Here is a 144,179-nt window from a genome sequence, read left to right as displayed (position 1 = left end):
GCAAAATCCAACTCCTTGTGGGGAGACTTCAAACAGAAAATGCAAATTACAGACCAAGGTATGGGAGAATACTCTTTGGAGCCTTTATATTTGGCTAAATTGCCAACATCACCTAGATCTCATGGATTGCCTACTACATCAACACATCTGATTACTCAGCCCATCACCAAATTTGATGGTACTTTCATTCAATTGGGCACTCTAGCACATGAATCAGAAGATAAAGATGTTCTTAGCTGGTTATACAAAGGTGAGGAAGAGGATCATAGAGCAGCCGCTCTGGACATTGTTCTACCAACCCACCTGTATGGAAAAGGCTACTTAATCATGAAGCAAATGGGATATGGCGGTAAAGGACCTATTGGAAAATGCAAAGGAGTCACTGAACCTATAGATCTTCCTTCACAACCTAGTAGAAACAAAGCAGGATTGGGTTCTAAACTCACGTTCCTATTGAAACAACCGCCACACATACCTACCGAACCTCAATGGAAAGTAAAGACAAAGTACAAAGAAGAATCCTGGCAGGAAGCACTCTTTGAATCAGCAAAAACAATCCGCAAGGCACGGGAACGTCAAGATCAGAAGTTACATCAGGAAAAGCTTCTAAGTCATAAGAAGGCTCTATCTGCAGCAGTAGCTCATATTCAAACACCAATATCTCAAGAACAAATCATGTCATCTCCAGATATTGTTATTCCTCCCCGAGGAAGTACAGTTTATGAACAAATCCAGCAAGTAGAAGATGGATCTGACATAGAATCAACAAAAACTATCAAAATGGTATCCATCATCAAAAATTTGTTTTCACCATACAACATACCAGTTCACAGCACAGATAGGATTTGGGATGATGCCTATGAAACCGATTCAAATGAATATGAATGGGGTACCTGCTCCAATGCTACTATAGATATCCCTAGTGATACTGATTTTATATCTATCTCCCAAGAAGAACATAACGCAGAAGATAGACCTCTTGAATTTGGACCACAACATATCTATGACGTTGAAGAAAGTGAACAGAAACATTATGAACAAGTCTATGTGCAAGATAATACCATCGAAGACCTCGACGAAATCCTGGACTTCTTTAAAACCAAGAACAATCACGATGAAAACTCTATCCTAACACTTACAGTAGCAGAGCTTGATCCACCCAACGATTCCTTACCACTTGTCTTTCCTGACCTCATCGACTGGGACAAACCTGAAATCCATGATATACCAATTTTCCCAGATGATGCATCTACTATCCATTACCTATGTACCGTAAATCCCGAGATAGGCTCTACTAGTGAACAAAATAACGATATCTGTCAATTAGGGAGTGCCAAGTCTCTCAGTTGCAAAAATACAACAAATAAAGAATCTGATGTTGAAAACCAGTCAATGGCAGCTCTAGATCACAAAAAAGTAAAAATAAAGAATGCATCTGAGGGTGAAAACCTTTTTAAGGCACCTAACGATGGGAGACTTGACACTCTTCCTGAGCACTTTCATGAGCGATCACCCATTTTGATTGAGCCCACTCAATCAATCAACATTGGTACCACAGAAGCAGCCAAAAACATACACCTTGCAGAATCTCTAACAGAGGAAGAAAGATCGACATTCATCATCTTCTTTAAAGGACAGAAAATCAACTTTGCTTGGTCATATGCTGATATGCCCGAAGTAGATCCACACTTAATCATGCATCACTTGTCCATCTCTACAGGAGTTAAACCAGTAAAGCAAAAGCTACGAAAGATGAATCCACAGGTGGCACTCATAGTCAAAACTGAACTGAAGAAACTGTAAAGCGGAAAAATCGCGATCGAACCCTAGTTGTTCTCCCCTCTTCTGACTCCGAGGAGAGAGAAGGGAGGTTCGCTAGGATTCGATGGTTTTTCACTTAGGGGAGAGACTTTACATTCAAAAGAGGGGTTGAAACTCATAAGATCCAATCCCACGCAATGCAAGATTGGATGCTAAATGAATTTCAAGGGTTAGGAAAGCAAGGCTACCCTCTTTTGTAAAGAATGTTGTTAAGGAAATTAAGCTAAGCATGCATAGAAAGTCATAAAGATTCGCTTATAAACTGAGTTCGGGTTATAGGATGAAGCTGCGGACCTGGAATTAGCAGTAAAATGTCGATACGGCGCTGTCCTGCAAATTTGAGCAAAAGTTGTCGGGACGATGGCACCCGGCGCCACGGTCCTCCGAAAAATCAGCGAAACGAAGGGGGATCTGTTCGTCTCTGCACAAGGATTCCAGATCTTCAATTTCAGCCGCATACCTGTAACCTACACACAGAAAAGCGAAGATGATTGGGGGGTTAGGGATTGGGGGTTTGCCTTTAGGTCAAACCCCGGTTTTGGAATTAACCAAGAAATGAGCAAGAGCTGTAAATGTAAATGACTATAAAACAAGTACTAATACCTTGTTCTAAGGATGTTTGTATCCTTATGTGCGAAGGTTTAGATGTTGTATGTTGTATGTTATATGTTGTAGCATGTAGTATGTGATCTCCTCTTCAATGGTTGAATCCTTGTCTTCAATGCAACACTTAGCCTTGAATGGAGACTTGAGATGATCAATTGCTTGAAGAAATGCTTGAATGCTTGAATGCTTGAGTATAATTTCCACGCCTTGTACACATATCCTCTTCATATCAAATGAGAGAGAAAAATGTAGTTTATATACTTGTCATTTAGGGCTGATAGACTGATTTTCCCGACCTTAGGCTGACCAGGGAAAGTTAATTTCCAAATTGCAAACAAAAAGACCTGAGCCCCTTAGGAGACCGGGCCCAAAATAGGACCCAGGGACCAGGGTGCTGGGCGCCATGGTCCTGGGGACCAGAGCGCTGGGCGCCATGGTCCTGGGGACCAGGGCGCTGGGCGCCCTGGTCCTGAGGGACCAGGGTGCTGGGCACTTTGGTCCCACCTCCCGGGACAGCAGGGTGCAAGGAGGTTCAGGCCAGGGTGCTTGAAAAATGCAGTTTTCAGTGTCGTGAGCAAGTTTCAGGGTCTCCATTTAGGTTGCATGTTGCGTCGCCATCGTGAAGACCGAAATGCAGTCAAAATTGCAAGTGTCACAATTTTAGGACGCTACATTTAGCCCCCACTTTAGCGGGAGTATAAGCGTACGCTCATACTTCTGGTAAAGTACAAGGAAACAACATTGAAAGACTTTCACCACGTCAAGGAGGCAAGATACACCGAGCCCCCAGTGGACTAAGGATCTTACGAATTCGATTGACAAATTAAAAGGGAAGATCACGAAGGAGAACCATGACTGTCAGTAGTAAGGTTCCCTCACTATGAGTCATGCAAGAAAGATATCAAAAATTTTCAAGGCAAGGTTAAATTTACCAAGAAATTTTCAAGTATCTTGAAAAGATATGAACGAGATGTATGCCCCCATACGTTAAAGCGATCGCACACGCCTCACCGGGGGTGATTGTTTTAACGTAGTGATACACATAAGAAATGAGAAAGGAAAGGAGCACGTTATCACAAGGATTTAGCCCCCAAGTGTGAGATAAACCCAAGGATAATAGACACAAAACACAAAGCACAAGGTGACTTCGCTTTCCTCGGGGTTAGTATGCTGTATGATAAGTCATGTATATATCATATGTATGTATGCATAATTGTTCTTCATTCCCCAATCAAGGAAGGTCACCTAGAAGAAGGGAACACATGTGTCTTTTGAGTCAACATGAGAGAGATCGAGAGATCTCAATGCTTTGCATCGTCCTCAAGTAGACAACACTAAGGACGACAAGTAGAAGAATGAGAATAACATATAGAAGAAGTAACAAAAGAGAGGGGGAGAGAATCTACTATGCTAATGTAACTAGTCTAGCATGTCATCTACCCCCCGATCTTGCTGATCAATGTTTCAGGAAGGCAGGGAACACGCTAGAGGAGGAACATCCAACACAGCAGATGGAGCTATCACAAGATCCAAACAAGGGCTATGTTCATGTTCTGAGCCACATTGTTCTTGTCTAGGAGCTAGGATAAGTGCTTTAGAAAATTCATTAGATAAATGGTTATCAACATCAACAAGTTCATATTCACTATCAGAAGCAAGAGGAGTAACATTTTCATCTATATCATCATCAAGATTTATAAAAATAGGAGCTTTAACTCGCACAGGATCAAGACCATCATGCATCTTATGTTTAGGAGATTTAGGCTCAATGTCCGGCTGAGGAGAAAATGGAATAATGCTTGTTGAAGGTGTTTTTGGAGATTGCAAAGTTTGAGCTCTAAGACGACGCTTTCGCCGGCGTTCACGTGCAGAACGATTTCGTCTAGTCTTAGTAGGAAGTGGAGAAGACTGAGGAGGAGGAATGTTCTCATCCTTAGCACTTGGGTGTTTAGGTTGTGGTCTCTTAGGCTGGATAATAGGAGAAGAAGAAGGTCTCTTCTCTCTATAAAAAGAAGGAGGAGGAACTGCTCCATACAAAGGAGGAATTTTTGGTTTAGGGAGAAGACCAAGTCCATCATGACGAGGAGGTATAGGTCTACTCTTAGGAAGTTTATTAGGTATAGACATAGTCACATCCATAGGGATGGGTTGGGAATCTTCTTGAGGAAAGACATTAGTTTTATCTTTCAAAGGAAGAACTTCCCTCTCAAGAATGATAGGAATGTCAAGTTTAGGTGCTCTAGGTTCACTTAGAGATAAGATCATATCTGTTTTCCACTTTTGATAAGATTTGAAAAGATGATCACTTCGCGGAGGAAGAGATTGGAATTGTTTAGGCCAAAAGTAATCAAGAGGAACACTAGAGGTTCTTTCAGCTGGTTTAAAGAGACTATGATTGACAGTAACAACTTCACCATTATGGGGAAATTTCAAACACTTATGAATAGGAGAAGCAATAGCTTTCATGGAAGATAGCCAAGGATAGCCAAGCTTCACACGAAATTGTTCGGAAGATGGAATAATAGCAAAGTTCACATCAAGAGATTTGTTATGGACCTCAATAGGCAATGTAATAGAACCAATTCCAGGAGAAGAAAATGCATCAAATAATTTCACAATCACATCTGTTTTGTCATAGATCACTTGATTCAATTGCAAAGTAAAAAGAAATTCTTCAGTAATAACATTAACCATGCACGAAGGATCAATAAGCACTCCACGGCAAGGTGTATTCTTGACTTTTGCAACTATGTATAAAGGACCATCAGGTGCCCTAATGGTTTCGCTAGAATCAAATGTGATGGAAGGTTCTTCAGGGATTTCTTGCTGCTCTACAAAGTTAATCACATTCGGGGTCATAGACACAAGACCATCAGATGAGAGAGAGGAATCATTAGTCTCAATCGCATTAGAGGTATGAGAAGGTAATGGATCAGTGAAAATCTGAAGATTTTGATTAGGAGGAGCTATAGATGTGTTGCCTTTATCATTCACTCCAGAAACAGAGATAGTATTGTTATCAATCAAATCTTGAATTTTACCCTTTAAAGAAAAACATTTTTCAGTATCATGCCCAGGCTGACGATGAAATTGACAAAAGGCTTTGTTATCAAAATAAGGTGAAGTAATCTTTGCAGGATCAATTTGTCTTATAAGAGGAAGAGTAAGCACATTTTGTTCCAATAACTTATTCATAATACTATGCAATGATTCATTCAAAGGAGTATACTTTCTTTCTTTCTTGAAAAATTTAGAAATAGGAGGCACACCTGATGCTGCATTCACATTGTTGTTGATGATGTTTTCATTGAATTTGATGGAATCTCTGTTCGGTTTAAACTTCCCAAATGGTTGTTGACTGCTATCACCCTTATCACTCGGAGCCATAGGATGTGATTGTTCCATTTGACTCACAGTCAGTTGATAATTGTGAAGAGTGGCGCACAACTATTGGAAAGAAGTAAACTCAGAAAACAGAAGTTTGTCTTGAATATCTTTTTGTAAATTAGAAATAAAGATTCTTTGAATATCATTGTCAGGCACTGGAAAAGAAATTTGAGCATACAAATGCTTATATCTACCAATGAAATCAGTCACTTTTTCTTTAACACCTTGTTTACAATGCATTAAATCAATCAAAGTAACTTTAGGACTTATATTGTTTTGAAATTGTTGAATGAAAGCATTTGCAAGTTGTTCGAAAGAAGTAATAGAATAGGAAGGCAACGAGCAATACCATTGTAGGGCTTTGTCTCTTAATGTTCTAGTAAATAGTTTTGCAAGCAACCTTTGGTCATAAGCAAAATCGGTACAAATTGTTTGAAAAGTCTTAACATGTGTTAGAGGATCTCCTTTACCATTATAAAGTTCCAAATGCGGGATTTCAACATGTTTAGGAGGGATAGCTCGAACAATGTCAAGAGAAAGTGGGCTCGCAACATCAAATGTGGGCACACTAAACTTAGATTGATTCATAGAGGCAATTTGTTGCTGTAAAGAAGAAACAGTTTGTGCAAGATTGTTAATGGTCGCTTCAGTCGAAGAATTCATATTGGATGTGTTAGATTGAGATGGAGGTGTTATGTTATTGAAAGAAGGTAGAGAGTAAGGTGGTGGGACCCTATGATAATTAGTCATAGGAGATGATTGGACAGGAGGAATACTACAAAATGAATTGCCCCCTTGCGTCATGTTCATTTGTGATGATATAATAGGCACACTCATTGAAGGGACGAATGAAGAAATTGGATTGAATGAAGGAATAGGGTTAATTTAAGAAGAGGGATTGCCCCCATGACTGGTGATCACAGGAGGAATGTCTTGTGTAGAAGTAGCCATTATGTTTGATGTAAAAGTAGGTATGCTAGCAATAGAAGTCGTCAAAGGAATAGAATGATTGTCTTGAGTAGGAGGTTGTGTATAACCTAAGCTTTCGGCACAACTCTTCATAGGCATCACATTTGAATCCACAATGTGTGCAATACCACACAAAATATCAATTCCATTCTTATCACTTTGAAGCATACGTTTTAGACCCTCAATTAAAGGAAGAGCTTGACTATCAGGGTATTCTTGAGACATCCATTGTCGAAAATCGTCAAATTGGTTATCCAATTTCGAAATTTGTTCTACAGAAACCTCATGGAGAGCTTCTTCATCATTAGGAGGATTAGAGGAATTACCCATGTCCTCGTTAAAAAGGCCATTCAAATTAGGTTCCATCTCCTCAGTAATTAAACCTTGGAAGGACTTAATTCTAAGGCTTCGTCTAACGGGAATAGTGTAAGTAGGGCTTATTGTTGTAAAACTCATGCACTAGAGAAGGAGAGAAAATTTTGATTTTAGAGGTAGCAATTTTCAGTAAAATCAGCCAATCTTCTGGATTTAAGCTGTTAAATGCAATCACAACAGTCTCCCGAAATTTCGGAAAAAATGTCCGGGACCGTGGCACCCGGAGTGCAACACGGTCCTTGCAACTTTTTTCAAAATTTGCAGGGATGAAAGGTATGATGATTTTAGAGCTAATCCGAAAAAATTGAGTGATTTTACGATCTGTAGATAGGCCAAATTAAAGTTGCAATCTCAAAATTGAACCCTATCAAGATTGTCGAAAAATGCAAAATTTGAATTTTTGAAAAAGAGAGGGAAACTGAAATTTTGAATTTTATGATTTTAGAGGGAATGTCAAGAGCAATGCAAATTTTGAAATTCAAAAATTGACTCAATTTCACGCAAAATTCAATTTTGAAAGTGGAAATCAAAGTTGTTGTAATTAAGCACTTAATTTCAAAAGTCACAAAATGCAAGAATTTGAATAAAGCACTGAAATTTCGAATGACTGCAAACACAATTTTCAGATTTATGATAATAAAAACGCAATGTTGACACAAAATTTTAATTTCAATGATTTTTGAATGATTAGAAGCCTTAGACCAAGCAATCGCAAGACCAACTTTGACTGTAATTTTGAAAGTGTTATAATTGACAAAATCAACCAAAATTCTAGATCTTAGCAGGAAAATACAGCAAGATCTCGCTCCCGAAATTTTGGAAAATATGTCGGCGACGATGGCGCTCGGAGTGCAACACGGTCCTCGCAACTTTTTTCCAAATTTTCAGGGATGAAAGATATTGTGATTTTATTGCGGAATCCAAAGTTACAGCTGATTTGGAGATGTTTTGATTGGTCAAATTGTCGGACAAAGGTTGAATTAAGAGGGTTTCAAAAATTAGGGTTTTGACATTTAACCACTTAATTTTCAGAATTAAAGCACAAATATGAATTAAAAATTTGTAATAGAAGGGCAGATCTGAAACAGGCATTAACATTTAGACATTTCGCAAGTTCAATTACCAAAAAGAAAATTTAGGGTTTTTATGCAATCACCTCTAAAATTTTGCAAAAGATCAAACATGGAAATGTAATCAATTTTTTCAGATCTAAGCATGAAAAATCAGAAAGGATGTTCACGTCGGGTTCACCAAAATGTAAAGCAGAAAAATCGCGATCGAACCCTAGTTGTTCTCCCCTCTTCCGACTCCGAGGAGAGAGAAGGGAGGTTCGCTAGGATTCGATGGTTTTTCACTTAGGGGAGAGACTTTACATTCAAAAGAGGGGTTGAAACTCATAAGATCCAATCCCACGCAATGCAAGATTGGATGCTAAATGAATTTCAAGGGTTAGGAAAGCAAGGCTACCCTCTTTTGTAAAGAATGTTGTTAAGGAAATTAAGCTAAGCATGCATAGAAAGTCATAAAGATTCGCTTATAAACTGAGTTCGGGTTATAGGATGAAGCTGCGGACCTGGAATTAGCAGTAAAATGTCGATACGGCGCTGTCCTGCAAATTTGAGCAAAAGTTGTCGGGACGATGGCGCCCGGCGCCACGATCCTCCGAAAAATCCGCGAAACGAAGGGGGATCTGTTCGTCTCTGCACAAGGATTCCAAATCTTCAATTTCAGCCGCGTACCTGCAACCTACACACAGAAAAGCGAAGATGATTGGGGGGTTAGGGATTGGGGGTTTGCCTTTAGGTCAAACCCCGGTTTTGGAATTAACCAAGAAATGAGCAAGAGTTGTAAATGTAAATGATTGTAAAACAAGTACTAATACCTTGTTCTAAGGATGTTTGTATCCTTATGTGCGAAGGTTTAGATGTTGTATGTTGTATGTTGTATGTTGTAGCATGTAGTATGTGATCTCCTCTTCAATGGTTGAATCCTTGTCTTGAATGCAACACTTAGCCTTGAATGGAGACTTGAGATGATCAATTGCTTGAAGGAATGCTTGAATGCTTGAATGCTTGAGTATAATTTCCACGCCTTGTACACATATCCTCTTCATATCAAATGAGAGAGAAAAATGTAGTTTATATACTTGTCATTTAGGGCTGATAGACTGATTTTCCCGACCTTAGGCCGACCAGGGAAAGTTAATTTCCAAATTGCAAACAAAAAGACCCGAGCCCCTTAGGAGACTAGGCCCAAAATAGGACCCAGGGACCAGGGCACTGGGCGCCATGGTCCTGGGGACCAAGGCGCTGGGCACCCTAGTCCTGAGGGACCAAGGCACTGGGCGCTCTGGTCCCACCTCCCAGGACAGCAGGGTGCAAGGAGGTTCAGGCCAGGGTGCTTGAAAAATGCAGTTTTCAGTGTCGTGAGCAAGTTTCAGGGTCTCCATTCAGGTTGCATGTTGCGTCGCCATCGTGAAGATCGAAATGCAGTCGAAATTGCAAGTGTCACAATTTTAGGACGCTACAAAAACTATTAGACGTCGGATTCATCTGACCCATTGACTATGCAGAATGGATCTCCAACATAGTGCCAAGATCAAAACCAGATGGTAGTATCAGAATATGCACTGACTTCAGAGACGTCAACAAAGCTTGTCCAAAGATGACTTTCCTCTACACAGTATCGACATAATTGTAGATCTCACAGCAGGCCACGCAATGCTCTCACTAATGGATGGTTTCTCAGGTTATAATCAAATCAAAATAGCTCCTGAAGATGAAGATAAAACTGCGTTCACCTGTCCTTAGGGAATGTACTGTTGGAATGTTATGCCTTTTGGCTTAAAGAATGCAGGGGCCACCTATCAAAGAGCAATGACCACAATATTCCATGACATGATGCACACATTTATGGAAGACTATGTGGATGATTTATTAACTAAATCCTTCACTAGAGCAGAACATCTTGGCATCCTAACAAAGATCTTTGATCGATTGGAGAAATTCCAAGTCAGGCTTAACCCTAAGAAATGTGTCTTCGGGGTTACATTAGGCAAGTTACTAGGCTACATAGTCTCAGCTAAAGGTATTGAAGTAGATCCAGCAAAGGTACAAGCCATTATGGACATGCCGCCACCAAAGAATATCAGTCAACTCATATCTCTACAAGGATGACTTCAATCAATCAGGCGATTCATCGCTCAGCTAGCAGATAAAAGTCTCCCATTTAACCATTTACTACACAAAAATGTACCATTCAAATGGGAGGCCAAATGTGCAGAATCTTTTTACCAAATCAAATAGTACCTAATGAATCCACTAGTTCTAGTCCCACCAATCGCAGGAAAACCTCTTATTTTATATATCTCAACAATAGATATATCACTGGGGGCATTATTGGCACAAGAAGATCAACAAGGAAAGGAACGCGCCATATATTACATCAGTAGGACATTGAATGGTTATGAACTCAACTATACATTCATTGAAAAGGCTTGCCTAACAGTGGTCTTCGCATCTCAAAAGTTTCGACATTATATGCTAGCACACACCATCAAGTTAGTTGCAAAAATTGATCCTCTCAAATATCTACTCAGCAAGGCAGCTCTTACAGGCCGATTGGCTAAATGGGTCATGATTCTCAGTGAATTTGACATCCAATACACAGAAAGACGAGCCATCAAAGGACAAGCAATTGCGGATCAATTGGCCGAAGCACCGTTACCAGGAAAACACACCATGGAGATTGAATTTCCAGATAGGAACGTTCTTACTCTTTCTACTAAACAATGGACTCTCTACTTTGATGGATCCTATACACAACATGGTTCAGGTGTTGGCATTCTATTCATCACTCCTGAAGGACACACTATACCTAGATCATACCGGCTTACGTTTCCCTGTACAAATAATGTGGCTGAATATGAGGCACTGTTCATAGGCATCAAAATGGTCGTAGAATGGAAAATCACAGAGTTAAAGGTATATGGAGACTCACAACTAGTCGTCCATCAAATCAACAACGACTATCAAACAAAGGACGACAAGCTACTACCCTACAAGCGAATGGTGGATGACTTCAAACAGTATTTTGTACACATCACCTTCGAGCAAATACCAAGGTTGAACAACAAAGCAGCCGATGCAATGGCTACTATCGTTTCATTACTACAAATTCCAGAGCAACAGAGTCGTTATGAGTTCCTGGTAGAGCAACTGTTCTCCCCTGCCTATGACCACTCTGAATCCCAGGTTATCTATGCCTTGACTGGTTCAGATTCTCCGTTATACAGACCCATATACGACTACCTCAAACACAATATCTTACCCATTGACCAATCCCGTAACCAAAAACGTAACTTTATCCGACAAGCTGCCCGTTACACCCTTACCGCTGATACTTTGTATCGTCGAGGTCTAGATGGTACTCTTCTTTGTTGTCTTGATCGTCATGATTCTGATTCTGCTTTGCATGAACTTCACGAAGGTATTTGTGGAACACATTCAAGTGGTACTTCTCTTGCTAAAAAGCTTCTAAGGATGAGATGCTACTGGCCTACAATGGAAAAAGACTCATATCACTTTGCCAAGAAATGTCCTAAATGCCAAATCCATGGTAATCTCATACATGCACCAGCACAGGAACTACAGCCCTTTACAACATCATGGCCCTTTTGTCAGTGGGGACTAGATTTAGTTGGCAAAATTCATCTGTCATCTTCAAATGGACACAAGTTTTTTATAACTGCAACAGAGTACTTTACCAAATGGATCGAAGCAGTTCCCATGACCACAGTAACCGAGAAACAAATTGCCTCTTTTATCCTAAATTATCTAATCTGCAAATATGGTATTCCAAGTTCAATTATCACAGATAATGGACGACCCTTCAAGAATCAAGATGTCCAAGAACTATGTGAAAAATTCAAAATCCGACATAGGTTCTCTACACCATATTACCCACAGGGAAATGGTCAAGCAGAAGCATCTAAAAAAATGATCCTGAAAATCCTCAAGAAAATAGTAAATGATGCAGGAAAATATTGGCATGTACAACTCAATCCAGCACTTTGGGCATACAGAACTAGCATCCGCACACCTACAGGAGCAACACCATATTCATTGGTATATGGACCAGAGGCTATTTTACCCCTGGAGATAGAAATCCCATCTCTCAGAGTCTCTTTGAAAGGCTTAATCCCAGATGAAGAGTATCGAGTTAACCGACTGCAAGAACTTGAGCTATTAGATGAAAGACACCAACATGCTTACACTCATCTTAAAGTATATCAGCAATGCATGTGCAGGAGCTACAATCATAAAGTCATCCCCCACAACTTCAAGGTTGGTGACCTAGTCCTTAAAGAAAATTCAAGAAATCAGCAAGATCGAGAAAAGAAAGGGAAATTTGAGCCTAACTGGTTGGGTCCCTATGTTATCATATTAGTCTATGGATCAGGTGCTTATCGGCTAACAAATTCTAAAGGAGATGTGCTCGACGAACCAACCAACAGCATCCATCTAAAAAGGTACTATACTTAAGTGGCCTAGTGCACGGAAAAAGCAAAAATAAGCAAAAAAAATTGAAAAATCCAGAAAAAGAAAAAACAGAGAGTACAATAAAAACAACTGGTGAAAACCTGGTAAACAGACGCTCTTGTGAAAGAAAGGCTCCTCTATCTATTTACATGCCATCTTATCCATACAAACACTATCGGCCATCGCCCGACACTTAGCCCATATCCATTCAGGACATACTTAGCGTAGTCACTATCCTAATTTGTCTATATTTATCCTCTTACCACATCCCACCATGGCTTGGACATCACTGTACATGATCATATCAAGAGGCACACCCAGCTAGGGGCCTTAACTTGTTCAAAACCTTGCAAACATTCAAAACATCAAATCTAATGAAAAACGCAGAAGATAACATCCAACAAACCAAAACAACGCTTCATCACAAAAACCAAAACAAAACAAATCACAAAAATACCAAGGATGGATGATTTTCTGAAGTACTAAATGTTGCATTCTTGCATAAAGTCTTAACTAGTTTGCATTTTGAACTTTTTGAATTATTGGATTCTCTTCCTTGTCTCACTAAATGTTTCACAGCTAGAGATCGTGGGGAAACTCCAATATTTTCTTGGTCTTCTGTCTGGGAGGCGATCACTTATACTGTGTGAATGTTTGCCTTGGGACGTGATACATCGAATATCACTGAAGGCCTGATTCCACTTCATGCATACAAATGATCTAATCTTGTCTGTTTACGCAATATGCACTCAGGTCATCCTGGTTCAACTATACCTTGACGCTTGTGCTATCTTGCAAAATCAAATATTATGTAAATTTTTCTCAGGTCATTATGGTTCAATTATACCATTATGCTTGTATAAATTTTCAACATATCCTAAACAAATCAATGCTCAATGATGATATCTACAAAGAAAGAAAACATATGGTTCTATCGGATGGCAAATACAGAATGAGGGATGCCCCAAAAACAATTAGTTGCATATCATTTTACAATTAGTTGCATATCATTTTACAATTAGTTACATATCATTTAACATCATTGCATATCATTTAAGCATGTTTGCATATCATTTTAACATCATTTACATATCAAGATACATTTAGCAGCATATTAACACATATCTCTCATTTTCAAGATACATCTCACAGCATATAAAAGCATACATCCTGCATTATACATTACATCATATATTTAAGCATTGCATCATCACATAAAATAAATACATCCATATCAACACATCACATGATCAAAAATGGTGTCGTATTCGTGTATATATATATATATATATATATATCAAAAATGATCAAAATCTACAAAATGTGTCCAAACACTGTGTCCAGTACAAAGAATGCTCAAAAAAACAATGGAGACCATGTCTCTCAAGTATGACTATCCCCGGACGGAGATGGTCTCACTCCAGATGCACCTGCCCCTAGATCTCCAGGAGGGTCCTGTCTCGATGGCCCCGTAACACCTCTGCTCTCAGATCGCGACCCAGTAGCTGTAGATCGGCTGGATCTCGACTGCGTGAAGCTCTCTACTCACCGGTCCCTGGGTACTACAGCCTCATAATGCCGCCTATAATACTCCGCCTCCTGCGATCTTAGCGCCAACTCTCTCAGGGTGTCTCTCATCGGACCACCCGCCGCTACTCTCTGCATGCTCGCCACCACCTCCTCCTCTCGCCACCACCTCCTCCGCTCTATCTCGGTATCTCTCTCAGTAGTCAACTGAGAAATCTACCACTGATAGGTCAAAATCTGTGCCTGTAGCTGCTGCACATTAATCTGCAAGGTCCGTATCTGCACATCCTCCATATGACTTGGAACTCGCACTCGCAGCAGTACCTGTGCTGGCGGAACCCCTCCCACTCGGCCTATCCTCGGTACTGGAGGTGGGAGTACATCTATCCTCCTCCTCTGTGCTGGTCGACTAGACTCCTCCTCACCACCCACTGCAGCTAGCACCTCCCCCACTCTCCCCTCTCTACCGGCTCCAATAGCCAATCCACCTCTCCCCCTCTCTATCCTCCCCTGTCTCACTGCTCTCTCCACACCTCTCTCTCCTCGCCTCCCTCTACCTCCTCTCCCTCGTCCTCCTCCTCCATCCTCCCCATCATCTCCATCATCTCCCCCATCTCCCTCCTCCTCATCTGAATCAAAGGCTGGCCTCATCTCCTCAGGATCAGAGATCCTAGCCACCGCCCGCGCAGCAAACAAACGAGCAAACTCATCTATCATCCCCGCATCCTGGATCTCCGGGGCATAGTCCCATATTTGCCCAGCCAACCCCACAAACTCCTCCACCGCCACGGCGCTATCAATAGTCGGCCCCCAATCGGCCACATCCTGCTGCCGCCATGCATAAAGGCACGCTCCCTGAGGAATACCCTGTTGGTGCCCGAACTACCTCAAAACTCGGGTCACCACAAACTGCTCAATCACGAACGGGGTCCTCCCAATCAAGTATCTGGTCATGAACACAAAGGGCATCTCCAGCCCATCCTCTGCCCATACCTCACATCCTGTATACGGTCTCCAGGTGACCGTATCTATGTCATCAAAAACCCTCCTCCAATGCTCTAGTTTGCCCATCTTACGCTGGACAACTAGACCTCAGTATCCGTAGGCATATGCTGCACCTACGGGCCTGTCCCTATCTGCTAATGGCCTCGCTGCTGGAATGTGCTCCCAGCACCATACCTGTAATAGGGTCACGCCAGCTGACAAACTGCCGTAACCGAGGTATACTACCTCATGCAGACTCCTGTATAGATGAGCCAACATAGCTAACCCCCATGCAAACCTCCGGCCCTGTGTGACCATCTCCTCCAACACTAATCCCCATCCCACCGAGAATCCCTTTGACCTGCAATCAGGACAAAGGAATCCCCCAATGAAACCTGCTAGTACAGATGGCAACGGTGCATAATCCAAATCTAGAAACTCCTACCATGGAATCTCGTAGCCGCAGACTGTATCATCCTGGAAAATCCAGCGCAGTGCCTCTGTGCCACCCTCCTCCGACTGCTCGTAAGGTAATAGTGCCCCTACCACAGGAATGCGCAGAATCCGGTAACAGTCCTCAGGTGTGACTGTCATCTCTCTAGTGGCAAAATGGAAGGTGTTGGTGTCGTTATGCCACCTCTCTGCCAAAGCTGTCAAAAGCCCCCGGTTCACAGTGAACCGAGGCATATCCAAGAGAGAGGTCAATCCACATCTCTCAATAATATCCAAATCTGCTTGCGACAACCGCGGTATCAATGTCCACGGTCTGGGGAATCTCTCCCTCGACTGTACCACGCCCAATCGCTCCTGTCAACAAACAAAACATATCCAATATCAATTTCCCCATCAAATCAAAGCTATCAAAATCAAACTTACATCAACAAAATGAAACAATTTGCTCATCTACATCAAAGTTCAAAAACCTATCATTTCATATCAACTTGTAACACAACTCAAGTTCTCAAAAACCATATCAAAACTTGTAATACAACTCAAGTCTCCACAATCACATAAACTTGTAAAACAACTCAAGTTTCCCACCCATATCAGCTTGTAAAACAATTCAAGTTTCCAACCCATATCGGCTTGTAACACAACTCAGGCTTCACACACATTGAACTTGACACAGAACACGCAAATAAATCATATTCTGATCAACACAACACATTTGATATCTATACATAACTTGGAAAATCGCAAATCAAAACAAGTTATACAAACATTCATATTGGATAAATCCATCACATCACGACAGGCAAAGCACAACAAATTTTCAAATCAGCCCATTCTACAAATTTTTTTAGATGCGCTAAAATAGTTATTCAATGTGTTAAAAACCTCCCACGCGCTAGGCTGATTTTCCTACGCGCTAATCTATTTGTCCTATGTGCTAGACTCTGTCTACGTGCTAATCTTTTCACCCCATGCGCCACCTAACCTACCCTATGCGCTAGACTGACCCTACGCACTAATCTACACCCCCTAGGTGCTACCCGTTTGGCCCTATGCGCTAGGTTAGTCCTACGCGCTAAACCCCCTTACCTATGCGAACCCCTGCGACCCCTATGCGCTAGGTCACCCCTATGCGCTAACCTGTTTACCCGACGCGCTACCTGACGGTTGCTATGCGCTATTCTACATGCATGCGCTAACCTATTAGTTTTATGCGCTATCCTACCTTTTTCGGATGCAACCCCTAAAATTCAACTTGATGCGCTACTCTAAACTTCGTATGCACTACTCTAGACCCTAGACGCGCTAAAACGTAAAACCCGAACTTTGAAATTCAAAAACTGACTAAAAACAACAAAATGAAAAGTCAAAAAAGGGTCAAAAATGTTGACTTACTGGTGGTCCACGCGCTGCAGGCCTCCGATACCTTCGAACGCGCTCGAATCGGTGTCTATGATAAGGAATAGGCATTTTCTCTCCAGAGCAAATTCTCTTTCTCCAAAGTCAACAAAGCACAAATGAGTCTAAATCAAGCCCTTTTCCCCTTTTATAGGAGAAAAATGCAATTAGGGTTAGCCGACTGGACCTGTAATATGGTCGCGGTCTCCCCTATACCATAAAATTTGTAACTTATCGGGAGATGAATCAATTTGCATACTTTTCACATGCACGAAATCATACACATCCTACGCAACTCATCAAATTAAATCAAAAAAAAATTCAAAATATTGATTCATCTCCCGAGGGGGCATCACCATAAAATATCGAATCTGGGGCATCACATATCAAATCAAATCCGGGGCACGACTTAAGAGCGACACAAAGTTGCATTGATCATAAATCATGATAAGGCATCATTTTCTTTGAAATAACATGTGCACACACGTCACTTCAAAGAGGGGCAAAATGTAGACGTATAAAAATGACCATATTCCTAAATGAATATTTTATGTTCATTTCTCTATTTGATTAAATCTAATTTAATTAAATTATCCACATTCTTCTATTTTATTAAGTAAATTACTCAATTTATTTAAATAAAATTCACTATACCCATTTAATGAATAAATCATTTTATTCAATTAAACCCCCCTATCCACTTTTAATTAAATTCAAATTTAATTAAATAGTTATCCTAAATTGAATAAATCTAATTTATTCAATTTCCCCAAATTGCAACCAAATTGAATTAAATTACTTTATTTCAATTAAATACTATTATCCCTCCATCCACTTGTAAAATCTCAAACCCTTTCTAATCCCTTCTAGAATCTTCTAATCACTTCTAATTAACCTAACCCCTCCTCTAAACTTTGTCACATCCCTAAGCAAAGGGAAGTCACTTCTCAAAACCCTCAAAGTCTTTGATAACCATTAAAGGCTTTCAACCTTCAACCACTAAATGGCTCAAAGTCTTTGATAACCATTGAAGGCTTTCAACCTTCAACCACTTAATCCCCAAAGTCTCCAATAACCATTAATGGTTAACTCAAACCCTCCCACATGGTTAAAACATTTGTTTTGACTCAACCTCTACCCAATCCAAGGGTCTCATCAGGCCATTAATGCTTTGACCATGATTATCTCTTAATCATTTGCACAAAGGTTTATCCTTGGATTAACTCTTAATCCAGTGGGTAATCTTAATTTAGACTTGACCCTTAGCCTTTAGATAACCATGAGATCTTCTCAGGCCTTTAATGCCTCCAACCCCTTCCCTCAACCCAATCCTATATTGACACTTGTCACCATTTCATTGGTGCCAATTGTGCACATGGATCCCCAACTTTCAAACTCAGCCCTTGATTAAACCATTCAATCCTGACCATCCATTGCCCTGTTTATGCTATAAATAGAGCTCTCATTCCTCCATTTTTAACAATCATCCTTCAAATTTGTAGCATCACCCTTATGCTCAAATATATTCAAGCTTTCATTTCATATATGCTCATCATTTAGCCTCTCTTTAAATCAGGAAGTAGACTAAATATGCATGTTTAGAATAATTTCTTTATCATCTTAGTTTAATCATAGACTAAATATAGTATGCTAGGATAGTTTGTTTACTAACCTTGTCATCTTATAGTTAGTTTATTGCATTTCTAGAATCATACATAGCTTATAACACATCTCATACTAAAAATCTATCAGAGCATCCCTCGTTCTTGCATTTGCCATCCCTGAACCATTTTGCTCAGAGATCTGAGAGAAAAACATTGGTTTGAGGGACATTGTGAGATAGAGAACCATGGGACCCTCCTTGGGAAGCTGAGTAATACGTTATTACTCCATAGCTTGCACCAAGAAGTCCTGTGTGTGTGTGTGGATAAGTCATTTACCATATTTTCACATATTAAGTTTTATCAGCCCACTTTTCCCACATACAATTTCATCTTCCGTTGTTGATTGATGCTAACTAACACTAACATTTGAATGACGTGTCTTGTGTTCCTAACATCCTTTTTGTAGTGCATCAGAAATCCTTTACAAAAACCTTGGTCTAAACTTTTAAGTATCCATCCATGGGGTAAAACAAAAACATTGCAAAACAACATTGTCCTTGAAACATTGAACCTATGTTCTCAAGATAATCATTTTCAAATCTTTTGGTACGTCATCTTCAAGTTGTGAACTTTTAGGTCCTCATATAGTCACATCATTCTAGTTTCCCATACTCTTTTAGGTCCTTGCATAGTCTTCACCTAGTTTCACCTTTCATCCTTGCTTATCTCATTTAATTATACCTAGTCCTTGCATACCACCATTAGGTTATACCCTTGCATAATTCCCTTAGATCGTACCCATAATCTGTCCATAGCCTTCCATCATTCCTTTAGGACATAACCTTAGACCTTGCATAGGTGTCTTAGGTCATTTCATAATTGGTTCTAGCATTTCATTATTATTTGCATACCAAAAACAAACAAAAAAAATCCAAAACAACCCAAAAACATTGCTTGCACTTAGGATCTCTTGTCTTAGGTCTGACATCAACTTTTGATCATCAATCCCCCTTATCACTTGATGTGCATCTTCCTTGAGTTAGGTAGCCTACCATTGTCTTTGAGTTGGTATTCCGCTTGGAGTTCATCATCTCCTATCATAACATGCCCTTTCTTTGATAGCTTATCCTTGTGTCTATCCATTATAGCACAAGTCAAACCCCACATTGGAAATATTTTCAGACCTAGAGTATCCTTAGTCCTTGCATAAAACATCATTCATTCTCATATCCCATTTAAGGTTTAGTTGCACATCATTTTCCTATCATATAGATTGCATTTTTGCATTGATCCTTAGTTGCATCCCAATTTCACTCATATCATATAGTTCCCCCTTTGTATTTTAGGGTTTTCATTCCATCTAGAGTCTCATACATTGTCCTAGGTCAAAGATCAAAACTATCATAAATCTCCATCGCTACCTTGGCCCAACAAATTCAATATTTCAAGATAGAAACTATCATAAATCTCCATCGCTACCTTGGCCCAACAAATTCAATATCTCAAGATAGAAATATATGACATTTAAGCCCAACAAAAAGATTCAATGACCCCTTTTGAGATAAAATTTTACGATATCAAGAACAACAAACTTGAAGAAATGCTAAATCGACTATATAAGGTGGAACAAGTGATTGAAAATCAAAATCCAAATCTCTAACAAGATCACAAGATACCTTCACAAAGAAAAAAACACATTTCCTCCAAGTATCCCCTAGATAGACAGTTTACACCTTTGGGTCAATCTATTGAGTTAGCTTTGAAAGAGCCTCTTGAGCATAATCTTATCATATTGCCTAACAAGACCACATGGGGATGTAAATTTTTGAGTAATTATTGTGTATATAATAGACATAACAAACATAAGACTTCAATGTGAATGGAATCAAAACATAAAATTCAAGACCTCCTTGATAATGGTGTTATTGAAATTGAAGATCCTAATCATTCACCTAAGGAGAAACTATATGTCATTGCCAAACATGATCGAAATAATACACCTATGTCTAGCAAGGCTCTATATGTGGCCTCCATCTCTTCCACGATGCTTTCATCTCCTAAAACTTCTCAGCAATAATAAATACCATCTCCTTCAAACAATGAACCTAATGGTGAAACTTCCCATGTTGACCCTCAAGGGCTATCAACAGTACAAATCCAAGCTAATCCATTTTTTTTATACAAATCCTTTATACAATTTGGGTATCTTAGATCTTATGCCATCATACACCCTAATTCCAATTATACCCACTCTAGAAGGCCCCATCCAAAATGCTTCCCCATCATGCCAAAACGTGAAAACCTTACAAGAACCCCCCATGCATATGCAAAATCTTATCTATCCCTAAGAAGTGGCTCAATGTCAAGAGGATAATCCAAAGAATGAAGAAACAAGTCCTATCATAAATCAAGATCAAGACACCAAAACTCTCCAATCCCATCCAATGGTTGAAAAATATCCTACCTCCATAGAATACAATGATGATCCCCTTGTACCTTTCCATTTTTTCCAAGATGATCCCCTTCCATCTCAAGAGAAAAGCATCCTTCCAAATCCCATTCCTAATCCACTTCCTAAGAAAGATCATGATGCCTCTTCCACCTTTTCAAATGGTCCTATTCAAAATCAAGTATCAAACACCCTTCCTACTCTATCCAATGGTCCTCTTCCATGTCAAGATCAAATTATCCCTTTATTCCCTTGTCATAATTCTCCATGTTTTCTTCAAGATTTCGTTATGCCCATAAATCCCTCTCATGACCCTATCATTCCACCTCAAAATGGACTTGCCTCTAGAATAAAAAGTAAGAAGAAACCCTTTGTTAAAAAGATCTTCCAAAGCATGCATTATCAAAGAAAAGGGTTAGACATTAGTGAGCATGGTATATTAGAAACCCCTGATATAAAAGAAAATCTTGATTATAATGGTTACATTGCTCACACTCAAGATGTTGGTATCCCTCATAAATCTTATATTTCTCCAGTTAAATCCAAATACACATCTTTCCCTTCACCCCTTCCATCTATTTTAGGTCCCTATATCCCTCCATTCCTTATGCAGGATCAACAAAGGCACACATCTTCGAGCACCTTTCATTCATCCAAACCTCCATATCATTCCTATCCATCCACACATTCTTTTCCTTCTCCAAGCAATTTGGATGCCAAGCATAAAAGTCATAAGTCAAGCAATCCACGTGTATTTAAGGATCAACATGTCCCATCTAATCGACATGTAAAAAAAAAAGCAAAATGTGATCCAAAAAGAAAAAGAGATATACAAAAGGCCACAAAGGCCCATTTAGCAAAATAAAGAAATTTCAAAAACCATATGGGTTCCTAAGGTGCTTATCGAAGCAATGCATTCCAAGGAACTACAAAAGAAAGAAATTTTCAGAAGGCCACAAAGGCCCACAAAGAAAGAAGAAAAATCCAAATTTGTATGGCTTCCTAATTCTTACATTGAGGCAATGTGTTCTAAAGAATCACAAAAAAAATGAAAAATCAAGAACCATGTGGATTCCCAAGTCGCTCGTACAGGACTTGCACACTAAAGAAAAATCAAAATTGGCATTCAAGTTTGCTACCCCAGCTTCTCTCACATCCACTATCCTCCAACCTCTATCACCTTCTTCATCCATTTTGGCTCCTTGTGTCCTAAAATCCACATCAACCTTTCCATCAAAATCACAAACTCCAAAATCCATTATTCCTCCACCAGTCCACCACCCCTCAAGGTGCATGCCAATGTTGATCTTGCCAACATTTCCATCCAGCCATGCACAATTCTTCAAACATCTCATCCATCATCCAACACCTATGTTCTATCCTTTCATCCCTCTTATCCAATCCTTTGCATAAATCCTTATAACCTTTTCGTCTTATCATCCATTTCATCTCCCTTTACCATCACCTTATCGCCATCTTTGAGCATATCTTCGATAGCCATGGATCGTTATAGAAAATCTTTTAGGGGTATTATCTAGAGAACAACTTGATTCCTGAGTCATATCTCCTATCAAGTATCCATCATCTTCCAAAAGTTCAAAAAAGTCAAAAAAATTAAAGAAAGAAGTCAAAATGAGAAAAAAAGACAAAAATGGAAAAGAAAAAAAAAAGGGTGGAAAAAAACAAAAAAAGTAAAGAAAAATGAATTGTCCACTGGTGAAAACCTGGTAAACAGGCGCCTTCGGCAAGTACCATGATGAAAACCTGGCAAACAGGCATCATGTGTAATCCATTATCTTCTTGCACTATTCACTGGGGGCAAGTTTCATCCATGCTATCCTATCTGCCACATCCATTATCCCTCAGCCTCCAGTATCCTTCGTCCTCCACTATCCCTCATTCACCCTATATCCATACATACCCCTTCTCCACCTTTGATCGTGACAAGGTTAATGATCTTTATAGGATTTTTATGTCCTATCTATTGCACTCGATCCACATTCTTCAGCTCATATCCATTATTTTGTCCATCGCTTGCTTACATCCTTCATTACCACCTTTGATCTTTCTTATCCTATATGCCTCCTATCCAAATATATCCCTTGATCCTCTGATCAAAACTAAGGACAACATGTAAAAAAAAAAAATTTAAAAACCTCTTGACATGTCCATTCCTTTGGATCACATGACATTTCTTACACTATATCCTTGCTTTACATTGCTATATTTGGTCCCTGTGCTTGGATTAAACATGTTATCCTATTTTCAAATAGTCCTTGAACATCACATAATCCTCTGCCATCATTCACTTATCCATTCTTGTCCCATTTGTTCATCCATCTACTCAGAATCCCTTTTACCTTGCTAGACACTAGGGGCAAACACTAAAAAAAATCATAAAAATTGTAAAATGTCAGGAAAAAATCATAAAAATCATAAAATGCTCTGAAAAAATCTTTAAAATCATAAAATGTTCTGAAAATTTCTAAAAATCATAAAATGTCCTGAAAAAATCTTTAAAATCATAAAATGTCCTAAAAAAATTCTAAAAATCATAAAATGTCCTCGAAAAATCATAAAATGTCCTAGAAAAACCCTAAAAATTAAAACATTCATAAAAACCCTAAAAATCATAAGCATCCAAAAACATGTAATAAACATTGCGATGACACGAATACTTCAAACAAGCTTGCAGCTTTGGAACTTCAACTGACTCATGACAGGACGAGACTACGATTTAGCAGGCATAACAACATATGATCAACTTATAAACCCAAAACCCATTTTAACTATGAACAAAAATTATTCGGCATGAAACATATTGTTTGCTTGTTTACTTATTTTCTTTTGATTGTTTCTGATTTTCCTTTTTGGTGACATGTCTTTTAGCTTTTCTGGGATGCCTCTAACTAGAGATTTCATCTCTAGGATATCTTTGATTAGAAAGGCGAGGATGGGGCATGTTCACCTGTTCGCTGCTTGTGGATTGTTCCTGAGTAATATGATGACTCGTCTTAGGACATGATCATTTAAAACCATTGAGGACATATAGGTCTCATTTGAACTGGGGCATTCCTTGATTGTCTGATGTGTTTTCATACTTGCAATTGGTATGTCGATTCATTTGAGTCTAATCTATATCTAGATGAGTTTTTCCAATTGCCATAATAGGATCGATGATGATATAAACACTTAAAAATCACAAGAATTCTCATCGCTTTCATGTCATCTTTCTCATCACTCATTTCTTTTTTCCATCACTTTTCTTTTCTCATCCTCTGTTTCATCTATCTTTTTCATCATCTTCTTTATTCTTCTTATTGCAATGAGATCGATCAAACACTTTATCCAACTGATGCAATGTCTTTGAATCTTTACTATCTTTATCAACCAACTGGCTTCTTGCAATCTCAATGCCCCCGGAGTCAATCAATCAATCAATCATTGGATCACCTTATCTTGCGCTCGCATCAATCTTTATCAGCTTAATCAGCTTATCAACCTGGCTATATTGTTCATTTTCATCAATTGTTCAGTTACACCTCATCAACTGTGCATTTCCATCAAATGTGCATCTCAATCTAATCACTTGCACAATATTAATCATTCAATATTCTCTCTCGCGATCTATCGAGAGATCAATCTCCATCATTTTGTTTGATCAATCTCTCGAGGGGGCATAACCAATCAATCATCATCCTTACCAAGACACCTCTAGGGCATATATCAATTGATCATTTTCTTTGAAACAACGCGACAAGTTGCATTGTCTCAAAGAGGGGCAAAATGTAGACACATAAAAATTTTCATTAATTCGTCCTCATTTAATTTCAAATTTCTCTAAACGTCGGGCGAATCCTTATTATTACACTATTATTTTTCCATAATTCATTATTCATGATTTTCATTTTTAATTATATGATTATTAATATATCATCATTTCTCTATTAAATTTATTAAATAAAACATTATATCATATTCATTTCTAGGCCTTCATGCATTCACCTTATATACATTTATCTATTTATTTAATAAAACCCTTTAATATCCCCTCCTACCACTTACCATTTCCCATTTCCACTCATCTTCCCTATACCACTCATCTTGCATTATCTCATATTCATTGCATAACATGAACTCACCCAGAGAAAATCTATTTAAACAAGGCTCCCTCTCTTATTTGAGTATCTAATCTTTATGCGCCGAACTTATGTCAATTTGCATTCTTCACCATCTTTGCATTTTGAGCACTCATCCACAACTTTTGCATTCAAAATTCATTGCTTGCATCTTTTGAGATCTTTCATGCATTCTCGCATTTCATTTCTTGATCAATCGCACATCTTTTATTTGAAAAATATCTTCATTCACCATAGCCTCTTGTGCACAATGCTTTGAGAGAGAAATCTTAAAAATACAAGACCTTGGTTGATAGGAGAGCAATGGAGGCAAATTCGTGTTAATGCATGTGTGTGTCTTTGTTTATTTTGGCTTTGCATGTGTGTTTCTCTTGCAAGTACTTCATTGTTGGATGTTGGAAGATTGAATCTTGTATTGAATCCATTTCCTCCATCTTCATTTGGTACGTTAAATATTCAACAAAATGAGGTATACTAGATGCAATCCCTGCAACAAACAAAGGCACATTAAATGCTCAATGAAATGAGAAACCCTGAAAGCATAAACAAAATATATGAACTATGTAGATAATATTGCTCTCAGAAGTACACACAAGAAGCTATGGTTTTTGGAGATTCAAGATGATTAATGCAAAGGAAGCTAAAGAAAATGAAATGCAAATATGATGAAGAATGCAAACTAACATAACTTCGGCGCATAAAGATGAGATACCCAAATAAGAGGGGGCTTGTTTAAATAGATTTTCTCCAGGCAAGTTCATGTTGTGGGATGAATATGGGATAATGCAAGATGAGTGGTATAGGGAAGATGAGTGGTGTAGGGAAGATGAGTGGTAAATGGGAAATGGTAAGTGGTAGGAGGGGATATTAAAGGGTTTTATTAAATAAATAGAGAAATGTATATAAGATGAATGTATGAAGACGTATAAATGAATATGATATAATGTTTTATTTAATAAATCTAATAGATAAATGATGGTATATTAGTAATAGTATAATGAAAGATAGAAATTGTGAATAATGAATTATGGAGAAATAATAGTGTAATAATAAGGATTCGCCCCGATGTTCAGAGAAATTTGAAATTAAATAAGGACAAATTAATGAAAAAATATTTATGTGTCTACACGTTGAAAATAGACTATTGTAGTGGCCTTTTCTTCTCAGTAGAATTTGACGACTCACCCTTTTGCTTAGAGCTTTCTGCCTTTTGGGGCATTATTAACTATTCTATCCTTGCTCAATTTTAGCTAAACTATATTTCAAATTCACTAGCAATTCACAAGGCCTTGAGGGAATGCAATACGTACTTGTTAAAGAAAATTCGCAAGTCTTCTAGGGGAAAGGACCCAGTAGTCGTGCACCCTAACTTCACGCTTCTCAAAATCCTACTTGGAAATTTCGAATCACTCCGATTTTTTTACAGCATCTTACTTGGCAAGTCCCCTGCTTATAACTAAGGTTTCAGGGCCACATCATCAAATATGATGCCACATCAGCATGCTTTTTGCCAAGGTGTCCAAAACAGCCCCAAAAAAAAGTGAGACCAATAGGCGTGCATTAGAGACCCCAATAGTTGTGCAGCGGATGTGGCATCCCCTGATTGGTTACTTTTTACAATATTAGTACATTTCTTAACAACTATTGGTACATTTCCTAACAACTGTTGGTACATTTCCTAACAAAAATTGATATTTTTTGTTTCAAACAATAGGTTTTATTTGTTCAATTTTTGGAACAAAAGGTATCAACAACCCTCACAACAATTGGAACATGCTCAACTACTGGGTCCTTTCCCCTAGATGTTTCAATTGTCGTCGTCGAGCTCCCACTACCAACTCTTTGGATGTAGAATGAACTTAACAAGAAGTCATTCTGAATTTAATGAGTCCCTACGACTGTCATTTTGGCATTTAGTCAATTCGTACCGACAGATCACCTTATACATATTAAAATTTCGCCACCTTTTTCAAAATTCACAGCTATGATGTGCTTACATCATCCCTAGTTAGCTGCCTTTACTTGTCTACTTTACCACTACCGCAAACTTACCTCAAGCTCGTTCTTTGACATTTGCGAGAATACGATAATAGTTAGACGCCTTACCGCAAGGTTACCTTGGGTTACGTTTGCACCTCCTACGGGATTGCGGTAACGTTTTTACTAACCGCTTTACCTCAACATCGTCTCTCTCTGACCATTAACTCTTGGCAGCTTAGCGGTAACTTAATTTACAACCGCTCTACCGCAAGGTTCATAAGCATGTGACATACTGTCTCCACAAGATAGCGCTATCACTCACATTGCTCCCACCCATCACCGCTAACCCACTGTCCATCAAAAGGAACATGTATTACGATTTGCGGTAGCACAGTAATTCAATAAGTTATTTCTTTCTCACCGCCACCTCGCAAAATGATGGTATAATAGGGCTAAGACTTGCGGGATTGCGGTAAAGGCAAGTTCAAGCAGATAAGACTTAAGAGGAATAAAAAATAAGGGGATGATAAAATTTTGACACAAGAGGCTTCTAAAGAGATATTTCATCCGGGGCTTAGGGTTATCAAACTGGGATACATTACTATAATCTCAAATTTTGGAGAGTCCTAACACAAGGGACACTAGATATTTTGGAGAGTCCTAACACAAGGGACACTAGATAACCTTGAGGTCAACATAGTTGACCCAGTGATAGGAACATCTGATATGGAAGAGAAACATACTCCAATAGGTAAACCTGATATGGAAGAGAAACATACCGCAATAGGTACACCACAATTGGAAGAGCAGCCTACTAATGTGGATGTTTCACTATCACTACCAAGTGTACCAGATAACCCTTCATGGTTGTTGGAGGGGGTTGTTAATCTTGGTGTTAATTTAAATGTGAATGAAGAGCAAAGTTTATCAATGCCATCTCCACCAACAATTCAACAACCACCTACCTTAATTCTTTTTTATGTTGATTGTGGAGAGTGTGAACTAGTTCAAATAGGAGAAGGCAAGGATGGTGAAGAACCTATTTGTGAGGGTTAAGTTCAAAATGAATAAGTTAGCATTGAGCCTTTGGGAGGTCAATTGAGTCCAAGCATATCCCAATTCTTGAAATTATTTGTCCATTTGGTAAGGATACGACAAGCAATCAAGTTGACCACGGGATTCGTCTTAGTTGAGGATTCCAGCTCCTCACCATAGATGACTACATGAAGCTACTAACGGAGTAAGAGGAGAGGAAGGAGATTCAACTATTGAAATATAGAAAGAAAGAACAGATAGAACAATGAAAGTTGGAAAGAATTGCCACAAGGGAACTGAAGGAGCAACTCATAATTGAAAGGGAACTTTCCCGACAAACAACTCATGTTGAAAAGAATAGCAAAAGAAAGAGAAGGAAGAGAAAAATGAGCAACAATTGAAAGAATGAAAAGCCTATAAAAAATAAAAAGAAGATGAAAGGGCTAGAAAAGAGGTTACAAGGTAAGGCATATCTACACTACTTCAAATCCCTTGCTAGAAGAACATGCACTTTTGTAGGATGTTCTTTCAATTCATTGTCCCCAATATTCTCCGTCATTGCCTAAGGAAGGTAATACCCAATTCTAAGAAAGTACTATTCCTACATATTCTGAGATAACAAACTTGGATGGGTAGTTTGGTGGGCAAACTTCAAAGGACAATAATGCATCAACACAAAGATTCCCATCATTTGGCTTCTCTTTTCTAGTTTGGTTCACATGATAGTAAATGTTACAATGGAAGGGATGAACAATATATTTTGTATTGGCCCAACATTATGATGTTAACATAGCATGATAGAATGCATGCCAATTTTGTATTTGTCAATGTTTTGAAACTATTATTTAACATTGAAAGAACCAAGTTCTCATCTCAAGAACTATTATGTTATGAGAGTAACTAATATGTTTGTAATACCAATATAGTTGACATTTTTTTCAATAGTGAATCATCAAGTATATCCATTATAATGTTGTGTCCTCCTTATTGTTGTTATATTTAGAAAGGGGTATATAAAGGCATCCATATATACATGTGGTAATCAATTTCAAAAAAATATATTTATCAAGCCTCTATAGATTAATGTATGGTCAACTTTGTTATATCCAATGTTTTATCTATTCACATATAAATATAATTGAATCGATTTACATATAAATGCAACAATAATTGAAGAAGCATGCAAAGCAATTTACAAAGCATTTAAATTAACTGAAACAAGTCACATTAATATTTATATATATGTATATATGTGTGTATACATACACACACACATATATATAAATGTATACATATATATAGATTATATATACAATATACATATGTATGTGTATGTATATATGTATGCATGCATGCATGTGTGTGTGTGTGTGTGTGTAATATATATATATATATAGTTGCATTAAACCCTAGACAACATTTAACGATTTGTCATACATACATTTGCAATACATATACACATTATATAGCAAAATGAAACACTTAAATGATTGCCATGAAACAAAACTTACAGAGTCGTAAAGAACATATGCCTAGTTTATGATACACTGATATGCAATCTCTCTCTCTCTCTCTCTCTCTCTCTCTCTCTCTCTCTCTCTCTCTCTCTCTCTCTCTCTCTCTCTCTCTCTCTCTCTCTCTCTCTCTCTCTCTCTCTGAATGTATATACATATATATTGGTGCAAAATGTAATCAATCAGAATATCATGGAACCCTTGGCACTCGACCACTTTATACAACCCTTGATTTGCAATAGCAGATCCACACAATTGACCGAAACATAGGTTCATGAAACCCTTTATAGTCGAGTGAAATGAGAAAAATTTACATAGAAGCCTTGAATATATATAGGAAAAGTAGATGAGGTAGGAAGGTAGGATTGAACAAATGCCAAACCCTTTATAGGCTTCTATGTGATGGTAACTCTATAAAGGAAGTTTATAACACAATATGAGAAAAGGAACCTTTCACAAGTGAAATGATAAACAGACTAGAATTTTTCCCTCCACTTATTTGCTCCTTCCATCTCTTATCAATTCTCCACATCTCTAATACATTCAAATTTACATGGTTCGCCAAGATATAATAAAATACACGTGAAGGTATTCATATTCTATAATTCTAGTTGGCAAAATGCATAAGTTCTTCATTCGTCTGATACAATGTTCCATATTTGAATATATAGATAAAATCTTTGATGGACAAAGAAATAGAGAAGGTAAGATAGAAAATTCTTTTTGTTCAGTCTTGACAAAGGATGATTGTTGGACATCACAACCAAATACTCTTTTTGGTACATAAATCTATTCCTTCATCATTTGTGGCTGCAAGTCTTTATTTTCATCTAATGATAGTTTTCCTCTAAATCTAAGCCAAATTATCTTAATACATCATAAATCTTATAATGCAAATGATGTGTAGAGAAGTGTCGATAGTAAAATATAACCTTGAGCATATTCTATGTAACCCCTTGTGTATGCAATGAAAATGCATTAATGACCATTTGGAAATATTGTTTTAGTGAACCCAGTGATGAGTATGAAATTTCTATCCATGTATCGCCCTTCATTGACACTGTTTGGATCTCTTTCCCGACGGAGGAATTTCTAAACCTTAAGGGTGGTCATGAAAATTACATTCAAATTTATAAACGACACTAGCTCTCCGTAGCATTGGAGAGCTTTATGAAACGACTGAATAGTATGCTTGACCAGATCAAGTCGTGTTTAGTGACTGGGCCCTCATCTCTTATTCTGTGACAAGCAAAATCGTTCCATTATTCAAAGAAATATGTGGTTGAAATTGTGAAACATCTTACCGCACATGGTTTGTAGTTCATAAAAAAATAGTGTAGAGACGCTTGAAAAAAATCATACTAATGATAAAGGCAAGGAGGGCTTTTTTAAGGCAGTTGAGAAATTTGAAAAAAGCAACGAACCTCCAAAAATGCATCCCATTGTAAAATGAAGATAAAAACAATACCCATTAACGCCACAAAATTTGTGGTTAATCGTAAATAGTAGTTAAAAGATTACCAATAATAGTATACAAACGATTGAGATAATTCATACCTATGGGAAAAGGAAGGAGAGCTTTTTTAAGGCAGTTGAGAAATTTAACCAATCAATTAGCCTGCTAAAAACATCAAGAAAGATAGCAGCAGTTGAACAACACATACAAGCCACAAAATTTGTAGTTAATCCTAAATGGTATGGAAAAAGGCTTAGGAGATAACTCGGTCCAATGATAAAGAGGTGAAAAATGACCTCTTTAAGGCCCTAAAGAATATTAACCCAAAAGAGGAGGGGTGTGCAGTATTTTCCTAGCTCTTGAGCAAGATGATGTCATTGGATATTATTGACAGCATGTGGATGTGACAAGGCTATGAACACTTATCATTTACCTCATTTCTAATGTTGCTAGTTCCTTATTGCCCATTGGTGTTGAGAAACTGTCTCTTTATATTTGAACAGTTAAAAATTTGTACAAAAGGATGTGTGCAGATTATGTATTGGCTGTAAGAGTGTAACAGTGAATAAAAATATCCCTGCTTTCCAGTGGATGTAGCCTTTAATGGCGAACCACGTAACTCACTATGTGTTCCATTCTGATTGTCTCTATTTCAGTTTTGCTGTTTATTGTTATTTAATCTGCTCTTTATACTAACAATTGGATGATGCTAGCAAACTAAATATGCATGCAACAATACCATGGACACTGTAATTGCCTCCTCTAGTTCATTGTCGGTTACTCCTAATGATACCGTTTCATCCCACCTACCAAGAAAAAATGTGCTAACCGCTTTTGAAGAGTAAAAGAGTTATTGTTGCACACCGTGTCTGTGCATCTAACATCATTAGAGCACTTGGAATTAATAAGGTACAGCAGTACAATGACGCTGTTTGTGCCAAAGTAGGCCAAGAAACATGATATATAACACTTGAGGATGCAGGGTATAATATTTTATTTTACAATCCAGAGTTCTAGAATTTCATCTGCAAGTTAGCTTCCCCTAGAAACTGAATCCATACTAGAGGTGAATAGCTCGAGAATGTTCAGAAAGTATAATAGAACATCCCCCCTAGAACAGAAAGTTGCGGAATTATATATGATGCTTTAAATTCTTTTACAGTAAACCTCAAAAAGTTCACCATGTAAATTAGAGAACATGCAAAACATGTGACTGCAATTGTAAGCGCTATAAAACCTACAAATAAACCTGTATTGAATACTTACGTTTGGCCATTGTCCATTCTGATAGTAAAAGGAATCCAAAAGATCGGCAGCACAAATCATAAAATAAATTCTCACACCCATTCCTCACAGTGAGCAGTTACAGAGAGGGAATATGAACACAATCAATGCCAATACCTAGCCATTTCAGCCTTTAAATAAGTACAAAACAAACTGGGAGAATATCAGTCACAGAATTCATCACTGAACAGTTATTTAAAAATGGTAAATGACCATTTAAGTTGATAAGATTTACCAAGGACTAGACAAAGTTCATCAACATTATCCATGTTCTGGAATTTCATTAATCATACAACTTGTTCAATTCCTCTGCAAAAGTCTTCTTTATAACTTCTCGCTTCAACTTAAGTGCTGCTGTGACTAGACCACTTTCAGGCGTCCATGGATCTGGAAGTAGCTTGATTTTTGCAGGAATTTCAAACTTATCAAGTTTTGCACTCTTGCCAACCTGTTGAAATATCAACCAAAAAGTATTAAACAGACAAAAAATTCCTATCGTGCAAATAATACATGTACAATTCTGGATAAACATTCAGAATCTTGATTCTCCTTGAATGCCAGTCAGACTATTTACTTGCAATAAGAATAGTGACCATAGAATTTTCTCCACAACAGGACCAATCAAGCAAGCACCATACAACACACCATACGTTACTCTATATAGAAGATAAAAGCAAAATAATATATTCGCCTATAAAAGATATGATACACAGGTCATATATTCACAATGTGTAAAAATTAAATGGGTCTGGTGCACTAGCAATACAAAATGTTACAGAATGTACTAATATTACTAGAGTGCAACCAGCAGAAAGGACGTCTGGGAAAGAATTAGAACATCATTAGCCCTTTAGCTTTGTCACCAGGTATTTACGAAATGATTGCCTATGTATCTTTTTCACAAGTAACTTGACCAAATGGTGTCCAAGCATAAAATTGAATTTCAAATATTTATTTGACGTAAGCAAAGATCTTGCAACAGTTATGCCCCCACCAAGTTGAGTTTTAGGTGAGGATAGCGAGTGGAAATCCCAACTTGCTGGGTCCCTTTTACCATGCTTGTGCTATGCCATTGGATTCTGTGGACACTGTATCACATTCATGTGTTAATGAATTTACATATGTGATGGGCTTACATGTATACTTTGACCTTATTATTATATTTTGATATTTTAAATATTAAACCAATGCCTTACTGAGTAAGCATACCCTTATAAGATACGCTTGAGTGGTATAAATATAGACTATGCCTCTCACCATACCAATCAAATCAATCTAATTTACTTTATATTCTATTAGGCCATTTTATAATGATATTCTTCTTTTTGGGGTCTTGATTTTCTACATATTTGGTGTTATTTAATCAATTATGGGCCCATGTTATTACTCTAGCATTAGAATCAGGATGAACATACGTATTGTGCTCCTGTATGGATTTTGACAACACAATTGCGTGACTCCCATCACAAGCTGTTTCTCTAAATTATATTTTCTGCTTTGATGATGATTTTGCAGTATGCAAGTTACTCAATCTATACACCATTTAAAAGTTACAAAAACAAACTTTTGTTCCCAGCCCTTGTATAGGAAAAACATCCATAGTATCCTTCATTTGTGCACATAAAAAATTTAAGTTAACAAGAGCATGTTCTATCCAAAGTTACTAGGAGACCCATCTCCTACCCCTGGAGACACGTCTCGGAGACGGAGATACTGGAGACGTCTCCGGTAACTTCTCGATGCATAGGATGCTTTTGCCTACCATCTCCAAAGTCTCCTGACCAGAAATTGATGTCTCTTGCTAGAAAACTAAGGGCAAAATGCAGTAAAAGGCCAAAAAGGAAAGCAAATAAATAAAATAAGCCTGCAGCAAAGCAAAGTCATACGGAAATAAGTAATAACTAATAAGGAAACAGTGTCGCATGAAAAGACAAAAATCCATGCAAAGTTGTAGTGATTGGATCTATTGACAGTGTAGACTTTTTGAGAGGGACATAAATAGTTGTATGACTGATTTATTGCCATTGTAATGGTCTAAAAAGAAATTGCATTTACTATTTAGCCAACAATATTGAGTGTGCTCAACATCTATATTACCTTACTTTCACTAAACCATTTAGACTGGCTCTGGTACTGACAGTATAAGTAATTTTAATTTCAATTTTTGTTCAATTTTAAAGTTAATGCTAAACTTTACCACTATTCTTGTTTTTCAAAGTTCTCTGCCATGATATTTTTTGGAAATTACAAAATTATATTAAAAAAGATTGGCATCTCCAAGTATCCCCCCCCCCCCATCTCATATTTTTTAAAATTAGCCGTACCAGTAACAGTACCAGTCTCCGGAGCCTCCAGGTAACCCCGTCTCCCAGTAACCTTGGTTCTATCGTTTATGAATATCTAGTCAGCTTACTTTGCTTTTATATAACCTATTGTCAGTTTAGGTAGCGATGGAATTCTATGCTAACAACTATGAAAACACGTTAAGTTAATATCAGGTAAATAACAAATTGCTTTCACACCTATCAATTTGCACCTAGAAAATCTCTTTATGAAAGACCAGCATGTGAAATTCTTCCTCTATAAAAGTGGTAATTGCATATGTTCTGAGGGTTTTCAAAAAGATTTGTTAAGGGCAACTACGAGTACAACTGGGCCCACAATTGAAAAACTTGGAATCAGCAATAACTCAGCATGCCCAAAAAATTTAAAAACTCAGGACTCAACAAAAACTCTAGAAAAACTCAGTAAATTTATCGAACATGTGAGACATTAATTTTTTCAAATATTCTTCAAAATGACACGTATACTGAATTTGTAGAACATATTACTGATGTCCATCATATATAAATCAAAATTTGAGTTTAATAAATATCATGGACCAAAAAACAAGTTCAAGCTCTGAATACATATACGCTTCAAGTTTTAGTATCAATGAAAATTATAAATCATGAATCATGAATTTTGACTACAACAAAAGCTCAAAATCCATGTTACCTGGGGATGCAGTACCAGCCAAAATGGGGCTGTCCATGTCCCGAAAAGGTTCCAATGACATGGGGATAGGATGGTACAGGGCTTTTACATTTTGACAAAAGAAAAAGTTTAAATATTTGAAATTTTCTATATTTTAAATATAGAAAATACAACAACCCTTTGTCTTTGCACAATCTCTGTCAATATGCATGCTTCTATATTATAGAAAATACAATACTCGTTTGTCTTTGCACAATCTCTTTGTCATCATGCATGCTTCTATATTTTAATAGCTGTCCCCTAAAAATGGCTCCCTCCAGTCCCCATCCCCAAAACTCAAGGTGACATAGCTCAAAATATAATTAAACTTTTCCATGCAACCTGCCAATTGAAAAAGATAATACTCTAATTCAATGGAATAGGAATCCACCACACTCAGCCCCAACCTAAAACAAACCAATGTGGTCTGTCCTGATACCAATCAATCATTGGAGTTAATATGGTAGCGTGTAACTATTCTTGAAAGACCAGGCAGGCCATCATAATAGAGAGGGCACGGTGGATCTCCCTTCAAAAGGACTGGACAGGCATTCACTAGTTCTATTTCTATAGTTCTAGATGAACTCTGCTCTAATAAGGAATGGAACAAACGATTGCCATGAGGATGTTTACGACACATAATTCGGTTTGATGGCTGTTCTCCACTAGAATTAGAACTCTTTGTTCATTTTTGGTGCCATTGATGGAGTGATGAGCACATGCGATGCCATTCTTCCAATTCATATAGAATTGGAAGAACTCAACTTCCCAAGTTCAAGCAAATAAAATTTCATTGGAAGGATGAACAGCAATATTGCTCAAAAAGAATAGACCTGAAAGATAGAGCCCAGCACTCAATGGAGTTTGACTGGTTTTGTCAGTGATGTGGCATTCTCCATGAAAAACTCTATCCAGATATTGGAATTTTTAATCGAAGTGAGCAGTCTTAACGGCTATCATCCTAGACTCCAAGTAAATGTCATATGAGAAATATTGATGTTCATCCTTCCAATGAGTATCAATTATCAACCATCAAATGCAGATTATCATAATAAATGTCTTATGAGAACTATTGTTGTTCATCCTTCCAACGAATATCAACTATCAATCTACCACAAGCAAAGTATAGCTATTAATCTAATAACAAGAATAATAATGGTATCTATTATCACTCATATAATGGTAGTGCTTGCAAATCAACTTACCATATTCGTGCAAGAGGCAAGCAGATAAAAGGCAACAAAAACTTTGTTATCATACTCCCAGTCACATGCCCTAAATCACTGCAATCATTCTCAATCGCATCCCAAGAATGTTTGAAATCACATTTAAATTTTAATGTTTGGTGGAAAAAAAACGTTTTTATACTAGTTTTGGCAAGTTTTTGACAATTTATCGTGCAAAAATTGCAAATTTTTGACAATTTTTTATGCAAAAAACACTGCAAGTTTTTTAGAAAGATACTTAACATACTTAATGCCAATTTTAGCTCACAAGTACTTGCAGAGTTTTGCAACTATTAGTAGGCCTGTATAGTTCTAGGGATGAGCAAGCCCCAATTTGCTTTATTATTACACCATAGCTCCTTGGACAAGAGGGTTAAAATTTGAAAATACAAGCAAATATTGCTTTTAGAGCAAATCCTTTCTGTGAAAGGCACTACATAGGATTTCTTGTCACGTTGTCAATTAAAGGAGTTTTATGTTAGTCAAATGTATTTTTTGGGTTAGTTAACAGCTATGTTACTGGGTTCTCCTACTTAGGCCTCCATTTTGCATAAATTTAGTATTGGATTGGGTTCAGGTCTGCGACAATCACCTTGGATTCATCCCAAGTAAACTAAGTTCTGTATGACTTTGTCTAGGCCATACCCAGCCAAACCCACAAGGAACCTATGTCAAAATCAGTGAATCCAGCATGAAAATAAGAAGCAAAACAATGTGGCATTAAAATTCATAAGCAGTTTTACCAGTATAGGAAGAAAGGAGAGTTTCGGGTAGGGAAAGAAAATGCTATAGTTTGATGGCCCCGAAAAGAAGTTGCAATAATGAAAAATTCTTATATTGCTGCCGAAAAGAATTTTCTGCGAGGACAATGATTGCCTAACTTGAGGGGAGGGCAGAGACACCATTGCGAGCATAAATTGAAGCTTCATTATCTTGCATTTTCTGCAAAGAATGATATTGATTTAAGTTGAACATGTTTGACAAATTTATGCAAAGGTGTCAATGTCGAGGAGAGTGCAAAAGAGCCTATATTATTTTTTGTAAAAGCAAAAATGAATTCTAATGCCATTGATGATATATTACTAGGCATTTTATTTTTTTGCAAATTTAGATTATAATAAGCATATTAGTGTTACAAGACTTGCTTGGCGAGTTCAAAACGAGGCTCCACAGCTTGGTCAGATTTGCCAAACCTGACAAGCCCTAACAGGAGACTCAAATGGCCGACGTAAAATAAATATATAAAAGATTAAAAAAAAAAAATCTGAACACTTAAAATAAACTCCAACACTCTAAAAGCACACTCATTTCATATCCAAGCACAAGTAGAAAGAAAAAACTAGTATTGGAGCCAGAATCACATGCCATAAAAGAAAAAACCAACAAGCAAGTTGAGCAACAAAAATTGATTGAATAAAATTTGGGTAGGTATGTAGAAGCTCTTGGTACATCTAAAGGAAGCTAAGACAATTTCGGAGAGTTCATCATTAATTTGGAGCAGCCCACAACAGATTTGAAGCAAACTACACGAGATAATTTTCTATTTTATATCTTTCTTGCTTTATTTTAGATTCATGGAACAAAGAACAAACCCTAGCTATTTTTTATCTTTTTATAAACAAACCCAAGCTTTTTTTTTTTATAACTGCAAACTTTAATTTTTTTTACTTTTTTTAACTACAACTGCAAAAGTTAGTCTATTTTCCACTTATTTCTTATTGTTGTGTACTTTGTATTTATGAATTGTTCCAATGTCAGCATCAGAAAGGGCCCTTGTAAACACGTCATCCCTATGTGAGAGAATGGGGAAATAACTTGTCCACATTGCAGGACAAAAATACTTGAGGGAGGCATTACCTCTATTTTATACATAAATACCATACTAAAATACTGAATTGTACCAAAAATCACCTCCTAAAGTTGTTAAGTACAAAGCCAATCAAAAACCTTTGAAAATAATAAGGAACGAAAAAAAGAGGCAAAAAGAAACGATAGTTGCCATAAATAGACTCTTCTTCAATTCCTATATTTCATGTTTGAGTATTGGTGGTAGTAGTGTTAGTGTTGGGCCTAGAGTTCATGGATCAAAATTAAATTTATATATTATACCAGAAACTACTCTAGATTCCCAACCATCACTTATAAGCATGAGTTGGAATGAGAATAAACATGATGCAACAAGGAGTGCAATCAAAGAATTTTGATTTTATTGTACCATTCCATTTCACATAGTGAGATAATTAATTATTATTTCTATTTTAAAGTATTGTGCAATTTCTTTGTCTCTTGAATTTTTGAATTTAGGGTTTATAGAATTTAAGCTCCAAATTTTATTTTATTTTTTTGTTCGGTAAGTTGTGGGTTGTGGGCTCACTCCCATAATAAAATAACACAAAAAAAGAGGAGAAAGCTTCAAACCCGTCAAACGGGGAGAAGAAAAAAGACATAGAGCCAACTTATGACCAACCAGTTAGGAGCATATGGGGCAAGACAAAATAAGAGTAATGAAGCGAGAAAGATCTCTAAGGAAGCTGAAGAAATTACCATAAGTTAGACAAAGGCCATAAGAGAGTAGGGAACTAAACCATGCTAAAAGGAAACAATCACCATTTTCGTGTTACTAAGCCCTTCTTCTTGCTTCATGTAAGATGGGCATCCATGGTCCATTGAATCCCATCATCAATAGCATCCCATCCTTTGATCTGTAGTTTCTCTACTTCATTTTTCAATCCTTTCTTTCTCTTGGGAGCACCACAATTTAATTTTGATACCCAACTAGCAGCTTGTGTAAGCACTTCCTCGCAAGAACAACCTCATTGTTGAAAAACAAATTGAATGAATGATTCAATAATCGGATAATCTATTCAACAATATACAAGCGTATATATAGAGGTTACAAGATGATGTTCTATAATTAGAACATAACGTTAAAGTAAAAGATTAAAGAGCTAAACGCTAAATTAAGCATGAAAGCTAAATTAAGCTTAAAAGCTAATTAACTAAAAAGAAAAAGCTAAATGCTAAATAAAGCTTAAAAGCTAATTACATAAAAAAAGCTAACTTAACAAGCTAAATAAGTCGACGACTTAAAATAGAAGATGACCATTATAGAAGATATTAATATTATTTTAACACCCTCTCTAATAGTCATCGTACTCAATACCCTACAGAAAACACTCGGATTTCTAGGTTTTCATGATTTTTTCTTCAAAAATTGTTTACTAATTTTTACGATTTTTTCCTCAAAAATCATTTGTAATACACGAAGTTCGCGTGGGATTTGTGATTCGCGAAGTTCTCTAGTTTTGATTGACATTTCTCCTAAAAAATCGAGCTTTGTTGTAGTCAGTTTGGGTCGAACCGTGGTATCTTGCAATCAGTTTTGGAGTTGGTACTCTTCTGCAAAAGGGTTTGCTGTTTTTTTCCTCAAAATCATTGTTTCACGCTTCAGTAATTCGCATGTGTCAGACCTCTAATTCGCGTGTGAAGGCTACATTCGCTTGGGTGGCTTTTGGTACTCTTGGTCATTTACATTTTGCAGATCCTGGGAGGGTCTCCGTAGCAGCAGAGTATTCTTTGCATCTGTGATCATAACACCTGCAGTGTTTTCTGTAGGGTATTGAGTACGATGACCATTAGGGAGGGTGTTAAAATAATATTAATATCTTCTATAATGGTCATCTTCTATTTTTAGTTGTCATCTTCTATTTTAAGTTGTCGACTCATTTAGCTTGTTAAGTTAGCCAGCAAACCCTTTTGCAGAAGAGTACCAACTCCAAAACTGACTGCAAGATACCACGGTTGCAGATGTTTGCCCTGGCAAGTGCGACCCAAACTGATTGCAACAAAGCTCAATTTTTGAGGAGAAAAATCAATCAAAACAGAGAACTTCGCGAATCACAAATCCCACGCGAACTTCGCGTATTACAGATGATTTTTGAGGAAAAAATCGTAAAAACCAGCAAATAATTTTTGAAGATAAAATCATGAAAACCTAGAAATCAAAGGTTACATATCATCGTTTTTGTGGAAAAAAACAGTAAAACCCCAGAATAATGAAATCTTACGCAAATATTGCGGATTACAGATGAGATAATTTTTAAGGGAAAATTATAAACACTGCGAACAATTTTTGAGGAAAAAATCATGAAAACCCTCCCATGATTTTTTGTGGAAAAAATCAGAAAACTAACATAATTTTTGAGGAAAAAATCGTGAAAACCCTCCCATGATTTTTTGTGGAAAAAATCAGAAAACCGACAGACAATTTTTCAAGAAAAAATCGTGAAAACCCTACGACCTGTAAGATGAGGTCTGGCCTAAATCAATCTGATAAAGGTAACGATATTCAGATATCGTGAACATGCATTGTTTCCAAGTGTTGTGGCGGCTATGGAACTTTTGACTGTGTTCCAACATGATGTTGGTCAAAGATGACATCACGAAAATGGAGGTTGAACGAGGTCAACCTAGTGAAAACATGAGACAAAAGAATCTGATTCAAAAATTAGAATAGAAGTAGCTGCTGAAAAAACTGAAACCCTGGAGAAGAATTTTGGCACGAATTCCAAGGCACGAATTTCGAGGTTTGGAAGAAACCCACAAAATTAAAATTTTCTGCAAACTTAAAACCTAAAATTTTTCCTCAAAATAATCAAAAAAAATAATAATTTGCAGAAAATAAAAAAAATACCTCTGATTTTTTTTTTGAAAAGCTAAATAAACTTTAAAAGCTAATTAACTAAAAAGAAAAAGCTAAATGCTAAATAAAGCTTAAAAGCTAAATGCTAAATAAGTCGACAACTTAAAATAGAAGATGACCATTATAGAAGATATTAATATTATTTTAACACTATCCCTAATGGTCATCGTACTCAATACCCTACAGAAAACACTGCAGGTGTTATGATCACAGATGCAAAGAACACTGTGCTTCTACGAAGACCCTCCCAGGATCTGCAAAATGTAAATGACCAAGAGTACCAAAAGCCATCCAAGCGAATGTAGCCTTCACACGAGAATTAGAGATCTGGCAACACACGAATTATTGAAGCCTGAAACAATGATTTTGAGGAAAAAATCAGCAAACCCTTTTGCAAAAGAGTACCAACTCCAAAACTGACTGCAAGATACCACGGTTGCAAAAAGAACACTCTGCTGCTACGGAGACCCTCCCAGGATCTGCCGAATGTAAATGACCAAGAGTACCAAAAGCCATCCAAGCAAATGTAGCCTTCACACGCGAATTAGAGATCTGGCACACACGAATTACTAAAGCCTGAAACAATGATTTTGAGGGAAAAATCAGCAAACCCTTTTGCAGAAGAGTACCAACTCCAAAACTGACTGCAAGATACCACGGTTGCAGATGTACGCACTAGCAGGTGTGACCCAAACTGACTGCAACAAAGCTCGATATTTTAGGAGAAAAATCAATCAAAACCAGAGAACTTCGCGAATCACAAATCCCACGCAAACTTCGCGTATTACAAATGATTTTTGAGGATAAAATCGTAAAAACCAACAAACAATTTTTGAAGAAAAAATAGTGGAAACATAGAAATCAGAGGTTACAAATCATCTTTTTAAAAAAAGGGTAAAACCCCAGAATAATGAAATCTTACGTGAATATCGCGGATTACAAATGAGATAATTTTTAAGGGAAAATTATAAACACTGCGAACAATTTTTTAGGAAAAAATCGTGAAAACCCTCCCATGATTTTTTGTGGAAAAAAATCATAAAACCGACAAACAATTTTTGAGGAAAAAATCGCGAAAACCCTAGGACCTATAAGACGAGGTCTGGCCTAAATCAATCTGATAAAGGTAACGATATCCAGATATCGTGAACATGCATTGTTTCCAAGTGTTGTGGCAGCTGTTGAACTTTTGACTGTGTTCCAACATGATGTTGGTCAAAGATACCATCACAAAAATGGAGGTTGAACGAGGTCAACCTAGTGAAAGCATGAGACAAAAGAATCTGATTCAAAAATCAAAATAGAAGCAACTGCACAAAAAATCTGAAACCCTAGAGGAGAATTATGGCATGAATTCTAAGGCACAAATTTCGAGGTTTGGAAGAAACCCAGAAATTAATATTTTCTGCAAACTTAAAACCTGAAATTTTTCCTGAAAATAACAGAAAAAAATAATAATTTGCAGAAAATAAAAAAAAACCTCTGATTTTTTTGTTAAAAAACAGATAAAAATTGACGATTTTTTTTTCCAAAAAAAACGCAAAAAAAAATAGGGGCAGAAACCCTAGGTCGGATGTACAACATAAACGGGGCCTAGAAGACACCAAAATTTCCAACGTCCACAAAATTAGCAGAAATCTTGGACTATTTTTAAAGTCCAAGGCAAATTCGTTGGCACAAAATTTGAGGCATGGAAAACAAGGCACCTAGAAAAATATGAGACCAACCCAGAAACTCTCGAAAAACCCACCAAGAATCTAAAATCAGAATGCAGATCCGACAGCTCAAAAATCGAGGCACAAAAAACGATGCACCCAGAAAAATATGACGACGACCAAGTTGAGGTCTCGAAAAACCCACCAAGACTTTGCAACCAGAATAAAATTTTAACTTGAACTTGAGGGTCAAAACCCTAGTCGAAAATTGCAGAAACTCTAGGAAAATTTTCAATTTGCAAAAAAAACCTCTAAGGTTGCAGGCCCGAAAATCTCCAGAACCCTAAAAAAACATTAAGTGCTGCTCAGCACAAAGAAATTCGCCCACAAACTTGAAACCCTTGAAACCCTCAAAAAGCCTTCAAAAAAGCAAAATAGTATTTTTATAAAAAAACAATAAAAAAAAATCTGGAAAATATTCCAGAAAGAAGGCCATGAAAAAATTCACCAAACTCTAAAGAATCCCATCGACCCGCTCTGATACCATGAAAAATAAATTGAATGAATGATTCAATAATCGGATAATCTATTCAACATTATACAAGCATATATATAGAGGTTACAAGACGATGTTCTATAATTAGAACATAACGTTTAAAGAGCTAAACGCTAAATTAAGTGTGAAAGCTAAATTAAGCTTAAAAGCTAATTAACTAAAAAGAAAAAGCTCAATGCTAAATAAAGCTAAAAAGCTAATTACATAATAAAAAGCTAAATAAGTCGACAACATAAAATAGAAGATGACCACTAATAATAGAAGATGACCACTAAAAATAGAAGATGACCATTATAGAAGATATTAATATTATTTTAACAATTGTGTTCTAGAAAATCTATAAACTTATCGTCAAGATCCTCATAAAGGGATAACTATCCTCATCATCAAATCAAGGATCCTCCCCCGGTAGGACAAGATTTAAACCTCCTTCTGGAAGGCTATGAGTTGGGGGAGGCTCTGGGGATTTCGAAGGAGCTACATCAGTCATTAGATCCATCTTCGACCCTAGAGGGAGTTCCAAAAATTTGCCATGATTTTGCCGAATAAAATCTGCATTCGGGTCGCCAAGTTTCTTAACCCATTTTTAAGATTGACTTTACTAGAACCAAGCATTCGTTTAGCAAAGCAACTAGCAATCTTATGTCCTATCATATTGCATCTAAAGCACCTAAAGGGGAGTCCTTCATAATTGAGAAATTGTGTTCGGGTGTCGCATGAGGAATGTAATCTGATAGAGTGCGGCACAGGCTTAGAAATGTCGACCATGGCACAAACCTTGGTAAAACTATGAGGAAAGTCCCAATAGTCTAAGTCCCATTTGACAAAGGATCCAATCTAATCAATCAACTTTTTGAGTAGATCTAGATTCCGCATGACCAAAGTAAGGTTGTAAAGTCTGATCCAATTTGGGATAGAGGTAATAATTTCTGATGCAGGATTGAAGAAAATGGACCAAGAGGTCATGAAAGCATCAGAATGTTAAAAGAAACACGGGCCATTCATCTTCACAAAGTTGCAATCTTTTGTGGAATTGAACCGGAGGAGGAAAAATCCAAAGTCCAATAGATCAATGACCAGAGGGGGCAAATTGCTCCATGTCAATTTAGCCCATTTCGCTAATGAAGCCATGGACGACCTTTTCCTCAAAAGACAAAGGATAAGGGAACGGCTTCCCACATCGGCAACGGTGGCATCAACGCAAGAGTCAAGGATGTGAAAGTCGATTGGTTTGTCAATAAATACAACCTTCATATCACCTGGAGAGAAAGAAGTTGTATCGACGGGTTGAACGGGCACCGAATTTGGAATGGAGCCAAACTAGAGAAGGGTTTCCTCCACCAAAGTCACCAAATTAGGGTTCACCAAAAACTATTCCTGGTAGAAAGCACTGCAAACATGGAAGGGGTTCCAGCTATTCTTGTAGGCCTTGACTAATAGGGAAGAGGTAATCGTGGGGGTTGTGCGCGAATCTTCTAGATGTTTCCCCACAATGGCCACTTTATTATTGAAGAATGATCCACATCATCATACACTAAGACCAACACAAGAGTTGACGTGGATTTTTTATTTTTTGATGAGCATAGCTTTCACTTCCAATTAAGGAGATTGTAAAGGTTAAATGAGAATCATATTTCCATTGTATTGTTGTTTGTAATACCATTCTCCTTGTTTATTTTTGTTCACTTATGCAATTCACAGAAAATTTAGTTATTCTCCTTCAAGTTGTTAATGAGAAAAGTCCACAATGGACCATATATATGAGGGCATGTATAGGGCCAAGGAGGACATTAAATCAATTTATGTTGTGGTTGAGGATAAATATTGTCCCATACGGGACTCATTCATCAACCATGGCACCTTCACTTTCACAAGCCCATATGCATATTGATATACCTATTTCTTAAATACGACATCGCAATTTTGCATAAATTTCAAGGCAAATGAGTAAGTTCTAAGTGGGCTCCACAGTCATAGAGCGGACGGTACTTGATCCTCAACTTGGAACAAAGGTAATATGTAAAGATTGAATTCTAAAGACTTTCATAAGGGAGCCTCTTTGCATGAGACATATTCAAGGCAACTCAAATGACATTGTAGTCAAGTAGGGTGTAATTTAAGTTTAATAATAAAATAAAAAATCTCTTTTTAAATTAAAGTTGAACTCGCAGTTGGACAATGACATTGAATTTTTTTTTCTCATTTCAGATGCAAGGTGGAAAAGGTCCAGTGCTGAAATGTCAAATCTTGAAAGGATGACATTTCGTCTCTTGAGCCAACCATGCAACATTTAGGAGGCAAATGTAATCAGAGTATGTTTGAGCACATACACTCCAAGAAGCACAACAAGCTGTTGATGCAAAGGTTGAATGGTCTTATTTATGTTCATTATGGGCTTCGCCTGCATCACATACACTCCAAGAAGCACAACAAATTGTTGATGCAAAGGTTGAATGATCTTGTTTATGTTCATTATAGGCTTCACCTGCATCACATACAAATCTCGGTATGGACTTATCTCCCATAATCTAGAGGAAATTGATCCACTATCCAATTGGATAATAAAGGTCCTTCCATGGGTTTATCAAGTGGATCTATAGACACAAAGGTAGCAGCCATGGCAAAGGAGGATTAAGCATGAACAGAACCCTTGGATGTTAGTGTCATTAATACATAGGCAGATAGTGTGGTGCATCATCACTAATTACCTATCTCAAACGCCCATGTAGGAATTGCCATACAGCTAAGGATGTTAAAGAGCAATGCAGGCCCCTCTGAGCCATAGACTTATAGTTTAGTTTTGATGCAATGGATTTCATTATCCATGAATTTGCATACATTTGACAATATTTATAATATTCATATGTGAAAATGTTTTTTCCTTTAGCTAAAATCTGATTTTATACTCATATAATCAATGTATACTTGTGTATGTGATCAGAGTAGCTACCGTTTGATTAGTTTAATGTCATTAAACTTTATTTATTGAAGGTTACATGATACAAGTTTTAATTCCTTAAAATCTCTATATTTCATGGTTTTTTCAATTTGCCAAGTCTTGGCTGAGTCTAAATCTTTTAGCTATGATATAAGAATCCATAACCTGTACCCTAGGAGGTTGGAGAGGAGTGCTGTACCACATACCCAAATCCCATACCCATGCCCATTCTCGTACCAGGATCAGCAACTTAGGGTTAACAACTTAGGGTTAAAATTATCTTTTCCAGAAGGTTTTATTTACATGGCCTCTGGAAAAGATAGTTCTCTCTTTATATTCCCATTGACCATAGATGCAGGTTCCACGTTTGGTACAGAATTTTTGTGCAGACTATATGGGCCAACTGCAACAACCATACCACTCTTGATATACATTTGGCTCATGTCTGCATTGACATCACTTGAGAAAGTTCTCTTCTATTATTATATTATATGTAATGTGTGTAATACTAAATTTGAGCCTTGTGGCAATATTATAGTTCTATTTTCTTTCCAGTCACAGCATTCTAAGAATTATTTTATCTGTTAGCTTTCATAAATGTTCTATTTTACAGTCTTCAAAAAATTCAAAAATCAAAATTCAAATGTTTGTCAAGTCTTTATGTTTAAGAAAACCTGGATTTTTCCGTAGGGCTTACAATAGTTATAGCAGATTTATAGTTGAGCTCATAGAATATTTTTCAGTTCAAGGCCCCTATCATGGATCATAGCCTAATGAAGTAAATCAATAAAACATAATGCCATACACTAAACAATGGAAATTCTAGGATCTATTATATAATTTATATTATAGCCAAAGATAGAAACTTAGAAATGCAACGTGTGAGACATATTTAATATACAAACCTTCAAAATTGAGCTCTGAACTTCCTTAATTGTTTCACCTTTCTCACACAAATCTGAAAAATCCTTATAAACAACTCCTTGTTTTTCAGCCCAACTTTCAAGAGCTTGGCAAGATGGAGTGATCAGAGCCACACAATAACTGTGGAATGGATCAGCATGAACCATGATATTGTCCACATAATTACTCGTGGACAAAGTTGCCTCCACCTGCACAAATATAAACCATAGAAGAACAAAAAAAGTTGATCAAATGGTAAAGAAATTGAAGCATTATAAAATTTTCAGCAAAACCATTACTTATACCTTGCCCAGGGAAACATATTCTCCATGCTGTAGTTTAACTATGTCCTTTTTCCGATCTATAATCTCAAGGCAGCCATCAGGATGAAATCTGCCAATATCTCCAGTATAAAACCATCGCATTCCTCGTTCATCCACCTTCTCCAAAGAAAGCCAAATTAGGATTAGAACTACAGTGATAATCAATTTGCAATCAAAATGATAAGTTGAGTTCCAGCATTCAATCACCTTGTACACCTCTTCAGTTTTTTCTTTGTTCTTGAAATATCCTAGTGTTACATTGGGACCACCAATAGCAATCTCTCCTCGAGGCATTGGTGAATCTCCCGTTAAGTATCCACCTTCCTCCCAATCAATCAGCTGGAGAAGCAATAAACACTATTAGAACTTATAAAATCAAAAGAAGCTGTTTCCCAGGGAATAAAATAATATTATAAGAATCAAAGAAAACAATATAGAAATGATGACAGAATCTAATTATCTTAAGAAATGCAAACAAACCGCAGAGAAAAATTGTACAAGCTTCATGCCAATAAAATTTTGCATTGTACAATATGAAATGGATGTAAGAAATAATTAACCTACAGAAACAACAAGAAGCAGCAGAGAAAATCCTACAAACATTATGTCAAGAAATTCTGCATTATACGTTAGATGATTATCTACAGCCTTCTGTATGGTCAAGGAAAGAGACTTTAAGATTATAATAATATTACAATGCTTGGGAGACATTCAATTTGAATATGGAAGGAATCATAAGTCTTTCCATCTAAATTGTTAATATATGCAGTACCATAGGGAACCAAATATGTAGATATGCCCATGAGAAACAAACCAGAATCGCAATTTATTGTTATTAAATCAAGTTTTAGCCATGAGACATGTATCACATTTGTATTCTTCTTCTTCTTCTGTGGCAATTGATATGATTCTTTTGACAGAAAGACTTCATAGCAACCCAGAATATTTATCCCCAGGAAACACACAGAAGGACAATGATTTGTCAATGCTCTGTATTGGCATTGTTCTTGTAAAATCTTGCTTATTCTGTAAAACACATGATGCCAAATCAATCTATTTTTGGACAGCTAGATCTCCAATAAGCATGAATCAGCTACTAAATAAAACTCTGGGAACAACAGGATACAATTCAGTCAGAGAGATTACATACTTCCAAACCTTGATCATACATATAAAGGTCTTGTAATTTACAGGTCTTAATTGGATCTTCTGTCTCATTCAATATCATTCATCCCAGCATCTCAACAAGCTCACTCCACAATGATTGGTTTTCACACCAAAATGTGATGTTCTCTATTTACTGTACATACAGATTATAATTTTTTTAGACAACGGCATTTGTGTTTGCTAGAATATAATTTTCTTAGACAACAAAATTTCTGTTTGCTGCTTAGCCAATGGAATTTCATGCATAAGCTTGGCCAAGAAATCTATATTTCCTTTGACTAATGCTGCAGTATCAAGGGTTTTGTGAAATAACAGAATACCAGGCCCTATCTTTTGTTATCTATGGAATACACCATCCATTTGAGTGTTGTTTTACCACACTTAGAGAGAGAGAGCAAGTTTCTAACTGTTTTCATTGTATTCTACCTGGTCTTCTAACACTAGCACATATCACTCTTAGATGTAGAAAAGGAAAGACGATCTTCTATCTTGAGTGGTATTTACCAATTAATTCCTTATTTTGGTCTTTTGGTGTTGTTTACTAGAGAGCAATCAAAACATTTTTGTTCAAAATTTCAGTCATTGGATGAGCTCGTATAAATTACAGGAGTTTATTTGAGACCTGCAATACTACTCACTTGTCAACATCACCACACCAATCCATTTAAGGAATTTTTCGGCATGTGAAGACAACAAAAATCTAAATTTATAAAGATCAAGTAAATTCTTCCAATTAAATTATGCAGTGGTTTTTCATGTAGCTGATTCATGAGAATAAATTAAGGACAATTAAAATAAATGAAAAAGGATTTCATAACCTGGATTCTAAACAAACTCTTTCATTCACTCATAAAAGATAACAAATCTTCTAAGGCCAGCACAGTTATCAAAGGGAAACCCATCAGCCCTCTGCAAGATTCACCTCTTATTTGGAGTTATGTCAAACCCAATTTCCTCATGCAAGGACTATAACATAGCAAAAACAAAATTGTGATTGGACCATGAGAAGTTATCTGTCTGCAACATAGCCTACTGCCTAAAAAATGAGTTGTCAAGCTCTCTCTGTCTCTCAAAAAAGGAAGTCTCCCAACATGATCATGAAAGCCCTTTAGCTCTACCAAAAACCAGCCATAAGTAGGCTACCACAGAGTCAGCTAACCCTCCTACCTTGAACTCCCTGAAAACAGGATTCCATACAATCAGCAGAAATAACTATTCCAACAATTGACAGTCTTGGTTCCCAACAATTGAAGGTTTCATCAATTGCCTGCAAGAATCATTAAAGATGGTATATTCTATGAGGAGAAAAGGCTCACATGCAATAAGTGATCTCCATGAAGGAAAAGAAGGAAAAACTTTATTCCCAATATCACAGCTCACTCACATGTCATTGTCCCTTGCTGACTCTCAATTCAGTATGTCATTAACTTTTAAGAGAGCTTTTGAATTCATTTATATGTATTTTTTTCTATCAATGTTTCAGATCACACTGCATGATCCATAATATTTTATGTCTCATCCTAATGATGGACCACAGAGTGTGATCCAAAACATTGATACAAAAAACATGCATAATTGAATCCAAAAGCACTCTTAAACATCTTCATAGGCCATGGAAGAATCTTGTCTTCTATACTCATTAGAATGGTAACCAGCTCATGAGTAGAATCAAAAGCAATGATATACAAGCATTGAACATACTGATTAAGTCCAAGCATGAACTTAACCAAAGTGTAATTCTGCTGCAAATGGAACAGATCATCTTGAAGTATCCTTATAATCACTGTGTTCACTTTGATATAACCCCATCTGCAATCTGTCTCACACTGTCTTGGATTTCTCATTCTTCAATTCTATCAGAAACTATATTGTGATATTAACTCGGCTACACATAATTAATATTTTCCAGTGTTTCTTTGAATAACAGAGACAGGCGGCAAGGGGGTGCTTGGAGACAGTGGAGGAACAGCTATTAAAATAATAAATTAAAAACTAAAATTCATATTAGAATTTTTAATATACAAACAAATTTAAAAATACCTTACACTAGCAACATAAACAAACCGAAAGAAGCTGTGATTTTAAAAATACAAGAGTCTATTGATTCCATAATATTTATCCATCTGATACACTAACTCTGATAACCACAGACATACTATGAAGCATGATTCATACCATTAGATGCCCAAAAATAAAAGAAATGTTGCATCATGCATAGTAAATAGGTAGTAAGAACACCGAGCAACAAGGTCACAAATTGGAGTCACTATCCAATGGATAAGTCGGATATTGTTTGTCGTCACCATAACTATTGGAATCAAATGCTTCCTACAACAAGACCCAAGCTCACTGCACATCCTGGTATTCATCAATCAAAGCTAGCTCCTCAAGCTCCACATCCCATCATGCTGCTAGGCTCTCCTTGTAAGGAGCTGTCTTGCAATCAGTTAGACACAAGGCATTGTGTATAACAACAAGCTTCTCCACTTTCTTCGATAAAAGTCTATTCCTTGTAACAGGGAGGATAAAGATATATGTCAACCAGTTCCTCTCAACAATAGAGTAACTAGAAATCTGCATGGGGAGGTGAATGGTAAGTGGTTGCAACAATTTTGGAGGCCTGTATACTCACCAACAACTATCAAGCCTCTCGCATGCCACAATGACCTTGTCTATTTGTGCATAACTCTTCTAGCCAACATGTTTAAGCAATTTGTTTCCCTCAATTCTACTCTTCGATGCTTCATCTGGACTAAACAATTTCTTGTGTGACGCCTTTCTTCACTTCATCCTTATTAGTGGTTATAACCGTACCAAGCCTTTTCACGTATCATATGGATTCATTACATATGCCAAAATGTGTAAAAGAGAGTTCAGATTCTCCCACCTCCATTGGATAACAGGCTGACAATCCTTCTGATATAACTCTGTGGGGACTCTCTCATAAATGATGGTCTTCATTGTCCAAGCATTCTATTAATGTGCTAGTCAATCTCTCCAAGGCCAGGATTGTCTGAATCTGCATATCCAATGACTAGTAAAAATTGGGGATACAAAAGATTTTTTGAATCTCACATCTAACCATACCACATCCTCCTTCACCCTCTTCCCCTGCTATGTCTTGCACTCTGCCTACCTAGTCCATTCTCGTGTTATGACCATAAGGGCCTATAAGTTAAATATGTCCATAACTGGAATGGAAGCTGAACACACATTCTTTCTTTTCCTCTTAGGCTCCATTAACTCACCTCAAAAGGTGGAACTGAAGGAAATGTTGCACTATAAACTTACTTGAAAGTCCTAGGAAAAGGGATTGGTGCAAATGGAGTGGAGACATATCCTTGAAATAATCTGAGAAATCACACCCTCTAATCAAGTGTTGACTCCTCAAAAAACCTAACCCATTTGTCACTGGAGAGAGAAAAGTGTACATTGACCCTAGTGATGCTACCACACCAACCCAAGGAGCAAATATTTCATTTCTAAGGCCAACTCCCCCATAAATTTTTTGTATATATATAATAACTACATATAAAGATTAATAAATAAATCATGATACTTTTATTTATAGCTATATGGGCACGACCAAGAATATTTTTATAAATGATTCATAGCATGTATAACTATATGAAAAATAAATAAATATTTAATAATTTTATAGATAATAAATATACAATAGATTAATTAACAATAAATTTATATGGTTTTATTAATGTTTATTTGTTAAATTAATTAATACTACATACAATAAACCTATTATATATATATAAAAATAAAATTTGTTGTGAAATATGGATCGAAGAATAATGACAGCGATTCTGGAAGACTGATTGCCGTGAGTTATTGATCGTCTCCATCATTGAATCCGGTTTAAATACAAGAGGAAAGGTTGCCTACGTAGGGACATGTCCATATGTGGCAACTGCCACGTATGGACATGCCCCTACGGAGGCAACCGTTCATAACAATTAGTTTGTTTATGTTTAATTTCCGAACTGTATGCTCTGTTAATATATCACTCTCCAGATAATAACCGATTTACCATCAATTAGATTCATGAGGGCTATATCTTAACAAAATTAAAAAAGAAACTAAAGAATCTTGTTCTTGATCTTGAAACAAACAAGGCACTTTACTAATAACGAGCTCTTTATGACCAAAGGTCAACCAATCATGGGGAGACACAAGATCAATAAGTGCTCTCCATTCCAACCATGGAGATGTCCAAAGTTGGTTGTTATCTGTCGTTCACATTATATGTTTGTTATGTGAGGGGTGTTCAAGAATAGGCATTAGTAAAGGGTAATGACGCAATTACAGAAAATGTCTTGGTGGTATGGTTTTTTCTTTGTTAGTTTTGACTTCTTTTATAAATCTCATTGAATACAACTAGGTTGTACCAAAGGCAACAAGGACGTACCCTAGCCATACTATTTGTGTTGTTGCCCTCACTCCAAAACCCATTACAATTCAATCCTACAATGGGACCCTAACGCAAGGAACCCAATAACATAGATTCGACTTCAATGCCTTCAAAAATCAAAATGGATCAAAACCCAACATTTAAATTTATTAGAAAATGGAATAAAACAAAAGAAAGGAATTTGGCATTTGTAAAGGATTTTGTCTACATTAGTCAATGAGTAATGTAGATATTTGGCTTTGCAAGAAGGGTTACTCTTCCCTTTCTTCTCTCTTCACAAATGTGTAAATGTAACTGTGTATATATGTGTATATATGTGTATGTATATATGTATAAATGTATGTGTAATAGTTGTAGGGAGACACATCTCTAACCCCTTAGGATGCATCTTGAGGAATGGGATGCATTTTTAGTACCAGAACCGCCTACAAAGATGTCCTTGCTTGCAGGAGACATCTCACCAACGTTTCCTTGGTTTTACATTTAAAGAATAAAAAAACTAAGAAAACATGAGTTTTCATATGAAAAGAAAAGAAAAATCGAAAAAACTAGAAATCATCATGATATTTTCAGTTCTAATTTTGCAAATTTATAATCTATTGAATTATATCAAAAAAATGGCATCTCCAAGTACCCCCATCTCCTATTATTCAAAAATAGACGTACGAATACCAATACCAATCTCCCATATCAATACATGTACAAGTCCCCTGGAAACCATGGTATGTGTATATGTATAGTTGTATGTGTCTGCAAGTGTGTATCTATGAAAATAATGACATTAATGATGTACAAAATATATATTAGAATAAAAGTGTTGGGTTATTATTCATAAACCCTAAAACCTATCATTCCTAACTCTGGAAATTTATGGTTCATAAGACTAAAAACATAACACTAATGCTATGGTCGTTTCCTAAGGTCTCAAATCTGATCCTAAATTTTGAACTATCAAGATATCCTAAAATCTAATGTATTGATTCCAAAACCTAAAACTTTACTAATTCTAAGTGTCAACTTACTTGGCACTCTCTAGGAAATGTGGTAAACCAAACTTGTAGGTTCGTAAACCCTTTGGTACCTTTGAGTAGAGCACTAAATGCATTTCTAATAACCTTAATCAACTAGGGTTTAATGGAAAAATTCTAGACTAATGTTTTTTACTAGGCATTTTGCAATTTTCAGTTTTAAGCTTGTCAAGTTGCTACCATGACTTTGTTTTTTAATAAGTAGGCACTTATGGCTACTATTGTTTTAAGGGATTCTGTTGAAATGATTAACTAGTTCGGACCATATTTTAATGATGCCGTGTGGCAATTAAAATATTATCTTATTGTAATAAGTTAAAGTAATTTATGTCTAATAGGGTTGGGCCCAAATGTAACGTGTGGTTTATATCTAATAGGGCTGGGCCCAAATGTAACGTGTGGTTCATGTCTAATAGGGCTGGGCCCTAAAAGGAAACGTGCCTCAACTTACAAGTTATGTAGGCCCCAAATTTGGGCACCAAAAGTGCAAATTAAATATGTAAAATAAAGGGAATTTGGCAAAAGCCGACTTGGGAAAACTTGAGCATGAATCTTGTATATAAACAAGATTCATTCTACACAACTCATATCCTTATCAAGTGTGATCAGCCTTATGCAAGAACAGTCAGCGAATCTGGCATGTTAGAGAGCGAATCCATTGGACAACTTGCTGGGCAAGGTGGTGCGCTATACTTCAGTGATCTCCCTCTTCAAGTGGTGTCGATATTCTGCTCTCTCTGAAGACATACTACAGCTGCATATTCTAGGTTCAGTCTGCCCTAGATTGGCACTCAATCAGATAAGTAATCTGATTCATGTAATCTGCTTATAAATAAGGAACTGATCTGAATCTTTGATGCTGGGTTTTTCCTCCAAGAGGGAGGTTTTCCCAGGGTACTTGTGTCTTGTGTTGTGTGCTTTTATTATTATTTCTGCTTATTCTCAGTCTGATTATAATTCAAGTAACTAGATTAACATCTGATTGCCTAGAATCAACAGATTCCACATAAACTGGAATTTGCCAAATAACGGGATGATAATGGCAGTTGGCCTATTTAAGATTATTCTTCTCTTCTGTGAGGTAAGTGCTATGAGGGTCAATTACACTTTTCACCATTGGAAATAAGTTTTGTGATATTATATGCCCATGTTTTGATTCTAAAAGTTCAAACCTTTTTTTCTTTGGAAGGATTAATCAATGTTTTTGCATTCTTGTCAAAAGGAATGCCTTATCATGGAAGCTTGGTCTTAAACGCAATAAGGTGTTGGGTTATTGTTGGCCCCACTTCATCTCACCCAATTGGGTCTAGTAAACGTATCTTGGTTGGTTGTTTGAAAATTCGTATCAAAGGAATTCAGTTATAGGACATTGTTGCTTGTGTTACACTATTGCGTGAATGACATTATTGGTTGCATGAGTTTTGAATGCAAATTGACCTGCAGGTTATTTTCCATACAGATTATATATTGTTTTATGGGATCCTATTGTGATAGATTTCCAAACTCTTCAGCCTCTTCTTTCCCTGTGGTAAAAACACGATGATTGATGTTTGTTTGTTGGCACTGAAAGTAATGAATGATGTTTGGATTGGCCAATGAATAGTTTGTGGTCATCATTTTGTGAGCATAAATTAAAATATATAAAAGTGTTTGAGGTTCTATAAACCTGCAGAAATGTAGTTAAGACATTAGTGAATGGGTGTTTGAACATCCATCCACCAAGCCTTTAATGGATTTTGCCAAGCATGTGAAAGTCTCTATTTAGATTGGTTATGGTTCTCAAGATCGAGGGCAATGTTGAATCCCATCTTACAATTCAGATGGGAGTTAAGTGGTGTCAGAAGTCCAAAAGATGCAGTTCTATGATGCATTAATATTCAAGGGGTTCTCTGGCTTTTATTGTTGCTGGTGGCCATCTATATACTTACATTTGGATTGGGTAGATGGTGATGAAAGCCTGCCACTTTGTCTGCTCAGTGCTCACAGTTCACCGTTACCATCACTATATTGTTGAAGAAATTGTTATGGCATTGCTGACTCAATAATTGTAAACTGTGCCATAAAGTTCCCATAATTGTTAGTAATAATAATTGGGTTTGTTTGTTTGTTTGAGTTATTAAAACAACTCAATATATTAGAGTCCTTTTACGATGGTTCCTATAATATAGGATCTGAAAATCCTATAAATATGTAGTTCATAACAAACCAGAAGTAGAACAGAAGCATATTATTTTGGTGTGTAAAATCTGCTCCCAATTTCTATGCAAAAATGTCTATTACGGTATCAGAGCTGGACTGGGTGTACTTCCCTCGAGGAGTACCCAGGAAGATGAGAGTATGTGATGTAATTTCTGGCAGATAAGAGTAGTTGATAGTTTAGAAGAGTATACTAATTTTTTTGTACATCACAAAGCGTGAATCTTGAGGTTCAATCAGAAGACTTGTTGCATCTGATCTAAAGATTTGTTCAACAATTCAATCTTGAAATTGATCGCAGTATTTTAGAGGTAATCTTTTTCCAATAACTTGTGAGAACTAATCATCTCCGTGCCCGTGACTTCAAATTTTGAAAAGTTAAATCATTTTTTGAGTGAAGATTAATCTGCTGCTCCATTCCAATTCTTTCCTAGTAAATCAAGTTTGATGAGCTGTAAATTAATTTGCTGCTAAAAATAACTCCAACTTGAGAGGCTCTGTTGCTGAGGAGATAACATTCACTCCAAGATAAAAGCGTGTTATAACTTGCATTGGAGAAGCTCTTCTGTAACTGCATGAACTTCACAGGCACAATCTTCCATTACAATAAGATGATTTGCAAACCAATTAAAATTGTATCAAATCATAAATAAGAAAAGTGAAATAAAGGCAATATGTTAAAAAATATATATGTATCTTAATAAGAGGTTGTAATATACAAACCCTAATTATTGAATTATGTGGTTGCAATTATAAATTGAATGGGGATGAAGGGGAAACTAAACCCTATCCAAAGAGGGGTTGAGCTTACTAAACTAAAATTGAGTTGAAATGCCAATTCTGGCAGATTGCTCTATTCAAAACAACAGGTTTAAGAAAATCCTTACTAAAGAGATGAAAAATCAAATAAGCTATTAAATAGTTAAACTAAAATGATACTTGATGGGAGGAACTCAATAAGATAACCACGAATTCCCCTAAGCCTTAATGCACCCACGTTATGTTTTCTAGAATGTGTACATATTATGGCTTTAAATGAATTTTTTGCTACATTTTGGCCACTATCTTTGTGCACATACCCAAGCGAGCTTTGGTTCTTCTTTCTTGACCTCATGGTAGGGTTCATCCTTAGGGCTTCAATGTCAAAATGTTGGATTTTTGTGGTGCTGATTGAGCTGCATTTTTGGACCTTTTAGGCTTAGGATGTGCTTCTTTGGTTGAGTTTTGAAGGCTGATTTCTTGAATTCTAGATTGGTTCTAGTGACATTTTCATAATAAATTTTGGTTAAGCCATCTCTATGCTTCTAAGCCTTTTTGTCTACCTTTGATTTTGTGGGTGAGGGTTCCTTAACCCTTATTTTATCTAGAAGAAATAAAATTATAACCCCACTCTTTCAAACAAAGACTACCATGGTCAACATAATTAGAATTTATACAATCTGATGCCCACAACTCCCTAACATGCTTTCAACTATAACCTCTCAATCTATAATTCAAAGAATCAAAACAAAGAGTATAAAATGAAATTTTTTTACAAACACTCTTGAGAGTGTATTCATACAATGTTGAATGAGAAGAGACTTGAAAAATTATCCCTGACAATTTAGAAGAGGAAAGTCATAGCTTGCAACCATTCCCCTCCTTTGATTGTCACAAGCAAAACAGCCATCTAATTGCAAAACCACCATGCACTTTTCATAACCATCATCATGACTTAGGTAAAATTCCCTAAAGAATTGTGAAGCCACCATAACACAAGTGAAGCCAACACCCTCCAATTTCTTGCAATTTTGTCAATGGCAAAATTGTACCGTTTCTTAGAAATCTACTTCAACTATGTTTGACTTTAAGTTGTCCGAATCACTTCAAAACTATTTGCTACCATTGTAGGCCCATGTCCAACTAGCATCATCTAATCTTGCTAATAATTAATGAATTCAGTGTGCTTTAACAACTTTTCCAGTAGCATACTTTGTCATTTTGATTAGACAGAGTAAGTAGCTTAGCAGAGATGTCACTTAACCATTGTTTAGGGCTTTCCAAGTAGCACCACTTAGTCATTGTGATTAGAGAGAGAAAATTGGCTTGGTAATTTAAACTTACTCTCTAAGATCCAATATGTGGAGATGCTACTTAGCCATTTTTTAGGTCTTGGGGCCCAATTAAAAGCTTGCTTACTTAGATTCCGCCTATGTGATCCTGCTTTTTAGAATCAAGACATGGTCACATGTACCTTCCTATCTATTATATTCCATATATAGTCACCCCCCAAAAACCATTTTGAACCATTTGGCATCTACAAAACTCCTCTTCTCAATATGTAGTAGCTTTAATTGCTCATCTTCAACAATTTATAGCAAAGTTCTTAGATTCAATACAACAATCATATAAAGGACTTCTACCTTGCTCATCCATGCATCTCCCTAAATTATTACATCACATTTTTCACAAGCATTCCTTAAGGACCCACCAGTAGGATTTGGTCAAGGAGTCACTCTAGTTCAAACCACACTCTCATAATACTTGAAAAGCAGTTGTGGTCTCTTGACTTACTCTATAGAGCAGATCTGAGAGGCCCTACATTAGTAGGGTAAATTCTTTAAATTGTATCAGTACCATTTTTGCACGTAATGGCTTTGGTCATCACTAATTGTCATTTTCATCTTAGCTCTGTACTATGCCTTTTGATATTTCTATATTGCACTCATTTTGTGTTGTTCAAGCAAAAAGTGGCAAATTGTGAATAGTGCATTCATTAACCCTATCCTTTATATTTCTTAAATCTGAAAAATGAAGATATTAGATCTTGTGATTGCACTATCATGTAATTGAAAAGCACACAGAAAATACTGAGGGGAGGGGGGTAGTGAATCGAGTATTTTAAAAAAATTTTAAAATATGAAACTTCATAAAACATAGAGAGAGAAGACATCAAGGCACGCCAATTTTCTCGTGGAAAACACTTTTGGGTAAAAACCATGGCACACAAAACTTTCATTAGCAAACAGGCACCAACCCAAATTACAAAAGCGAGACCCAACTCACAGAGAGCACCTACTCCCCTTGAAACACCAACTTCAATCAGCTTAAGCACCTACTCCAGCGTTTTTCATACTCAAAAATTAGTTATTACTGAAACTTTTAGAAAGATCTTCACATTTTACATTCAAAAACTCTATCATATTCACGTATGCAGCTCCATTAAGTATCTTTCAAATATAAGCTCCTCACTCTGAAAATAATGCTAGGCTCCTTAGAAACTATGCACAATTCTTCTCTGTATTGAACTTAGCACGATCATCTCCTACACACCCTATACTTCACTTCATTGTATGCTCCTTGTATCCACAGTAGTTAAAATATCAAAAAATAAACTTGCAGCAGACCAAAAAGATATAATTTTTACCTCCTTATATTCACCATTTCACATGACACATGCATCTAAAGCAACGTGAGCATACCCAACACCAAAAAAATTCACCAAAGAATTAAGGCAAGGCAAGTATATATCACGCCACAAACATCAATGGCAAAACAAGGAAATCATGAAGATTGCTGTGTCAGAAGTCTCACAGCCCACTACACTGATAAAAGAAAATCCCGATGACACGTTTTTCAGCCAATACAGGTCGGTGTTTTAAAAAAAATGCTTAGGAAGAATCATGACTCCTTTAAAAACACGACTTGACTTCATCCAATGCTTGCTGAAGAATATACTTTTTTAAGCCGCTAAACTGATTTTTGATAAATGCATCAGTTCTGTTAATAAGCTGCCAAGACATTATAAGTCAGAAATTTAAATGAGCCACCCGACCTTTATTTAGTATTCATCGCATGGGAAGAATTAAGCCACAACTATACCATGTACTGATTAAACTTTCAGACTGCCTGATTCAACACTAAAATCAGACCATCGCATTAATAAATATTCCATGGGTGATGTGTCACTCAGGAGTAGACAAGCAGGCAAGTGATGTGGACAAGCAGTCAGCTCAAGTTGACACCCAAGTAGCTCAAACACACAGCCAAGTAGCTCAACCTAGCAACCGAATAGCTCAACCAAGCAACCAAGAAGCTCAACCTAGCAACCAAGTAGCTCAAGAAAGCAAGCAAGCAGCTCAAGCAAGCAAGCAGCTCATTCCAATTCTCTATTACTTTGAGTAATCCTCCGAAATTTACACAACCTTGATCATCAACTTTTGACATCAATGACAAAATATCCAACAGTAATGCCCCATGCTTCATTCTCACTTACCATTGCAAATTTTATAACTTATCATTTATATTGTTTGCTTGGTTGGACTTGCACCGATCCAAACACAAAATCTGTTCTTATTCAAGTGTTTTCAGCTAGATATTAGATCTCCTTGTTACGTAGTGGTATGCTCCATCAAAATAGTTCTTAGTTGCAATATACCCTATAGAAACCCTTGATTGTTCATTTTCTTGTTCTTAACTCCACCTTGTAAGAGGTCAAAACAATCACCAGCTTTTTGCTACTACATTGTTGTGTCATATAAGGATGGGAGTATTGATCTTCAACTGCAGCATAAGAAAGAGGCCATAGAACAGGTTATCAAAAGAGAGAAGCAATTGACCTAAAATCACATACTTCTCGCCCAAAACTTACAAAGAAAAATTCAAGAGGCAAAAAAAAACCAGCAGAGGATAATAAGTCACCATAGCATATCATGTTACTAAATAGAATGATTCGGCAAACACCAGAACCAAAATGCACAAGGTGAACCTTGACCTCTATGAGAATCTCTATAGTAAAAAAATTCAAAATAAATTTTACTATATAAACCATACTCATAGCTCAGTTTATAATTTTGGTGGACGGGGGCATCAAAGAGGGTCAACCATAACTATTTTTTCCCAATTCCTGGGCAACTTCCTCCAAAATGTAGTCCAATTTTGCAGAAAAACCTTTTTGAAGATATAAATCAAGTCAAATGAGTGCCATCACCTAGAAGCAATGAGTGCTATGTAGAAAATTCATGCTCATGAGAGCTTCATTTTTGTGAACCATAGCTCATGATATATGGGTTGATATAGATTGAATTGAAATTACACTGTTGAATCCCAAAATTAATTTCCATAATCAAATGCGCTTCTTGATCAAACATGACAAATATGTGAACAAGAAAACAAAGGAAATGCTTCTACAAATCCTAAAACACAAAATGCAGCATTAAATCCATGTATGTATCCCTTCCCTCACATTCTCAAATGACCCAAAAAAATTGGATTCTTCTATCCAGCAGTAGAATGGATACCTAAAGAATCAGTGATTGGGAAGCACCGCTCCATCTGGATCACATGTTCCTAAATTTGTTGCATGCAGTGTGAACTAATCCCACAAGTAGTGTCTCTGTAAGGTGAAACAATTTGATGAATCTCACAGGCCATTCCCACAGTCTAAAAATTAAATTATCCTAAAAGTTCAGAAATGGGTGCAATTCAAGGCACCTATCCACCAGACAGGATTGATACCACCTGCATAATTGCTGTAGCTTGGATAGGAATGAATTTCCTACATCAATACAATGATGCTCAACAGTATTCTTCAGCACTTACAGGCAGCCGATGTTTCCACATGTAGATCTAGTTTTCACATCCTTTTATCTATATGTCCATCCACTTTTGGTTTTTCTCTTGTAAGTTTCTGTTATGATATAATATGTTCCGTCTCAAGAACAGTCTCTTTTTCTTTGCAGCTGCAGACTTCACTTATTTTGTGGCTTTGATGGGAGTGAATTTCCTACGCCAATACTCTGATGCTTAACATTATTCTTCAGCACATATGTATAGATCTAGTTCTTGTATCCTTTTATGTATTTAGTCATATGTCCATCCCACTTCTGGTTTTTCTCTTGGAAGTTTCTGTTACGATACAAAGTTCCATCTCAAGAAAAGTCTCTTTTTCTTCACAGCTGCAGGTTTCACTTATTTTGTAGCTTTAATGGGATGCTTAACAGTATTCTTCAGCACTTACAAGCAGCCCATGTTTCATATTCTTTTATGTGTTTAGTCATGTGTCCATCCACCTTGATTTTTTTCTTGCAGGTTTCTGTTGTGATACAATATGTTCAACCCCAAGAACAGTCATTTTTACTTTGCAGCTGCAGACCTTATTTATTTTGTAATATATGAGCATATACAGATCATTCAAATCAGCACAATAAGCTTATTTTCATAGTTGCAGCATGACTTCAGTACTAGTGGTCAATATTTATATTTAAGAACGCGGTCTTGTGCAGGTTCCACTGATCTGTAAATTTTGTATTCACTATTTTATTAAACAGAAAACATTTATTTCTTTTTTGCTGGCTGTAATAACCCTACTAAGGAATTTTTCTTCCAAACTGCAATATTTCTGCTTTTTAGGTGGTTGGCATTTTGTCAAACTTTGCACACAACTAAATATCAAGAATTTCTGAATACTAACAATCACAGGAGCTGCGACTAAAATTCTGAATCATATCCCAATGTTCAAAAGTTTTACACTGACATTTTTGTCAAATAGATTGCAAGCTTTCTATATAGCTGATTTCACCTGAAATAAAGGGTAAAAATATTGTAGCTTAAAGCAATTATACATCTGCAATAAAGGGTAAATGTATACAAGTACATAGAAATTGTTAGCATATAATTATATCATCTTTTAGATTATTTCACCTTCACATATGAACAGGGAAGTGGAGGGCCAACACGACCAACAGTTGTGTCATCCCATTCTGAAAATGTGCCTCCAGCACAAGTTTCAGTAAGACCATACCCTTGCCCAATTGGCGCCCTGGATCAAAAATGAAATATGTCAAAACAACTGTTTTAGTGTCTAATTTATTTCATATGTACTATAATTCAAATATTCATACACCATGTGAATAAAAAAACTTCTCTATAAGAAGATTGCCACAGAAAATTTGAAAAATGATTGAATCTTTGCATTCACCAAATATGCAAAGCTAGTAGTGAAATAAGACAACCTTTTAAGCATGCATCTTTGAGCAAATCTAATAATAACGATTCAATTTCAGTGTGGAAAGGGCAGGTTCAAAGAAAAAGGTGGACCTTCCAAAATAAATGTGTGGATAAAATCTTAAAAAAAACTCAGTAAAGATAAACATATACACAAATTCAGTCTAGGGGCATTCGAGCGGGCATGCTTGTAGAGAAGTAAGTTTCCATACATTTTCAATCTTAACAAGCCATGTCTCATCACCATGGATTGAAAATTCACTGAAAAAAAAAATTAGTGACTATTTTTTGCGGAGATAAACATTTACATAAATCCAATCGAGGAGCATTAGAGCACAGACATGTTTGTAGAGAAGGTCTCCATACACACCACCATAAAATGAAAACTTCCCAAGTACTCACACGTACTTGCAAGAAAACATGATAGCTGACAAACTCACCCTTTACTTGCCTACACCAAGTTTTCCTGAGATTTTAAACCTATGCTCAACACTACTCTTCAGTGCAATGGTTCCTATCTGAAGTGATTTTGAACCACAAAGCAGTGAATTTATTATAAATAACATTCATAATATCACCAAAAAACTATCTTAATGTTTGGAAGTAAAGTGAACATCTTCACACAGATATTACTGAGGATGGGCATGCTTCCTATCTAAACTGCTTTTAAACCTATACTCAATACCACTCTTGAGTGCAATGGTTCCTATCTAAAGTGATTTTGAACCACGAAACAATGAATTTATTACAAATAACATTCATGATATCACAAAAAAACTGCTCTTAAGTTTGGGAGTGAAGTAAACACCTTCACATTTAAATCTTTACATTCATCAAATATGCAAAGCTAGTAGAGACATAAGACAACCTTTTAAGCATGCGTCTTTGAGCACATCTACTATTAATGATTCAGTTTTCAGTGGAAAAGGACAGGTACACAGAAAAAGGTGGACCTTCCAAAAGAAATATGTGGATAAAATCTTAAAAAACCTCAGTAAAGATAAACATATACACAAATTCAGTCTAGGAACATTCGAGCAGGCATGCTTGTAGAGAACGAAGTTTCCATACACTTGAATCTTAAAAAGCCATTTTTCACCACCATGGATTGGAAACTCACTGAAAAAGATTTTTTTAGTGGCTACTTTTGTGGAGATAAACATTTACACAAATCCAGTCTAGAAGCATTAGAGCAGACATGTTTGTAGATGAGGTCTCCATACACACCACCATAGATTGAAAGCTTCCCCGACTACTCACACCTACTTGCAAGAAAACATGATATCTGAGAAACTCACCCTTTACTTGCCTACACCAAGTTTTCCTGTCATTTTAAACCTATGCTTGACACTTGAGTGCCATGGTTCCTATCTAAAGTTATTTTGAACCACGAAACAATGAATTTATTATAAATAACATTCATAATATCACCAAAAAACTGCTCTTAATGTTTGGGAGTGAAGTAAACACCTTCACACAGATATTGCTGAGGATGGGCATGGTTGACTTCAGATGATGGAATGCATATTATTAGACACATTATAACATTGGTAAAAATGCAAAGCAAAGTATTCCAAAGAAGCACTATAAATGGGAGAAAGGACTGAGGCAAAATGCTTAATATTAATCAATTCAACAAAGTTAGAGAAGTAAAAGCTATGACTTTCTTGACTAAGAGAAGAGCTTAGAAAGGCTAACACAAAATAACAACAGATTGAAAAAATATCAAATAATGAAAGCCTCAAAGTTAAATATTCATAATTATAGTTGGATTTTGATAATTAAATGTGCAAAGAAGATCAATTGTCACCAATACACCCAATTTCAAATTTGGTATCTTTTCTGTTTGTTTCCATTTCCATGTATTTTATCTGTTTAACTTATAAACTATTATTTATGATGTCTAAAAGAAGATTGTATCATATTCCAATTTTAAGAGAGACCATGCATGCATGATTAAAGCACAGCTTATCCACAAAGGTAGGAAAGAAGCTACAAGAGGCTCATATTCGATTCCATGGCAAAGGATGTCATGTCCCTGCCATGACATCTAAATCAATATCAATACAAAAACTGTCTTATTCATAAGAATTACAATTTTCGGCCATTCTACATCAATGCATAACCTAATGGACATAGCAAGGGGATGCATATGATATTACCTAATGAGGAGGTGCGATCACATCCAAAAGCAACAGCCAATTGTTAAGTGAAGAGGTCAGGTTTAAGGAGTAATCTCATTAAAAATAATATTAAAATAATATGAGCAGTTTAGTCAGCAAAGAAGGCAGCGGTCACCATTGAAGAGAGATATCACCTTGAAAAGACATTTCAGAAAGGACATGACTCTCCAAGGATGGTGAAGAGATATATATATATGCTGTGGATCAGAACTCCAGAGATCATCATCGAAAGAAAACAGATCAGATTGAATATTAATAATTAAATACAGCAGTCCGAACATACTTGTGGTCTTTGGTATGAGTTCTTGTACATAGCATGATGGATATTATCTGCTCATTGATGATTAATAATATGCTGTTGCTTATGTATATTCTGTTTTTCAACCATGGTAGGGGTAATAAGAGATTACAAGGAGGGGAACGGTGATGGGGTACTCTTCTAGGTATGCCACCTCATGGTGGTGACCGAATGGTCACATGAAGCCAAGGGGGAACAAGGGGTACTGGCTTTGGGCTTAGAAGGGATGGGCTTCTGGGGCACCCTATTGTAAATACTCCTCATCCCTTTATCATGGAAAATTAATATACCAAGAAGTCCAATCGTAGGAAGTGGGAAATGGATGGCAAGATGAAGGGGAACGCTTATCACTAGGTACACCACCTCATATGGATGGCACGGGCCATATGAAGCCAAGAGGGATAATATACCCGCTCTTGGGCCTAGGGTAGAGGATCTCTAGGCACCTCATTGAGTCATCTTATCCTAGCTTCCCTATGGTTGAATTTCCCCGATAGATTACAGATATCTTATGATTAAGTTTATGTTCCTAACCCTAGTAGGAAAGTTACTTGGAATTGTGATTTTAGGGCAAAAACTAGGGCATTTACAAAAAGGGGCATTACAAAGGACATAATGCCAAGATGAACGACAACATATCCCAAAGGTAGGAAAGAGGCCACAAGGGCATCATATTCAATTCCCTAGTAAAAGGGATAATGCCAAGATAAAGCATTGCTTATCTGTAAGGTAGGAAAAAAGCTATGATCAAGTAATTTGCAACTTCTCAAAGCGAGTTAGTTCACACTTGTAGCTCCAAATCAAAAAATGCATGTAGAATAGGGACTTTGTTGTGTTTAGGATCCTAGTTTGTAAAGTAAACATAACATAGCCTGGAGGCACTTTATGTGGTATTTCATCTTGCTATGCAATCTTCCACAAGCTGCAAAGTTGAGAACCTACTACCTTATGCAACTCATAGTGCAATGCTATATCCTATGTAAAACAGAATTAGCCTGAATTTGCTTGGAGTGTTTTCATGGCTCTAAGATGTTTTTCTTTTGCACACGTACCTTCGCACTGAGTAATGCATGGTCGAATAGGGGCTCATCACAGGCTAGACTTAATCTTTACTTAAGGAGGTGAAAAAGAAGCTTGGAGTGACCCTTTATGTGGAGATAAACATACATGCATCTAGCCTGGGATCACAAGAGCAGATACCTTCATAGTGAAAGAATTCTCCATATATTTCAAATTTAAATAAGCTTTTACAGCTCACAAACATTTGTCACCACTCCTAAATGAATGGTTATAACCTAAAGCAAACTTTAGCCGGTAAATTATTAGTCTACTACAAAGAACATGAATAGTGAAATATTATTGATATCACAAAAAGAGATGCTCTTAACATTTGGGAATGTTGTGAGAATCTTAAAGTAGATGTTGTTGAGGATGTTAGTTTTAACACTTTCAGATTAATATAAACTCAAAAAATCAGAATTTAGTTTCTAACTAAATTGATTAGATGAAAGATTTATAGTTTTCCAGATTTAGGCATAACAACAAAATGAACAAATAAGAACAAGATACGGTTACCCTGGGAAAATCTCCTAGGAGGAAAAACCCAGCCAGAAAGGATCCTCAGATCTGATTATGGATTATATTCATATGAAGATTACAAGACTTATCTCAAGTATTTGAAGGCGATTGCACTTAGGGCTGATAATGTCTTCCACAAGACTGCACCTTCACAAGCATCCCTTTACCACTTCCAACAGCAATCAGATCCAAACCCTAGGTCTGCATAGGAAATCTGCACTTTGTTGGACTGCAACCTTAGCCCTCAATTTGCTCTCCTCATGGATGAATTTCGCACCCTTTAATGGCAGATGTAATTCGCTGGCATAGCAGATGTGATTCGCTGTGATATTGCTCCTTCAAATTTGCATTAGGCAGATGTAGATATTTAGCATGATGATGTATTGAATGTATTTGATTGAGGTGAAAGTATCTTTATTTATATGATGCAATAACCTTTTATGTCGGCTTATACTAAAATCCATTTATGTTGGCTTGACCTTTAATTTATTGTTTTTCCTTTAACCGAAATGCATTAGATAGGGTTGGCCCTATTATGTTTAGCACGCTATCTTGAATGTGGCATGGGGTTTCATTTATGTAGTGTGGAGTGAAGTGAGGTATAGGGCCCAGCCCTACACGTTGGAGAAAGGGGCTGGCCCCCTTGGGCGGATTCCAATGTTGCCCAAGGCAATTGGAATCCGCCATTCCCTAATTATAATCAACAGAGGATAGGCATGCATGAATTCAGATTATGGAATACAAATCAAAAACATTACCATTTGTAAGCAATGCAATGCATAGCAACGAATTATAAAAGAAGCCATATGGAGGAAAGACCGAGGCAAAATGATTGATATTAACTAATTCAACAATAAAAGTACGAGCTACAACATTTTTGACTTGAAGTCAGAATGGGTAGAACAAATTCACCAAGTGAACAAAATTAACAGGTTGAATCCTGATATTAATATCATAACTTGACAGACTATTGAAAATACCTCCTACTTATCAATCAATGAGCTAAAGGGGCTCTGTGATGAATGGTTTGTAAGGCACAAAACTTGCTAAAGGTTTTACAAATGGGGTAGCAAACTAAGTGGGCTTGACATTGGAGAAACTCAATGTTTAACCGTGCTTGAGTCAGAGTAGTATTGGGATGTGTGACCTCTTGGGAAGTTCCAATGCTTCACCCCTATGAACATCATTTAGATGCAATTAGTGCTAAGCTGACCATTCATTCTCATGAGAAATAGATTCATGCAAACCACTCTCATGAGATATGGGTTAATGAGTTTAACTCAAAAAGTACACAATTGAATCCTGATATTAATATCATAACTTGACACACAACAGAAAATACCTCCCAAAATTTTCAAATGATGAGCTAAAGGGGCTCTATGATGAATGGTTCCGAAGACACAACACTTGCTTAAGGTTTTGCAAATGGGTTAGCAAGCTAAGTGAGCTTGACCTTAAAGAAAATTCCATCATTAACCACAACTAAGTTGAAGTAGAATTGGGACAAGTGACCTCCCAAGAAGTCCCAATGCTTCACCCCTATGAGCGTCATCTAGATGCAATGAGTGCTAAGTGAATCATTCATCTCTCCCAAGAGATGGGTTCATGTGAACCACTACTCAAAAACTATGCAATTGAATCCTCATATTAATATCATAACTTAATGCACTCCGGAAAATACCTCTACTTATCAAGTGAAAATATATATATATATATATATATAATAAAAATTCTTAAAGATGAATATTCATAACTCTAATTGATTTTTCATAATTAGATGTCATTACAAATGGGAACCACTATCACCAACACCCAGATTCAAATTAGGGATATTTAATGTTTGTTACCTCAAAGTGCATCATATATGCTGAACTCCAGCCCTATCTCCAATGTTCATGGGAAGCTCAGATTCAATTCCAATTGCAAAAGAGATAATGCATTGTTAAATGCATGGCTTATCCATGAGGTAAAAGAGACGCTATCATTGAGCAATTTGCACCCCCTCAACAAAATAAAGCTCGTGCATGAAGCTACAAATTAAGGAATATAAGTACAATAGGGACTTAGACGTAATTATGGGCTTGGTTTGTATGGCATGCATAATACAGCCAGCATGCACCTTTCCACAACGTTTCATGTTGTTATGCAGTCTTACGCAAGCTACAAAGTTGGGAACTTAAGGGTGTGCGATTTGTTAAAGTTTGGATCAGATTAGATATGTGAGTAGTTTTTATTTTCTAATACTTGGTTCTGACTAAACTATATGACAATTAACTCTTGAGTGCAGGTTGCTGCTCATGTGAAGGGAACACAACTTAATGCATAACGTATTTGAGAGTCTGCTGAATGAGGGAGATCAATATCTAAAGGCTTGCACTTTCGATTACTGTACTTGCCTATTAAAATCGAACTGCATCATGATCTATACCTTACGGTATAGGCATGTCAATGGACAGACATGCCTCTACGTACGTGGAGACATGTCGATGAATAGACAGGACTCCACATACGTGGAGACATGTCTCTTCATTGAGATGTCTCTATACCAAAAGTCATAAACCGATATGCAAGACAATGATTCTCCTAATCATTTGTTTATCAATTGACCGTTAGACAACGATTCCTCTTAATCATTTGGGATTGGTGTCTCGAATTCCATTCTAGGGTTTCAGATTCTTTGTGCAGCTGCTTCTATTCTAATTTTTAATCAGCTTCTTTTGTCTCCTGCCTTCACTAGGTTGAGCACGTTCAACCTCAGTTTTCATGATGGCAACTTTGACCGACATCATGTTGGAACACAATCAGAAGTTCAATAGCTGCAACACCACCTAGAAACAGCACATGTTGATGATATTTGAATATCGTTGCCTTGATCAGATTGATTTGGGCAAAGCCTCTTGTCCTACAGGTCCCAGGGTCTTATCAGTTTTCTTATTTTTTCCACAAAATATCATGGGAGGATTTTCACGATTTTTTCCTAAAAAATTGTCCTTAGGTTTTCATAATTTTTTCCTAAAAAATTGTTTGTTGGTTTTTTCGAGTTTTTCCTCAAAAATCATCTGTAATACGCGAAGTTCGCATGGGATTTTGCGATTCGCAAAGTTCTCAAGTTTTGACAGTTTTTTCCACAAAAATCATGCTTTGTTGCAGTCAATTTTGGGTCGCACTGCTAGGGCGAACATTTGCAACCATGGTATCTTGTAGTCTGTTCTGGAGTTGTTGGAGCAAACAGTGCTCAATACTCTTCTACAAAAAGGTTTGCGGATTTTTCCTCAAAATCATGGTTACATCATTCGTGTGTGCCAGTTCCATAATTAGCATGTAAGGGTTACATCAAGCATCCGAAATCAACTATTAATGGTCATTACAACTTTGCAAATCCTGGGAGGGTCTTCGTAGCAATAGAGTGTTCTTTGCATTGCATTTATGATCAAAAGACCTGCAATGTCTTTTGTCGGATACTTAGTTGATACAATGACCATTAAGGGAGGGTATAAGAATAATTAATTCTTTTAGTCAGTTACCTTCTTTTGTGATTCTATTAATGGTCATCTTCTATTCTTAGTGATCATCTTAGTTGTCAACTTATTTAGCTATTTAGCTTTTTAGTCGACTTATTTAGTTTGTTTAGTCTTTTAAGTGTAACTACTATTGCTTCTTTTATAAGAACACAGTTTGCTTTTTAGTTTGAAGCTTTTTAGCTTTATTTAGCGTTTTAAGCTTTTTTAAGCTTTAGTTTAACGGTTCGTTCTTTTTAGAACACCGTCTTGTAATTCCTTTATAAACGCTTGTATATTCGTTATTAATTCATTCAATTATTTTTCATTTCCTTCTCAGTCTTCTCGTAAAATAACAACTGGAGTTTGGTAAGGATTGCTAAAAAGAAAGTTTGTGTTGATGGTTAAGCTTTTGAAAAACTACTAAAAGTATATATATAACTATATGTACTCGTAGACATATAAACACACATATATGTCTATATGAACATATAAATCCTTTATACACCTGAATTTTGCTTCACAAACACTTTTCCAATGCAATGCTTGTTAGTGCATTAATCTCCCTAAACATATGCCCACACATATGTTGAGATCACGGTGGACAGGTTTGTGGTACTTTGTGAGAGATGTATCATCAGCCATCACACTAATAGACATTTGCACATTTGTCCTGCTGAGTCCTTGATTCTCCTTCTGACCCTCTTTTAAACTGATTTTACATGTAGCCAAAATCATCAACCCAACCAATGACATTCTATAGCACTACTGTTTTCAGTTTTTACTGATGTCATAAGTCGAGCCAATTTTTTCAACTGAAACTGAGACTTGGCTCTAGGGCTTAGATTCATATTTATTGGATTACCCTTTTGTCTTTTCACCATTTGCTCTACTTGCACATGTCACGTGTTAAGAAGCATAAGAGGATTCACGGTTAAGAGGAGCTTACACCCAAGGAAAACAAGTCAATATGGTTTTAAAAATTTCATGGATAGAAGTTGTACAAAGAAGGTTTACCAAGTCTTTGGAACCCCCAAATATGACCTACTCGGGTCTTTTCTACCCATCTTGACTTCACCTACACCTCTCACAAAGTGCTGCAAGCCAAGGACGAGATTAATGCATCAACAAGTCAACCAAAGAAAAATCCTTTATTGTTGCTACCTGTAGTAATGGCATTGCAGTCTTCATTGGGAAATCATTCAAATTTTCTCATTATAGATGGTCCTTCCTCCATCACTCTCTATATATACAGTTATTCCTCTTTTCAGCCCATCTGATTAAGATCTTTTATTGTTTAGCCCTGATTATTTTTTCAGCTCTCTCCATTGTCAAAGGACTTAAGGGTGTAGACTATAACATGATATGCATAACACAGAATTCAAGATCTCAAAACTGATGAAAAAGAGGAAAGCACTTGTAAATTCGCACCCAAGGCATATATTAATGAATCTTTGTGTATCACCAGAGAGAGGAGCTCCACCCGAAAGCAAGCCACGGATATGACCTCCAAGAACTGCACGTATCTTCCTAAAAACTAGTACATCCCAGACAAGCTTTTCTAGACCCCAAGCTCCAAGCCAGCTTCCTTCTATAGCAGCTAATCTACGGTTATATGCAATATCAAACAATCTTTTTGATATCCCACCTGTTGCGTCAACCTGCATTAGCAAAATACTCTATGTTAGGTAGAAAAGGCCATTAATTATGACCAAAAACATTGTTCACCAAGCCTAAACAGGAAAAAAGTATCAAAGCAAACACATGCAATTAAAATACATATTGCATGCCTTTTTCCGCACACCATCACGAACACGATCTAAAATAGCTGGTACAGCAGTCATTAAAGTAGGACCAAGCATAGAAGCATCACCTTGCGTTCCCTTCTTAATCTTAGGTGATGTGTCAGTTAGTGTAAAAGGTGAGCCATAACCGATGGCACATCCTACAGCAACCATTACAGCCTGCACCATGTGAATACTTGCTTAATAACTGGGATGAATACACCATCAAAAACATGGACAGGACCATAAGGCTGCACATTTGCATGCATTCTCATTGAGTACAAATTGAATATGATCAGGTACTGTACCTCGGCTGCAAGTTCCAGAATATGAGCTAATGGTAAATAAGCCAGATAAATGTCTTTATTGCCAAGACCTGGAACAATTTTCATTACAGCAGCAACTGTTGCGACAACATTTCCATGAGTCATCATGACTCCCTGCAAAGTTGAAATTAGATTACAAGTACTTATCACTGTAAGGAGAAAAAGCCAAATACAAAAGAAAACAGCAACTAAAGAATGAAACTACAATGGCGAGGAACATCCTCTTGCCTAAATAAAAACATTAAAAACAGAACATGCATGATGGAATTTCTCTTTTAAATTGTTTTAATGAAAAACAAAGCAATATGTAGAACTTGAAATCCATAAAGAACATGGGATTAGACCAAGTAACAATGAAACGTCTGGCATGAAGCATCTAGTAAAGCTTGGTAAGATCTTTGCTTAAACAAACTTGAACCGACTTCAAGACTTCTGGTGGAACCTAAAATTACAGGCAAAAACTTGGTAATTGATAACTAGATTGCTCAGGTTGGACAATCAAAAAATTATTCTCAAAAAACTATTCTACAAGGAGCATATCTTACCCAAGAATATTTTTTGCAATGTGATTATATTTTGCATATAAATGATTTAAAAATAAAATATATTTTTACAAAAGGGCAGGGAGAGGGAGTTGAACACTCAACCTCTCAACCCAACCTTCCTAACTACCCATGCCTACCCTCCCCTTTTACCAATTGCTCTATTGTATTACTTGAAAATGTTTATTAGGGTAAATTACTATGGATGATAATTTGCAAATATTTCCACAAGATTTTAATTTATTAAAGTAATCTTGAAATGTGGAAATACATTTTGAAATATGTGATTTAAATAAATTATTTTTACCCTAAAACATTAGTAAAATATATATTAGGGTAAAATGTTATTTCATATAAATGGATCTTATTTTGAAAAATATGTTAAAAGGTGTGAAATGTACTAATGAAGAAAATTGAATTTTGATATCGTTATTACCTTTTTTACTCTATTGTAAATTATTTTTGCCCTTAATCACTAAATTAAATATTTTAGGGTGAATTTTATTTATTTAAGAGATTAATTAAAAGATAAATATTTATAACAATATTGTTTTATGTGCAAAAAGCTAAAATTCTTGGGCAAACATTAAAAGAGAGTATTCTTCATCCAAGATTACATTTGAAATTTTTTTTGTGATATAATATTTCTAATTATTTCTTGCGAAAGGCATTTTGATATTTATAGCATCTTGATATACTTATGCAAGTAGTATTTTCTTTTTGCCTTTTAAGAAATTATAATTGTAATATTTTTTATCAAAAGGGAAAATATGTGGTATTGGATGACCTAAATAGGGTTTGATATATTACTATGTCATTTTATATTCTCTTAATAATATTTTCACCCTAGGTAAATAATTTGAACATATTCATTAGGGTAAGTCATTTAATGCTTGATTGCTTTTTGCAAAGGTTATTTCATATGATATAATATTTCCCACCCAAATTAAAGATTACCAAAAGGTGAGAAAGAATTGTAACATTATCGGAAGATAATGTATTTTCTTTTACTTACTATACAAAATCTTTTACCTTATGTTACTTAATAAAAACTATTATTGGAATAAATATTTAAAAGTGTTTAGTACTTTGATTTAAGTGAATTTTTGTAAATAAGTATTTTACATAGGGTAAAATGATTATTGCCTAATCTAAAGTGGAATATATTTAATCTTTAATTAATAAGGGATTTGATTGGTTTATTTTATGTGCAGGAGATATTGAATATTTACGGGAAGTATTATCAAAGCGGAGGATAAAGGATATATTATTAAAGCTTTATTTAGTGTGTATTTTAGGGATTCAAATGTAATTATCTTTGTAAATCAAAGGGTGTGTCCTTTGGAAAAACAATTGTCTGTAACTCCCTTTTGTATGCGAAAGGGTGTGTCCTTTCACATATGTCTTTTGGATCAGGTATTTATAGGGAGTCTTTTTCAATTAAAAAAGAAGGGAGACAAGTCACAATCTGTGATGCTGCCAGTAGGGGCTATGGGATGTCTGTATTGGAGAAGTCTGTGGGAATGGAAGTATCATTTTGAGCAATCACTGTGTAATGAAGTATCTGTAAGTGTAGCTATTGTATGCATTCACTCTCCAGAAATTAATATACAAGATTCGTTGTTTCAATTCCAGAATTCGTGTATACTTTTGTGTTGATGAATTTCATTTTGTCCTCTTGATAAATCTAATAAAGGGTTTAATACAGTGTGCCACCACAAGCTGTTATAATTGAATATAAGATTTGCTTCTTCATGTTCTTATAGCACTTAATGGAACCTCTGTATTGATAGTCTTGTGTTACAAGTTGCCTGAAAACTGTGTCAAGAGTTTAATCGAATTATTTGTCCACAAAGTATCGTGCATATTCCTGGATAGAGGCATTGGTCTATCATTTATTTCTGAGATTTTGATTTGTATGCATAAGGTCCTTACAGAGAAACATTCTTACATATCCTATTTGAACTAATCCTTGCAGATTTCATTAAAGTCCTGAAAGCATTTCATTTTCAATATACAATATCTTTAACATACACTTATATTCATATTCAGTTTTAAGTTTTCAAAGTATTCAGCTAAAGCACATGATGTAGCATAGTTGCAGAACACTAATTTGCCAGTTGTGTAAACTTGCTTAGAGGCTTAAATCCACATTTAAATAACTCTTTTGTAATTGAGAGGGAAGGGTACACCCGCCTAGGTCTTGTGGAGCCTGAAGTGCAGAGGGATTTGGTCTTCGACCATCCTTGTTCGTTGGCCAAGGCTGATTGGATTTCCTAAGGAGTTGGCAAGTCTTTGGGTTTTCCAATCTGTGGTTTTGGGCACCAACAACTTCAATCCCTTGGGGAGTCAATACTTTACACATGGCTAAAGCAAAATGAATTTCTAGCAAATTATCTAATAATTAATTTTCAACTATTGAATCTACCACCATCAATGCATGATATATCTAAAAGCCAATAATAAACAGTTATTAATTCAGATGCAATGTAACTTCAAAACTCCAGCACAAACAGACACAGTAAGAATTGCCTAGTGCGACAGTCTTTATTTCTCCAGCATTTATAACATACCACTTATAGCCTTATAGGGCTTTATATTTTATTTCTGTATTTGAATATCAATGATTTATGGCTTTAAACAATTTTTTCTTTAAAAATACTCAGTGAAGAGTTTTAGTGGGAATTAGAAGTTGAACAAGGGAAATAAACACTTCCAGATCAGATTATTGTTGACATTCGCAAATTATATCGATCATCAAAAGCTACAAAATATGTCTGTATTGGTGGTGATATATAATAGACTAGCTACAACCAAGCTATGATTGACTCTCATAGGCTGTTATCTGTGTTGTCTGACTTTGATCAGATAATAATAATCATCATAAAATATTGTAAAGCATAATTTGGTACTTTTCCATTGAAATCACTGAAAAGTACATTTGTAAATATTGTCTAAACTTCCAAACAGAGCCCCAGTCATTCTGGAGAGCGATCACCTTCTCAGATCTAATCAAGTCACAGAACAGAATTCTGGCTTTGGAAGGAGGATGAGGAGCATTTATAGTAACAAACAACAGTGTTATGCTTTCAGTCGACAATTGGGGAGTACTCTTACTAAAAAATATAAGTTCCACTCATATTATCCACTCAGAGAAACATGACTTGCAAATTCGCATTATATGGTAGAAAATAAACACGTAAACAACCTTTATGATGCTCTAGATACTAAGCATTTACCAACACATATCCAGATTATGTGATGGAAATTAAACACTTCAAACAGCCTTTATGAGGCTTCAGAGATTTACCATTTATAAAGGAAAATTACTGCCCTTGCAAGCAACCTATCAAATATGAGGCGAGCCCTTAAATCCATGAATTTTTAACTAAATAACTATGATGACAAGGTTTAAGTAATGAACTTAACTTGTTACGTTATAGATAAAAGTGCCTAAATTACAAATTAGATGCCCATCAATTATTATAAGGAAGATAATCTGCATAAGGATGTGATTAGCTATCATGTTAGGCAACATTGTGGAGCATCAAGAAAAAAAAATCAGCTTATTCAATCAAATAATGCTTCAAGGACAGAAGAGATTTGGTTGACAGTAATCAAGCTCGGGAATTATTAATGCGAGTGTGAACAAAATTCCTGTCACATTCCACACTTGCTCAAGACTTGTGAGATCATGTTACAATAGCTCTTTAACTCAGACTCTGCTAGAGAAAGAAGAAACAAATGGCTTGGGTTCCAACTTGTAATCATGATGAGAATTATTCCAATTTAAAGAGGAGCTACAGAGCCACTTGTAGAGGATCATGTCTTACGCAAAACAACTTAAGACCATACAGAAGGAGGTGATGGAACTTCTATAGCATCCATTATTAAAAAAATTCTTACAATCCATTAAACAGAGTATTTACTAACAATTTACCTAAGAACAATGAAGATCAAATCTTTCATAGAAAAATGTGCTAATAACAGCACCAAACTCTTGAAGAACTTGCTTACAAATTCCGAGAGGAAATTAAAGATGATATGCATTCAGATATGGAAGGTATGGTAGAAAATATCAAGCACAAAAGGACATCAATTATGATATCATCCATTTTCCTTCAAACCAAAAGAGAACAAGAGCAAGCATCAGTTTCTTCACAAATTGCAGAAGTTCAATCTAAGTCTTAAAAGAAAATTTTGTACCAACAGTGACCCAATACCTGTGATTTATGGTTTTGTAGAAACAAATAAACATGGTGGATGCACTAACCCCATCTAAACTAAAAGTGAAATGTGCCCAGCTGTGTACACTGACATACAAAACATGCGTCTGGGACTCGAGCAAGAAATAATAAATACTTACAAAAGATAGAATAAGTCCAAATTAAAACTATTGACTACATTAGCGGCTTGGCAATCATCTTCCTTGGATGCATAAAATACTCAACCCTTAATCAAATTTGATCGTTATCAACTGTCCTTTGTATATAATCAACCCTTAATCAAAATATCATTAGTCAAGATAGGCTAAAGCTGTTGAAAGAATATTTTGTTTATTGATTCTTGATTTATTAAATCCACCATTGCTATCAACAGGGCACCTTAAGGTGGAAACACTTGTTGACCATCTTCATCAATTGAGCCTTCATTTAGCAACCCATCCAAATCAGAATCTAAGAGACCATCAAGGTCTGAATTTTCAACAACGAAGTCATTATCAAAGTATACTTGCTGAAAACTTATAGATTCTAGTAGCTCACTTTGCCATCTTTCATTCCATAGTGTTAGTTCTTGGATAACTTGTTTCTCCTAAGTTTCATCAGTCGGATAACTTGTTTCTTTTAAGTTTCATCAGTCCAGGTGATACTTCAGGCTCACAAGCTATCCTACATCACCAAAAAATTAATTTTCTTTTCATGTTTAACTTTTTCATTTTTGGTGTAGGTTGAGCTTCAAGAGCACATTTTGGAGTGTTGAAAGATAAAATATTTTTTTTATCAAAATTTGGACTCCATTTAAAAACTCATAGACAAACAGGGTAATTAATGTGATTTTAGGAATATTATATTGCAGAAATTCAAAGTTTCAAGTGTTGAAGGGATCCATTGACATATTATAAATTGAAAATTAATTAAATTACTCAATTTGGATGCCTAGAGAACTGTTCATAGGGCAAGCGACCTTTGGCATTCCATTTTTATTTTATCCTTTCATTTCGGGTGCCTAAAATGAAGGGAAATCTAATGATTTTTTGGAAAAATTATTAATGACTTCAAATTCCAAAGGAGCAAGACTAGTTTCTGTTTTTATTCACTATTTAAAGTTATATACAGCAACAAGTTGAAAGGCACATAGAAATACTAAGAGGGGGGCCAATGGGAAGAGGGTGGGAGGGGTGAATCAGTATTTTAAATTTTTAAAAGACATGAAACCACATTAAAAAAAGAGAAAGCAATCATCAAGATGCATACACCAAATTTCACATGGAAACCCCTTTCGAGTAAAAAAACCACGGCACACAATAGCTTTCATTAACAAATGGGCACCAACCCAAATCACAAAAGTGGGCACCAACTCTCCACTCCTTGAAGTACCAACTTCTTTCAGCTGAAGCACCAACTTCTTTCAGAACACCAACTCAAATACTCTGAAATTTAATATCATTCTCAGCACTTCAAACACTAAAAATTTATTTTGAATTCCCTAAAATGATTCCAATTGGTGAATAACAGGTCTGCAACAAATCTTCAGACATATCAGCATCAATGGAAGCACAAGTTGAAACATGAGAGCTCACGATATTGAAACACTAGAGGAAACGTTATCAAGGCATTAATTCCCAACATTGGAAATAGCAGGAATCACTAGTTGGCAATCATCAATTATCGAGTCAACCCCTTCAATCCACTGAGCTTTGCATCACTTCTAAAACTCCTCATTATCTTTCAAAATAGAAAATACCTTCAGCACACATAGCTGATTCAGATTCACAGCATACATATATCCTTTTTAGAAAAGATGTACCATACATATATGTATTCAAGCACAGCAAAAAATATTTCCACTCAAGAGTATCGATAACTTCTTACAACTAGCCTTGAATAGTTGCGATGATATATGAGACTTTTCTAATTTCATATCTGACTTCCATCAGATAAAAACCAAAACCGTTACATGCAATAACCTTAGCCACCACCTCCACTCACTTTTAATGGTATTATTATTAAACCGTAACAAAAAAGATGAACCAATAAAATGAAAACGTTCCAAATAAAGCTGCCTCCAAAAATAGACCTTCCACTCACATAAAAAAATGTTACTAAACAGCTGTTGTCAGAAACAAACCATCGTACAAAGAGGATGAAGGAAATAAAGAAAATGTCTATCATAAATTCTGACACGGCCAATGAATCATGCCTTTCTATTTAATTTTCAGCTGTTTAGAAGAGTCGACCTTCAAGAATGACATGGCAAATAATTGATCTGACTTGGCAAGAGAAGCTGACAGCGAGTAGGTGACTTGGACAAGCAGTCAACTCAAGCTTACAACCACGTAGCTCAAACACACAGCCAAGTAGCTCAACTAGACAACCAAGTAGCTCAACCAAACAACCAGGCAGCTCAACCAAGCAACCAAGTAGCATAACCTAGCAACCAAATTGCTCAACCAAGCAACCAAGTTGCTCAAACAAATAAATGCTAAACAACCTTGATCATCATCCTTTGACATCAATGACAAAATATCCAACACAAGTTGTAGGATATGGTGTAGAAAAATTAACAACACATTTTGGAAGCAAAACTATGTTTTTATTTCATTCTTTTTAAAGAAATTTCAAGGGTCAAGTTATGGGAAATGAAAGAGAAAATTTGGGTGCCTCTTTTTGATGCATCACAAAGGTTTTTGAGCTCTATAAAATGCAGCCTCTAATGATGTTAAGAAGCAGAAATCAACAGCAGCAAGATTGTAGAAAGAACTTGCAAGTTGCTCTAGAGAATTGCATAAAGAAGAGTGTAGGCAATTAGCTTTACAAGAGGAGAAAGAGAAAAGAAGAGAAAGAAGAATTTGCAAGTGTGTTGTAGGTGTTCAAGGCAGCCATGAGAGCTGTAAGATGAAGGGGAAATCCAATTTCAAAAGAGGAGTGAAGTCAAGAAGGTTTGAATGCTTGAAGATTCAAAGACTTGTAGGCATGAAGTGGCTACAAACATTGTAAAATGTCTGAATTTTGTCTCTTGTTGTAATCCTTCATGTATGTAATTGCCCTTGAGGTATTTTGTTGTATGAATATACAAATTAGAAATTCAATAAAAAAGTGTTTCAGATTTTGTTTCCATATTATGGATTGGATGACATGTTAAGGCTGCAAGATTGGGTAGTTTGATAAGACCCCCAATCTTGTCTACATCACCAAGCCACTTCAAATAATGTCTTACAAAGGAAGAAAACAATTAGGTTCTTCATTATAAATCCTGGCATTGTTATCTTGATGAAAAAGATCCACTTCTTCACTAACATATATGAGATCTATTGAAAAAGAGGATGAGCCAAAACTCAAAAGAGAGTTCATTGTGTCCAATGAAAACATGTTGTTAAGGACATGTAGAAAACTACCAAGATATGTAACGTCATAAATTATATACCCTATACAATTTCATGTTGTGTGTATTGGTCTCACCCCCTTGTGCCTAGACCTTTGTGCAGTAGAATGGGCTAGACTAGGGCCCCCACACCTCTCTCCTCCCAATTTGGCTCCAAATTCAAACACGTAAATGTTGGCTTCAAGCCCTTGATGGATATAATCTTATGTCAGCCTTTCCCAAAAAGGTTGCTTGTGAAAAGGTGTTAGTTGCTTTTATAAGCAACTCTCTCTCATTTGCAAAACCTTTTAAGAATCTCTCTCTCCAATCTTAAGCAATCAAGATCAATCAAGTGATGAAGTCTAAGGGCACTATCAAGATTACACCGATCTGCTATCCAGTATTCATTCATTGTTTACAATTCATCATTATTATCATGTTGTATTAAACTTTTACAGGACTTCATGAAAGCAAGTCAACACTACCTTATATGAGATTCAAGCAAAGGTTCTGTTGGGTCTCAAATCAACAGATTGGATAGGTTCTAAGGAAATGCCAACTCCTATGATCAAACCCTCCAGTTGACTTGGCCAACTTATAGAGTGAACCTATTTGGATACTAACTCTCTCACTTTAGGCTCTGCAGGACCTAGGCGGGTATACCTACTCATTCAACTAATGCTTTTTATAGCAGATTTAGTGTCTTAATCTGATATCTCCTAGTCTCAAAATGGCATAAGTTTCTTAAACAAACTGATTTCAGATGTGTGTATTGATCTATGTATCTTACAAAAGTATATATGTTACACTTTGGCTAAATTACCTACTATACCTACTCTACTAATCCTAATGCTTAAAAGTAAAGGGTGATTGGTATGGTTAAAGATTTGTTTACAAATGATCAGTGCCTTTCCTCTTATTTGGGCTACAGAGTCTTATATTTCTTCAGAACTTATTATGTAAACTTATGAGACAGTTTTTAAACCCACCCCCTCTTGGCGAGTCTGTCAGTTATTGTTTCTTATGAGCTCTACTTCAATGTCTATATTGTAAACCGCTTGAATGAATTTAACCCTAACTTTAAGAGACCATCCAAGGAAGAAATACAGGGAACAATTACAATTCACAAGTAAATCTTTTTTGATCCAAATCTACAATATGAAACACAGAATTTCACTGGAAGAACACAAATAACCTTATCTCCTTTAGATAATATCACAAGCAACTGCCTTCTGAAAATATGTTAACTCTCAACACATATGAGAAAGAAAATGCAACTGATTATTTTTGATAAAAAGTTTAAAAGTACAAAATTGCCTCCACCTCTTGTATCTATCTTCTCCCCTCTTTACATTTTACATCACATATATATATGTGGTTGAATGGTTTTCATACCCCTTTGGGTGAAAAGACACCCCCCTTTTAAATAAAAATAATTCCAAATCCCGAAATTGCCTTAGTTAATGTAATTAATTGTCACTTTACAAGTTGTTCAGGCATATTAGAGGTGTTTTAAGGCTATTTTATGGGTATATAATGGATAAATGGTCTTTAAATGATGTAAATACCCCCTTTGGTGCTTCACAATCCATTTTTTATGCCCATTATTGTGTTTATGTTATGGTTTCATATTGTGCAACAAATATAAAACATATTACTTGTACCTATTCAATATATATATATTTAGAATTTTTCTTGTTCCTTGTCTTGGAATCTGGAATTCTAAAAATTGTAAAATTTAGGGTTCCAACAGGTTCCATGCCTAAGGTAATCATTTCAGTTTATGTTATTCATTTTCCCTTGCTCTTGAGGGAGCACACGACAATTTTTATCATTATTCATTGCTAGTATGGAGGTGGGAACACCAACACGTGGTTTGACTTAGGCAAGCCCCTATACAACATAGTCGTTTCCCCTCTTTTCGTGTGTGCAAGTTCAGATCTGTAGATTGTGATCTAGACAACGATACAGTTAGACAAAACAAACAATAACAAACAGTTTCATATTTCGTACAGATAAAAACCCTAGGACTAGGTTGCCCAGAGCCCCTGTCCTACTAGTTTGACCCAAATTTATAGGAGACAAGTATGCAGAGCTTCCTACTCCCATTTTCGACACTAACTCGTGACAAAACCACCTTCAGGACAAGGGTTCCTAGCACCTGTGTCCAGCATAATCAGCACCAAGTTCTTTTGTGTTTTATTTCTAGATCTGTAACTCTCTTGTGCATTTTTGTTTTGTATTTCCTACACACTAACAATCTTGTTCAACTCAGCCTTCTTTTACCTAGTTCATCACACACACACACATTCAATCCCAATCACATGCAATTAACAAGAGTGTGAGTCTAGGTCAATGTGGCTCTTCTTGTGGAAAGCAAGCCAAGCCCATTCATATCTCAAATATTGTATGGGAAAAGGATTTGACCTAAGTTAATGCACATGTTAGTCTAGACACATCAAACGAGTGTCTTTAAAGTTCAACTATGTTCAAGCAATTGTTCTTGAACTAAATATTATTTTACTTGACATCATGAATAATATCAACCTCCTAGATCTCAAACTTATGATCAAAACCGCTCTTGAATCCACACAACTTATAGCAGCAACCTCCTGAAATAATTAAACATTTGGGTCTTCAAACAACAAACATAGATGCTGAAGAAAAACGTAATTTTCTAGCATGAAATGCTTCACTTCTTCATGGATATTTTCTAAGATTTCTTATCATTAGTGCTTATGGAAAATGCTAATTCGAAGTTGAATCCTCATGAGACAAAAATATGTCTTCTTCTTTGATTGCATCTAGTGTAATTTTTTTGAACAACACTGAGAATGAAGAAAAGAAAATATTGGATCCATCCTCACCTTCCTCTCTCACACAACTAATTTCTTCTTACTCAATGAAAATAACTAGATCTTCATCATCTTCTATGGATGCTTGAGACACTCTATCCTCAGCAACAAACAAATGACAGGCACTCTCTTGAAAACAACTCATGATTGGTGGTTTCTCCCATCGATGTTCCTCTTGTATTTTCTCTTCTTCAAATCCTTGCTCTTTAAGAACCACTTGATTCCTCAAACATACAAAATCATTATTTCTAGCACAAATTGATATGTCTTGGATATATTCTATCATAGTCACCATTAAGCTCATCTCAAAGATAAGTAGGAGATATATCATGGGTTAATGAGTCAATGAGTCATGGGTCAATGAGTCAATGAATCAATGACTCATGAATCATGGGTCAATAAGTTTGACTCAAAAACTACACAGTTGAATCCTAACAGCAATATCATCATCTCCAAGATGTTGGAGTCACCCTAAAACCTCTCATAATCTGTTCTAGAAGCTACCAAGAATTGCATCATGTGATACATCTTTGGACAACTCTAAGCATCAAGATCAGTTGTCTCAAGGAAAGAGCAAAAATTATGTGTGTTATCCCTTTGATGCCGCCATTAAAATATTACTACTCCAATATGCTGCAAGTAGTATTCAATGGAAAAAAAACATGTTGTGATATGTTCATCGAGATGTTGCATGTTATCACCATGAAACTTTGGAAAATTCTTTCTTGACCCTTGTGGAAAATCATGGTGAACTCCAAGTGCCAAAGGATCAATGATATCTCCATGTGGCAATTAAATAAGATGTGGATCTTTGTTATGGTGAACATCATCCACCATTGTTTGAAATGGTTCCTTATGTTTATCTGAATTTTCTAGATCAAAATTTCCTACAAAAATATTTATGGATTCCCAAACCATTGATAAAGACAGATCTTCACTTGAATGTATTTGTCATGCCCCATTTTCCAAATTAAAGCCATGAGGAAGACATCTAGCCTATCATCATTTCCCGTAGTCTAAAGGTGAAGCAACAAAAAAATGATAAATAATATTATTTTAAGTTAGGCCTAGTAATTTTATATCAAAAGACAAGTTAAAAGTATTATTTTTATTTAAAAGTGTTTTAAACACTTCATAATAAAAAGCATTCTTAAATACTTTCGGAGGGAAATTTCAATTCATGGGTCCAACTTCGAGAGCTTTAAAAGACAGCGCTTGGATTCATCGTTGATCATCCTATCTTCATTTTGCAATTCAATATTTGTGCTTCATATTCAATTTCCACAGTCAAAGATGAAAACCCCGAGCTGTTTGAGAATCTTGGAGGACGAAAACCCTCTTGGATTTCCATTACTCAATTTGGGAATGAAAGCTCCTATCTCCATCTAGAGCATCTCCACAAAGAGGTTGCATTAGAGCTGATTTTGGCAAGTCATCTTTGCGCTTCAGATTTGGAAGGATTAGATTTGCAAGAAAATATTGTGTTCATGATTTGGAGAGCTTCATTGTTGATTTTTCAAGTTATTTCAACCTGCTACAAATGCTCACAGTAGCCAAAACAAATCAAGCTATGTGGCACTGCTAATGCAGAGTTGTGAGACACAGTTTGAACCAAGAGTGCTAACTAGGATGAGAATTTCGTTGACAAAACTACATAATCTGCCATGCAAAACCGAAGATTTAGTATACTTGAATGGCCCAAATCCTCTTGGATCACACATGAATGTCTCTCATTCATTAAAATAGCTACTATAGAACAATACAGCCAAATTTTGGCTAGCTTGTGTTTCCAAAGTTTGGCATCCATTGATGTAACCTATCGTACTTCATCTTCTACAACTCCAACTCTTCCAACTCAAAAGGAAGTCGACAAAGCTGCCAAATTCGTTGAGCATATTCAGCATAGGTAAAAAACAGTCTACAGAATTCTAATGCCAGATACAAGCAAAACCATGATCGGCATCAAACATCACTTTGTAGAGGGAAAAGCTCACAATATCTCATAATAAGATCTGTCACCCTCTTTGGTATGGGCCCATACGTTATCACAACGAAAGCTAGAGACAATACTTTCGAGTTGAACCTTCAAACTTATTTTGATTTGCTTCCAATATTGATACAAAACTATTGTGCACTTTTGTTGGACACACTAGTTGCAGAAAAACTTCAACTAGCAGAAATCAATCCTGATTACAGCACTCCAACAGAAGATAATCAAATAATTGACACAAGTGTCAAACACAACAGAAATCAAGTGACACCTCCCCATCAGAACCTAGAGGTACATCAAGCATCTTCTCAAGGCAAATGGCTCACAAAAGTTCAAGCTACAACTTTCCACATCTTCTGCAACTTGCTACAATGGGGGCCATTTCTTCTCAAGGAATGGTAACTAATATAGGACCTTGTGTTTTTAGCGATTTTTGTGATGCAGTAGCATTACTTCACAGTTCACACACAATATGCCATATTTTCCATCACTTTCAGGATGTCTCCTAGAACGCGTGGCATATTTTGACATCCTAAATCATCTCCGTCTTTGTCTGTTCTTCTGCGGTGCTTCCAGAATATGAAAATATAGAAATTATGATTCAAAAAAAGACAAATAATTATATATCTTCTAACTGCCTAGACATCCCTTCCTCCTCCATCATAGCATATTGATTTACTATGAATATTCTTCCACAGATTGATGAAAATTGATAACAAATAGACATCTTCTAACACATCCAGTATCCTGAACTCTAAACAAAACTCTTGCATAATATAATCTTGCAAATTTCCAGCTCTAACATGGTATCTTCTCTATCTTAAGATCTCACTTGTTCATTAAACATTCTATACCATGTAATATTTATTTCATCCATAATACATTTAGAGTAGGTTGGCTGGATCATCCTGTCTTGAGTCCAGAGTCCAGAGTCGGTATAAATCTATAGAGTAGGTTGGCTGTTAGGATCTTTCTAATCACAAAACATTCAATATAATGTCCCCACTTTGAAAATAAATTTAATAATAAATGATAATAATAAAATTAAAACATTAGAAATTAAATTAAAATATAAAATAATATAATTAAATATGATTAATTAAAAATTAGTTAAGTTAATGAAAAGTCAAAAGACGTGAAAGGAAAAGTTGTGACTCCCTCGACAATGAGATATAAAAGGGAGAAGAAAACCTCATTTGAGAGGGGATCTGATTTAAATAATAAGTGCAGATCTGATTATGAAAGGTTGTGTCCCTATCAAAGAGTAGAAATAACGAAGAGTTGCACTCTTTCAAAGGGTGCTAATGGTGAAAGGGTATGTCTCTTGCCAAAGGGCATACATGATGAAGAGGTGTGACCTCTCCCTCAAATTGAGAGATATAAAGGGAAGGAATCAAAAGCATCTAGTGACATCACCATTGATCAGATGAGATCAGAATTGTTATCAAGTTACAGGCAGTAACATTTGTGTTCTTGGTGGTATGCATGGGGATGTGCTTAACATGTATGCTTAGTATATAAACCCTGATAAAGTTGTTATGCAGAATCTAGTAATAATATTGTTATAAAATGCAATATGTATGACAGTCATACTTAATTTTGTATATATTTATAATACATGAGAAGTTAGTGTACTTATAGTCTAAATCATGTTATTACTGTCAGTATTTAAGAAGATGGGGATGAGATGTTCCAAAGAGGGGCAGTCTAAATCCAAGCAATAGGTTAAGTCCCAAGATAGGGTGGGGATCAGCGACCCATAAGCCTTGAGGGTATAGACCCAAGATAGGTAAGGGCTTGGATCTGTAAACTTTGAGGGAACCTATTGTAGTTGGTCTCTAAGCGCTTTGGTTACATACATAAATCCTTCTCCCTTAAAACTGAAGTAGTAACAGGGTCTGATATCTATATTAATAATGATATTAATCATATAATAAGGAAAATAGATAAGCACTTGTTAATAACTAATTGAAGAATATCAATCAATTTTAATATGCTGAAATAGATCAGGTAGGGGACATTACATTCTAGACCACAAAGAGGATATTCAATTAATGGAGACTTTAATTACAATGAATAACATATATTTATATAGTCCCTACTAGATTATTGAAAGTAAAACTACTATACTTCACAAAATATAGACATAAACTTTCCATGCAGATGGCATCTTGCACAAGACCTATTATTCCCATGCAGATGATACTTTTTGGGAAACTAACATTCCCATGTAGATAAGTTAATGACCAACTATCAGATTGTAACTACTTGGCTGTTTATGTAGATAAGTTAATAGCCAACTATCAGACACTGACTACTAGGCTGTTCGATGCCTTCTCCCCATCGAAGTTGGATGAAACCCGTGCCTCTGACTATACAAAGTAGACTTAGTAACAAAACATATAAAAACAATATACAGAAGGGCGTGACTACTGTAATGAGGCATGCAAAAGTGTGCACACATTTCAAGTTCCCATCTAGAGATTTCTTTCCGAAATTGTGTAGTTAACTACATAGCAAAGTCTTATCTCTTATCTGCATCTCTCAAATATTTAGAAAAGCACAAAGATCTGTCTGCAAGCATCCTCTTTGTGCAATAATGATAATTCTATGAAAGCTTGTATTTGTAATTGTAACTGATTATTATTGTCTCTTGGTTGCTTCTTCCAACCATAAAAAATTATCTCAACTTCCATCTGCAAGGATCCCTTGGGATACACCTCAACATTTGAGCTAAGGGAGTCCATGTGCATCCCCTTGTCCTCCAGACTTTCAAATTGCATACTCTCTCAATATTCATCCAAGAAATAATACCAATATTTTGATTTTGAGCTTGTGACCCTCAGCCTCAAATGCTTGAACTTGTTTTTTTTTTATGTCCAAATTGACAAGCTCAGTGTGTGCTACCACAGTGGCCTTAACCATAAATTATACACAATGCAGTCCCACTGGCCTGGGGAATTCTCCAACCATATACAAGAAAATGGGGCTCCACTGCTTGACAAAACCTTTCCTGTCTGCAAATGGTAAAAGCCAAACTGACAGCTCTAAGCGTTAGGCAAGAGGGTTTTCCCTACAATGAACAGCTCTTTAAGCCCAGTTGTAAATATATGTACCCTCCACATGTATAGAATTTATATTAATGCATACTATACATTTGTATTGTCTAATTTCTATTCCAGCATATAATATCACAATCATCTTCTTTCCATTCAATCTCTGCTCGCTTTCACAATTATCCTTCCACAAGAGTTATTGTTATGATTTGCTTCCACTATAACACAACAAAATCCCAGCAACTTAGGTTGTTGTCTATTAGATAATCATGGAATCAAATCACTAGGGGTATTGACTGATATAAAAACAGTGCAATGATCCTCAAACACCTGCTCCATTAGGGAATTTGCATTATTAAGGAAGCTTATATTCAAACAAGAAATAAACTAACCCAAGAGAATCATTTTTAAAAATGCTACACATGGAATGAATCAGACCAACATTTACAAAGTCTCTTCTTGACTATAATAATTAAAACTATGAGGTCACTGCTTATAAAGAATTTTTTCCAAGTAAAAAATAACAAAGCTTGAGTATTCCTATAAATGTGAACTCGCAAATGTATATTGCCTGCAAATCCAATGGCAAATAATTAATAAGTATGCACTGCTTGCAATGCCAGAGACAAGATGATGTATTTGACCTGATAGCATGGAGACTTCAAAATGAAGATGTTTGAAATCGAGTAAATTATGTGCCTTTCCAGGCAGTTCTATATTAGCATTATTTCCCTTCAAAATATCATTTGTTTTCTTATATTCATTCATCTAATATAGATTTGTTTTCTTGTCTCTAATCACAAAATTGCGCATCATAAAACAAATATTTGCTAAAGTATATCTGTACTTCATCATCCATGGTCTTGCTAAAAACAAAACTTTTTCATAACTCTGACTATTTCCCATGTAATATGTACCTACCTTGGGCAAGCCTGTACTACCACTTGTATACATTATAACTGCAACATCAGCAGCTACTGGCAAATCAGCATCAACAGGTCTTTCCTGACCAAGAATCTCAACTCTGGACATGGATAATACTGTCCAGCTGCTGCTTCCCCCAGATAAAGAAGGCTCATAAGTAGTGCCCTCATCTTCCATGTAAACTACACGCTTTACAGTATCCAATTGTGTACTTATGTCAATCAGCTTTCCTAGTTGCTTGCGATCACAAATCACTGTTGAAGCTTCTGTCTGTCATATAAGAATAGTAATAAATTAGAACTATGTAAACTTTTAATGCAAAGAGATAGACAGTATTCTTCACAAGTAAAGTCTGGTGTTTCTCATTCTTTAGCAGAGTAAACTAAGAAGTAAGCAAATATTAAAGGTTTCATAAGTGGGTGCTGACTGCAATCGCTAGCATTTCTTTCATCATGTAACAATTTCCAATTTAAATCTTAGAAATTCATAAGTATTGAGAAAAGAAAAGTTTTGAAAAGAATCTTCCCATAGGAGAAACATATCAAATACATAGTTTCAGGTCTAGAGAACCAGATTCATGATATTCTTAGTTTCTGTTTAACAAAATTACGTAAATAAATGATAATTGAAAGACAATGCATTAAGAACAAGGTGAACCTTGAACCTTAATGTTGTTATCTTATACCAAAGATCATTCTGTCTCCTGACTGTTGTTTTCATCTATTATCTAGTAGCCACAAGAGACAATCCTGTGCTGAAAAAATTTAGTAGCAATAAATGTCATCCTAATAGAAGCAACTAGCAAGTAGCCTCAGACCAAACTCAAGTTTACTTCAAAAAAAACTTTGAAAAACATATCCCTTCTAATATCAGAAGAACTTTTCCAATGAAAAGTTTGTAGTGTCCTTTGAAATGCAACAATGTTCTTTTAAATAAAGTTTTTTTGAAGTATGGATGTTTAAAGGTGGTAAAATCAAATAAAGGTCCCATACAACCAAAGAAGTTTAATCCAAGATTAGCCTATGGACATTATAAAGGTGCTCCAAGCCACAAACTACAAATTCTAGAAAATTCACCTAAAGACTAACCCGCAGGGAAACAAAGTCAGATTAGACATTCAAGTAAAATTCACAATCAAACAAGGCATTTTGGACCAACAGGAATGGGCAATCCTGTACAGTCTAAGTTCTGCAAACCAGCAGGGGCAGTCTCAGATATTCCGTTCAGTGATCAAAGAACAAATACAAGAGCTAGGTCACACGACTTAGCTATACACTCTGCCTAAGAATAATCTAAAATTTGACACTAATTACTCGATGTGCTAGATTACTGGTCTTGCAAAACAAGGATATCTAAACAACAAAATTAAAACAATACCAACTTGCAAAAGCTGACTAAAGATGCAATCCAAATTAATTTCCCCAAATATGAATTCACTTGTAATTTCCCAACAGCTTTTATAACCTGTAATGTACCCAGAAGGTAAATGATTGAAAATATGACCACTGAGCTTATTGTGCCCAGAGCCTACTGAAATGGGAAATGAGTCAAGAATCAAAAGGGGTAAGAATTGATGTAAAGCCTTTGTAGGAAACCTAAAATTTCATTCAAGAAGCCAACCTGTCTAGCAGCATCAAACTAATTGAAATTCAAAGAAATTCCTTACACATTGACTAGGGTAGGATCTCTTCAAGACCACAGATGACGCACAATATCCCATATGAAAAGATTGAAAATAAAATTACCTCTGAATATCAGAAAACTAATCATATGAACATGAGGTAAGCAGATGTGACCCCAGAAGCATTACAAAAGCACCTGATCCCAGAAATACTGCACTAGCTGTGGCAAATCTGCCCCCAATTAGTGGTATATGCTTACAAATCCTTTACCCAATTCCACAGAAACCATAACTGCACCCTATCCCAGCTCCGACACATTTCATTTGATCACCCAACAACACTTTGTAAACAGCCCTGTACACAACCCAGCCAAATATTCTTTCCTCAATGGAGAAAATTTCAGTTTATCAAATATTACCAACCCAGATTACTCAGATGACTGACCAATTCACTTCTCCACCATTGAAAATGCTCATTGCTAGGAAGAAGCTTCAACTGGAATGAAATATTCCCACACAGATATCTCTGTTTATTTCAGAGTATTAAAAATAGTTGTACCTGAGCTGCAAAAGGTGTATGAATAACTTTTAATTTGTCCACATAAATACTAAGCTCCCAATCTTTATCAGTTAAACAACGTCATGACATTGCCATATAGAAAAAGTTCAATTGACACCTAAATAGAGATATCCCAGATTACAAAACATCAGAAATATTTTGTTCAGGCATCACATAAATTACATCAATAACCAGTGGGAGACCCAATGGTCAAAGACCCATTCTTATATGTGCTAAACCTGCCATCCATAACATAATTGCCATACATCATTGAATAATACTGGCAAAATGACATACTCACAGCCTACATTGTTATGAAATAACTGAGAATTTCAATATTTGGGCACAAAGTATATCAAGTTGCTAAAGACATTTGCATTAACAGAATAATCAACAGCCATCTCATTTCCACATAGAAGATGCCATGAGGAAAACATCAATCTAACGTTTCCCAAACACTATCAGTTAAAGAAGATTCACAAAAGTGGCAAACCATCCCTCAGAACCAATCCTACTCACCACAGCAACAACACCAGTGACAAAGTAGCCCTGCCACATGGCCCTCCTTAATATATTTCAGATTTACTAGCTCAACTTGTCAAAACATATCAACAGCTCACAAAACTCGGAATAAATTGAAGGTCAAATAGCATGTCCAAGTGGATTAATTACGCCAGGATTCCTCCCAAGACATTGTAATAACCCATACTAAATTTGCCACAAACTTGTACTATCATGAAGACTATTGTACTGTCTTTACAGATGCTCTTGAAAAATGAGCTTCATCATTAGTTTCAGATTTGGAATCAATTGAGTGCTTATCTTCTTTAGTGATGGTTCTTCAAGTATCCTTTCAATTGGTAAGTAGGGTTTCAGCTTTTCCAGATTCTCTAGCAATGCTATTAGATTCTTCAGATAATTTTTAAATTCTTGCAATAATTCTACCATAGATTCTTTAAATGTCTTCATCTTCTGCATAAATTTAGTTCTCTTACCCTACAGGCTGGCAAGAACCTTGTTCTGGTAATCTTCTATAAGATAGATCATTGTTGAAACTTAAAACATGAAGCTGCTGAAATTGATAAATAGCCACTAAACACTATTATGCACTCTACTAAAAACAACATACAACTGCTGAAACTTTGTCATGCAACTGCAAATTGACGACAAGGAGTTAACTTCCCAACAAGTTGGCAAAAAGACCACCAGCTCTGATACCACCATAATAACCCTTACCAAATTTTCCACAAACTTGCATATTTTTGAACTTTTATCTCAGAGACATTTTGTCAATGGTTAGTAGAACAATGAAATTTATTCAATATTTCTAAATTTTATGATGAAGGACAGCTGCAACTTTTCTTGATTATCATAGGCAAATTAACAAACAGTTGGCAATTATTAAAAAAATCATTGACATTTTGAGAAACAGTTGACCAACATACTTTATAGATATGCTAAGTTGCCAAATCGGGTACGGGAATGGGAACGAGTACATGGGTACGAAACACCGGTACAGCAAAAAAAAAAATTGGGGGTTGGGTACGTTTTCAGGACGTTCATAATATATATGTATATACATATACACATACATACATACATATAGATAGATAGATAGATAGATGTACATCTATATATATACATATATGTATGTATGTATGTATATGTGTGTGTGTATATATATATATATATGTCTGTACATGTGTGTGTGTGTGTATATAAATACATAAATACATATATATATATATATATATATGCATACATACATATGTATATTTATATATATATATATATATATCAATGAGGCATTAATTGTTTGGGGAATTAATCGGCAAATCAAAATTTTTGAAAAAATCGGATTTATAAAAAATCGTAAAAAATTGCAGAAAAACAATTAAAAATTACTTTTTTATATATTTAAGGGCCATTTGCATAGCATAAAGATATTGTAGGCATATAAAACAGAGAGTTCAATACATGAATTGTAGAAAATAGATTTTGGTTGTTTATATTCATATCGCTAATTACATTTCACAAAACATACCACAACATAAATAATAATAACTAGATGATAACAGTTGTCAAACTGTCAATTACAATATAGTTTGCGACTTTGTACAAATTCCAAAATATAAACAAATTTATTGGTATTAATTAAGAATTTATAGATTTTTAATTTATTTAATATCTTTTATTAACATCCTTTATATATCGTTTTAAAAAAATATCCATTTTTGTGTTATTATAATAAAAAACAGTATTTAATATTTAAGTTGAGAGTCAATACATTTCATATATATTTTTTAAATAATAAATTTTTATTCTTATCATTAGGTTGACAAATTGGAATCGTTGAATTCGGTAAGTAGATATGATAAAAAATACATTAAAAATAAGGAAACAAAAAATATATAAAAATCATAAATATATATTAAAAATTAAACAAATTAATTATATATTAAAAATTAAATAATAATAAATATACATTATAAATTAAATATAAATATATTTACATTTAATAATGGAACTTAAGAATACACGTTTTTAATTTATTTCTTATTTTAATCTACAATTTTATTAAATTATATAATAATTGCATACAATTTAATAAATTACACACTAATATAATATATAATAATTTATATCTTTAAATTATTTTAATAATGGAACTTAAGAATACACGTTTTTAATTTATTTATTATTTCAATCTACAATTTTATTAAATTATATAATAATTGCATACAATTTAATAAATTACACACTAATATAATATATAATAATTTATATCTTTAAATTATTAATTATTAAATTATTTTAAATTATATATTAAAAATATAATAAATATAAATGAATATAAGAATTGTCGCTTATAAAGTTTTATAATCCCCCAAATTTGATGTCATAGTTTTTAATTTAAAGTTATCGATAAAATAAAGTTACCAAAAATAAGGAAACAATTGACAGCTTATAGCTTATTTTCGAGTGTTATTAATACATTGCGCTTATCACTGTAGAAAAATAATTTTTGATTTATAATATCCAGCTGAAACAAAACGGCGAGACAATACAAATTGTTTATCGATTTAAATTTCAGCAATATCGAATGTCATTTAGGGTTTTGCAGAGGTCGATTGTTCGCAAAAAAATCCAAGAACAAAAATTTTAAATCCTAACTGATTTCATGCAGACAAAACTTGGAATCAACCCATTTTCATGGGTAATTTTTGGCGTTTATGTCCCTTTTTTCAGACAGGCAGAAATTTTGTGATTACTAAACGTGATTTTGTTGTGTTTTGGCCGTGATTAATCATTCAAGGTCGTTGACTGACAGTCAACATCTTTTTGACGGTTTAGATGGGGAATAAAACGGATATATATATATATATATATATATTCGCACATGTGTGTGTATATACTAAGTCAGAAGGATTGAATTTGAATTCGAATTCGACAGCCATGAAATTCGGATGAAAATCGACAAGGTAAAAATTCAAAAAAAAAAATCGGATTAAATTTGAATTATATAATTTTGTTTATTTTTAAATATATGTAATGCTTCTAATAAATATATTATTATATTCCGCGTTGTGTACATACATACATATGTATGTACACACGCACATGTGTGTGTATATACTAAGTCACAAGGATCGAATTCGAATTCGAATTCGACAGCCATGAAATTCGACAAGGGAAAAATTCGAAAAAAAAATCGGATTAAATTCAAATTATATAATTTTGTTCATTTTTAAATATATGTAATATTTCTAATAAATATACTTATCATATTCCACATCTATTTACGGAAGCAGAGAGCAGCGTTTTATAATAAAATCTGCCTAAAATCTACAGAAAACCCTAAACGCTTTTCAAAAACCCTAAAAAAAATGCTTTTGAAATTTTTGCTTTAATAAAAAAAGTGATGTCCTGGCTGTACGAATTTATGGCCGGATTTGACCCATTTTTTTATGGAAGTTTGAAATTCGAAAAAAAATTTGCCGAATTTTGTGACTTAGTATATATATATATATATGTACATACATACATATATATATATGTATGTATGGCAAAAAAAATTTGGGGGTTGGGTACGTTTTCAGGACGTTCATAATAAATATGTATATATATACATACACATATATACACATATATAGATAGATAGATACATGTATATCTATATATATACATATATGTATGTGTGTATATGTGTGTGTGTGTGTATATATATGTCTGTACATGTATGTGTGTATATACATACATACATATACACATACATATATATATACATATGTATATACATATACATATATATATACATATGTATATACATATATACATATACATATACATATATACGCATATGTGTGTGTGTGTATATATATACGCATGTGTATATATATATACACACACACGCATGTGCGTATATATACACACACATGTGCGTATATATACACACACATGTGTGTATATATATATATATATATATATATATGTATGTATGTACATACAAACACACACATACACATATATATATATATGTACATACATACATATGTATATATGTATGTATGTATGTATGTACATATATATATGTATGTATGTATGTAAGTACATACATACATATATAGTACATACTACATACATACATACATATATGCATATGTATGTACATATGTATGTATACACGCATATATATATACACACACGTGTGTGTGTATATACGCATGTGTGTGTATATATATACACACATGTGTGTGTATATATGTGTGTGTGTGTGTACACACGTGCGTATGTGTGTGTGTGTGCGCGCACGCTAAACAAAACCATTACAAATTTCAAATTTTTAAAAACATAACATACTAATTTAGATTCAGTTTTCACTATCAAAAAGATCAAACTAGAATCACTAAACATTTCAGTGTCTAAAAACACGAACCCCGGATGCACCCACAGAAGATTCGTTTCAGAATCAGATTCTGGTATGTTTCGTACCTGGAATTGCCCGAAAAATCCCACAATTCAGCAACTTAATATATATGAAATCAGCTGAAACAAGCATATTTTAACTGATACAAATTTCATACTAACCCCCTTCGAGGTGTCACTAATTACATAATACTGGTATTGCACTGGAATGATGCTGGGTAATACAAAGGAATAATATGGTAAGTCACATTAATGGCTGTAGCTGTTGTTGCAAAAGCAAATCTGAATGTTTAAATGTCTTAGATGATGTTGGAGCTGATGCTACTGATAAGTAATTTCCGTAGTCTGTTCAAACAATCAATTCTCCCTCATTTCAAGCAACTTGACCACTGCTGAAGCAATTATTGCTGAAGAAGTCTGTTTTACAAAGAGCAGCATTATGCTTTTCAGCTTAACTTGTAAGGACAGCCTGGCCTTATTAACTGATGCTGACTTTACTGCAAGGAATACAATCCAAAACTGCTGTACAGAATAATATGAACTGTTGATACCAAACAGCCAGCAAAATGTATAGCGATCTTCAAAAGATGCACCAAAGATAATCTTCCAAACTTCAACGATGTCTTTGAAATCTTCATTTGATTGCAAAGGTAGAAATTTTATCTTTAAAGCTCCTCAAAATTGTCATACCAAACTATAATAGTTCGGTCAGCGAAGAAGGGTATAGAGTTGCCCGCAGAAGCTGCACCAAACTCCAAAAATTTACCTTATGAGGCTGTGCCTCTCACTTATAATTACGATACCAACACTAATATAAAATAATATCTTCAATTCATTATTTGCTTGTGAATCTTGTGTGAATCCACCTTGATATACTTCTTGCATTCAACACGAACTGTGACTCTGAACAATCACACCATATTGGCTAGGGGAAATCTTTCGCTCCTGAAACCAATCTTCGCCATAGGGTTTTTGTCTTAGTGTTGTTGTTGAACAAAACCTATTCAACCTCCACTATTGCAGTTTCACAAAAATATCAAATGCCAACACTGAATGAAACAAGTCTCCTCAACCTTCTTTTATATCCCTCTGTGGAACTTTCTAAAAGATATATTTAAAAATTACTTTTTAAATAATAATCCTTTTAGCTCCTTTTAAGTGACCTTATATTATTTTACTTTTTGAGCACTTAAGTCACTTAATGTCTGCCTTTTTAAAATAATTAAATATTAGTTGTCTTTTGATTTTATTTATCAACAACTTAATATTTAACTCTTTAATGATTGAATTATTTTCCACATCAGCCAAGCTTATGAAAAATGTTAAAATGGACCAAATAAGAATTCTGACCATGCCAAAGTATTCTTAAGCTCTCAGGATATCAATTCTTGTGAAAACTTGTGCATTCCAGAAATTGCAAACTTCTCCAAGAAGTTTGGAGAGCTCTTAAAAAGTCAAAGCTGTACCCAAAAAGTACCATGGTACTCACATTGATTTCTTGAGCTCACCGGCATTGCCAAAATTTCATCCTGAAAAGTCTAACGCTCTCCAAGAAAGTTGGAGTTCCCAAAGATATTGGAAAGGCCACAAAAAGGGGACATTACAAACATGCATCATGCTAACCATCCCATAAAGCTCATATGGCAAGGAGACAAAGAACAAAAAGCAATATCAAAAGATCTAAGGATGAAGAAAGCCAACCAGACTAATATATAGATATACAAATATCAATAAGAAAGTGCTGCATTGATTAAAGGAACGAGTAATAGCAGCTTTTATGTCCTCAGATATTTATGAGCCATCCCAAATAGTACATGTGTAATTTTTCTAAAAGGGGCCACCACACACCTATCAACCAGCCCATTAAAGATTGAGGCTAAGATATCCCCTTGCGGTATATCTATAAAACTGAGCATGCAAAACAATTCAGTCCATAGATGCTAAGATGCCAAATGGAAGCAGCCACATAATCATACCGTATGCCTCATTCAACCATACAATCACTCCATAAAACCAGATGCCAAGGACTTGAAAAAGCAAACAGACCAAAGGCTTAGATTTGACCAATTGTCTACACCAAATATTAACAATCACAAAGACCAAATCGAATCCCAACCACATGAAGGTTAAGACAAGCACATACCAATTTAAAATTTGCAGGCAGGAACTAGTTTATGCACCTGCAGACATGAGCAATAATGCAACACAGTGGCAACGACAAACTAATGGCACCCAAAAGCAAAGGTTGACACAAGAATTAAATAGGACATGGACTATGCCAACACATTGTATCTCAGTACTAGAATCTGGACAAACGCTAGCTTCCATTCAGTTCCATCAAGGGGCTCAAAAAATGAACATTATAATGATAGGATTCGACTAACAATTTCACTTTGGGTGGCCTCACCCAAACTATATCCATATGAAGTATGCTGCGGGAAGTAAATACAAAAGATGTAACAAGAACTAGTTTCTGAAATATGCAAAAGTGAGATCACCAAGGAAGCAAGTCATTAACCTGGTGAGCTTCCCACAACAAGGATTTGCTTCTAGACTTGACATATAAGCCTACACCAAGATGCCAAACCACGGTCTTTGGTGAGGTACTTAGTTTGCTTGTTCTTTGTAGCTGGTTCTGTAAGGATGATTTTTTCTGTATTACCCTCGAAAGACCACTACCTGAAGAAACTGAATTCAAGATTTTTTCTAAATATGAGTCTACACCAATGTACTAAACCAACCTTTGGTGAGGTACTTTTGTTCATCTAAACATTCTGCAGAGATTTGATTCCCTTTGATGGGCTACTAAGCAACTCTCCTAAGGAATTGAACCCACTACTTTTAATTTCTAATAGTGGTTCATATCAGAAGAACAAAACAGTGTCTTCTATGAAGTACCTATATTCATCATCGTTGCAGCTACTTCTGTTGAAAGATAGTTCCAAAGAATCCAGATTCCCATGTTGAACACCCAAAGACAGAGTTACAAGAATTGAATGAGGTTATTGCTGACTAAATTTATGGTGAGGATGAGACTCCCAGGGTGGAGACTACACCAAGGGAAGAACAGCTAAACTCAAAAGGATTGACAAAGAATATAAATGATGTTTACAGTATAGACCAAAGAGAAAAGGAACATCTCAAATTTTACCTTCACAATGCAACATCTCAAATTAGAAGAGAAAAGGAACCATTTTTAACAAATTAATGGGATTAAGGTTAGATAATTGAACTAAGAATGTCAAAGTTGCAAACACAACCTTGAGTAATCTTCCATGTCAAATTTGGGCAAGGTTTGAGAATTGAAACAAGCAATGAAGCAATGGGAAGCCAACTACAGAATTGCTTCCATTCCCATCATCAAAACTATATTTTATTACCACATTGTTAAAAAACCACACAGACATCCAATTTTTAAAAATGCACAACTTTTTTATTAAAGGAAACACCATTTTTTACATAGTCTATGTCCAAAGTAGTCAGTTTCTGTGAGTGCCAAGACAGGGCCTCTATCACATAAACTATGTCCACATTGCTTTCATTCCCTTTTTGAAAACTAGGTTTAGTTCCCAAGCTGTTAAAAACTCTATGCACATCCAGTTAAAAAATTGCATTAAATACATTCACTTTTTTTTTTTTTAACACATCACTTTTCACATAACCTACATTCAAATTGGTCAAGTTTTGGTGAAGTGGTATAGAGAGGGCCTCTGCCATGAGGAAATTGAGGTATAAATTTTGTGAATTACACTCCCTTGTCTGGATAAGGATGGACACAGATCTCTTCCAGTTTGACAGAGTGGATGTGACATACAACATCTATCTGATCCTCCCACCAACTATATTTATGATGCTCAACAATATTTAGGACACCGCTTGGAAACTAACACCTGAACCAATAATATAGATGACATCATTATACTACCACTTGGCACTAGCCAACCAACTCTAGAGCTACAATTCAAGTGATAATAAAATGGTGACAAGGATGAAGGCAGCACAAGACAAAAGTACTAAGCCATAAGAACAAGGACCTAGTCCCTGAGGTTAGAAAAACTCATAAAATGATTGAAATAATTGTCTTGCCCATTATTTCTTGGGAAACTGCCTGGAAAAAGCTTGAAAACATTCCAACAACAAAAAATGTCTTAGGAAGTACAAAAATTGAAGGAGCATTTGAGGCATGTAAGGGAATTAGGTCGAAAGTGTCCTTTAGATGCCCCAGATGGCTTTTGTATTATATAAGGGAATTAGAAATTTTCAAAATACAAAAGTCATCGAACAGTTTATGATGAAACTGTTGATTTTGTGTTGCTGATAGAAAAATATCAGTTCTTGTGCAGGTTCAGGGATCTAAAATCACATTATCGAAATGTGCCAATGCTCTCTCTTGGCATCATGGCTCTGCTCCTCAATGTAGGTATAATTCGGCCCCATTCCAGTGACATGGATCAAATACTTACTGGCTGCCTCCCAAACCAAAAGGGCAGACTCATATTCCAAGTTTCCTTTCTCCTACTAGAGCTACACCAACCTTGGATTTTAAAAGAGTTTCTAGGCGAAGTGCTTTGCTTCCTCCTAGGATCTCCCAGCCTGGCCTCTCCAACCTTAGCCACTACCTGGTGTGCATTATCAGATCTTTCATAGTGACTGCCAAGAACGATTAATCGCCAAAATTGCAAAACACCACTGCTGGTGATTTTTCCTCCAAGGCAATTGTGTTTTTATAAAAAATCATGATCAATGTTTGTTGACTGATTTCTTCCCACTATATATGTTAAAATTGCATTTAAATCATGTGCTGCAATTTTCAACAATTTTTTAATCCATTCCACTATTTTTCTTTGCGATCAGGATTTCCAATATTGTTTTTTATTCTGCACAATAGATTCAGCATCATTATTTAAAAATTCGAGCATAGTTAATAAGAAAAGGAGAAGGATTGCAATTTACAACAGATATGCTACCATTTCATGTTTTAGGAGTCTGGCTCAAATCATCAATTCTTCAAACCCTAAGGAAAATCACTGCTTCTAACAAGAAGTGTATGATTTCAAAGAAACTCGCTGTAACTCACCCACACATTGACACTGGAAACTTATGTTACCAGCATGTGTATAAGGAAAGTTCTGAAGTCAACAATGGAGGATGCAATTCCCTTGGGCTCTATCCCTTAGCAATTCACTTTGATCTTCATTAAGATCTTCCTCGACAACCTTTATTGGTCATTTAACAGCCACACTTTCATGGCCACCAACCTCCTGCAATCAGCTTCTGAAAAGTAAGATATAGAACTATGTGAGGAATTCCAATCCAAACTAAGGCATTAGCTCTAATAGTCAAATTTTAAGTTTAAAACAGTGCTCCCTGGGAACACACCCCTTGCCTTGGTACCCCCATTTTCTGCAGGGGGCATTTCAGGGACTCGGGGATGCCTGGGAAATGGTTCCTCCCCATCCTCAAACTCGTGATTCACACTCAAGCTTTGGTTTTAATATAGACCTACCAGTTGCATCTGCTGATTAAAGACAAGCATATACTTTCTATGTTTTTGTCATATTATAATTGAAACATGGAGCCTTTGGACATTTGGTTATAATTCTTATATAATATATATGCACATTGAAAATGAAAGCATTTAAATTTTGCTAATTTGTTTGTCAATTCTCATGTGAAATCTCAATTCATGTCTAATGCTATGTATTAAGCTTCTAGAATGTCTATGATGAATCCTTTATCAATGTTGTGATATGAATATTCGACTCATGTTATGTTAATTTGGACTCTTATTGAAGTAATACAAAAGATAAGGGCCTAAGAAGTAACACTTATTTTTATGAGAAGCCTTAGTGGGTCATCTATGTTTATAGTACATCAAGAATTTGAATTAAGGTTTGCAAAACTGGAGCTAGGTCTAACATAGATTTATTGACTCTAAAACCTTAACTGGGAAACTCTTCTTCCAGTATGAAGTGGGAAGCAGTCTTAAATACCCTGCACAACAATTACTTTATTATGTAGCATGATAAAAGATCACATGGCCCACTGTGCAACATCTGATCCACTTTGCAATAGATTAAGAAATGTGTGTTAAATTTATGGATCAGAATTAATATCTATCTTGTTCTATGTATTACTGATTAAAATATAAATCTGACTATAATCGTTTGTATGGCAGGTGAGAGGAGCATTTATTATTTTCTATGTCCTATCTCAAGAATGCCACTCACTATAAGTATATAACAAATGGGGCACGGTCAAGCAATGCCTTGATCAGTCATGACCGATCGTGCCTTTTTGTTTATACTAACAAATGCATGTTATCGTAAATGCCAATCGGTGTGGAGTAGGATTATAACCGAAGTCCATCGCTATTTACCCAACGCTAACAGCCGATAGTATATCGGGGACTGTCAACGCTAACAGCCGATAGTATATCGGTGACTGTCAATGCTAACAGCTGATAGTTATCGGTGTGTTAGCCTTGACAACTGATAACTATCGGTGTAGACTAACACACCGATAACTATCGGTGACTAATATACTGCCACCCAATATATCATATGTATCCCAATATAATAATATGCAGCCCAAAATAATATGCAACCCGGTATATATATATTAATCGGTGTTTATCAATATTACTGTTAATCGATATACATTTAATCAATTTAATAATAATAATAATAAATAACATAATGATATATATAATTAAATGTTGAAGGCCTTAAGGCCAATTTAACATTTAATTTTATCCGACTGAAGCTATAAATCATCAACACTCCCTCTTAGCTAGGGAGGATAAAAGGTATTGGGAGCAATATCATAAATCGTATGATGCTTATCTTGGGACCATAGTTTCAAGATGTGAATTGCCTCTGTCGGCGATTCTATTCACAAACTCTTGGGTGGATTGCCTCTGTCGGCGATTCTATCCATAAGCTCTTGTGTGGATTGCCCCAATCGGCGATTCTATCCACAAGCTCTTGTGTGGATTGCCTCAGTCGGCGATTCTATCCATGAGTTCTCACGTGGATTGCCTCAGTCGGCAATTCTATCCATGAGCTCTCACGTGGATTGCCTCAGTCGGCGATTCTATCCATGAGCTCTCACGTGGATTGCTTCAGTCGGCGATTCTATCCACAAGCTCTTATGTGGATTGCCTCAGTCGGCGATTCTATCCACAATCTTGAGTTATTGTAAGATCGTCACCTTCCAATAACCTCAAAAATACAAGTGGAAATCATTTGGAAGTCGTCACTTCCTTATGATTTACACAGGCCCATAAAATAATTAATATTTACAATTTTTACCTCAGAAGTGCTTAATCTTTATTAGTAAGCTCCCTCTCCATCCCAAGGTATCTTGAATTTCTTCTAGAGAACATACTTTTCTGAACATACGTCTGAATTTCTGACTTCAGCAAGGGACGCTTGTAGTTTAAGTTTGAGAGGACAAGTTCTTGCAATGTGGCCATATTCATCACATATGAAACATTGTACTTTAGAGAAGTCTCTAGGCTTCTTGAATGATCGATTACCATATGTCTTTTTGTCCTTTTTCCTTTTCAAACTAGAGACTAGAACTTGAACATCTTCATCAACGGGTTTCATGATTCCTCTTGATATTAGGTTACACTCTTCTTGAATGCAGTCAGCTTTTAGTCTGTCAAATTTGGGAACTTTGGACCGAGCACTAACTCCTTGTCTAAAGTTTTCCCATGAGATAGGGAGCCCATTTAGAGTTATCATAGTTAGCTCCTTATTATCATAAATGTGACCAATTGATGAGAGCTGGTTCCTTAATTCTGTTATCCTCATAAAATATGAAGTGATAGTTTCTTCTTTACTCATTTTAATATTAGAAAGTTGATTTTTAAGTGTGAGGATTCTGCTCGTGTTGTTAATCTCAAACATGTCTTTCAAGGCTTTGAACATGTCATATGCAGAATCTAACCTTGTAATGATAGGTAGTAGATGACTCTTTACTCCATCTACTAATAACTCCATTGCTTTAATATTGTTCTTTTCCCACTGACTCTGTTCGTCTTTTCCATCAGGTTTAGAAGAATTCTCTATTATTGTTTTTAACTCATTCTTCCTTGGTACCAACATCATTTGTAGTTTCCATGAATCATAGTTTGAGGCACCTTCAAGTCTGTCTTCGAATCTGATTCCATTCGTCATTTTAAAATACAAACTTTCAAGGAGATATCAATCTGATCTTAATCGGATCTTCCTTCAGGCGGTTAGGCTTTATAGAAGGAAACTTGGCTCTGATACCATGTTAAATTTATGGATCAGAATTAATATCTATCTTGTTCTATGTATTACTGATTAAAATATAAATCTGACTATAATCGTTTGTATGGCAGGTGAGAGGAGCATTTATTATTTTCTATGTCCTATCTCAAGAATGCCACTTACCATAAGTATATAACAAATGGGGCACGGTCAAGCAATGCCTTGATCGGTACTTGATCGTGCCTTTTTGTTTATACTAACAAATGCATGTTATCGTAAATGCCAATCGGTGTGGAGTAGGATTATAACTGAAGTCCATTGCTGTTTACCTAACGCTAACAGCCGATAGTATATCGGTGACTGTCAATGCTAACAGCCGATAGTTATCAGTGTGTTAGCCTTGACAACCGATAACTACCAGTGTAGACTAGCACACCGATAACTATCGGTGACTAATATACTGCTACCCAATATATCATATGTATCCCAATATAATAATATGCAGCCCGAAATAATATGCAACCCGGTATATATATATTAATCGGTGTTTATCAATATTATTGTTAATCGATATACATTTAATCAATTTAATAATAATAATAAATAACATAATGATATATATAATTAAATGTTGAAGGCCTTAAGGCCAATTTAACATTTAATTTTATCCAACTGAAGCTATAAATCATCAACAATGTGCAATGTATTTGCAAAGCTGGTACCATTGCGAACAAGGTTTGGGTGTCAAATAGCTCACTAACATTCAACTATGCATCAGTGCTATAAAGCCATACATGGATAAAGCAACCCCTTAAATTTCTAAGTGGCATGTTATGGTGAGGTATGACTTAATGCTCAGTAAATTGCATGAGTTATTTGTAAATTCTTGGTTGAATAATTCAGATTGATACTAAAGTTTATTTATGATAGGAATATATAGTAAATGGAGATGAAACGATCTTGATGCAGAATTAAACATGACTATACCAAAAAGAATTGTGTTGTTAATGTTGTTTGCATTATGCTCTATTTGTAGATCATAGGAACTCTAAAATTAAGTTAGCAGTTTATGAGTTAAAAAAGAAGAAGATTAATTATATTATGTTACAAAGCCAGTGAACTGGTATGTGCTGCTACCTTAAATCAATATATCGAAAAAAAACAGTCAACCAGTTTTAAGCTGGCATTACACGTGAGGCTTACAACTAAATATGAAGGAACACCAACTGAATGCATCCTCACACAAAAAATTGCAATCCAACTATTCACATTCTTCCTTTCTCGCAAATAGGGCCAACAAACTACAATATATATGAATTGAATCCAAACTACCTCAATTGGTATATGTCTATCCACCAGCCTTGTTTGGCTTACTATCTTATAGGCTAACTTCCTTGTGCACCTTATAGGCTATAGCTTTCTTGTGCACCTGCTATATCATTACTTGAAAATATGTATGCTTTATCATATATAGCTATTTCTATAATTAATGACATTATGTTAAAAAATTGTTCACATAACCATTCACACCCTCTGCTCTCTTGGTCTGAACCTTTTTTTTTTCCAGTCTGAACATCTTCATCATTGCATGTTGTCTTTATAATTTGCATGTTCTAAAAACTACATATCTTGATACAAATACTACTTTAATCATAATATATTGTTTCCACGCATCCTCTTCCTTATTTCCTTGCAAGCATTGTTTCATGTGCTCAAAGCATGGCTTTATTAACTCAATTATTTAAATTATTGTCTGTAATAACATATACTCAAAACCGAGTGTGCAAACATCCACCTCAGAACTAACAGAATTATGATCTGCATTCAAACCGACTAACCATCCTTACCAGCATTAGTTATAGATTCATTGAGTATACAATGAAGACTAGGTTGAGATAAGCAAAGTTAAAAGATGTTGATTACATTCATACATATTTTCCTTCTCTCCATTCAAAGGAAGAACTAAAAAAGGACCCTTCAAATTCATAGAATTCAGAACCTGGGAGGATTCTTGCATCCTCTTTTACTTAAGATGGCCAAATTTCCAATGAGTTCTTCCTTTGTACAGATTTAATAAGAAACAGGTCAACAATGGGAACTGCTTTGTCTGCATCCACATCTAGGTCTTTATGGCATGCGCTCCTGCAAGTGGTTCTTGCCATAAGGTTGCACCCAGCTTAGTTGATGTTTTGTTATATTCTATAGAAAGGCGAAACTATGATGACAACTACTAATTTTGGGGCTTTCCAAGGCTCAAACCTCTCCATTTTGACACTTTGTGCTGTAGATTTTAAAGTTTTGATATTCTGTCCTGCAGGTTTTAAGTTTCAACATTATTGTACTTCCAAAACATGCATAAGCTATGGTAAATAAGTATTAATTTATCATCATGTAAAGTAAATTATAAATTTCTGAATGTGGGATCGCAATGTCACTAAGTATTCCACAATAAGAATGTGATCTGCAACTATGAATTTATAGAAAATTGTAAAACCCCAAATCATTAAAAGTGAACACCCGGTACATCATCAATCAATACACACACAAATGTAACAAATGTAATGAAGCATCCATCATGCCATCACTTAGCCAGGTTCATGACAAATGGAATAAAATGAGTTACACAAAGAATCCATCACATCATCATGCAAGTAGTCACATCACCAACACAAACCTGCACTCATGTTTTGTCTAAATTGCTTGAAGGATTCAATGAAACATTCCTCTAAAAGGCATGTGACACGTGCCTTTCTACTTAGACTATCTGTCTAATGTGTCTCTATTTCAAAACACCCACCTAGGACTTGAAACCAATCTCATCCAAACAAGAATACAGAGGTACAACCATTAGCCTCTTCACAATAAAGGCCCTATCTTTGCTACTAATTCCCAATTATTGTAACGTTGACTGTGATGTTGTCACCATTTGCAGCCATTACTGTTGCTACCATTGCAGCCATGACCCAAATGAAAAAGAAAAGGATCGGCAAACAATCTTTTATCTGTACTAGAATGGAATTTTGGTATCTTCATAGGTACTTGTGGAAGTGTCCTCCATGAGCTTTTGACAAATTATTCTCGAAAATATTGTGATAAGGACCTAAATTCTTTTTGTGAAATTAAAATTTTGAAATACAATAAGCTGGCAAAGGCATAACAAATCATATTTCTACAGAAGAAGATAATGTTACCAAATTAACTTGCCTACCAGCTTTGAATATTTAGATTAAACAAATCAAACATTGCGAATAAAAAACAAACAAGGAAAGGATGTTCACAGACCTCATTCAATGAGTGTGCAAGTGCTTCCTCCCCCAAAGAAGCATAGATCGTTACTACTGTAATGTTACGACGGAAGCAACCCTATTTCATATGTCCAAATTTGCCAAAAGTTATAATAAGAAAGAAAAAAAATACTTTGCAACAAGGATAAAAGCATTTTATTATAGACAAATTTTTAGTTTGTATCAGGCATATAAGTGAGTTTATTCCAAAGAGAATCCTCATGTTCTAAAAATCAATAGTTCCATTGTCAATGCCTTTTTCACTGGGTTTGGAAGTTAAAAATAAATCATTTACCAATTTACAAATGAATTCAGTTTCATATCAATCATTAATAGCTGGACTATACATATTCTAAGTGTTGAAATCCAGTTTTGTTTTCTATCAAAAATCATAAGAGCAACTAGCTGAGAGAGAGAGAGAGAGAGAGATTTAAACCCACACATTCACATTAAAATCCCTGCTTTAGAAAAGGTGGGCTTTGATTTAAGAAAATCCCAGTCGAAATACCATAACCAAAACAGGAAAGATTCGCAACTCACATGCAAGGCAATTAGCCATTCTGCTCGAGTCTCAGCAAAAATTGCAGCACGCTCACCTCTTTCATGGCCAAGTTCTACCAAGCCTGATGCAAAGTTACATGCACGTTCAAATGCACGAGCATAATTTATCCAATCATACTTTCCTAAATGTAGTTTTTCAAACGATCTACCCTCTGGGCTGAATTCTGTTTCTCTGCTGATAAGCTTCCTGCTTCCAAGTAAAGGCACATAGCCATGTTTTTTACATGATTTCTCAAAGAGGTATGCAAGGGTTGAAGCTCCTTCAAATGGCATTTCTACAGGGGAAGGAAAGTGATAGCTCCGCATCACGATAGCACCATCCCCATCAACTTCAGCAGGCACTCCACGCAGCTTTCCCTTTTTTCTATTCCTAAATATATAGGAGAACAGCAGAGGAACAAGCAGGCTAACAAGGAAACCACCCATTTTTGTAAGAGAGTCGTATTTCTGTACAGCTGTTGAAGAATCTCTATCTGCTAGAGGCTGCAACAAGGGTGCAGTTGAGTCACGTGAATCAGCAGCTGCCATTTGAATTTTGCAGGTGCTGAGGAGACTGACTTGGAGAGGACAACAGATGCGTAGTCTTACCCCTCGGTCATTTTCAAATGTGTTATAATGTCAGATTGAGATATCTTTAACCTCAAGGGCAATTCCAGACTGTCCCCGACACAAATAAAAGCACAATCTTTCTTCTCCCTATAATGAAAAATATACAAAATTAATAAAAGTGAAACCAAAAAATGACGTTATTGATTTTAAATAAGTGAATATCTTCATTAAAATTCAAAAAGCACTTTTGACAATTTTATAGTCGGCATGAACACAAATAGAATAGGCTAAAGCATGCAAAGAAACATCCAACTGGGTTTTCTAAAATTGTGATTTATAAATGATGAGATCATTGACAATTAAATTGATATATGGTTAATTCCTAGGCTACAACATTTGAAGAGTTACTTAGCACGGTAAGTAAATTAACATGGTTTTGCCAAAAGCTTTATCTTTCAAATGACGAGAGCATTGACAACTAAATTGATATATGGTTAATTCCTAGGCTACAACATTCGAAGGGTTACTTAGCACGGTAAGTAGATTATTACGGTTTTGCCAAACGCTTTATCTTTCAAATTAACATAAAATTATTTCACTTTGTAGCTGCCATCTGCCAAGAGTTCGCAGCGGTTAAATGTGACTTAGTCACCTTGTAAATAATTATTTACTGGATCACCTAGTAAATTGAAAGTATTCAGATATTAAAGTTGTCATGTTTTGCGATTTGTCAACTTATCTTCGGGTACATCACCATCGTCAGGAAAATTAACACTATTCAAGGCTTATATGAGCAAAAACGGAAAAGAACTCAGGCCATAAAACAAAGCTCCAAATATCAGGTCGTGCAAAAAAGCAGGGTGTAACTTTGCAGAAGCTGATGGTTCCAATTTCCATGAACGTTGTAGCAAACAATGATAATTAAACTCTCGACAAAATGATTTTAACCGCTGTTTTGGAGTTTTTTTTAGAGATAGTTGTAAGTGTAAAATTCTGTCTAATGTTATTATACAAACTTTGTTAATCTTAAATTGTAAAGCTTTTGGAGAAAACCGTCTCAAATTTCTGCATCTGACATTTCGGATCACACACAGTGAGTAAGTGTGATCCATCAATCATAAGAAGGGGAAACAAGTGATAAAGGATCTGCAAATGACTTAAATAAGTGGTGCTTGCGATATCATGGAGAGCTGAGGTAGAGTACACGGAAACCGAGAATTCGAAATTAAATCAATATTTATTAATCTTGATTGGATATTTATGCATTGCCTGTTAGTTAAATTGACTTTGTCCATGATAACCGCGGTCATTATGCCCTCATGCAAACTTATTTGAAGATAACTTTTCCTAAAAGTAGAAGGAACGATTTTGAGCAGTTCAAGAAATGTGCGTGCACCTGATTTGGCGTGCTCAACAGTAGAACCCCGCAAATTTAAATGCATACAAAGAAAAAAGGAAAAAAACACACCTGCAATATTGTTTGAGAGAAGCAAACCAAAGGGATCTGATATTGTAACAGCAAAATTTATGAAAACTCCCCCGAAACCCTAGGCGTAAGGCAGAAATTTAAATGCAGAGAGGCAATGGGGGAAACACACAAAGGTAGGTTATCTAAGCCCAACCCATGACCAAATGAAAAGCGGATTTGCCAACACAGGAGAGATGAAAACAAAGGGTCCACGTGTCGTTGTACGAGGGAATCAAAGGACGGAAAAATCGGCTGATAATTCTTGTCCCCGCCGCTGTTTACACCTTTTTTTTTCCATCAAGGAAAAGCCGCCCAGATTTTGTTTCTATGGACCATCATCGCCAATCCCTTCAACTGTACCTAGAGCAAAAGAGTCTTCTCACTAATGTACTATCGTAATCAACTTTAGCATGGTTGAGAATAGCATAAATAAGTGGATAGAAAAAGGAATACCTTCAACTTTAGCATGGTTGAGCATAGTATAAACAAGTGGCTATAAAAAAGGAAGATGGGAAGGATGAGGTAGGAATTTTAATAATGATTAAAAGATCATTAGTACTTACTGTAAGGAATGAAGGGTCGAAATTTTAATAATTTTCAAGTTTTTTTTTATGTCAATTTTCTTATTGTAATTCTTAACGGAGAAGCTAGCAACTTTGTGAAGTCTTATCTCTTCAAATAACTCATTCAGACTACCAACATCTAGATTGTTTTTATGTTGAGTGCGTATATCTTCATAAGAAGCACATTCAATGATAAAATGTCATTCTATTTCAACCACCCCTCTATTGCAAAAAATACAGGTTTTATCTTCCCACTCTTCTTTGGGGATTGTCCATCTATCTATCTTGCACCTAAGATGGCGTGAACCAATTCTCAGGTGCACAACTAAAAGTCTAGCCTTTCCCTTGACTACGACCCTCAAATAATCTTTTTCACCATGTATGTGGGGTTGAACTCTTTGACATAATGAGCTTTTTTTCAACCAATTTGTTTTGACCACATGGTAGTCCTAAAAAAAATTTTAAAATGTTTTGTTTTTTTTTCTTTTCATAGTGTTGGGGCATTCATGCAATTTAATGTCCCATTTACTCATCCACTTGTTGTTTTCTTTCATCTAAGACTTCTTTCTTCAGTCTAATTCCTCTTCCACAACCATTTTGAGTCAGTGATGTCTATCTATGTTTTCAACTTTTTTCAAGTAACTTATTAGAAAAATTATCATTGATACCTCTATCGGAAACATTCCTACTTCAACCAAAAGAATCTCATATGGAACCATTGATATGACTTTGAGACTGCTAGCAATTAGATGATATTGAATTCTTTCTACCTGCCTCCACTTATGGTTTGGTATGTCATTCCCTCAAACCTGACAACCATAGAGGACAATCGGTATGGCAACAAACCAAAAAAAGGTTTTCTTAGTTTTCCAATGACAACTCTACTTTCTTGTTGTAGTGTCCCTCCTTGATACACTTTTCTCTTGATGCATTGATAGACATTTATGGACTTGTTTAGATACATTTATGATACTCTTGGTAGATGCTTATGGTTTTGTTTATGGTGATAGACATTTCATGTGGACAAATGATACATTATGTTTTATGTGGATGATGATATACTCAGGACTATGTTGATGTTGGGATTTATGATTTGCTATTTGTGCATATTCATATACATGTTGTGGTTTATATTTATTTGTGATATTATTAATGATGATGTGTCATTATGATGTATTGTTACTATATACGTGGAAGGGACGATGGCATACTACTCATTGTGAGTAGGGTGTGACGTTGTGATTCATTTTTCACCTATGTGTTTACTCCATGAATGTATATATATGTTTATATGTTGTGCATAGACGTTTGGTGTTATGCAGGATGCAAGTACCAGACATCGACTCCACCTGGCTTCACAGGTCTGAGCATGTATTTAATCCCAATGGCAAGTTGATCGGAGAAAGATATAATGTCTTATCACATTCTAGGCCTAGTTGATACCTTGTCAGTTTTAGTATTTTGGTTATGTTGCCTTGTAGGAGTTATAGGGTATTTTATTTTAATTAATTATTATGTTGGGTTAATTTTATTAAATTGTGACGATTAATTAATTAGTAATTTAATTTAGCTTTTATTTTTGTGTAATTAATAAATAATGTTTATTGCAAGTTTATTTTAAATATTTATTTTGAGTTTAATATATTATGCTAATAATTTTTTTATGGAATTATATTATTGGAGCTTTTATATTTAATTGGGAATTTAATTGTTAAATATTCTTTTATTTTATTTGTTTTATTGGCTAATTGGGAGTTTAATTTAGTAATTATTATTTTTAACTATTTTCTCTTTGTTTTCAAAGGTGGAAGTGGACTGAGCTTTATGTTTTGCATTGAAGTTGCTAATTGAGCTTTTGTGCATGAAGCAAGCTAATTTTTAGGATTTTTGCATATGTTTTAATTAGGGTTTTTTGGAGAATTTTTGGAGAGATTTGCGTTATTGTTGAATGGGTTGAAATTTTGAGGAGGCTATGATATTTTCTGGAGAAATATTTTGGTGGTTTTAGGTTTTTGAAAGAGGAATTGCTTTTGGATTTCGAAGTTTTATGTGGGATTGTTCATTGTGGATTGCGTGTTTGGAATTCTTCATTGCTGTTGTGATTACGTGGGAAAATGATTGGATGGATTGTATCTGGGTGTTGTTTTTTGGGATTTTGGTTGTGTTTCAACTTTCTTCTATATTTTGACCATTCATCTTGTTTCCAGGTTGGTGATTTCCTCATTCCTAATTCATATTTTGATTTTGAAAGGAAAAGATTGTCTGCTTCGTGTTTGAGATAGTTTTCTATGAATTTGGAAAAAGTTTTATATTTTATTATTTGTATCCAATTTGTTGGGTGATAAGAATTTTGGTCTTTTGATCCTAGTTGAGAAATCATTCTTGTGAGTGTATTTACTATATAGAAATGTTTTGATTTTGTTGCGAAATTATCTTGTGAAAGTAAATTATGTTTTTGGGATTTGGTTCTTGTCAAGAAATTGTTTTCAAGGATGAGTTTTTCGTTTGGAGTTATTTGTTTTTCTTCTGAATGAAAGACATCTCTTCCTGGATTGTTTTTTATTATGTCGGACCTTATTTGAGCTTTATGGAGTTTGTTTATGAATTTTATTTATGTTTCGTTTCGTATTTTACTACTTTTTCATATGCACTAAAAGAATTAGCGTATGTGCTAAAAGAATTAACATATGCGCTAAAAGAAGTGACATATGCACTATTCTAAGTCACATATGCACTAATATGGGGTCGCAAATGTGCTAGAAGAATTAATAAATGTGTAAATGCACGACAAGAATATGCAAATGCACTAAGAGAGTTTTCAAATGCGTGATTATGGTTATTTTTTACTTGTTTTACTTGTTTTCAAAATTTTCTTTCATCTGAGTCAAACCAAAGACTAGTTTTCAAATTTGTGTTTCCCTGTGATGGATTTCCAGAGTTGTTTAATTGAATTTATGGAGGATTTATGTGGTATTCTTGTAGTTGCATAAAATGTGCTCTATTGAAAATTGTTTATGAATTTGTTTGTTGCAATGGTTCAAATTATTACATGGAACCAATTGATTATGCATTGCTATATGAATTTGAGATATATTTGTGATTCATGATTTGTATTTGATCTTAGACCTAAGGAACATATGAAGGGGAGTGGCTTCCAAGTGAGTGTCAAGGCCTATAAGTGGCTGCCAGGAGATCTCATTAGGAGTTTTATGTAAGCAAGTGATAACCTTAATAAATTTACTTAGGAGTTTGGGTAGTTTTCACATTACAAGATTATTGTGGTGGCCCACTCAAGTGCTAGTTCGGACTTAGGGTGAGATTGGGATGGCCTTGTTGACATGATTGTACTCCCTTGTCTTCACGAGAGGTAGAGTTGGTTTCGCATGGGTGTCACTTGGAGTCGGGATCAAGAGAGACTATCAGGATAACCTTGACGATGGCATGTGATCACACTTTCCCCTATGCGTGTCCTCGGTCTCAACCTTTGTTTAATGGAAGTCTCTAGTTGGTCTTTGGTATTAGTCCTTGTTTTATGGTTAAGCCTGTGTCTTGTTTGATAACCTTTGTTTATGTTATCTTGTTGTGTTTCTTTGGGAGATAGGTGTCAGTATAAGCTTAGTGTGTGTAGAGCCTTATATCATTCTCTAGAGCACGAGGGTGGTTCCTTTTGGTTCCACATAAACGGGTGGTTGATGCCTTCTTCCATTGGGATTTTCTTAGTTGGATGTTTGTATGCGTAATGGATGCTACTACTTATCTTCAATTCTTGTACTATGGATTCTTGGAGCAATTGTATATCATCATTTCCCATTTGAAGCAAATAATGTATAATTATAATGATCACCTGTACATGATGTAATATATATTGTTATGATGACTTATGTAATGTTGGTTAAAAGATGTGATTACTAGTGTTGTTAGTTTAGGATCATTTGATGAACTAATATTAAATGGACTCATTGTGCTAGAAGTGTTTAATGGAATCTTATAGGATTACCTTTCTATGTTATATGTGATGAAAAGAATATTGGTATATATGGAAAGAATGAATCATTGTTAGTTGTTCTATAGTTCCTTGTTGATGTTGTAGTCAAGTAATGATGCTATGATACCCTAGAGAATAATGTTAAGAATATTTATCTGTTTATATGATCATTCCACTTGTGCACTTTAGTTATGTGTTATGTTTAATCTGTGTATTTATTTCATGATATGTTAATGTAGTTTAAAGTGTCATTATTACTTTATAAAAAAAATTATGACTACTTTTCTAGATTATATGTTTAGTTTCTCTAGGGTTTTTGTAGCGGGCATTACAATTGCACTTATTCTACAAAAGGTTACATGATCTCCAATGTCCTTGAATCATTTTTGTTCTACATGTCTCCTAACTGAGTTTGGTGTTCAATTCCCAGATGCTTGTATTCTTCCACTATCTCCAATGAGCTCTCCTCAAAGATGTAACTAACCTACTGCTTCTTACACCCTAACTTCTTGGAAAATAAGCTCTAAAGCCTTCAAATGATCTCTCAAACCTTGGGTAGTTTTAGCAATTAGAATAAAATAATCTACATATAAAAGTAACTTCACCACATAACCAACAAGTTGAATACCCTCCTCATTAGTATTGTTTAACCATTCTTCAAGCTTGTCAATATATAAAGCAAACAATGTGGGCAATAGAGGGAAACAATGTTTGACACCAATGTCACTATCAAAGCATTCTATCATTCTTGGTTTTGATTTTACCTCTAACTTGCTCATAGATTTTATGCTCTATTGCCCTAAGTTTATTAAGAATACCAAGTTCCTTCATTTTGATCCATGGTATGTTTGTAGGGACAATGTCGAAGGCTTTTTCGAAATCAACGAAACAAAAAAAAGCTTCACCCCCTCAAGTGTCTCATACCTTTTCAATAAAGTATCTAAGAGTGATGCAGTGATCAATGGTAGAATACCTTAGTTTGAAGCCAACTTGCCCTTTTGCTATTTTCCCCTCTTTTCATCCCAACTATTGATTATGTGTTCTATCACACCCCCACAAAGCTTTCCAAGAATAGGATTGATTATGATAGTATGATAATTAGAAGGATTAATAATATCTCCACTTTTTGTGAAGAGGAATAACCACACTAGTTGTCCACTCATCCGAAAAGCCACTTTCACTGAACATTGTCAAATATTTTTGTCATGTGAGGATCCAAGCACTCGTTTCCCCATTTTAAGAATTCAACTTGTAGCTTATCAATATCTTGAGCTTTGCCATTGGCAAGGTTTTTAATTCCTTGTTTGATACCCTCCACAAAGAAGACCTCATTTAATGGACTAGTTTTGGGAGGCTTTGCTTTCTTATGTGCATATTCATAAAGGGGTCTTGCATAATCCAGTCAATGATGATCCATGATATTGTTTTGTATTCGTTTTCTCCTTTTATGTAGGTCTCTCCAAAATATTTTGGGGTTGTGTTTACCATAGAAATCAACTTTTTCCTTCTTGAAATCAAATAGCTTTCTTTTTAATATTTTATCAATTTCTCATATTTTATTTTGATTTATTTGTTTGATTCATTCTCTTTGATAGATCTCTTTGTAGCTTTGAATTCCTCATCATACCAAGAATTACTTGGAAATGTGTTTAAGGCTCCCCTCTCAAGTCAAGATCTCTTTCATACATTCAACGCCTTATGAATTAAGGGGATCAACATGCTACTACAAATATATTCATTTCCTTCATTTTTTTATTTTATGTCATGTTACTTTTTGCCATTTGAAGATAATGTTCAAGTGCAACAATAAATAATTCATAAATTTCATGATTCGTGAGAATATTGCCTTGTGCATAGGCTTGTTGGATATTCTCTTCTTGTAAACTACTAGAATAGATGTCAAACTTAACTAAAAGAGGCATATGATCATATTTTAATTCAATAGGACAACTTTCAACATTGAACTCTAGCAACCTATACGTAGAATTTTGGGAACATATCACATAATCCACCACACTTTGTCCATTGTAATTTTTACAAGTACTACCACCAGATCTTGGCCAAATTTTCACACCATTATAGATAACCAAATCGTAAAAGCTACATATACCGAGTAATTCCATTCCAAAGTGTGACACACTTCCCTTACAAAGTGTGACACACTTCCCTTACAAAGTGTGACACACTTCCCTTACCATCTTATGAGGTCCTTTCTTGAATTTTCATTCCATTTTCTTTTAATCATAGAGGATTGATGTCCCCACCTTCTTTGTTATGACTGATCATTAGTTGTCCTTGCATTAAAATCCTTCATTAGAATGATATCTCTTAAAGTTTTGAAAACAAAAATATCCTTTTTAGTGACACATAAGTGTTTCCACTATCTAGATTTCTCTTCTAAAATCTTGAGATTTTTGGAGCAAATTAACATGTAGCCATTTTAATTGTTACCTCGTTGTTTTTTATTTTTAGCCATACAAACTACCTGTTTGGGTCCCTTTTTTCACTTTTATTATTCTATCCCATGTTTCTCTTATTGGGACCATAATGTCTCCATGCCCTTAACCTATTTTATTGTACCCTTCGAAGTCTATAACTTTACAACTATCATGTTCACTTGTTTCTGTAACAATAATAATGGCTTTGCCTTCTACTACGGGCCTCGACCTCGGTCTTGTCCTCCATGGGTAAGCTCTACGAAATTTCAACTTCCTATATATAAAAACTCTCATGGAGTCCTGAACTCTTATTTCTTAAGTGCTAGACACTTGCTAATTTGAGATTTTCTATTTTTAGCCATGCCTACTTTCCTATATATCTCTTGTTGATTTTGCTTTCTCCCACTCCTTCCTTCATTCTTATTATACAAATGTCAAGTCTACTTCCTAAGAAATATAAATGCCTCTAAGCAACTCCCTATTCTTTAAGATCACATTCTTGTCCTCCATGTTTCTTAGAACAACTCTTACATGCCTATTCTTACCTCCTCCTATTTTTGTTTTGATCTTGTTTGTTTGTAGGATACAACCTGTCCATTTGAGCTTGTCTTTGAGAAAGTCTCTTACTAGAAGATCAGTTCCTCCTTTTCACCAAAGTCCTTCAAACCTTTTATGATGATATTTACAACTTTTTCCTTCTTATAATTTTATTCTCTTATTTTCCTCTTCATTTGTTTCTCTATATTTTCTTTTTCTCTATTAAAGGTCCATTTACAAATTGTGCCCAAGATATGGCTTCTTCTACTTGATTTCTTAATTTTTTCTCTTGTTTCCATGTGTTGCAATGTCTGACTGAATTTCTTATAGCTACATTGTGTCACTTAACTTCATTCTCCCTACAATAGATTTTTTTTTCTATTGCTTTTGTTTGTTCTAATTCTTTCTTTATAATGATAATCTCATGTCGTCTCTTTCCATTTTGACTTGAAAACTTAATACTTGGTCTTTGAGCACCTTGTTTTCCCTTTCAAGGTTCTAGCTAACTTCTATTATTTCTTTTAAACTGGAATATTTATTTTCATCCTTTGCTTCTATATATTCAATCATCCTTTTCATGTTCATGAGCTCATTTAAATAGTTATGATGACCATAGTAGAGGGGTAGACGTGGGGTTGTAGGAGTCTTCATTTTCTCTAAATCCTTCTACTTTTCCCCCTTTGTCTACTATGAAACTTTTTATTTTTCTTTGATTAGATCTAGATCTCTCTTGAAGTGGGAAAACCTCTTTTGTTTTACATTTGACCTCCCTTTGTTTTGATTGATCACTTACTAAGTTGATCATTTTAACAATGACAATTACATTATTTCTTGCAGTTTTTGGTAGAATCATAATGAGTTTTTTTTGTCCCTTGATACTTCCCCCTTTTTTGGATTTGCCTACACCTTAAGATTCTCTTATACAGACTTGCATTCACAAATAATAACTTCTCATTTGTGTCACCAACATTAGTTTGGTGCCTTCTTGTCTAGAGTGAGCTCTAAGGCCCAACTATATTTTCCACTCGATTGCTAGAATATGGGTTTGCTAGCCCTTTCAAAATTTGGATAGTATGATTTTAGGGGATATTTAAATCCTCCTAAAAATTCTTCTTAACCAAGAATCAATTAATTGCATTTGATAGTTGTCAAAAGGTTGATAGCAGCCCAGTGAAAAATTCACCAACCTTATGGTTTTTGGTTGTAAATTTTCCATTTAAAAAGATGTTTTTTTCTATCATTGGTTCGTTAGTTTCAATGCCCCTAATGGCTTGGTATTTTTTCTTAACCATGTTTTCAAACCCCCATTTCTGTTACATGTGTCAAATTTTCATAGACTTTAAGTGTTTGAAGATGTGGTACAAGAACAAAGAGGTTTGTGCCAACAAGGAGAGATGGAAAAGAGACGATGTGGGGCTAAAATGTTTCCTATAAAAAGGAGTGTGTAGCCCACAATGTTGGAGATGTTACTACTTTGAGCTCTTCTTTCACTTAGTTGCCACGATGTGTTTGGACCCATGAGAGTAAATTGTTCCTACTCAAAGTACTCAATAACACACCATGGTATCATTTTAATATAAAAAAAATAAAAATAAAAATTAATGTGTACAAGGCTAAAAATAGTCTATGAGACACTCAACCTACTCAAATTGATTTGTGTATTTTAATCTTTTTATTGTTCAAGGTGCTGATGAGAACCCCCAGCTTCTTAATAATCTCCTTATTGAATAGAAAAAATTAAGAACCACCTATCAAGATATTTACATATTTGTCCATATTCCACACTCCAAAATGAAATGTTTTTTATGATTTCGTTGCCCTAGAAGTGAAAAAATTACACATCCTTTCTTCCCAAACTTCTTTTGACCTCTTCCACCATCCTCTTTCACAACAATGTTGATGAGAATTATTTCTTAACTAAGCTATAAGGATTTTGGCTCTCCATAGAATATTAGCCCCTATGTACACTTTTTTATGGTGATCATTTGTGGGATTGAACTCCTCAATACAATAATTATTCTTTCTCCAAATCACTTTACTCCCACATATGCTCGTGGAACTTATCTATTTACTATTTATGGTGTACACATTCATTCATCCATCATTTGTTAATTTATTGCATCCAAGTCTTCTTTCTTTCACACATGATGTCATTGAAAAAAACTTTAGGCCATTTATCTTCTTCCATTTGCTCAATTCTCTTTAAATATCTTATGAGATGCACCATAGAAATTGCTTCAATAGGAGAATCCCCTATTTCACTCAACATGATATCATAGGGGACTAAACTTTTAAATTTGAACTTTCTTGTAATCAAGCATTTTTTAATTTTCTTAAACTACTTCCACATTGAGTCTAAATACTACTAGGCCACAATTGACACCCATGGAGTATAACCAAAATCACTAAAATACCAAAAATAGTATGGATGGTTTTCCAATCTCATAGATATTTCATTCTGCATCTATTTTGAAGAGCATAAAATGCTTTCAAACCTCCTAAAGTTCTCCTTTTTCTACAACCTTCCCAACTTAGATTTTTGTTGAAGTCAATCTTGAGATATTTGTATTTTGTAACTCCTTCAAGAATACTACCTTAAAAATAGAACTTAAGCTTGCACTGCTTTCTTCTAGTAGAGAAAATCGTGTCTTTGGTCTTATTGATATTGATTTGTGTCCCCACCACTCTACAAATCCTAGATTCAATTTAGTAATTAGAACGAGGTCATCCACATAAAAATAAACCTTATCACAAAATCACCCAAGCAAACACCATTGCCACCTTGCAAATTTTAAGCTCTCTTCAAATTTTTAATATACAAGCCACAAAAAGTAGGGGATAGGGGGCACCATTGTTTAACCCCAATATCACCTTAAAAAAAATTAAATGTGAGTCGAAATTCTAATTTTGACTCGAACCTCTTCATAAATCCTATGGATTGTTGCTCTAAGATGTATAAGAATCCCAACTTCTTCTATTTGTAATGGTGAAAAATTAGGGTTTCCACCATAGAAGGATGAAAACCACTAGTTTTATGACCTAAGACCATTACATTGGGGAAAGGCAGGAATTAGATAGATCTAAACCTAAGAGGTTTGAATGTTGATCTAATCCAAGGGGTTGCTAGAATGTGCCCTCTTCTTTCCCTTAGATTGAATTGAATTATTGAATTTGCTAAAATCAGGGTAAATGTGCTGGAAATTGATGTAAAAATGCATAAATAGTAAGCTACAGTCATCAGATCAAGCCATGAACATGGATATGAGGATTCAAACCTATTCCCAGAAGGAGCTCCTGATTTGTCAGGATCAGAGCGACACTTATTTTGGTCCTCCTAACTTTTCACACTCCAATGGGGGATCAATTTGTCTCTACAAATAAAGTTTATCCTGAATATTATAGCTTCGCACCTATTCCTCCATGCACTAAGGAAGGGAAATGGGTTTTGAATAGGGGTTTGCCTTAGGTCAAACCCTGGTTTTGGAATTAACCATGAAATAGAAATGAAATTTGACTTAATTGTGTAGACATCTAAAACTTGCACAACTAATTAAATGAATTTATATTTGTTTGATTACCCTAATTTGCCTATTGACTAAACTAAGGTTTAATCAATATCCCTTTTCTTCTAATCAACTATTAATCAAATTAAAGATTTAATTAATTCCCCCTTTCTTCTATTTAAGCCATTTTAATTAAATTCAACATTTAATTAAATATCCCCTTTTAGTCATTTTGATTAAATTCAACATTTAATTAAATATCCTCTTCTAGCCATTTTAATTAAATTCAATAGTTAATTGAATATCCCCTTCTAGCCATTTTAATCAAATTCAACATTTAATTAAAATCCCCTTTCCATTTTAATTAAATTCAACATTTAATTAAAATCCCCTTTCCCGTTTAATTAAATTTACATTTAATTAAAAACCCCTATTTCCCTCACCCCATTTGCATTTTACAACATATGCAAGTTGCATCTCCTTTTGGCTAAAATAAATCTTATTTTCCTCCACCTACTTGCATTTTCCTACAAATGCAAGTTGCACCGCAATTTTAAATAAATAAATTATTTATTTGAAATCCTATTTATCCCCACCCACTTGAAACCTTTAATGGCTTCCCTTAAAATCTTCAAACCTTTAATGGCTTCCTTCTAGAGTCTTCACAAACCTTTAATGGTTTTCCTTAAAGTCTTCTTAAGCCTTTAATGGTTTCCTTGAAAGTCTTCAAGTATTTAATGCTTTATCCCCGTTTTTCTCATTTAAGTAAATTAAGATTTATTTAAATAAAATCCAAAATTCACATTCATTTAAATAAATTAATATTTATTTAAATATCTACCCAAATGCAAGTTGCATTCATTTTAGTTGAAATAAATCTTTTTATTTTAATTAACTCATCTAGCAGCATCTAATCTTAATCATCTAGTCTTGCATCTTGCCTCCTATCTTCATCCATCATCTCATCTTAGCTAAGATCTTAGTTGCATCTATTTTGATCTTAGCACATCACTAAAATCTCGTTCTCTAGGTTGTCATCTAATTCATCAAGTGCTCTTCCAAGTGAGGGTCACCTTGAATCTTAAAGATCTTTAGAGATAGAGGACAATGAGGCGATTTTAAGAGTTTTAAATCCACTAACTTGTGTATGATTTCTAACTCTAATGCAATGCTTCATTGGTGTGTTTGAAGTGTTTTTCTTCTTGCGGGTTGAAAACCGCATTTTTGGCATACATTAATTAGCGCCCACCGTGGGGCAACCCACAAATTTTTAATAAATTTTCTGCAGGTTCATGCCCAGATATTCTAGTGCATATGTGGACCTTTCTAATATAATATGTCTTACTTTCTCTTAAAACATGGAATCATCATAATAGCGCATACCTGCTCCAGAGTAGCACTTTTGTAATAGGAAGAGAGCTAATTTTTGTAACATAAGGAAATTTCAGGCTTGTAAAGCCCACCATATGAACTAACTTTTTGAGAGGTTTTTGCAGGTCTAATATTTCGTTGCAGGTTCCAAGGAGTTAAAGTAAATTTTGATCTTTTCTCAAAATTTTCTTTTACAAAGGTATTTAAAAAAAGAACTGACTTTTATTTTGCAAGGACCTAAAAAGAACCTTATCATTTATTTGGTGTTTAAAACAAGACATCACTTTCTATTTTGCAAAAGGTTAAAGAGAACTACAAACAAACCTTTATTTTTGCAAAGTTAAAAAGGAGCTCACTTTCATTTTGTTGCAAACTAAAAATAACCTCATCGTTTCTTTGGTGTTTAAAACAAGACCTCACTTTCTATTTTGCAAAAGGTTAAAAAGAACTTCAAACAAACTTCTTTTTTTTTTTGCAAAGTTAAAAAGGATCTCACTTTCATTTTGGTGCAAACTAAAAAGAACCTCATTTTCTTTGGTACAAAATAAAAAGAACCTCATTGATGTTTGGTTACACGATTTTCATTTTGTTGACCAAATAAATGATTTTATTTTGTTGACTAGGTTTATTTTCCAAAGTTTTGAAACACACATTCTGCTATAAAGGGCTAAAAAGAACACCATGCTTGTTTGGAGCAACATCTTCAATTATAAGTTAGGAAATCATTGCTTTGAGGGTTAAAAAGAATCATTGTTTTCTTTATTTTGAGTGGTAGGTATATGCTCTCCCCTTACTTGGGTGATCAAAAAGCCAAACCCACTCTTTTATGCTTTTTTTTTTTACTTCAAGCAATTAAATCCTTTAGAGGGTCTGCCTTCCCAAAGCCTTGAGGGGGCTAGTGAGAAGGGTACAAGCTGAGTGGGCAACGACTTTATTGTCAAGTATTCTAACCCACTATAATCAAATGTGGAGGCTGATGAAAATCTCCTCCAACTGTTTTGATCAGTGATTAGCTTTCCCTCAGTATTTTTAAGATACGTAAAGCCTTTGTTCTTAAGGTTGGGAAGCCTCTCGAAGGAGTTTATCACTGAAGACTGAACGAAAGCCTGATTACAAACCATAGAAGTAGAAACTATGAGCCGAGTCAGTTGCCATACATTGGCAATATCATAGTGCAGGGGTGGGGAAGAATCTACCCCCAAGATTACACACCATATATCTCCCGAGATAACGACCCAATTGTGAAACAATTCACTTTGGGTTAATTTCTAGAAAAAGGCAAAAAAAAATGAGCGCCCTCTAGGGGGTGACAAGGTTGTTTGAGCTGATGGAGTATCAAGACTAGTGGGATATGATATTGTTGATGACCCTTGAATAAAGAGTCTATCTGATGTGTCTTCTGTTATGAATCAAACCAGTGAAAACATCGGGGATTTGAAAACATCCTCACAAGAACATACACTCGATGTTTAGCATAGGGATGGCCATTGTTTTCATGTGTGCTATGTTTTCTTGTCATGAACATTGAAACATTTTGCAAGTTACAAATTAACCAATACAACAATCAGTTAAAAAAAAAGAGCAAAGAACAACCTTAGAGAGAAGAGAATTTCCAAATCCAACTAACATCTTTAGGAAGAAGTATCAAATCTTCAACTACCTTGAGAAAAAATTTCATTCAACAAGATTAAGGAGTATCAAATAAAGTGATCAAAGGTTCCACCATCCAACAAATCTTATCAAAGCAATACCTAGTTAGGTTCTCAAGTTGTCAAATTAAGTTTCTACATCGTGAAACTTGACTCATATCATTTGACACACTTTGTCATGGGGGTGAATCAAACTAAACCTCTACTTGACAAGTAAGCTTAAGTTTCAAAACAAAGTATCCATATTCAACATCAATAATCAACATTGATCATTTTGTATGACCACTCCCCATATTTTGAGAAGAAGAAGTCTTCATCAAAAGCTCGAGTTGAAGAAGCAACAACTTAGTCCTAGGACCCTTATCAAGAGGAGAAAATTTCACTATATCAATCGCCAACTCTTTCTCTCACATAGAGTATTTTTGCGTCATATGCGCTTATATCTTCAAGGCAAAACCAACGAATTTCACAAGGAGCCTTTGAGAAGAAGGGCTTACATTCAAAAAGCAACATTCAATCAATGCATTATTAGTGGAGGAAAGATTAATCCTGCCTTGTTTCCAAAGTTTCTTATCAGTCACAACGAAGCTCAACCTGAGCCACCAACTCCGCCAAGAACCCTGATAGAAGAAGGTGAATTCACTACTATAGAGATATATTGATGCCCATTGTCACTCGATCTCAGATAAATAAGGAGAAAGAATCACAACCAGAATCAAGCATGAGTCATAGGGAGTCCAACCCTTTTGAAGAGTATACAAATATGGGGGAAACAGAGATCACTGAAGAGCTTCTCCAAGAATGTCAAGAGAATGTCGCATTCCAAAAACTTGTGGAAAGACTTATAGAATCGGATAAGCAAAAATATCTCCTCATGCTAACTAGTAAATGAGTCAATATTCATGCAGATTTTAACATAAAAAATTTAAGGAATACTGATGAGGGAATTTCACGAACGAGGGAAAGAACCTATACTTACATTACCCATAATCAAGAACATCTGAGAGGAGAGAAAACACATGATCTATAAAACACACACAATCAAGATCACACCCATGAACAAGATAACACTCATGAACAAGACAATACCCGTGACCGTGACAATTTTAATGAACGAGGGGAAGCTCACTATTGAAGGACCAATGCACCCCTAGCTATTCTTACGCAACAACTCCAAACACTTCAACGACAAATGCAAGACATGCAACAAGGGACCACGATAAGATACTCATTGGAGGATATTTGTCCTTATCCTTTTGATAGGAGATTAAACATGGTACCTTTCCATCCAAATCCAGATATACCCAAGTATGACAAATATGATGGTCAAAGTGACCCCTTGATCACGTCCAGGAATTTTGTACTATGAGCTTGGATTTCGCTCACAACAACACATACCTGATGAGACTATTCCTAATAAGTTTGGGAGGGAAAAAAATGGAGTGGTTGCCAAAACTCACACCTCCCATCAGGTCATTTGATGAGTTGGTGAATAAATTCATAACACAATACTCCTATAATATCCAACACGCGATCACCATGCTTGATGTGTGCAATATGAAGCAAAGGAACAATGAAACATTCATTGTGTTTCTACAACAATGGAGGTGCATGGTCTCAAGGTACCCACGAGATTTACCTAAAAAGGAAAAGATGGAGATCTTCATAGACAATCTAAATAGTGAGATGAGTATCAACTCAAACTACAATGTATACCATCTCTTGCAAAATTAATAGAGAATGGTATCCAAGTAGAGGAAGGTTCCATCAAGAAAGGAACCTTTAAGTTCTTCAAGGAAGGTGTTAGTTCGTCAAACAATAACACCTTTAACAATCAAAACAATAACAACAACTCAAACAAGTCCAAATTTTAGACTAGAAACAAAAATGTTAATGATGGGGTAATCGATGCCAACAATGTAAAGTCTAAACAACCAGTGTTGACTTTGTCAGGTAACCCACCATCCAGTAATGATCAAAGAAGTGATAATCAAGGCACTAACACTTATCAACGCAATACCAACCAAGGATCTTCAACGTCAAACAACAGCAACAATCACCAAGGTGACAACAACAACAACTATCGAGGGAACAACAACAATAACCAAGGGGGCAATGCTAACACTCCACCTCCCCCACATTGAAGAACATATAGACCATTAGGAAAAACCTTGGAATCAACATTTGGAGAACTATTGGCAAATAAGATCATTGCATTGCCAGCCACAAGCAACTTTGAACCCCAAGTCAAACCACCATGATGGAATGACTCACATTATTGTGATTATCATCGAAACAAGGGGCATAGAACAAATGGTTGCGTGAGGTTGAAAAACCTAGTTCAAGATATAATAGACAAGGGAGACCTAACAGTCAATGGACATAAAACCAATGATGATCATGATGCTTTAAAAAATCCTCTTCCTAATTACAACAAGGGAGGAGCATCAACGCCAAACAACAAAAAAGGAGCTCGCATCAATTATACATACGACAACGTCATAAATCACATATCTACATATGACAATCAAGTGAATGTCATAAAAATAAAAGACAAACAAGAACATGCGTCGGTAAATGTGACAACGCGGGCTCAAAAATATGTCTTGAAGGGGAGTACATCGAAAACAACCACTATCCCCAATATTCATTATAACTCAGTTGACCAACTACAAAGAACACCCGCTCAGATATCCATACTAGAATTGCTCAAACTTTCACCAAGACACAAGGATATATTGGAGCAAGCTCTTGTAGAAACAATAGTTCCAAATGATCTGGATATTGATCAGTTCCAAGTCATGGTGGCACATATGATGATGCCACATAACATATCTTTTTCTGAACATGGTGACGTCTCCTTGAGTCATCCGCATAACACCCCACTACATATCGAGGTCTTAGTCTATAAACATTGGGTAAAAAGAGTATTAATAGATGGAGGAGTTGGTCTCAATATATGTACTGTAAAGCTTATCCGTGCATTGGGCTACTATGAGCAAGCTATTGATCCCAAAAAGAAAATCACTATCAAAGCTTATGATGATGAAGAGAGATCATCCGAAGCAACTGTAATACTACCCATTCAGGTAGGTCCTGTACAAAGAGACACCATGTGCCAAGTCTTGGACATAGACTTGACATACAATATACTATTGGGTCGTCCATGGCTCCATGAAATGCAAGCAGTGCCTTCCACGTACCATCAATGTATCAAGTTCCCCTACAATGGACAAGAAATTTTAATATCTGCAGATAATAACCCTTTTCCGTATTGCAATGCTATGGGGGCAGCTCAAGATAGCCTAGTTCCACACAATAGAGAGGCCCAAGCTTCCTCAGCATCCAACCATCAATAAGAACTCAAGTCCCTATCCATGGACTTCAAGCAAAAGATGAAAATAAAGGACCAAGGCATGGGGGAGTACTCTTTTCAACCCTTGTGTCTATCTTAATTGCCAACTTCACCAAGGTCTTAAGGACAACCTTCTACATGAAGACATCAAGCAACACAAACCATCACCAAGTTTGATGGTAAATTTATCCAAATAGGCACACTGGCTGAAGAATCAGAAGATAAATACATCCTTAGCTGGCTATACAAGGATGAAGAAGAAATCAGAGTTGCTACCATAAAAGTGGCCATACCAACAAAACAATATGGAAATGGGTTCTGGATCATGCAACAAATGGGATACAAAGGAAAAGGACACATTGGCAAGCACCAAGAAGGCATCATAGAACCCATACAACTTCGTTCGCAATTTGCAAAAGACAAAACATGATTGGGGTATGGGTAACATATTTTGCATGTGCAAAAGCAAAATCACCATCAAAAACCTCAATGGAAAGAAAATAAAAAACATAACGAAGACTCATGGCAAGAAGCACTAAACCAAGCAACAAAAAAGACAAGGAAGGAACAAAAGCATGAAGAAGACGAGAAACGACAAGAAGAACTCATTATTCAAAAGAGGAAGCTTCTTATAAAAAAGTACATCATGTACAAGAACTTGATCAAACCAAGGTTGAGCTGCAACCTAAAGAAATTGCTACTCACAAAAAGGAAACGGTGTATGAACAAACTCAAAGAGTGCAAGCAAGCACCGATCCCGAATCAAACAAGCTACTAAACTTGTGTCAATTATCAGTAATCTTTTCTCACCATACAATATACGTGTCAGATTCAACGAGGTAACCTAGGACAATGATTCTAAAACCAATTCCAATGAGTATGAGTGGGATAGTTGTTGTGATATTACTAAAGATATTGAGGTGGATACAATCCATACATACACACCCATTTCTCATGAGGGACAAGGCTCAATATCTCAACCGTTTGAATTCGGACCACAACATATCTATGAGGCTAGTGAGAATGAGCAGCAATAATACGAACAAGGCAATATTGAAGAGAATACCATCGAAGACCTCAAAAATATCATAGACCTCACCGATATCCCAAATAACTATGATGGTGACTCCATCATGACACTTACAACAACTGATCTTAACCCACCTAATGACTCCTTACCGCTCATATATCCTGACCTCATAGACTGGGAAGAACCTGAACATCATGATATACCAATATTCCCAAACGATGAATCAATTGTCCAATACATGTGCTCAGTCAACCCGGAAACATGTTCCACTAGTGAAACACATAACGATATCTGCAATCAGGGGAGTGCCAAGTCTCTCAGTCGCAAAAGTATAATACAAAATGGATCTAATGATGAAAAGCATTTAATGGCAGTATTAGATCACAAAAACAAAACAAAAAAGTAAAAATAAAGGACATATCTGAGGGTGAAAACCTCTTTGAGGCGCCTTAAGATGAGAGACTTGACACTCTTCCTAAACATTACCAGGAGAGGTCACCAATCTTGATTGAGCCAACTCAATCAATAAATATCGACATTGAAGCAACAGTAAAAACCATACATCTGGCGGAATCACTGACAGAACAAGAACGACTGGACTATATCCAATTCTTGAAAGAGAAGCAAATAAACTTTGCTTGGTCTTATGCAAACATGCTAGTGATAGATCCAAATCTAATCATGCATCACTTGTCCATTGCTCCTGGAGCTAAACCTGTCAAACAAAAATTATGGAAAATGAATCCACATGTGGCATTATTGGTCAAAGGAGAGCTGAAGAAGTTATTAGATGTCGGATTCATCCAACCTATAGACTATACCGAATGGATCTTAAACATTGTACCAGTTTCTAAACCTGACAAAAGCATCAAAATCTGTACAAACTTTAGGGATGTGGACAAAGCATGTCCGAAAGATGACTTTCCTTTGCCAAGCATCGACATTATTGTTGATCTAACAACAGGGCACACTATGATATCTCTCATGGATGGTTTCTTTGGCTACAACCAAATCAAGATAGCTCTAGAGGATCAAGATAAAACTACATTCACCTGTCCGTGGGGAACATATTACTGAAACGTCATGCCTTTTGGCTTGAAAAATGCTGGTGCAACTTATCAGAGGGTCATGACAACAATCTTCCATGACATGATGCATACTTTCATGGAGGATTATGTGGATGACTTGCTAGTCAAATCATTCACAAGAGAAGAGCACCTGGACATCCTGGATAAGATCTTTCAAAGACTGGAACAATTCAATGTCAGATTAAACCCTAAGAAGTGTGTTTTCGGGGTTACATCTGGAAAACTCTTGGGTTACATAGTATCAGAAAAAGGCATCAAGGTGGATCCAACAAAGGTACAGGCTATCATGGAGATGCCACCTCCCAATAACATTAGCCAAATCAGATCTCTGCAAGGTTAACTATAATCCATCAGATGATTCATTTCTCAATTAGCTGACAAATGTCTCCCATTCACACATTTAGTACATAAAAAATGTGCTTTTCAGATGGGAAGACAAATGTGCAGAATCATTCCACCAGCTCAAACAATACCTGAAGAATCCACTAGTTTTGGTGCCACCAATAGCAAGAAAGCCACTCATCCTCTATATATCATCAACATAAGTATCATTAGGGTCACTGCTAGCACAAGAAGATTTAGCAGGCAAAGAAAGGGCTATCTATTACATAAGCAGGACTTTGAACGGATATGAACCCAATTATACATTCATCAAAAAGGCTTATTTAGTAGTGGTGTTTGCCTCTCAAAAGTTTTGCCACTACATGCTGGCCCACACAATCAAGCTAGTAGAAAAAATTGATCCTCTCAAGTATCTACTCAGTAAAGTTGTTCTCAAAGGAAGGTTAGCTAAATGGGTCATGATCCTCAGTGAGTTCGACATTCAATATACAAAACGACAAGCCATCAAAGGACAAGCAATTGCAGATCAACTGATAGAAGCACCACTCCTAGACCACCACCCACTACAGGTGGAATTTCCAGATATGGATGTGCCCACTATCACACCAAAGTAATGGACCCTATACTTTAATGGATCCTATACACAACATGGATTGGGTGTCGGCATCTCGTTTGTCACTCCAAAAGGGCACAAAATTCCAAGATCTTACCGACTAATGTTTCCATGCACCAACAACATTGTTGAATACAAAACCCTGGTAACAGGAATCAAAGTCATTATCGAATGGTGAATCACAAAATTGAGAGTCTATCGGGATTCTAAATTAGTTATCAATCAGATCAATGATGACTATCAGACAAAAGATGATAAGCTAATGCCTTGCAAGAGAATGGTGGATGATTTCAAAAAGTACTTTGTGCACATCACCTTTGAGCAGATTCCAAGATTGGAAAATAGAGTTGTCGATGCAATGGCCACCATTGCCTCGCTTCTACAAATTCTAGATAAACAAAATCATTTTGATTAAGTAAAAACAGGTTTTTGAAAGGAACCCGAACCTTTTACATAGCAGGAGAGCCAAAGAACTAGAAAGAACCATGCTTGATCACTTCAGAAACAAAAATTGATCCCATCCAAACAAAAAGGGATCTCAACACACATAACATGAAGAACTAGAAAAAGATAGCGAAAGGAAAGTAAAAAGACAGCATAAAGATAGAGATTGAGACAACTTGATATTTTTCATGATATCTTCAGCATGGACCACCATTTGCTTCATGTTGTTTGCAGAGGTCTTTAAATCATCCAGCTCTCGACCTTTAATGTCACCCTTATTTCTGGTATTGTCTCTAGTCCTCTTCTCGTGACCTTTTTTGTCTAGCTGATCCTTGTTGCCTTCTTTCTCTTTGATGTTATCAAATCTGTTAATCAAAATGTTCATGTTGTCCACCAAGGCTTTGAGAATCTAGAAGTTTTGTTCAACTGTCTTCTTTACAGTGAGTTCCATCATGTTAATTCTGCTGCCCAAATTATTCATAGCAATTTCCATCCCTTTCACCTCCTTATTTTCTGCCATCTCCTTAACCGTATTTTAGTTGCAATAATTTTACTCACCATGCTTTCAATGGCTTCAACATTATTAATTGTCACCGCCAACTCTTTGACATTTTTAGTCAGGGGTTTGTCGCCTATCATGGCTCTTTTGACAACATTCATATCTTTCTTCAGGCTGCCAATGTCTTTCACCATTGTGCTGACGGTATCACGGAAACCCTTAATACTCATTTTCTCCAACACAATCCCTAGATTTACCCCTTTTGTCCTCTTGATCCTCTTTTTGCAGACCTTGAGTGTTCAAATCCTCATTGTTGCCCACAACCGGAATCTCATCCCCCTCCTTATCTTGCCCATCATCATTTTTATTCTCCTCTACCTCTTCATGAGAATTAATCAAATTTTGATTAATATCTTTGTTACCTCTCTTGTTGATGTTCTTCTTCCTCTGGGTTTGCTTTCTAGTGCCTTTCCCTTTCTTATTTTTGATGAATTTACCTTCGAAGGACTCGGCCTCAGACTCTGAAATATCTAAATCCACCACTATCCCTTTCCTCTTAGCCTTGTTCCTCCCCTTTTTACTTGGCTCCTTCGAGTCACCTTCCAAGTCGAAGTTAAAACCACTAACCTCACTCTCTGTGTCCTCATCTCTTGCATTTTTACCTTTAATAGGTTTTTCAATGCATTTCCCTTTCAACACTTTATATACAAGAGCCATAAGACCTTGGTGAAGAGCATGGTCGCCCTTGGGATCTTTCTGTATCTCTTTGATAGTATGGTCCATGGAACATGCAAGATAATATGGCAAGCTCACCTTTTCCCCATGGAAAAAATGGTTGAGAAATACAAAGTGGTGTTCGTAAGCTCTCGTAAACCTGCCATCCAAAGTTATATAGGTAATTATACCAAATAAAACAAACCTCCATGGCCTCAATATATGTTTTGGGGAGTGATAGGAGTTGTCGACCTTCACCATTTTCTTCTTCTCACCTTCCATGACAGGAAATTTGTCCACTGCCTTATCAGAGATGCTATGATCTCTATAAAATTTCATACCCTCTGTCATCATCCCCATGGCTTCAACAATAATCTCCTCATCCACAATCATCATCTGGGTCCCCACCAAAATTTTGCCATTCTTCCAATTCTGGATAAAGTGCTTAGTGACCATAGGATCTTTCCCACTAAGCCTCTTCATAAACACACTCAGACCCCCCTCCTGAATAATTTCCCAAACTTCCCTATTCTTCCTCCATTCCAAGTAAGAGGTAGGTTCAAACCTTTTTTTATTCCCTCCCATTTTTCCTTCTCAATCCCTGAATTTCCTTCTCTCAACTTTGATTCTTCTTCTCTGGTTTCTGTAGTTACGCTGAAAAAATAGCCCTAAATCTATGCCAAGCAATTATGAAAAGACACTTAAATAAATGCACATCACCTCTGTTGTAAACTTGCTTTGAAATAAGTGGAAGAGGCATTTAGAAGTAATGGTTGATGGTGCCACGTTGCCTCATCTGGATACGGTCCAAATCGAGCAAGGATTTCGCTTCACATGCGAGTTCGCTCTCACCATTAATAGTAATGATTTCCTCCATTTGACAGGCCAGGTTGGAGGCCCAGTCAGCACACAAATTTGCTTCCCTATACACGTGTAAAAACACACATTTCAAATGTCTCACTTATTTTCTTAGTTGCTTTAATAGCATTGTTTATTGACCAAGATGGCAGGAACTTCTTGTTCAAACAGTTGATTATATTCAATGAGTCTCCTTCACACCAGACTCTGGTGCAGTTAGCTTCCTTTGCTAGGACCATCCCGTGATAAGCTGCCATAGCCTCAGCAACATGATTTGTCTGATTTCTTATAGGTATGCATTTAATAATTTTGCATTTTCCCCATTCGTCCCTTAGGACCACACCACATCCCGCAATACTAGGATTACCCTTTGAGGCTCCATCAAAGTTGATTTTCATCCAACCGTTGGGAGGACATTCCCATATCACACCCTCTCTAGGATTGGTCTGAAAGTGATCACAACCTTTTAATCTCCATTTCTTGAAGATTATTTGATCATCCTTGTCTTGAGGCTTAACAATACCACCTATGATATTCATATTTTCCAATATACTTCTTTTTATTTTCTCAAACACAATTTGATCCTTAGACACCTTCTCTCTGAATACTCTTTCATTTCTCTCTTTCCATATACCCCTGCACATATGGGGTAAAGCCAATTTCCACAACAAAATAGTGGACTTATTCCTTGATGGGTGCTGCCAAGAATTAAAAACCTCTTGATCTGATTCCGGGAAACTCCAACTGATATTGAAGTGATTCGGGCATCTTCCCCAGACAGCAGTAGAGAAGGAATAATGAAAGAGCTGGTGGTTGATGGTCTCCTCATTTTGCATACAAAGAAAACAAACACTAGGCATACACATACCTCTTTTTCTGAGGTTATCAATAGTTAGAATTTTATCTTGAAGGGATGTCCAGAAGAAAATATTAATTTTAGGGGTTAGGCCTTTCACCCAAGCCTTAGCCCAACAAGGACTCTCCATTTTAGAAAATTGTTGATAATAAAGAGAGGCCACAATGAATTTACCATTTGCTGTGAGTTTCCAGATTAATTGATCTTCATCTTCCACCACCACCATGGAATTCATAATTTTGTTCAAACTTCCCAAGGAAGGATCAACTCGAGATAAATACTTCCACTGTCCATCTTGCCAGTAGTCACCCACCATAGATCCATATTTTTCCTTGCACTGGTTTTGAAATCTACTCCACTCAGGACTCACTCAAAGGGGACTCGAGCAACCAGGAGTCTTCCCAGAATTTGATAAGGTTCCCTTTCCCCATCTTCCATTTCACACCTTTGGCAATTAGATCTCTTGTTCTAGACATATTTTTTCAGATATTGGATCCAATTGGGATATCATCCACATTGAGGAAGCTTAAAAGTGTAGGATAATGCCTTTTATACTTGTTGCCCCATATCAGTTTCTATTCTCCCTGGTTATTATACCCTCTCCAAATTTGCTTGGCCATAAGGAATTCATTCATGTCTCTAATTCTTCTTAGACCCAGACCTCCCTTTATTGTTGGCTTACAAACCTTGTCCCATGCAATCAGATTCATTCTCTTCTTCTCCTCAACCCATGTCCACAAAAAAGTTCTTTGGATCTTTTCAATAGCCTTTGCATACTTGGTAGGAATTCTAAAAAGACTGATGGCATAAAGAGGAATACTTTGAAGAGTTGATTTCAACAATTGAACCTTACCAGCTTGGCTAAGAAGAGAGCTCTTCCAACTAGTTAACTTCTTGTGGAATTTGTCCACCAAAGCTTCCTAGAAAGTATCAGCAGGATCTTGGCATAAGGGGAGCCCCAAATAGGAAGCAGGAAGACTCCCCAATTGACACCCCAAAATATTGCTTATTTTTATCTTTCTTCTCTCTGGAGTATTGATGAAATAAACAAAGCTTTTAGACCAATTAATAAGTTGCCCAGTAGCTGACCCATAACTGTCCAATGCTTTCTCTAAACTCCTAGAACCCTGCACTAAAGCCTTCCCAATAATTATAGAGTTGTCCAGAAACTGATGATGGGAGAAAACTTGATCCGCTGAAGATGGTTTCAATCCACAAAACTCCCCCTTCTCAACCAACTTTCCAATGCATCTCCCCAGACATTCCGCCATGATAATAAAAATAACCGAAGATAGAGGATCTCCCTGTCTGATTCCCCTTGAGGACTTGAAAAAAGGAGAAGGAGACCCATTAATTAAGACAAAAAAAGAAGCTGAAGAGACTAATTTCCTAACAATACTAATACTTCTAGAGAAAAAACCAAAAGCCAAGAGAACTTTCATCATTAAATCCCAGTCTACTCTATCGTAGGCTTTGGACAAGTCAAGCTTCAGAAGAAAGCCTTCTTTTTTAGCACTAGACAAAGAATGAATATTTTCATGAACCAAAATTATCGAATCCAAGATTTGTCTTCCAGGGAAAAAACCACTTTGCTGAGGAGAAATGATAGAAGGAAGCAACTTCAGGATTTTAGAGGTCAGAACCTTAGAGATAATCTTGTATAGAGAGTTGTAGGTCTGAAAAGATCCATGGAATCGACTCCCATATTTTAGGGGATAAGAGCAATAAAAGTGCCATTTATCTCTTTAAAAATTGTTCCAGCACCAAAGAACTCTTTCACAGCTCTGGAAATATCATCTCCAACAATATGCCAATACATTTGAAAAAAGAACATGGGAAAACCATCCGGGCCTAGAGCCTTGTTACCTTCAAAGGAGTTGATAGCTTTCCAAATCTCATCATTGGAAGGGATAGCAATTGGGTAAGAGTTCTAATATGCCTCTAGGATAGTTGGAATACAATCCATTAGGTTCTTTTGAGACTGCAGATCCAAATTTTGATCCTTAGCAAGGAGGTTGGAGAAGAACTCCATGGCAACCTTTCTCATAGATTCTTCCCCTTCAAAAATTCTACCATTAACTTTAATCTGTGATATCCTATTGATGGCCTTATGTTTTAAAGTGGACATATGAAAGTATTTAGTGTTTCTGTCCCCTTCCTTCAACCATACATTTCTAGACCTTTGTTTCCAAAAAGTTTCTTCTTTTGCAATTATATCATGATATCTCATAAGAATTTCATCTTCAGCATCTCTTGAAGTATTAGTATATCCATTATTCTAAATCTCATCCCGAATATCTTTTAGCTCGAAAAAAATAGTAGCTTTCAAAGCAAAGATATTCCCGAAGCATTCCTTATTCCACCTTTTAACATTTTCTTTCACAAACTTCAACTTTTTGACCACTTTATACATAGCATTACCTTCAATTCTGACTTGCCACCATTCCTTGATTTTGCTTTCCATATCTGGGTGTTTAGTCCACATTCTCTCAAATTTGTAAGGGAAGTGTCTTCTTCTATTCTTGCCATCGGCTGTGAAGGATATAGGATAGTGATCTGATCCCGCCCTTATGTGAGCAGATAAAGAACAAAAGTAAAGATTAAACCAATCCAGAGAGATAAGAGCTCTATCAAGTCTGACCTGAATTAAGTCCTCACCGCTCCTTCTATTAGTCCAGGTGTATTTAACTCCTTGCAAATTCAGGTAATGGAGAGCATTATTATTGATAAAGTCCATTAAATCCAATCTGCTATCCAGATTGGTTTGGCTCCCTCCCTTTTTCTCATTTTCCTTCAAAGGGGTATTGAAGTCCCTCATAATCATCCAACCATCTTCAGCAAACCTACTTCTTAACAAGGTTATTTTTTTTTCCAAAAATCACTTCTGCCAGTCTTAGTGTTAGGAGCATACACATTAGTTAAGACCCATGAGGTACTATCTTTCAAATGCTTAAATCTGATACAAGCTAGATTGTTGTCCTGAATCAACACTTCTCCCTCTATAGTGTTTTTATTCCAGAAAGTAACAATACCTCCCGAGGCACCTTTTGAACTATCACCGCTAACTCCTCCATTACTAAACATTTTCAATCCCTCTACCTTATCTTTTGACATTTTGGTTTCTTGAATCAAAAAAATATCCGGGTTTTTGTCTCTAATCATACTTTTTATTAAATCATGTTTGTGAGGATTATTCAATCCTTGAATATTCCAAGAGATGATCTTCATGGCTTTTTGGAAATACATGCCTCAAAGATGGTTCTTTGAGTCCCATCTGTTATGTTCTTGCTTGTTTCAATAGTCCTCTTCTTTGCATTTGAATATCTTCCTGGAGAATTATGTTGAGCTCCCACATCCCCAAGTCTGCTTCTGGTATTTCTGGTTGATGTACTATTATTGTTGTAGTTGTTATTATTTTTTTTGGTCTTAATCTTTCTTTTATCCTCCATTACTTCTTATTCTTCATGCTTTGATTCACAATTTCCCAGTGCCTTTTTGATGTCTTCCTCATCTCCCCATTTTGGCTCATTTTCCTTTGGAAAGGTTAACTTTACCTTAGCTGGAGAGACTAATGAAATCTTCGACAACCCTTGATCCAAGATGTTATTAGGTTGTGCATCTTGGATCTAGTATGCTCCCTTATTTGACTCAAATGAATTTGATACTAAATTAAAATTTTCTCCTTCCTCTTTATTGTCTTTGGATTGATTATCTCCCTTTTTCTTTTGGCCATTATTTCTCTTCTCACTATTATCCGAGTTTTGATCTATCTTATCCTTTTCCTTTTCCTCTTTTTGGTTGTTGACTTGTGACTCTCTTTCTCCATCATCTGAATCCTTGCCATTCTGCTCCTTTTCCTGATGGGTGATATTTTTATTATCTCCTTTATTCGTTTCATTTCCCAACTCTCTGACTAACACTTCCTCTGTCCTTCCAACCCAAGATTGTTTTTATTGATCCAGACCATTAGAATGCGAAGCTTTCAAAGAGTTGTCCACCTTTTTCCATACTTTAGTTTGGGATTGAGATTTGACCACATTACTTGGGCATTTTTTAGCCCAGTGCCCTACTTTCTTACAGTGAAAGCATGCAAAGGGATTGTTTCGTAAACAATATTTTGCTTCATTTTCCAAGCTTTGATTCTATCTCTATTTCCCCTGGAATATCCATTTCGAGCCCAACTCCTACACAGATTCTGGCATAAATAAGTCTTCTTCTAGATGTCGTGATTGGATCAATGGCGATAAGCTCCCCAAAGGAATTGGCTATTCTTGAAAACACATCTTCCTCCCAATATTCCATTGGGAGTCTAGGTAACTTTATCCAAACTGGAACTTGGACCACAAATTTTTTTTCTCTTCCCACATTAGGGTACCATTTCTGGATATACATTAAATATTTTCCTATCGCCCAAGTACCATTGCAAAGGATGTTTCTGCGGTCCTCCTCACAAGAGAAAGAAAAGGACATGCATCCTTTGTTCATAGCAACCACATCCACCTAACCTTTCAAGTTCCATTTCCTCTTAACAAACCCACGAACGACCTCAATGTTCGGTCTCATCCCATAAAATTTGCCAATCAAAGTATTTTCCATTTGAGCAATGTTATGATCTATAATTTGGTCAAGAACATAAATGGTGAACTTACCCTGAGATAAACTGAATCGTTACGAATTCTTGGTGGAGCAATTTTTTTCTCAGCCTATGACAATTCTGCATCCCAAGTCATCTGTGCTTTGACTGGTTCAGATTCCCCTATATACAGAAAGATCTAAGATCATCTCAAAAATAATACTCTCCCACCCAACCTATCTCATAACCAAAAATGAAGCTTCATCCGACAAGTCGCCTACTATACCTTAACCGCTGACACACTTTACCGTTGAGGTCTAGATGGTAGTCTTCTTTGATGCCTCGATCATAATGAATCTGACTCTGCCTTACAGGAGTTTCATGAAGGTATTTTTGGTACGCATTCAACTGGTCCTACTCTTGCCAAGAAACTTCTAAGAATGGGATATTACTGGCCGATAATGGAAAGAGAGTCCTGTCACTTTGCTAGGAAATGTCCTAAGTGCCAAATTCATGGTAACCTCATACATGCACCAGCACAGGAGCTACAAACATTCACCACATCTTGTCCTTTATGTCAATAGGGACTCGATCTAGTGGGAAATATTCATCCTTCCTCATCAAATGGACACAAATTCATCTTCACAGCCACTGAGTACTTTACCAAGTGGATCGAAGCAATCCCAATGACCACCGTGACTAGAAAGAAGATCTCATCATTCATCCTCAACCATCTCATTTGCAGATATGGCATCCCTAGTTCCATCATCACAGATAATGGACATCCTTTCAAGAATTAGGATGTACAAGAGCTACGCGAGCAATTCAATATCCAACATCGCTTTTCCACACCATAATATCCTCAAGGGAATGACCAAGCAGAAGCATCAACCAAAATAATCTTGAAAATCCTCAAGGAAATAGTAAATGATGCTGACAAAGATTGGCATGTGCAACTCAATCTAGCACTTTGGGCATACAAGACTAGTATCCAGACACCTATAGGGGCTACACCATATTCATTGGTGTATGGTTCAGAAGCAATTATGCCTCTTGAGGTAGAAATGCCATCTCTCCGAGTATCTTTGAAAGGTCTCATCCCAAATGAGGAACTTCGGGTGAACAGGCTGCAAGAACTAGAGATTCTTGATGAGAGACGACAACGTGCCTATGACCATCTCAAGGCATATCAACAAAGAATGTGTAGAAGCTACAACCATAAGGTCATTCCCAGGGCCTTTAAAGTTGGTGATCATGTCCTAAAGGAGAATCCCGACAATCAACAAGATCGAGAGAAGAAGGGGAAGTTTGTGCCCAACTAGTTGGGACCATTTGTCATCATAACTGCTTATGGATCAGGGGCCTGTCAACTATTAACATCAGAAGGGGACGTGCTCGATGAGCCTACCAATAGCATTCATCTAAAGAAGTTCTACACCTGAATTGTCCATGCACAGATCAAGCAAAAAAGCAAGCAAAAAAATAAAAAATAAAAAAGCTATCAAAATCGTCACTATGGTGAAAACCTGGCAAACAGACGCCTTGTGACACAAAAAATAAATTAAAAAGCAAGAAAAATAGAAAAAAATAAAATCAAAAAGTGCAATAAAAACAAGTGGTGAAAACCTGGCAACAGGTGCTACTTGTGATAAGCAACTCCTCCATCTATAAGTGTTTGTACATATCTTGACACCATCTGATCTAGGCCAATGGCCATCAAAGAACACTTTGTCACACAACACCTATCCTAGACATACTTAGCATAGTCATTGTCCTTACTTATCTAAATAGTTATCTATATCATATCCTACCATGGCTTGGTGATCAGTTGTCCATATCCATATAGAGTAGTATCTAAAGTGGGGGCAATTTACTGACCTTGTTAGGGGCATCTCGCCTTTGAGTTTTAGCATTAGATCAAACGCGTATTAAGAAAAAAACAAGGATTATGGCAATCAATGAGGAACATATCAACGTAAGAGCAAAAACACGAGAGGGAAAACATCAAGGCTCTTTGAACTGATTACAAGTAAACAAAGATCATACTTGCAAGATGGTTTATGTGACAAAAATACATTTCAAATAGCTTGCATGTTTACTTGTGGTTTTGATCTTTTTCTTATCATATCTCCCGAGCACTTCCAGGATGTCTCACGACTAGAGAAGCTAGGAAGAAATGTGATGTTTTCTTTGTCTTCAATATGTGAGTGAAGCCTTTTACCATGCAAATTTATCCTACAAAGCAATCAGGTGGCATATCGCTGAGGACATTTTGGATTTGCATTGGCCTAAGGTTAACTCTTGTCTGATCTTGTTTGTTTAAGCAAGCAACACTCAGGTCATCTTGGTTCAATTATACCTTGACGCTTGTGCTATTTTGCAATATCAAAATCCATGTAAGTTATACTTAGGTCATTATGGTTTAATTATACCATGATGCTTGTATCAACTTTCAACATATCAAGGCCTGATGATGAAAACAAAGGAAGCACTGGCAATTTGATCCAAACAGATGGCAACATGTGGGAATGAGAATCCATTTTAATCTTGCATTAGTTGCATTATCATTGTAATGTGCATATTAGATTGCATTTAGTAGCATATCATTTTAATCATTGCATTTAGTGACATATCATTGCATTTAGTTGCATCATCATATTTCATCGTTACACCCATCACATGCATATCTATCGCATCATCATGAAATCTTTCTTCAGCTTCGTATCTTCATCATTTATCTAATTGTCATTTATCATGTCTTATACAAGATGTATCTTTCCTGAAACCAGACGTTTTGATCATGTCTTATACAGGATATATCATTCCTGAAACCAGACATTTTGATCATGTCTTATACAGGATATATCGTTCCTGAAACCAGACGTTTTGATCATCTTTGTGTTATACAGGAGGTGTCCTTCCTGAAACCAGACTTGATCTCAATCTTATCAATTCTATCAATCCAATCGATCTTATCAATCTAATCAAACCCATGCATGTCATCAATCTATTCACTATTCTTTCTTTCAGAAAACATTCTTCTTCTTTCAAGAGATCCTTCATGCCCTTAAGGCACGAACAATCTCTCGAGGGGGAACCATCATATCAATTTCATATCGACATTGGTTCTATCATAAAATTTTATATCAACACAATTCTTCATATCTAGGGCATCATATTGACATTTTGGACAAGCAACATCATATCGAAAAAAAAATTGATGACAAATCAAACATTTTTCTTTGAATCAATATGTGGTTACACGTTACTTCAAAGAGGGGCAAAATATAGACACCTAAAACTTGCACAACTAATTAAATGAATTTATATTTGTTTAATTACCCTAATCCCTCTATCGACTAAACTAAAGTTTAATCAATATCCCTTTTCTTCTAATCAACCATTAATCAAATTAAAGATTAAATAATTCCCCCTTTCTTCTATCCAAGCCATTTTAATTAAATTCAACCTTTAATTAAATATCCCCTTTTAGCCATTTTAATTAAATTCACAATTTAATTAAATATCCCCTTCTAGCCAGTACAACCTGAGTTGGCCTAGTGGTGGAGAACTTGTGCTCTTGAAAGAGAGATCACAAGTTCGAATCCCATAGTGGGTAGGGTATGTACATCTTATCGGCTTCGGCCTATTATCGATCAAAAAATAAATAAATAAATATCCCCTTCTAGCCATTTTAATTAAATTCAACAGTTAATTAAATATCCCCTTCTAGCCATTTTAATCAAATTCAATAGTTAATTAAAATCTCCTTTCCATTTTAATTAAATTCAACATTTAATTAAAATTCCCTTTCCCATTTAATTAAATTTACATTTAATTAAAAATCCCTATTTCTCTCACCCCACTTGCATTTTATAACATATGCAAGTTGCATCTCCTTTGGCTAAAATAAATCTTTTATTTTATCTAAAAAATATTATTTTCCTCCATCCACTTGCATTTTCCTACAAATGCAAGTTGCACCACAATTTAAAATAAATGAATTATTTATTTAAAATCCTATTTATCCCCACCCACTTGAAACCTTTAATGGCTTCCCTTAAAGTCTTCAAGCCTTTAATGACTTCCTTCTAGAGTCTTCTCAAACCTTTATGGTTTCCCTTAAAGTCTTCAAGCCTTTAATGACTTCTTTCTAGAGTCTTCTCAAACCTTTATGGTTTCCCTCAAAGTCTTCAAGCATTTAATGTTGTATCCCCCTCTTTCTCATTTAAATAAATTAAGATCTATTTAAATAAAATCCAAAATTCACATTCACATTTAAATAAATTAATATTTATT

At 35.7% G+C, this 144,179-nt stretch overlaps 1 protein-coding gene across 1 annotated transcript; it reads right to left on the bottom strand.

Annotated features, from left to right (window-relative positions):
• Nucleotides 1-32,559: 32,559 nt before the first annotated feature.
• On the bottom strand, nt 32,560-111,914 carry LOC131063379 (long chain acyl-CoA synthetase 9, chloroplastic). The gene is made up of 12 exons (XM_057997180.2): nt 111,463-111,914; nt 109,425-110,141; nt 108,883-108,963; nt 90,249-90,521; nt 73,286-73,417; nt 72,984-73,157; nt 72,625-72,854; nt 63,335-63,452; nt 48,047-48,178; nt 47,822-47,956; nt 47,519-47,725; nt 32,560-32,969 (listed from the first exon to the last, which is right to left on the bottom strand). Exons 2-12 carry the CDS (start codon nt 109,971-109,973, stop codon nt 32,805-32,807), a joined length of 2,196 nt encoding a protein of 731 aa, XP_057853163.1. The 5' UTR covers nt 109,974-110,141; nt 111,463-111,914; the 3' UTR covers nt 32,560-32,804.
• Nucleotides 111,915-144,179: the final 32,265 nt, after the last annotated feature.

This window comes from Cryptomeria japonica, chromosome 10 (assembly GCF_030272615.1).
Source record: "Cryptomeria japonica chromosome 10, Sugi_1.0, whole genome shotgun sequence".
NCBI classification, from domain to species: Eukaryota; Viridiplantae; Streptophyta; class Pinopsida; order Cupressales; family Cupressaceae; genus Cryptomeria; species Cryptomeria japonica.
The sequence above is the reverse complement of the archived record's forward strand: the minus strand, read 5'-3'. Positions and strand labels throughout refer to the sequence as shown.

Coding starts and splice junctions, on each gene's coding strand:
- LOC131063379 (XM_057997180.2), bottom strand. CDS start 109,973: ATGGCAGCTGCTGATTCACGTGACTCAACTGCACCCTTGTTGCAGCCT. Junction 47,957..48,046: donor AAACTGAAGAGGTGTACAAG/GTGATTGAATGC, acceptor TCTTTGGAGAAG/GTGGATGAACGAGGAATGCG. Junction 32,970..47,518: donor TTCAGAGCTCAATTTTGAAG/GTTTGTATATTA, acceptor ATATTTCAACAG/GTTGGCAAGAGTGCAAAACT.